Genomic DNA, 141,448 nt, shown 5'->3' on the forward strand with positions numbered 1-141,448 from the left:
GTATCGTGCAAGGCTAGTATGGTTTTAGCACGTTTTTTTGTGTATTACAGTTGCAATTCAGAAACACTAACGTGATCATCCCAGCTCTATTGTTACTCCAGCTTGCTGAAGACATTGAGACTAATCCAGGCCCTTCTCAGAACGATTGTCACGAGAAAACTATTTTTCACCTGAATACGAGAAGCATACGAAATAAACTCGAATATCTCTGTGAATAGCTTTCAGAGTGTTTGTTTCATCGAGACCCATCTTGATAAATCGTTTGATAACGCTTCCTTAAGGTGGGCAAAATTTCACGACCCAATACGTAAGGATAGAAATTCTTTCGGCAGGGGTGTAATGTTATATGTTAAGCAAAATTTAGCTTTTAAACGAATGCATGATCTCGAGAATATCTATGACCATAGAATTTGGGTTACTATACACCTTCCTATGAAACCCCATATGTTATGGAATTTTGGAATAGAATTGATAAAAGTTTTGAAGGTGCCCTTGATATTACAAGCAAAAGTACTGGCGTTGGAGATTTAAATGCAAATCCGTTATCAAGTGCTGGTACAAGTAATCGTCTCAAGGATGTATTGCTAAGTAAGAATTTAAGTCAGTATTCTCAGTGAGTATGGTTTTACGCCGCTTTTAGCAATATTCCAGCAATATCACGGCGGGGGACACCAGAAATGGGCTTCACACATTGTACCCTTGTCGGGAATCGAACCCGGGTCTTCAGCGTGACGAGCGAACGCTTTAACCACTAGGCTACCCGACCACCCTAAGAATTTAAGAAATATCATAGGTGAATCAACACGGGCAACACGATATTTCTGTACATTGTTTGATCCTGTAAGAATCAGCGAAGATGTAAATACTAATATTGTGGAGAATCAGAACTTGAGAGTAAACGCATGCTAGTTGTAAGAGGCAACGTAATGGATTAGTGGTCAGCTCGTTGACATGGTTGATTGTTCGCCATCCACGGGGTGGATCAATGGTCATAATATCACTGGATTATCTGTTCCAGACTCGATTATTGCTGAGATCGGCGTTAACATAATAAACACCCAAAACAAATGCAACTATTAAATGACACAAGACATGTAACACTGCTCTTAGGCCTTTCATATATTTACTTTTCAAAGGGTACTTTACGCAAAAGCATGTTATAAAATGTTGAGTTGTTACCAAGCCATGAATGCAAAGTTCCTCCGCAATTATGGCAACAGCTGAGTGAAATGTAAAGTCAATAATATAAGAACGATATATACTTGAATCAATTATCGGTGAAAATAATTTATTATATATTCCATGATTGTACTGGGGAAGGGTTAATTCGTTAAGAGGGTTAGTATTTAAATGTGGCGGTTTGCATTGGTGTCTATTCGCTAGGGGAATATATATATATATATATATATATATTATTAAATCAAATCGATATTTCTTATATTTTGTTATATGGCAGTGTATATTATTGTTGAACAATGATTGTAACTGTGTTACATTGTTTCTGTCGAGTTTCTGTAGACGCTCATTGCATTGTGTTTGGACAGTGATCACTCGTCAGGAAGATACTATAGTTAGATGTTGGTGTGCAAGCTCCTCCAACCAAGTCCCAATGGGTTGCGCCACTGTGTCGGTGGAGGAAGGGATTCTGGTAGTTGATGGCACTGGTTCCAGGAACTGGTTTCTTGGGCACGGTTTCTAGTAGTTGAATCAAGAAATGAACTACCTTAAAAAATAAACCCTTTTGCCATATGTAAAGCCATTGAAAGTATTTTAGGTGAAGTGAAGAATGTTTCTGTGCACAGAAGATTTAACTCAAGTCGAAGGATCATCCGCAACAGAATTCGTTGAATGGCTGAGATGACAGAAGAGGAAATTCTTGAAGAACTCAAAGAACAACATGTCACTTCTGTGTAACGTTTCACAAGAAAAAATGGAGAGAACAAACACATATTCGTTCACAGTTTCTCCTTCAGCCATCCCCCTATCTATAAAGGTAGGCTATTTTAACATCAGAGTGGATATGTATGTTCCCAATCCACTCCGATTTCATAGGTGTCAGAAGTTTGGACACGGATCCAAATCATGCGATCGCCCGACTATTTGCCATCGTTGTGGTTTCAATCATGATGACTCGGATTGCACAGCAGACCTCAATTGTGCTAATTGTATGGGTAAATGTGTAGCGTCTTCAAAATACTGTTCCCTTTGGAAACATGAATGGATATGTTGACAGTCAAACGTAAAAAAAAACAAAAAACACACACACTCGTCAGCCAGTCACCTCCATCAACACAAACCTTTGCTGCTGCTGTCTCTCGCCCTTCTACCACTAGATCTATAGAATGTCAGACCAGCTTGACATTGGCACACTCTGAACACCCTATGCCTTTGACTACAGCATCTGACAGTCAGACAAATCATTCAGATAGGCAACCATGAGGCATTTCTTTAGCACCTGAGATTGTGACTCAGGCTATGACCCCATCCACACCAACTCCTGAAATACAAGCTAATGTCAAACCCTCAACGTAAATGTCCAAGAAAAAAACCGCAAACACAAAACAGAAAAAATGCAACTCAAAACCCCACTCTTACTGAAAACATCTACAGATGTTCATAACTTCTTTGAGCCTCTAGAGATGGATGTAACTCCATCTTCACATCAAAACAATAGTTCATTAGCGCGATCTCCTGCAGAACCACCATATAGTTCATATAATTCTATTTTGGTGTGGCGGGGCATTGTTCACAGTCCTGTTCCCCTCAACACAAATCCACACGCTGTGGCAAGTCGTCTTACATTGCATATTGCCTTCACACTTTGCTCCTTGTACCTTCCTCCTTCTTCGGGTCTTCAGAGGATTGATCTTAAATCTATACGACCAGCTCTCAAAGCCCTGTATCATCATGGGTGATCTAAATGGGCATAATCCTTTATGGGGAAGTTCAATCATTATTCAAAAGGGTAAAGTAATCGAGGATTTTATTTCCGATAATGACCCATGCATGATGACTCAGACACTTACTTACAGCCTGCGACTGGTACATATTTAGGGCTCCGAGCCGTGAGAACTATTTTTTGATGTTGTGAAGTTGGGCAAGTGCTTGGGGCTTATTTTTGATAACCATTTAATTTTCATCCGCATATTTAATATCTTAAAGCTACATTTCTGAAGGCACTCTATTCATTGATAGAGATTTCTAATTCTAAGTAGTGAGGGGGATCTGACAACCCTCTTACACTTGAACAGGTCACTGATCTGTTTAAAACTTGACTATGGCTCCATCTTCTATGGCTGAGTCTGCAAAAGTAATTAACAAAAATTGATAATATCCATCATCAGGGCTTGATGCTTTGCCTTGGCGCCTTTGGAACGTCTCCCATTAAAAGTTTGTAAGTAAAAGCCGATGAGCCTTCCGTAACAAAACGCCGTCTGAAATTATCTTTTCAATACAACACTAAATTATATTCTAATCAGTAGTCAAAGCCAGCTTTTAATTGCGTAATTAATTCGAAGATCTTTACAATAAGAAATCAACTGTCATTTCCGCTGCTGAAATTAATCTTCAAGATAAAGCTCCCACTTAATTTGTATCATCACCTCCTTGGTTACTCATGTATCATTGGTTATACTATGGCCGATGCTGCTGCAAAAGCACCACCCGACAAATCTGTGACACCACTTCTTTTCTCATACAGTGATTATAGACCTATAATTAGATGTCATATCCGATATCTGATGCAAAAGAAGTGGGACACCCAAGTAGGTATAAACAACCCACTCTGTCCATTGGAATCAACCCATGCCACTTCACTCAATATATTACCCGTATACACGTATGTGTTAGTCGACTGGAGATAAACATACTGTGTTTTCAATGCGCGTTTGGTTTCAAATTCAATTTAGCGCTGTCAAATCTACGGGTAACCTAGCTCGACATTGAAAACACAGTACGTTTATCCCATAGAACAACCTTCACTTACTTCTTGCTGAACCCGTAAGAACCTTTACTAACGAAAGGTAAGTACTCCTATCTAACCCTACGACTGTTTGAAACTAACCCCGTGAGGTAGCGAATAATCATCATTTATTGTAGCAGCCAGGTGTAACTGATCCACTTTCTGATCATTAAGATAATGTCCGAATGTCCGTTGACACACGCTGCTTAAAATCCTCCAGCAAAACCAACTGTCAAAGTCACCTTTACAAATTACTGCACAGCAATTACAATGACAGGATGTAGTATAATGGTAGTGCAATAGTCAATGGCACTGCAAGTACAATGGCAATATAAAATTTGAGATGGCATTGGGGACAGCGAAAGTCCGCGTTTATAATATTCAGTCACCTACATGTAGCAGTGGCAGTGGTCAAGCTTCTGAGATAAGCCTAGGCTGAATATTGAGGGTGAAAAGTAGTACCTGTGATAATGATAAATGATGTATTTTCAAAATACTTATTCCACTCAGACCCTCACACGTTAAGGAGATTTTAATGACCAGTTAGTAAATATTGGCTCACTGGACTAGGTGGCCTATCTTAGAATAGTACAACTCACTAATCATTTAGGAGAGGTTACTATCCATCTTTTAAAGAAGATTATATTTACTAAGATTGTAGTTAAGTTTTACAACACTTCTTGGTCATTCTGCGCTCTCTGGTGACAGCTGCAAAATACAAATTGCAAAAAAAGTAAATAACAAATGACATAAAGAATACAGGTGAAACATAACACATCCTGATTTGCAGCTGCATTCAAGGCTGATCCGATGTTTACTCGTTGGACCGAAAAGGTCTAAGCTATTTAAACCATGGTTAACATTCATTCAAAGAAACTCTAGCACCTAAAATGTTCAAACAACATTGTTTTGATAACCATATCTAAAATAAGATATTCAAAATGCTATTCTCACCTGATACCACTGTGTGAGTCGGCCCTACGTGATGTACGTGTTTCCAAAGCCTTTCGCACCTGCATTTCGCTCTTTGGCGACTTTTGCGGTGTCCCGGGGCCAGTGTACAATTCATACAGGTCAGATTTAAGCACATTTTAAAATTCGTACAATGCATAGAATAACATAAACATTACTGTATGAATAATTAGTATAATGCATTACACTATTACAGGGGCATTACACTAATACAGGGGCATTACGCTATTACAAGGGCATTATACTATTACAGGGGCATTACACTATTACAAGAGCATGACACTATTACAGGGGTATTACGCTATTACAGGGGCATTACACTATTACAGGGGCATTACATTATTACAAGGGCATTACGCTATTACAGGGGCATTACACTATTACAGGGGCATTACACTATTACAGGGGCATTACACTATTACAGGGGCATTACACTATTACAGCGGCATTACACTATTACAGGTACATTTCACTATAACAGGGACATTAAACTATTACAGGGGCATTACACTATTACAAGAGCATGACACTATTACAGGGGTATTACGCTATTACAGGGGCATTACACTATTACAGGGGCATTACATTATTACAAGGGCATTACGCTATTACAGGGGCATTACACTATTACAGGGGCATTACACTATTACAGGGGCATTACACTATTACAGGGGCATTACACTATTACAGCGGCATTACACTATTACAGGTACATTTCACTATAACAGGGACATTAAACTATTACAGGGGCATGACACTATTACAGGGGCAATACACTATTACAGGGGTATTACGCTATTACAGTAGCCTTACACTATTACAGGGGCATTACACTATTACAGGAGCATTAAACTATTACAGGGGCATTACACTATTACAGGGGCATTACACTATTACAGAGGCATTACACTATTACAGTAGCATTACACTATTACAGGAGCATTACACTATTACAGGGGCATTACAGTATTACAGGGGCATTACACTATTACAGGGGCATTACGCTATTACAGGGGTATTACACTATTACAGGGGCATTACACTATTACAGGGGCATTACACTATTACAGGGGCATTACACTATTACAGGGCATTACACTATTACAGGGGTATTACACTATTACAGGAGCATTACACTATTACAGGGGCATTACGCTATTACAGGGGTGTGACGCTATTACAGTAGCATTACACTATTACAGGGGCATTACACTATTACAGGGGCATTACACTATTACAGGGGTATTACACTATTACAGGGGCATGACGCTATTACAGGGGCGTGACGCTATTACAGTAGCATTACACTATTACAGGGGCATGACGCTATAACAGGGGCGTGACGCTATTACAGTAGCATTACACTATTACAGGGGCATTACACTATTACAGGGCATTACACTATTACAGGGGTATTACACTATTACAGGAGCATTACACTATTACAGGGGCATGACGCTATTACAGGGGTGTGACGCTATTACAGTAGCATTACACTATTACAGGGGCATTACACTATTACAGGGGCATTACACTATTACAGGGGCATTACACTATTACAGGGGCATGACGCTATTACAGGGGCGTGACGCTATTACAGTAGCATTACACTATTACAGGGGCATGACGCTATTACAGGGGCGTGACGCTATTACAGTAGCATTACACTATTACAGGGGCATTACACTATTACAGGGGCATGACGCTATTACAGGGGCGTGACGCTATTACAGTAGCATTACACTATTACAGGGGCATGACGCTATTACAGGGGCGTGACGCTATTACAGTAGCATTACACTATTACAGGGGCATTACACTATTACAGGGCATTACACTATTACAGGGGTATTACACTATTACAGGAGCATTACACTATTACAGGGGCATGACGCTATTACAGGGGTGTGACGCTATTACAGTAGCATAACACTATTACAGGGGCATGACGCTATTACAGGGGCATTACACTATTACAGGGGCATTACACTATTACAGGGGCATGACGCTATTACAGGGGCGTGACGCTATTACAGTAGCATTACACTATTACAGGGGCATGACGCTATTACAGGGGCGTGACGCTATTACAGTAGCATTACACTATTACAGGGGCATTACACTATTACAGGGGCATTACAATATGACAGGGGCATTACACTATTACAGGGGCATTACACTATAATATTACAGGAGCATTACACTATTACAGGGGCATTACACTATTACAGTAGCATTACACTATTACAGGGGCGTGACGCTATTACAGTAGCATTACGCTATTACAGGGGCATTACACTATTACAGGAGCATTACACTATTAAAGGGGCATTACACTATTACAAGGGCATGACGCTATTACAGGGGCATTACACTATTACAGGGGCATTACACTTTTACAGTAGCATTACACTATTACAGTGGCATTACACTATTACAGTAGCATTACACTATTACAGGGGCATTACACTATTACAGGGGCATTACACTATTACAGGGGCATTACACTATTACAGGAGCATTACACTATTACAGGGGCATTACACTATTACAGGAGCATTACACTAATACAGGGGCATTCCGCTATTACAGGGGCATTACACTAATACAGGGGCATTACGCTATTACAGGGGCATTACGCTATTACAGGGGCATTACACTTTTACAGGGGCATTACACTATTACAAGGGCATTACACTATTACAGGGGCATTACACTATTACAGTAGCATTACACTAATACAGGAGCATTACACTATTACAGTAGCATTACGCTATTACAGGGGCATTACACTATTACAGGGGCATGACGCTATTACAGGGGCATTACACTATTACAAGGGCATTACACTATTACAGGGGCATTACACTATTACAGTAGCATTACGCTATTACAGGGGCATTACACTATTACAGGGGCATTACACTATTACAGGGGCATTACACTATTACAAGGGCATTACACTATTACAGTAGCATTACACTATTACAGGGGCATAAAACTATTACAGGGGCATTACACTATTACAGGGGCATTACGCTATTACAGGGGCATGACGCTATTACAGGGCCATTACACTATCTGAGGGGCATTACACTATTACAGGGGCATTACGCTATTACAGGGGATTACACTATTACAGGGGCATTACACATTTGATGATACATCTTTGAGTTTAAAGTTGATTTTGACAGCCCGGGCCAAGTCGGACCCATCACAAGCCAAACATTTTGATAGAGACTATGTTGAGAATGTAGAGGTAAAAGGGCTCCACTTTGAGCACCTTGTTTTCTTTAACTACCGCAATATGAGACAATAAAGTGGTATAAAATTAGATATAATACTATTGTTTAGATATAAAGAATGTTTAGTAACTTTAGAAGTGCTAGGACAGTTATTAACACGTGTCGTGTCAGCCCTATGACATTCGCGAATATCCACTTCCAGAAAACATCCTGTGTTGGTTTAACATGAATTAGTAAAGGTTAATTAGGTTAACACGTGAATTAATGAAAGAAGAGTAGTCAAAACACTATCGTTTCCTGCCCAGGACATCACACCCCTACACGCTAAGGTCGGTGAGAAACATTCTCATCAAAGAAAACACAGTCAAGACACTGACTTTTCGACGAGGACTCACGGTATGAAGTCATAATTATCAGGTTATTACATTGTTGAAGATGCATTTTGATTCAAACTCAATTAAATGAGAAAAACTATACGTTTGTGGACATTTGAGATCTGCCTAGATATGCACGTTTCGTTTTATTATTCTGCAATCCATTTTTAGTATTACCCGCTGGCCCGGCCAGGCCCGACTTTTCTTGGCCCGACCTTTAGGCAATGACCCGACTTTTTTTACTGAGCTTGAAAATGCTATCATGTAATTTACATACACAAAGTCCCATGTAGCGTAGGGTATTAAAATTAAAACCCTCAACATGCTCAATACAATTTAACAAAAGAAATTGTATACATGAATGTCCAGTGATAGTGAAAACATTAAAGTGTGAGGAAACTGGAAACAAAATATCACTGTCAGTGAGAGAGTAAATATTGCTTAAAGCCACATCAGCAGTATTGCAGCTATTCGCGACTGCACTGTCAGTTACAGAAATAATCACAGGCCAGTGATTTTCTCCATGAGGCAATATTATACACGGCTAGCATATTCATCAAAACAAAATTCTCAAAGACCAATTTGTAGCATTCGGCTAAATGAGATTGTCCGATGTTTTTACACGAAACCATAGTCGCTACTTTAGGCCATACAAAATTAATTAATAGATTTTCTACAATACATCCCGCCTTACATTATTCTATTGCCTCGAAGTTCCTAGAAATAGAAATGTCGCTAATATGTGTGTTCCTACTCCGTACACGTAGCCCTAATGAACACGCATGTTTCATGTGAATCGCACCCTTCGACAGCAATTGTACACAGATGCCTTAAATAGTTCGATAAGAAAACAATTAAATGTTAAAAATAAAATGCGTTCCGTCTCCCATGTATTTTAAAATTCAATCAAACTCTGATTATTTGTTATTGCGGCCTTGACATCCACATGATAGGCATGCTTATACTGGAAAAGTACCCCCAATATCCAGCCTGAGGGACCGGCATGGCTCTGAATAAGTGAGTGAGTTTGGCTTAACACCGCTTTGAACAGTATTTATACTTCAGTTATACCCTGGCTTGTCAGCTTGAAATGGGACGAAACCCACCATCATAGGTTTCTGGCACGCCCAAGGAACGCAACTCTACACAGCGAATTGCGACGCCTCAGACGACTGAGCCACTAGATGACTGTATAGGTAATAAGCATGAGAACGCGAGATCGCGACATTGGTAAGGTTTCGCAATCTCGCGTTCTCGCGTTTTTGAAAATAGTTGCATTAACTGTATAGGCAATTAACACAAAAGCATGAGAACGCGAGTTCGCGACAATGGTCAAGTGTCACAATCTCGCGTTCTCGTGTTTTTGAAAATAGTTGCACATAACTGTATAGGCAATTGACACAAAAGCACGAGAATGCGAGATCGTGAGATCGCGACACTTGACCAATTTTTAAACATAGCTATTCATTACTGTCTGGGCAATTTGGACGAAAGCACGAGATCGCGACATTGGTCAAATGTCGCGATCTCGCGTTCTCGTGTTTTTCAAAATATTTACATATAACTGTATAGGCAACTGACACGAAAACACGAGAACGTGAGAACGCGAGATCCCGACATTGGTCAAGTGTCGCAATCTCGCATTCTCGCGTTTTTTTCAATGGTTACATATAACGGTTTGAGTGGAACAGCGCTAGCCAATCAGAATTCGCGTAGGGGTTGTGATATTTTAATAAACATTTTCCCGCAATTAATTATGAAAATGTCGAATCGTGTAAAAAATGAGCAAACATGTGTATTCTTACTTGCACAACGGATATGAATAATACATAAATAGTAATGATAATAATAATTGACTACCCAAAAGAAGTTAAAAAAACGAATTGTTCATATGAATATAGTTAATCCCCATGGCCCATCCTCTATATCTCCAGGGCTCGCATTCCGGTAAAACCTATGGTAATCCCTGGATATATTCGCGAGGTTTTCGCGATATTAAATTACCTAACCATGCCAGATTAACGATATGTATACTTACATGAAAAGGCGGGTGTTCTTTAACTTCTTTTGAGTCAAATGTTATGTATGGAGACAATTCTCAGAAAGTTTGGAAACATTTGATTTTGCAGGTTCAGAGGGGTAGGATTTGGAAGACATGACATTGTACCCAAATCAATGTAAAATCTTGCACATTAAAAAAAAACATAAAATGTCCATCACCGGAAACAACAGACATGACAAGAAGTTGCGGAACAATAGGGCAAAAAACGTCAATGGTTACTCAATGATCTACCCTTTGTCATTGGGCCTATGACCTTGGGTTTTTTGTGGTTTCTGGTGCTCAACTGTCTACATACATATCAACAATTTGAACAGCATCGGTCTACTCATTATTAAGTTGTTTTTTGTCGCAACAATCGGCGGAATAATAAAAATAACAATAACAACAACAACAATAATAAGAAATTTGAAGGCCTTGAAGTTTTCTAGTTTATTTTGTGGGTTTAGTATTGCTTCTAGAGTGAGAGCCTTGTTTAGATTGAGGGTGGTTTGTAATGCGGTTCGATGTGTTAGGTAGTGTGTGCAGTGGATGAGTGCGTGTTCTGGGGTTTCTAGTTGTTTGCAAGTTTGTTTGTTGTGTGTTCAATGTTCGACTGCATTTTTATGACAGGTATTCGTTTATTTATTAAAATTCCACAAATTCATAAATCACATTGAGTTGCTCACCTCTTCTCCAGTTGCTCACGCTCTTCACTGATGCTGACTGTCTTGGTTAACTGGAGTCCGGATATAACTCATTACAAACTCTGTTCTAATTATGCTAATCGAGGAAGTGCATTATACCAGATGACAAACTTAGTTATCCTGTCACACTAATCCTTGTTTACAATGAACGCATGTCAATTGACTAAACAAACATCCTTTTTTATATACTTAAGTAGAAGTATCACGATGGACAGTGCATACAACTGTTTAGCAAACAATATCAAGCAATATTTTAGATTCAGAATCACCATACCATAACACAACAGAAACATATATGTTAAATTGTATGCATTCATATTTGCCGCTATTCACGATAAATTTATTTTACCGTCATGTTTAAAACTACTCGGAACTACTTGTATGTATAGATCATCTTATTTGTAAACAGTGGGCGAACGTATTATATATCTAACTGTTACACAAGTTTGCTGAAATCTTCTATTTCTTTATTATGTAAAATGCTGTCAAAATGAATAAATGCCAATTATTTCATAACGCTCCAAATATAGTTGTCATAATGAACATAGTTTTAAAGTATCTTTGTCACATGCAATAATACTGTCCGGTATTATTAGTAATATTATCAATATCAACCACATATTGTGAGAATCCAGAAAGAAGAAACTGAGTGAAGCAGTGGTAAAATCTATCCATATATACAAAATTGTGTATTTTTGGATATACCATATTTACAAAACTGTATATTTTTAGATATACCATATATACAAATTGTAACTTTTCTATATATTGTAATTTTCCCTTATGCAGGCACTGAAGGGGTTACCCGTGTAAAACGGGGTTCCTGGCATGGCATTCTCGAGGTAGATGATACGTGCCACACTGTGCATAGCTTGGGAAAACTCAATTCTCCACATGCAAGTAACTTTCAAAAAACACACTGAGTGGATTCCCGATTGTCTTGATCTCAGACTTTGTGGAAACCAAGGGGAACATGTGGTCAAGAGTGTGACTGTAGTCGCCCTCCATATTCTTTTGCAATATCTCCTATCCATGCACACCTAATGTTGTAGATTTGTGGTACATGTTGGGTGTGCTCCCGGAAAGACAGCCACATAGGTGCAAGTAACTTTCAATAAAACACACTGAGTGGATTCCCGATTGTCTTGTGGAAACCAAGGGGAACATGTGGTCAAGAGTGTGACTGTAGTCGCCCTCCATATTCTTTTGCAATATCTCCTATCCATGCACACCTAATGTTGTAGCCTAGTTTTTTGGTAAATGTTGGGTTTGCTCCCGGAAAGACAGCCACAGGCACTGAAGGGGTTACGTACCCGTGTAAAACGAGGTTGCTGGCATGGCATTCTCGAGGTAGGTGATACGTGCCACACTGTGTATAGCTTGGGTATCTTTCTAGCACCTAAAATGGACAAGGTCTCATATTCCCCACGTACGTGGACCATGATGTCGCAAGTCTGCATGTGGTTAGCGGAAAATAGTTGTAAAAGAAATGCGTCGTCGGCAGGATTCGAACCTGCGCGGGAAGATCCCAATAGATTTCTAGTCTATCGCCTTAACCACTCGGCCACGACGACTGCTGCTTTGAGTGGGAAACATGCGCCTTGAATATGCCAACTCAATTCTCCACATGCAAGTAACTTTCAATAAAACACACTGAGTGGATTCCCGATTGTCTTGATCTCAGACTTTGTGGAAACCAAGGGGAACATGTGGTCAAGAGTGTGACTGTAGTCGCCCTCCATATTCTTTTGCAATATCTCCTATCCATGCACACCTTATATTGTAGATTTGTGGTACATGTTGGGTGTGCTCCCGGAAAGACAGAATACGTCGTCGGCAGGATTCGAACCTGCGCGGGAAGATCCCAATAGATTTCTAGTCTATCGCCTTAACCACTCGGCCACGACGACTGCTGCTTTGAGTTGGAAACATGCGCCTTGAATATGCCAACTCAATTCTCCACATGCAAGTAACTTTCAATAAAACACACTGAGTGGATTCCCGATTGTCTTGATCTCAGACTTTGTGGAAACCAAGGGGAACATGTGGTCAAGAGTGTGACTGTAGTCGCCCTCCATATTCTTTTGCAATATCTCCTATCCATGCACACCTAATGTTGTAGATTTGTGGTAAATGTTGGGTTTGCTCCAGGAAAGACAGCCACAGGCACTGAAGGGGTTACGTACCCGTGTAAAACGAGGTTGCTGGCATGGTATTCTCGAGGTAGGTGATACGTGCCACACTGTGTATAGCTTGGGTATCTTTCTAGCACCTAAAATGGACAAGGTCTCATATTCCCCACGTACGTGGACCATGATGTCGCAAGTCTGCATGTGGTTAGCGGAAAACAGTTGTAAAAGAATGCGTCGTCGGCAGGATTCGAACCTGCGCGGGAAGATCCCAATAGATTTCTAGTCTATCGCCTTAACCACTCGGCCACGACGACTGCTGCTTTGAGTGGGAAACATGCGCCTTGAATATGCCAACTCAATTCTCCACATGCAAGTAACTTTCAATAAAACACACTGAGTGGATTCCCGATTGTCTTGATCTCAGACTTTGTGGAAACCAAGGGGAACATGTGGTCAAGAGTGTGACTGTAGTCGCCCTCCATATTCTTTTGCAATATCTCCTATCCATGCACACCTAATGTTGTAGATTTGTGGTCCATGTTGGGTGTGCTCCAGGAAAGACAGCCACAGGCACTGAAGGGTTTACGTACCCGTGTAAAACGAGGTTGCTGGCATGGCATTCTCGAGGTAGGTGATACGTGCCACTCTGTGTATAGCTTGGGTATCTTTCTAGCACCTAAAATGGACAAGGTCTCATATTCCCCACGTACGTGGACCATGATGTCGCAAGTCTGCATGTGGTTAGCGGAAAACAGTTGTAAAAGAATGCGTCGTCGGCAGGATTCGAACCTACGCGGGAAGATCCCAATAGATTTCTAGTCTATCGCCTTAACCACTCGGCCACGACGACTGCTGCTATGTGTGGGAAACATGCGCCTTGAATATGCCAACTCAATTCTCCACATGCAAGTAACTTTCAATAAAACACACTGAGTGGATTCCCGATTGTCTTGATCTCAGACTTTGTGGAAACCAAGGGGAACATGTGGTCAAGAGTGTGACTGTAGTCGCCCTCCATATTCTTTTGCAATATCTCCTATCCATGCACACCTAATGTTGTACATTTGTGGTACATGTTTGGTGTGCTCCCGGAAAGACAGCCACAGGCACTGAAGGGGTTACGTACCCGTGTAAAACGAGGTTGCTGGCATGGCATTCTCGAGGTAGGTGATACGTGCCACACTGTGTATAGCTTGGGTATCTTTCTAGCACCTAAAATGGACAAGGTCTCATATTCCCCACGTACGTGGACCATGATGTCGCAAGTCTGCATGTGGTTAGCGGAAAACAGTTGTAAAAGAATGCGTCGTCGGCAGGATTCGAACCTGCGCGGGAAGATCCCAATAGATTTCTAGTCTATCGCCTTAACCACTCGGCCACGACGACTGCTGCTATGTGTGGGAAACATGCGCCTTGAATATGCCAACTCAATTCTCCACATGCAAGTAACTTTCAATAAAACACACTGAGTGGATTCCCGATTGTCTTGATCTCAGACTTTGTGGAAACCAAGGGGAACATGTGGTCAAGAGTGTGACTGTAGTCGCCCTCCATATTCTTTTGCAATATCTCCTATCCATGCACACCTTATATTGTAGATTTGTGGTACATGTTGGGTGTGCTCCCGGAAAGACAGAATACGTCGTCGGCAGCATTCGAACCTGCGCGGGAAGATCCCAATAGATTTCTAGTCTATCGCCTTAACCACTCGGCCACGACGACTGCTGCTTTGAGTTGGAAACATGCGCCTTGAATATGCCAACTCAATTCTCCACATGCAAGTAACTTTCAATAAAACACACTGAGTGGATTCCCGATTGTCTTGATCTCAGACTTTGTGGAAACCAAGGGGAACATGTGGTCAAGAGTGTGACTGTAGTCGCCCTCCATATTCTTTTGCAATATCTCCTATCCATGCACACCTAATGTTGTAGATTTGTGGTAAATGTTGGGTTTGCTCCCGGAAAGACAGCCACAGGCACTGAAGGGGTTACGTACCCGTGTAAAACGAGGTTGCTGGCATGGCATTCTCGAGGTAGGTGATACGTGCCACACTGTGTATAGCTTGGGTATCTTTCTAGCACCTAAAATGGACAAGGTCTCATATTCTCCACGTACGTGGACCATGATGTCGCAAGTCTGCATGTGGTTAGCGGAAAACAGTTGTAAAAGAAATGCGTCGTCGGCAGGATTCGAACCTGCGCGGGAAGATCCCAATAGATTTCTAGTCTATCGCCTTAACCACTCGGCCACGACGACTGCTGCTTTGAGTGGGAAACATGCGCCTTGAATATGCCAACTCAATTCTCCACATGCAAGTAACTTTCAATAAAACACACTGAGTGGATTCCCGATTGTCTTGATCTCAGACTTTGTGGAAACCAAGGGGAACATGTGGTCAAGAGTGTGACTGTAGTCGCCCTCCATATTCTTTTGCAATATCTCCTATCCATGCACACCTAATGTTGTAGCCTAGTTTTTTGGTAAATGTTGGGTTTGCTCCCGGAAAGACAGCCACAGGCACTGAAGGGGTTACGTACCCGTGTAAAACGAGGTTGCTGGCATGGCATTCTCGAGGTAGGTGATACGTGCCACTCTGTGTATAGCTTGGGTATCTTTCTAGCACCTAAAATGGACAAGGTCTCATATTCCCCACGTACGTGGACCATGATGTCGCAAGTCTGCATGTGGTTAGCGGAAAACAGTTGTAAAAGAATGCGTCGTCGGCAGGATTCGAACCTGCGCGGGAAGATCCCAATAGATTTCTAGTCTATCGCCTTAACCACTCGGCCACGACGACTGCTGCTTTGTGTGGGAAACATGCGCCTTGAATATGCCAACTCAATTCTCCACATGCAAGTAACTTTCAATAAAACACACTGAGTGGATTCCCGATTGTCTTGATCTCAGACTTTGTGGAAACCAAGGGGAACATGTGGTCAAGAGTGTGACTGTAGTCGCCCTCCATATTCTTTTGCAATATCTCCTATCCATGCACACCTAATGTTGTAGATTTGTGGTACATGTTGGGTGTGCTCCCGGAAAGACAGCCACAGGCACTGAAGGGGTTACGTACCCGTGTAAAACGAGGTTGCTGGCATGGCATTCTCGAGGTAGGTGATACGTGCCACTCTGTGTATAGCTTGGGTATCTTTCTAGCACCTAAAATGGACAAGGTCTCATATTCCCCACGTACGTGGACCATGATGTCGCAAGTCTGCATGTGGTTAGCGGAAAACAGTTGTAAAAGAATGCGTCGTCGGCAGGATTCGAACCTGCGCGGGAAGATCCCAATAGATTTCTAGTCTATCGCCTTAACCACTCGGCCACGACGACCGCTGCTTTGAGTGGGAAACATGCGCCTTGAATATGCCAACTCAATTCTCCACATGCAAGTAACTTTCAATAAAACACACTGAGTGGATTCCCGATTGTCTTGATCTCAGACTTTGTGGAAACCAAGGGGAACATGTGGTCAAGAGTGTGACTGTAGTCGCCCTCCATATTCTTTTGCAATATCTCCTATCCATGCACACCTAATGTTGTAGCCTAGTTTTTTGGTAAATGTTGGGTTTGCTCCCGGAAAGACAGCCACAGGCACTGAAGGGGTTACGTACCCGTGTAAAACGAGGTTGCTGGCATGGCATTCTCGAGGTAGGTGATACGTGCCACTCTGTGTATAGCTTGGGTATCTTTCTAGCACCTAAAATGGACAAGGTCTCATATTCCCCACGTACGTGGACCATGATGTCGCAAGTCTGCATGTGGTTAGCGGAAAACAGTTGTAAAAGAATGCGTCGTCGGCAGGATTCGAACCTGCGCGGGAAGATCCCAATAGATTTCTAGTCTATCGCCTTAACCACTCGGCCACGACGACTGCTGCTTTGAGTGGGAAACATGCGCCTTGAATATGCCAACTCAATTCTCCACATGCAAATAACTTTCAATAAAACACACTGAGTGGATTCCCGATTGTCTTGATCTCAGACTTTGTGGAAACCAAGGGGAACATGTGGTCAAGAGTGTGACTGTAGTCGCCCTCCACATTCTTTTGCAATATCTCCTATCCATGCACAACTAATGTTGTAGATTTGTGGTACATGTTGGGTGTGCTCCCGGAAAGACAGCCACAGGCACTGAAGGGGTTACGTACCCGTGTAAAACGAGGTTGCTGGCATGGCATTCTCGAGGTAGGTGATACGTGCCACACTGTGTATAGCTTGGGTATCTTTCTAGCACCTAAAATGGACAAGGTCTCATATTCCCCACGTACGTGGACCATGATGTCGCAAGTCTGCATGTGGTTAGCGGAAAACAGTTGTAAAAGAATGCGTCGTCGGCAGGATTCGAACCTGCGCGGGAAGATCCCAATAGATTTCTAGTCTATCGCCTTAACCACTCGGCCACGACGACTGCTGCTTTGAGTGGGAAACATGCGCCTTGAATATGCCAACTCAATTCTCCACATGCAAGTAACTTTCAATAAAACACACTGAGTGGATTCCCGATTGTCTTGATCTCAGACTTTGTGGAAACCAAGGGGAACATGTGGTCAAGAGTGTGACTGTAGTCGCCCTCCATATTCTTTTGCAATATCTCCTATCCATGCACACCTAATGTTGTAACCTAGTTTTTTGGTAAATGTTGGGTTTGCTCCCGGAAAGACAGCCACAGGCACTGAAGGGGTTACGTACCCGTGTAAAACGAGGTTGCTGGCATGGCATTCTCGAGGTAGGTGATACGTGCCACTCTGTGTATAGCTTGGGTATCTTTCTAGCACCTAAAATGGACAAGGTCTCATATTCCCCACGTACGTGGACCATGATGTCGCAAGTCTGCATGTGGTTAGCGGAAAACAGTTGTAAAAGAATGCGTCGTCGGCAGGATTCGAACCTGCGCGGGAAGATCCCAATAGATTTCTAGTCTATCGCCTTAACCACTCGGCCACGACGACTGCTGCTTTGAGTGGGAAACATGCGCCTTGAATATGCCAACTCAATTCTCCACATGCAAGTAACTTTCAATAAAACACACTGAGTGGATTCCCGATTGTCTTGATCTCAGACTTTGTGGAAACCAAGGGGAACATGTGGTCAAGAGTGTGACTGTAGTCGCCCTCCATATTCTTTTGCAATATCTCCTATCCATGCACACCTAATGTTGTAACCTAGTTTTTTGGTAAATGTTGGGTTTGCTCCCGGAAAGACAGCCACAGGCACTGAAGGGGTTACGTACCCGTGTAAAACGAGGTTGCTGGCATGGCATTCTCGAGGTAGGTGATACGTGCCACTCTGTGTATAGCTTGGGTATCTTTCTAGCACCTAAAATGGACAAGGTCTCATATTCCCCACGTACGTGGACCATGATGTCGCAAGTCTGCATGTGGTTAGCGGAAAACAGTTGTAAAAGAATGCGTCGTCGGCAGGATTCGAACCTGCGCGGGAAGATCCCAATAGATTTCTAGTCTATCGCCTTAACCACTCGGCCACGACGACTGCTGCTTTGAGTGGGAAACATGCGCCTTGAATATGCCAACTCAATTCTCCACATGCAAGTAACTTTCAATAAAACACACTGAGTGGATTCCCGATTGTCTTGATCTCAGACTTTGTGGAAACCAAGGGGAACATGTGGTCAAGAGTGTGACTGTAGTCGCCCTCCATATTCTTTTGCAATATCTCCAATCCATGCACACCTAATGTTGTAGCCTAGTTTTTTGGTAAATGTTGGGTTTGCTCCCGGAAAGACAGCCACAGGCACTGAAGGGGTTACGTACCCGTGTAAAACGAGGTTGCTGGCATGGCATTCTCGAGGTAGGTGATACGTGCCACTCTGTGTATAGCTTGGGTATCTTTCTAGCACCTAAAATGGACAAGGTCTCATATTCCCCACGTACGTGGACCATGATGTCGCAAGTCTGCATGTGGTTAGCGGAAAACAGTTGTAAAAGAATGCGTCGTCGGCAGGATTCGAACCTGCGCGGGAAGATCCCAATAGATTTCTAGTCTATCGCCTTAACCACTCGGCCACGACGACTGCTGCTTTGAGTGGGAAACATGCGCCTTGAATATGCCAACTCAATTCTCCACATGCAAGTAACTTTCAATAAAACACACTGAGTGGATTCCCGATTGTCTTGATCTCAGACTTTGTGGAAACCAAGGGGAACATGTGGTCAAGAGTGTGACTGTAGTCGCCCTCCATATTCTTTTGCAATATCTCCTATCCATGCACACCTAATGTTGTAGCCTAGTTTTTTGGTAAATGTTGGGTGTGCTCCCGGAAAGACAGCCACAGGCACTGAAGGGGTTACGTACCCGTGTAAAACGAGGTTGCTGGCATGGCATTCTCGAGGTAGGTGATACGTGCCACTCTGTGTATAGCTTGGGTATCTTTCTAGCACCTAAAATGGACAAGGTCTCATATTCCCCACGTACGTGGACCATGATGTCGCAAGTCTGCATGTGGTTAGCGGAAAACAGTTGTAAAAGAATGCGTCGTCGGCAGGATTCGAACCTGCGCGGGAAGATCCCAATAGATTTCTAGTCTATCGCCTTAACCACTCGGCCACGACGACTGCTGCTTTGAGTGGGAAATATGCGCCTTGAATATGCCAACTCAATTCTCCACATGCAAGTAACTTTCAATAAAACACACTGAGTGGATTCCCGATTGTCTTGATCTCAGACTTTGTGGAAACCAAGGGGAACATGTGGTCAAGAGTGTGACTGTAGTCGCCCTCCATATTCTTTTGCAATATCTCCTATCCATGCACACCTAATGTTGTAGCCTAGTTTTTTGGTAAATGTTGGGTTTGCTCCCGGAAAGACAGCCACAGGCACTGAAGGGGTTACGTACCCGTGTAAAACGAGGTTGCTGGCATGACATTCTCGAGGTAGGTGATACGTGCCACACTGTGTATAGCTTGGGTATCTTTCTAGCACCTCAAATGGACAAGGTCTCATATTCCCCACGTACGTGGACCATGATGTCGCAAGTCTGCATGTGGTTAGCGGAAAACAGTTGTAAAAGAATGCGTCGTCGGCAGGATTCGAACCTGCGCGGGAAGATCCCAATAGATTTCTAGTCTATCGCCTTAACCACTCGGCCACGACGACTGCTGCTTTGAGTGGGAAACATGCGCCTTGAATATGCCAACTCAATTCTCCACATGCAAGTAACTTTCAATAAAACACACTGAGTGGATTCCCGATTGTCTTGATCTCAGACTTTGTGGAAACCAAGGGGAACATGTGGTCAAGAGTGTGACTGTAGTCGCCCTCCATATTCTTTTGCAATATCTCCTATCCATGCACACCTAATGTTGTAGCCTAGTTTTTTGGTAAATGTTGGGTGTGCTCCCGGAAAGACAGCCACAGGCACTGAAGGGGTTACGTACCCGTGTAAAACGAGGTTGCTGGCATGGCATTCTCGAGGTAGGTGATACGTGCCACTCTGTGTATAGCTTGGGTATCTTTCTAGCACCTAAAATGGACAAGGTCTCATATTCCCCACGTACGTGGACCATGATGTCGCAAGTCTGCATGTGGTTAGCGGAAAACAGTTGTAAAAGAATGCGTCGTCGGCAGGATTCGAACCTGCGCGGGAAGATCCCAATAGATTTCTAGTCTATCGCCTTAACCACTCGGCCACGACGACTGCTGCTTTGAGTGGGAAACATGCGCCTTGAATATGCCAACTCAATTCTCCACATGCAAGTAACTTTCAATAAAACACACTGAGTGGATTCCCGATTGTCTTGATCTCAGACTTTGTGGAAACCAAGGGGAACATGTGGTCAAGAGTGTGACTGTAGTCGCCCTCCATATTCTTTTGCAATATCTCCTATCCATGCACACCTAATGTTGTAGCCTAGTTTTTTGGTAAATGTTGGGTTTGCTCCCGGAAAGACAGCCACAGGCACTGAAGGGGTTACGTACCCGTGTAAAACGAGGTTGCTGGCATGGCATTCTCGAGGTAGGTGATACGTGCCACTCTGTGTATAGCTTGGGTATCTTTCTAGCACCTAAAATGGACAAGGTCTCATATTCCCCACGTACGTGGACCATGATGTCGCAAGTCTGCATGTGGTTAGCGGAAAACAGTTGTAAAAGAATGCGTCGTCGGCAGGATTCGAACCTGCGCGGGAAGATCCCAATAGATTTCTAGTCTATCGCCTTAACCACTCGGCCACGACGACTGCTGCTTTGAGTGGGAAACATGCGCCTTGAATATGCCAACTCAATTCTCCACATGCAAGTAACTTTCAATAAAACACACTGAGTGGATTCCCGATTGTCTTGATCTCAGACTTTGTGGAAACCAAGGGGAACATGTGGTCAAGAGTGTGACTGTAGTCGCCCTCCATATTCTTTTGCAATATCTCCTATCCATGCACACCTAATGTTGTAGCCTAGTTTTTTGGTAAATGTTGGGTGTGCTCCCGGAAAGACAGCCACAGGCACTGAAGGGGTTACGTACCCGTGTAAAACGAGGTTGCTGGCATGGCATTCTCGAGGTAGGTGATACGTGCCACTCTGTGTATAGCTTGGGTATCTTTCTAGCACCTAAAATGGACAAGGTCTCATATTCCCCACGTACGTGGACCATGATGTCGCAAGTCTGCATGTGGTTAGCGGAAAACAGTTGTAAAAGAATGCGTCGTCGGCAGGATTCGAACCTGCGCGGGAAGATCCCAATAGATTTCTAGTCTATCGCCTTAACCACTCGGCCACGACGACTGCTGCTACGTGTGGGAAACATGCGCCTTGAATATGCCAACTCAATTCTCCACATGCAAGTAACTTTCAATAAAACACACTGAGTGGATTCCCGATTGTCTTGATCTCAGACTTTGTGGAAACCAAGGGGAACATGTGGTCAAGAGTGTGACTGTAGTCGCCCTCCATATTCTTTTGCAATATCTCCTATCCATGCACACCTAATGTTGTAGCCTAGTTTTTTGGTAAATGTTGGGTGTGCTCCCGGAAAGACAGCCACAGGCACTGAAGGGGTTACGTACCCGTGTAAAACGAGGTTGCTGGCATGGCATTCTCGAGGTAGGTGATACGTGCCACTCTGTGTATAGCTTGGGTATCTTTCTAGCACCTAAAATGGACAAGGTCTCATATTCCCCACGTACGTGGACCATGATGTCGCAAGTCTGCATGTGGTTAGCGGAAAACAGTTGTAAAAGAATGCGTCGTCGGCAGGATTCGAACCTGCGCGGGAAGATCCCAATAGATTTCTAGTCTATCGCCTTAACCACTCGGCCACGACGACTGCTGCTTTGAGTGGGAAACATGCGCCTTGAATATGCCAACTCAATTCTCCACATGCAAGTAACTTTCAATAAAACACACTGAGTGGATTCCCGATTGTCTTGATCTCAGACTTTGTGGAAACCAAGGGGAACATGTGGTCAAGAGTGTGACTGTAGTCGCCCTCCATATTCTTTTGCAATATCTCCTATCCATGCACACCTAATGTTGTAGCCTAGTTTTTTGGTAAATGTTGGGTTTGCTCCCGGAAAGACAGCCACAGGCACTGAAGGGGTTACGTACCCGTGTAAAACGAGGTTGCTGGCATGGCATTCTCGAGGTAGGTGATACGTGCCACTCTGTGTATAGCTTGGGTATCTTTCTAGCACCTAAAATGGACAAGGTCTCATATTCCCCACGTACGTGGACCATGATGTCGCAAGTCTGCATGTGGTTAGCGGAAAACAGTTGTAAAAGAATGCGTCGTCGGCAGGATTCGAACCTGCGCGGGAAGATCCCAATAGATTTCTAGTCTATCGCCTTAACCACTCGGCCACGACGACTGCTGCTACGTGTGGGAAACATGCGCCTTGAATATGCCAACTCAATTCTCCACATGCAAGTAACTTTCAATAAAACACACTGAGTGGATTCCCGATTGTCTTGATCTCAGACTTTGTGGAAACCAAGGGGAACATGTGGTCAAGAGTGTGACTGTAGTCGCCCTCCATATTCTTTTGCAATATCTCCTATCCATGCACACCTAATGTTGTAGCCTAGTTTTTTGGTAAATGTTGGGTGTGCTCCCGGAAAGACAGCCACAGGCACTGAAGGGGTTACGTACCCGTGTAAAACGAGGTTGCTGGCATGGCATTCTCGAGGTAGGTGATACGTGCCACTCTGTGTATAGCTTGGGTATCTTTCTAGCACCTAAAATGGACAAGGTCTCATATTCCCCACGTACGTGGACCATGATGTCGCAAGTCTGCATGTGGTTAGCGGAAAACAGTTGTAAAAGAATGCGTCGTCGGCAGGATTCGAACCTGCGCGGGAAGATCCCAATAGATTTCTAGTCTATCGCCTTAACCACTCGGCCACGACGACTGCTGCTACGTGTGGGAAACATGCGCCTTGAATATGCCAACTCAATTCTCCACATGCAAGTAACTTTCAATAAAACACACTGAGTGGAATGATTGTCTTGATCTCAGACTTTGTGGAAACCAAGGGGAACATGTGGTCAAGAGTGTGACTGTAGTCGCCCTCCATATTCTTTTGCAATATCTCCTATCCATGCACACCTAATGTTGTAGCCTAGTTTTTTGGTAAATGTTGGGTGTGCTCCCGGAAAGACAGCCACAGGCACTGAAGGGGTTACGTACCCGTGTAAAACGAGGTTGCTGGCATGGCATTCTCGAGGTAGGTGATACGTGCCACTCTGTGTATAGCTTGGGTATCTTTCTAGCACCTAAAATGGACAAGGTCTCATATTCCCCACGTACGTGGACCATGATGTCGCAAGTCTGCATGTGGTTAGCGGAAAACAGTTGTAAAAGAATGCGTCGTCGGCAGGATTCGAACCTGCGCGGGAAGATCCCAATAGATTTCTAGTCTATCGCCTTAACCACTCGGCCACGACGACTGCTGCTTTGAGTGGGAAACATGCGCCTTGAATATGCCAACTCAATTCTCCACATGCAAGTAACTTTCAATAAAACACACTGAGTGGATTCCCGATTGTCTTGATCTCAGACTTTGTGGAAACCAAGGGGAACATGTGGTCAAGAGTGTGACTGTAGTCGCCCTCCATATTCTTTTGCAATATCTCCTATCCATGCACACCTAATGTTGTAGCCTAGTTTTTTGGTAAATGTTGGGTGTGCTCCCGGAAAGACAGCCACAGGCACTGAAGGGGTTACGTACCCGTGTAAAACGAGGTTGCTGGCATGGCATTCTCGAGGTAGGTGATACGTGCCACTCTGTGTATAGCTTGGGTATCTTTCTAGCACCTAAAATGGACAAGGTCTCATATTCCCCACGTACGTGGACCATGATGTCGCAAGTCTGCATGTGGTTAGCGGAAAACAGTTGTAAAAGAATGCGTCGTCGGCAGGATTCGAACCTGCGCGGGAAGATCCCAATAGATTTCTAGTCTATCGCCTTAACCACTCGGCCACGACGACTGCTGCTTTGAGTGGGAAACATGCGCCTTGAATATGCCAACTCAATTCTCCACATGCAAGTAACTTTCAATAAAACACACTGAGTGGATTCCCGATTGTCTTGATCTCAGACTTTGTGGAAACCAAGGGGAACATGTGGTCAAGAGTGTGACTGTAGTCGCCCTCCATATTCTTTTGCAATATCTCCTATCCATGCACACCTAATGTTGTAGCCTAGTTTTTTGGTAAATGTTGGGTGTGCTCCCGGAAAGACAGCCACAGGCACTGAAGGGGTTACGTACCCGTGTAAAACGAGGTTGCTGGCATGGCATTCTCGAGGTAGGTGATACGTGCCACTCTGTGTATAGCTTGGGTATCTTTCTAGCACCTAAAATGGACAAGGTCTCATATTCCCCACGTACGTGGACCATGATGTCGCAAGTCTGCATGTGGTTAGCGGAAAACAGTTGTAAAAGAATGCGTCGTCGGCAGGATTCGAACCTGCGCGGGAAGATCCCAATAGATTTCTAGTCTATCGCCTTAACCACTCGGCCACGACGACTGCTGCTTTGAGTGGGAAACATGCGCCTTGAATATGCCAACTCAATTCTCCACATGCAAGTAACTTTCAATAAAACACACTGAGTGGATTCCCGATTGTCTTGATCTCAGACTTTGTGGAAACCAAGGGGAACATGTGGTCAAGAGTGTGACTGTAGTCGCCCTCCATATTCTTTTGCAATATCTCCTATCCATGCACACCTAATGTTGTAGCCTAGTTTTTTGGTAAATGTTGGGTTTGCTCCCGGAAAGACAGCCACAGGCACTGAAGGGGTTACGTACCCGTGTAAAACGAGGTTGCTGGCATGGCATTCTCGAGGTAGGTGATACGTGCCACTCTGTGTATAGCTTGGGTATCTTTCTAGCACCTAAAATGGACAAGGTCTCATATTCCCCACGTACGTGGACCATGATGTCGCAAGTCTGCATGTGGTTAGCGGAAAACAGTTGTAAAAGAATGCGTCGTCGGCAGGATTCGAACCTGCGCGGGAAGATCCCAATAGATTTCTAGTCTATCGCCTTAACCACTCGGCCACGACGACTGCTGCTACGTGTGGGAAACATGCGCCTTGAATATGCCAACTCAATTCTCCACATGCAAGTAACTTCAATAAAACACACTGAGTGGATTCCCGATTGTCTTGATCTCAGACTTTGTTGAAACCAAGGGGAACATGTGGTCAAGAGTGTGACTGTAGTCGCCCTCCATATTCTTTTGCAATATCTCCTATCCATGCACACCTAATGTTGTAGCCTAGTTTTTTGGTAAATGTTGGGTTTGCTCCCGGAAAGACAGCCACAGGCACTGAAGGGGTTACGTACCCGTGTAAAACGAGGTTGCTGGCATGGCATTCTCGAGGTAGGTGATACGTGCCACACTGTGTATAGCTTGGGTATCTTTCTAGCACCTAAAATGGACAAGGTCTCATATTCCCCACGTACGTGGACCATGATGTCGCAAGTCTGCATGTGGTTAGCGGAAAACAGTTGTAAAAGAATGCGTCGTCGGCAGGATTCGAACCTGCGCGGGAAGATCCCAATAGATTTCTAGTCTATCGCCTTAACCACTCGGCCACGACGACTGCTGCTTTGAGTGGGAAACATGCGCCTTGAATATGCCAACTCAATTCTCCACATGCAAGTAACTTTCAATAAAACACACTGAGTGGATTCCCGATTGTCTTGATCTCAGACTTTGTGGAAACCAAGGGGAACATGTGGTCAAGAGTGTGACTGTAGTCGCCCTCCATATTCTTTTGCAATATCTCCTATCCATGCACACCTAATGTTGTAGCCTAGTTTTTTGGTAAATGTTGGGTGTGCTCCCGGAAAGACAGCCACAGGCACTGAAGGGGTTACGTACCCGTGTAAAACGAGGTTGCTGGCATGGCATTCTCGAGGTAGGTGATACGTGCCACTCTGTGTATAGCTTGGGTATCTTTCTAGCACCTCAAATGGACAAGGTCTCATATTCCCCACGTACGTGGACCATGATGTCGCAAGTCTGCATGTGGTTAGCGGAAAACAGTTGTAAAAGAATGCGTCGTCGGCAGGATTCGAACCTGCGCGGGAAGATCCCAATAGATTTCTAGTCTATCGCCTTAACCACTCGGCCACGACGACTGCTGCTTTGAGTGGGAAACATGCGCCTTGAATATGCCAACTCAATTCTCCACATGCAAGTAACTTTCAATAAAACACACTGAGTGGATTCCCGATTGTCTTGATCTCAGACTTTGTGGAAACCAAGGGGAACATGTGGTCAAGAGTGTGACTGTAGTCGCCCTCCATATTCTTTTGCAATATCTCCTATCCATGCACACCTAATGTTGTAGCCTAGTTTTTTGGTAAATGTTGGGTGTGCTCCCGGAAAGACAGCCACAGGCACTGAAGGGGTTACGTACCCGTGTAAAACGAGGTTGCTGGCATGGCATTCTCGAGGTAGGTGATACGTGCCACTCTGTGTATAGCTTGGGTATCTTTCTAGCACCTAAAATGGACAAGGTCTCATATTCCCCACGTACGTGGACCATGATGTCGCAAGTCTGCATGTGGTTAGCGGAAAACAGTTGTAAAAGAATGCGTCGTCGGCAGGATTCGAACCTGCGCGGGAAGATCCCAATAGATTTCTAGTCTATCGCCTTAACCACTCGGCCACGACGACTGCTGCTTTGAGTGGGAAACATGCGCCTTGAATATGCCAACTCAATTCTCCACATGCAAGTAACTTTCAATAAAACACACTGAGTGGATTCCCGATTGTCTTGATCTCAGACTTTGTGGAAACCAAGGGGAACATGTGGTCAAGAGTGTGACTGTAGTCGCCCTCCATATTCTTTTGCAATATCTCCTATCCATGCACACCTAATGTTGTAGCCTAGTTTTTTGGTAAATGTTGGGTTTGCTCCCGGAAAGACAGCCACAGGCACTGAAGGGGTTACGTACCCGTGTAAAACGAGGTTGCTGGCATGGCATTCTCGAGGTAGGTGATACGTGCCACACTGTGTATAGCTTGGGTATCTTTCTAGCACCTAAAATGGACAAGGTCTCATATTCCCCACGTACGTGGACCATGATGTCGCAAGTCTGCATGTGGTTAGCGGAAAACAGTTGTAAAAGAATGCGTCGTCGGCAGGATTCGAACCTGCGCGGGAAGATCCCAATAGATTTCTAGTCTATCGCCTTAACCACTCGGCCACGACGACTGCTGCTTTGAGTGGGAAACATGCGCCTTGAATATGCCAACTCAATTCTCCACATGCAAGTAACTTTCAATAAAACACACTGAGTGGATTCCCGATTGTCTTGATCTCAGACTTTGTGGAAACCAAGGGGAACATGTGGTCAAGAGTGTGACTGTAGTCGCCCTCCATATTCTTTTGCAATATCTCCTATCCATGCACACCTAATGTTGTAGCCTAGTTTTTTGGTAAATGTTGGGTTTGCTCCCGGAAAGACAGCCACAGGCACTGAAGGGGTTACGTACCCGTGTAAAACGAGGTTGCTGGCATGGCATTCTCGAGGTAGGTGATACGTGCCACTCTGTGTATAGCTTGGGTATCTTTCTAGCACCTAAAATGGACAAGGTCTCATATTCCCCACGTACGTGGACCATGATGTCGCAAGTCTGCATGTGGTTAGCGGAAAACAGTTGTAAAAGAATGCGTCGTCGGCAGGATTCGAACCTGCGCGGGAAGATCCCAATAGATTTCTAGTCTATCGCCTTAACCACTCGGCCACGACGACTGCTGCTACGTGTGGGAAACATGCGCCTTGAATATGCCAACTCAATTCTCCACATGCAAGTAACTTTCAATAAAACACACTGAGTGGATTCCCGATTGTCTTGATCTCAGACTTTGTGGAAACCAAGGGGAACATGTGGTCAAGAGTGTGACTGTAGTCGCCCTCCATATTCTTTTGCAATATCTCCTATCCATGCACACCTAATGTTGTAGCCTAGTTTTGTGGTAAATGTTGGGTTTGCTCCCGGAAAGACAGCCACAGGCACTGAAGGGGTTACGTACCCGTGTAAAACGAGGTTGCTGGCATGGCATTCTCGAGGTAGGTGATACGTGCCACTCTGTGTATAGCTTGGGTATCTTTCTAGCACCTAAAATGGACAAGGTCTCATATTCCCCACGTACGTGGACCATGATGTCGCAAGTCTGCATGTGGTTAGCGGAAAACAGTTGTAAAAGAATGCGTCGTCGGCAGGATTCGAACCTGCGCGGGAAGATCCCAATAGATTTCTAGTCTATCGCCTTAACCACTCGGCCACGACGACTGCTGCTTTGAGTGGGAAACATGCGCCTTGAATATGCCAACACAATTCTCCACATGCAAGTAACTTTCAATAAAACACACTGAGTGGATTCCCGATTGTCTTGATCTCAGACTTTGTGGAAACCAAGGGGAACATGTGGTCAAGAGTGTGACTGTAGTCGCCCTCCATATTCTTTTGCAATATCTCCTATCCATGCACACCTAATGTTGTAGCCTAGTTTTGTGGTAAATGTTGGGTTTGCTCCCGGAAAGACAGCCACAGGCACTGAAGGGGTTACGTACCCGTGTAAAACGAGGTTGCTGGCATGGCATTCTCGAGGTAGGTGATACGTGCCACTCTGTGTATAGCTTGGGTATCTTTCTAGCACCTAAAATGGACAAGGTCTCATATTCCCCACGTACGTGGACCATGATGTCGCAAGTCTGCATGTGGTTAGCGGAAAACAGTTGTAAAAGAATGCGTCGTCGGCAGGATTCGAACCTGCGCGGGAAGATCCCAATAGATTTCTAGTCTATCGCCTTAACCACTCGGCCACGACGACTGCTGCTTTGAGTGGGAAACATGCGCCTTGAATATGCCAACTCAATTCTCCACATGCAAGTAACTTTCAATAAAACACACTGAGTGGATTCCCGATTGTCTTGATCTCAGACTTTGTGGAAACCAAGGGGAACATGTGGTCAAGAGTGTGACTGTAGTCGCCCTCCATATTCTTTTGCAATATCTCCTATCCATGCACACCTAATGTTGTAGCCTAGTTTTGTGGTAAATGTTGGGTTTGCTCCCGGAAAGACAGCCACAGGCACTGAAGGGGTTACGTACCCGTGTAAAACGAGGTTGCTGGCATGGCATTCTCGAGGTAGGTGATACGTGCCACTCTGTGTATAGCTTGGGTATCTTTCTAGCACCTAAAATGGACAAGGTCTCATATTCCCCACGTACGTGGACCATGATGTCGCAAGTCTGCATGTGGTTAGCGGAAAACAGTTGTAAAAGAATGCGTCGTCGGCAGGATTCGAACCTGCGCGGGAAGATCCCAATAGATTTCTAGTCTATCGCCTTAACCACTCGGCCACGACGACTGCTGCTTTGAGTGGGAAACATGCGCCTTGAATATGCCAACACAATTCTCCACATGCAAGTAACTTTCAATAAAACACACTGAGTGGATTCCCGATTGTCTTGATCTCAGACTTTGTGGAAACCAAGGGGAACATGTGGTCAAGAGTGTGACTGTAGTCGCCCTCCATATTCTTTTGCAATATCTCCTATCCATGCACACCTAATGTTGTAGCCTAGTTTTGTGGTAAATGTTGGGTTTGCTCCCGGAAAGACAGCCACAGGCACTGAAGGGGTTACGTACCCGTGTAAAACGAGGTTGCTGGCATGGCATTCTCGAGGTAGGTGATACGTGCCACTCTGTGTATAGCTTGGGTATCTTTCTAGCACCTAAAATGGACAAGGTCTCATATTCCCCACGTACGTGGACCATGATGTCGCAAGTCTGCATGTGGTTAGCGGAAAACAGTTGTAAAAGAATGCGTCGTCGGCAGGATTCGAACCTGCGCGGGAAGATCCCAATAGATTTCTAGTCTATCGCCTTAACCACTCGGCCACGACGACTGCTGCTTTGAGTGGGAAACATGCGCCTTGAATATGCCAACTCAATTCTCCACATGCAAGTAACTTTCAATAAAACACACTGAGTGGATTCCCGATTGTCTTGATCTCAGACTTTGTGGAAACCAAGGGGAACATGTGGTCAAGAGTGTGACTGTAGTCGCCCTCCATATTCTTTTGCAATATCTCCTATCCATGCACACCTAATGTTGTAGCCTAGTTTTTTGGTAAATGTTGGGTTTGCTCCCGGAAAGACAGCCACAGGCACTGAAGGGGTTACGTACCCGTGTAAAACGAGGTTGCTGGCATGGCATTCTCGAGGTAGGTGATACGTGCCACTCTGTGTATAGCTTGGGTATCTTTCTAGCACCTTAAATGGACAAGGTCTCATATTCCCCACGTACGTGGACCATGATGTCGCAAGTCTGCATGTGGTTAGCGGAAAACAGTTGTAAAAGAATGCGTCGTCGGCAGGATTCGAACCTGCGCGGGAAGATCCCAATAGATTTCTAGTCTATCGCCTTAACCACTCGGCCACGACGACTGCTGCTTTGAGTGGGAAACATGCGCCTTGAATATGCCAACTCAATTCTCCACATGCAAGTAACTTTCAATAAAACACACTGAGTGGATTCCCGATTGTCTTGATCTCAGACTTTGTGGAAACCAAGGGGAACATGTGGTCAAGAGTGTGACTGTAGTCGCCCTCCATATTCTTTTGCAATATCTCCTATCCATGCACACCTAATGTTGTAGCCTAGTTTTTTGGTAAATGTTGGGTTTGCTCCCGGAAAGACAGCCACAGGCACTGAAGGGGTTACGTACCCGTGTAAAACGAGGTTGCTGGCATGGCATTCTCGAGGTAGGTGATACGTGCCACACTGTGTATAGCTTGGGTATCTTTCTAGCACCTAAAATGGACAAGGTCTCATATTCCCCACGTACGTGGACCATGATGTCGCAAGTCTGCATGTGGTTAGCGGAAAACAGTTGTAAAAGAATGCGTCGTCGGCAGGATTCGAACCTGCGCGGGAAGATCCCAATAGATTTCTAGTCTATCGCCTTAACCACTCGGCCACGACGACTGCTGCTTTGAGTGGGAAACATGCGCCTTGAATATGCCAACTCAATTCTCCACATGCAAGTAACTTTCAATAAAACACACTGAGTGGATTCCCGATTGTCTTGATCTCAGACTTTGTGGAAACCAAGGGGAACATGTGGTCAAGAGTGTGACTGTAGTCGCCCTCCATATTCTTTTGCAATATCTCCTATCCATGCACACCTAATGTTGTAGCCTAGTTTTTTGGTAAATGTTGGGTTTGCTCCCGGAAAGACAGCCACAGGCACTGAAGGGGTTACGTACCCGTGTAAAACGAGGTTGCTGGCATGGCATTCTCGAGGTAGGTGATACGTGCCACACTGTGTATAGCTTGGGTATCTTTCTAGCACCTAAAATGGACAAGGTCTCATATTCCCCACGTACGTGGACCATGATGTCGCAAGTCTGCATGTGGTTAGCGGAAAACAGTTGTAAAAGAATGCGTCGTCGGCAGGATTCGAACCTGCGCGGGAAGATCCCAATAGATTTCTAGTCTATCGCCTTAACCACTCGGCCACGACGACTGCTGCTTTGAGTGGGAAACATGCGCCTTGAATATGCCAACTCAATTCTCCACATGCAAGTAACTTTCAATAAAACACACTGAGTGGATTCCCGATTGTCTTGATCTCAGACTTTGTGGAAACCAAGGGGAACATGTGGTCAAGAGTGTGACTGTAGTCGCCCTCCATATTCTTTTGCAATATCTCCTATCCATGCACACCTAATGTTGTAGCCTAGTTTTTTGGTAAATGTTGGGTGTGCTCCCGGAAAGACAGCCACAGGCACTGAAGGGGTTACGTACCCGTGTAAAACGAGGTTGCTGGCATGGCATTCTCGAGGTAGGTGATACGTGCCACTCTGTGTATAGCTTGGGTATCTTTCTAGCACCTAAAATGGACAAGGTCTCATATTCCCCACGTACGTGGACCATGATGTCGCAAGTCTGCATGTGGTTAGCGGAAAACAGTTGTAAAAGAATGCGTCGTCGGCAGGATTCGAACCTGCGCGGGAAGATCCCAATAGATTTCTAGTCTATCGCCTTAACCACTCGGCCACGACGACTGCTGCTTTGAGTGGGAAACATGCGCCTTGAATATGCCAACTCAATTCTCCACATGCAAGTAACTTTCAATAAAACACACTGAGTGGATTCCCGATTGTCTTGATCTCAGACTTTGTGGAAACCAAGGGGAACATGTGGTCAAGAGTGTGACTGTAGTCGCCCTCCATATTCTTTTGCAATATCTCCTATCCATGCACACCTAATGTTGTAGCCTAGTTTTTTGGTAAATGTTGGGTTTGCTCCCGGAAAGACAGCCACAGGCACTGAAGGGGTTACGTACCCGTGTAAAACGAGGTTGCTGGCATGGCATTCTCGAGGTAGGTGATACGTGCCACTCTGTGTATAGCTTGGGTATCTTTCTAGCACCTAAAATGGACAAGGTCTCATATTCCCCACGTACGTGGACCATGATGTCGCAAGTCTGCATGTGGTTAGCGGAAAACAGTTGTAAAAGAATGCGTCGTCGGCAGGATTCGAACCTGCGCGGGAAGATCCCAATAGATTTCTAGTCTATCGCCTTAACCACTCGGCCACGACGACTGCTGCTTTGAGTGGGAAACATGCGCCTTGAATATGCCAACTCAATTCTCCACATGCAAGTAACTTTCAATAAAACACACTGAGTGGATTCCCGATTGTCTTGATCTCAGACTTTGTGGAAACCAAGGGGAACATGTGGTCAAGAGTGTGACTGTAGTCGCCCTCCATATTCTTTTGCAATATCTCCTATCCATGCACACCTAATGTTGTAGCCTAGTTTTTTGGTAAATGTTGGGTTTGCTCCCGGAAAGACAGCCACAGGCACTGAAGGGGTTACGTACCCGTGTAAAACGAGGTTGCTGGCATGGCATTCTCGAGGTAGGTGATACGTGCCACTCTGTGTATAGCTTGGGTATCTTTCTAGCACCTAAAATGGACAAGGTCTCATATTCCCCACGTACGTGGACCATGATGTCGCAAGTCTGCATGTGGTTAGCGGAAAACAGTTGTAAAAGAATGCGTCGTCGGCAGGATTCGAACCTGCGCGGGAAGATCCCAATAGATTTCTAGTCTATCGCCTTAACCACTCGGCCACGACGACTGCTGCTTTGAGTGGGAAACATGCGCCTTGAATATGCCAACTCAATTCTCCACATGCAAGTAACTTTCAATAAAACACACTGAGTGGATTCCCGATTGTCTTGATCTCAGACTTTGTGGAAACCAAGGGGAACATGTGGTCAAGAGTGTGACTGTAGTCGCCCTCCATATTCTTTTGCAATATCTCCTATCCATGCACACCTAATGTTGTAGCCTAGTTTTTTGGTAAATGTTGGGTGTGCTCCCGGAAAGACAGCCACAGGCACTGAAGGGGTTACGTACCCGTGTAAAACGAGGTTGCTGGCATGGCATTCTCGAGGTAGGTGATACGTGCCACTCTGTGTATAGCTTGGGTATCTTTCTAGCACCTAAAATGGACAAGGTCTCATATTCCCCACGTACGTGGACCATGATGTCGCAAGTCTGCATGTGGTTAGCGGAAAACAGTTGTAAAAGAATGCGTCGTCGGCAGGATTCGAACCTGCGCGGGAAGATCCCAATAGATTTCTAGTCTATCGCCTTAACCACTCGGCCACGACGACTGCTGCTTTGAGTGGGAAACATGCGCCTTGAATATGCCAACTCAATTCTCCACATGCAAGTAACTTTCAATAAAACACACTGAGTGGATTCCCGATTGTCTTGATCTCAGACTTTGTGGAAACCAAGGGGAACATGTGGTCAAGAGTGTGACTGTAGTCGCCCTCCATATTCTTTTGCAATATCTCCTATCCATGCACACCTAATGTTGTAGCCTAGTTTTGTGGTAAATGTTGGGTTTGCTCCCGGAAAGACAGCCACAGGCACTGAAGGGGTTACGTACCCGTGTAAAACGAGGTTGTTGGCATGGCATTCTCGAGGTAGGTGATACGTGCCACTCTGTGTATAGCTTGGGTATCTTTCTAGCACCTAAAATGGACAAGGTCTCATATTCCCCACGTACGTGGACCATGATGTCGCAAGTCTGCATGTGGTTAGCGGAAAACAGTTGTAAAAGAATGCGTCGTCGGCAGGATTCGAACCTGCGCGGGAAGATCCCAATAGATTTCTAGTCTATCGCCTTAACCACTCGGCCACGACGACTGCTGCTTTGAGTGGGAAACATGCGCCTTGAATATGCCAACTCAATTCTCCACATGCAAGTAACTTTCAATAAAACACACTGAGTGGATTCCCGATTGTCTTGATCTCAGACTTTGTGGAAACCAAGGGGAACATGTGGTCAAGAGTGTGACTGTAGTCGCCCTCCATATTCTTTTGCAATATCTCCTATCCATGCACACCTAATGTTGTAGCCTAGTTTTTTGGTAAATGTTGGGTTTGCTCCCGGAAAGACAGCCACAGGCACTGAAGGGGTTACGTACCCGTGTAAAACGAGGTTGTTGGCATGGCATTCTCGAGGTAGGTGATACGTGCCACTCTGTGTATAGCTTGGGTATCTTTCTAGCACCTAAAATGGACAAGGTCTCATATTCCCCACGTACGTGGACCATGATGTCGCAAGTCTGCATGTGGTTAGCGGAAAACAGTTGTAAAAGAATGCGTCGTCGGCAGGATTCGAACCTGCGCGGGAAGATCCCAATAGATTTCTAGTCTATCGCCTTAACCACTCGGCCACGACGACTGCTGCTTTGAGTGGGAAACATGCGCCTTGAATATGCCAACTCAATTCTCCACATGCAAGTAACTTTCAATAAAACACACTGAGTGGATTCCCGATTGTCTTGATCTCAGACTTTGTGGAAACCAAGGGGAACATGTGGTCAAGAGTGTGACTGTAGTCGCCCTCCATATTCTTTTGCAATATCTCCTATCCATGCACACCTAATGTTGTAGCCTAGTTTTGTGGTAAATGTTGGGTTTGCTCCCGGAAAGACAGCCACAGGCACTGAAGGGGTTACGTACCCGTGTAAAACGAGGTTGCTGGCATGGCATTCTCGAGGTAGGTGATACGTGCCACTCTGTGTATAGCTTGGGTATCTTTCTAGCACCTAAAATGGACAAGGTCTCATATTCCCCACGTACGTGGACCATGATGTCGCAAGTCTGCATGTGGTTAGCGGAAAACAGTTGTAAAAGAATGCGTCGTCGGCAGGATTCGAACCTGCGCGGGAAGATCCCAATAGATTTCTAGTCTATCGCCTTAACCACTCGGCCACGACGACTGCTGCTTTGAGTGGGAAACATGCGCCTTGAATATGCCAACACAATTCTCCACATGCAAGTAACTTTCAATAAAACACACTGAGTGGATTCCCGATTGTCTTGATCTCAGACTTTGTGGAAACCAAGGGGAACATGTGGTCAAGAGTGTGACTGTAGTCGCCCTCCATATTCTTTTGCAATATCTCCTATCCATGCACACCTAATGTTGTAGCCTAGTTTTGTGGTAAATGTTGGGTTTGCTCCCGGAAAGACAGCCACAGGCACTGAAGGGGTTACGTACCCGTGTAAAACGAGGTTGCTGGCATGGCATTCTCGAGGTAGGTGATACGTGCCACTCTGTGTATAGCTTGGGTATCTTTCTAGCACCTAAAATGGACAAGGTCTCATATTCCCCACGTACGTGGACCATGATGTCGCAAGTCTGCATGTGGTTAGCGGAAAACAGTTGTAAAAGAATGCGTCGTCGGCAGGATTCGAACCTGCGCGGGAAGATCCCAATAGATTTCTAGTCTATCGCCTTAACCACTCGGCCACGACGACTGCTGCTTTGAGTGGGAAACATGCGCCTTGAATATGCCAACACAATTCTCCACATGCAAGTAACTTTCAATAAAACACACTGAGTGGATTCCCGATTGTCTTGATCTCAGACTTTGTGGAAACCAAGGGGAACATGTGGTCAAGAGTGTGACTGTAGTCGCCCTCCATATTCTTTTGCAATATCTCCTATCCATGCACACCTAATGTTGTAGCCTAGTTTTGTGGTAAATGTTGGGTTTGCTCCCGGAAAGACAGCCACAGGCACTGAAGGGGTTACGTACCCGTGTAAAACGAGGTTGCTGGCATGGCATTCTCGAGGTAGGTGATACGTGCCACTCTGTGTATAGCTTGGGTATCTTTCTAGCACCTAAAATGGACAAGGTCTCATATTCCCCACGTACGTGGACCATGATGTCGCAAGTCTGCATGTGGTTAGCGGAAAACAGTTGTAAAAGAATGCGTCGTCGGCAGGATTCGAACCTGCGCGGGAAGATCCCAATAGATTTCTAGTCTATCGCCTTAACCACTCGGCCACGACGACTGCTGCTTTGAGTGGGAAACATGCGCCTTGAATATGCCAACTCAATTCTCCACATGCAAGTAACTTTCAATAAAACACACTGAGTGGATTCCCGATTGTCTTGATCTCAGACTTTGTGGAAACCAAGGGGAACATGTGGTCAAGAGTGTGACTGTAGTCGCCCTCCATATTCTTTTGCAATATCTCCTATCCATGCACACCTAATGTTGTAGCCTAGTTTTGTGGTAAATGTTGGGTTTGCTCCCGGAAAGACAGCCACAGGCACTGAAGGGGTTACGTACCCGTGTAAAACGAGGTTGCTGGCATGGCATTCTCGAGGTAGGTGATACGTGCCACTCTGTGTATAGCTTGGGTATCTTTCTAGCACCTAAAATGGACAAGGTCTCATATTCCCCACGTACGTGGACCAGGATGTCGCAAGTCTGCATGTGGTTAGCGGAAAACAGTTGTAAAAGAATGCGTCGTCGGCAGGATTCGAACCTGCGCGGGAAGATCCCAATAGATTTCTAGTCTATCGCCTTAACCACTCGGCCACGACGACTGCTGCTTTGAGTGGGAAACATGCGCCTTGAATATGCCAACTCAATTCTCCACATGCAAGTAACTTTCAATAAAACACACTGAGTGGATTCCCGATTGTCTTGATCTCAGACTTTGTGGAAACCAAGGGGAACATGTGGTCAAGAGTGTGACTGTAGTCGCCCTCCATATTCTTTTGCAATATCTCCTATCCATGCACACCTAATGTTGTAGCCTAGTTTTTTGGTAAATGTTGGGTGTGCTCCCGGAAAGACAGCCACAGGCACTGAAGGGGTTACGTACCCGTGTAAAACGAGGTTGCTGGCATGGCATTCTCGAGGTAGGTGATACGTGCCACTCTGTGTATAGCTTGGGTATCTTTCTAGCACCTAAAATGGACAAGGTCTCATATTCCCCACGTACGTGGACCACGATGTCGCAAGTCTGCATGTGGTTAGCGGAAAACAGTTGTAAAAGAATGCGTCGTCGGCAGGATTCGAACCTGCGCGGGAAGATCCCAATAGATTTCTAGTCTATCGCCTTAACCACTCGGCCACGACGACTGCTGCTTTGAGTGGGAAACATGCGCCTTGAATATGCCAACTCAATTCTCCACATGCAAGTAACTTTCAATAAAACACACTGAGTGGATTCCCGATTGTCTTGATCTCAGACTTTGTGGAAACCAAGGGGAACATGTGGTCAAGAGTGTGACTGTAGTCGCCCTCCATATTCTTTTGCAATATCTCCTATCCATGCACACCTAATGTTGTAGCCTAGTTTTGTGGTAAATGTTGGGTTTGCTCCCGGAAAGACAGCCACAGGCACTGAAGGGGTTACGTACCCGTGTAAAACGAGGTTGCTGGCATGGCATTCTCGAGGTAGGTGATACGTGCCACTCTGTGTATAGCTTGGGTATCTTTCTAGCACCTAAAATGGACAAGGTCTCATATTCCCCACGTACGTGGACCACGATGTCGCAAGTCTGCATGTGGTTAGCGGAAAACAGTTGTAAAAGAATGCGTCGTCGGCAGGATTCGAACCTGCGCGGGAAGATCCCAATAGATTTCTAGTCTATCGCCTTAACCACTCGGCCACGACGACTGCTGCTATGAGTGGGAAACATGCGCCTTGAATATGCCAACTCAATTCTCCACATGCAAGTAACTTTCAATAAAACACACTGAGTGGATTCCCGATTGTCTTGATCTCAGACTTTGTGGAAACCAAGGGGAACATGTGGTCAAGAGTGTGACTAGAGTCGCCCTCCATATTCTTTTGCAATATCTCCTATCCATGCACACCTAATGTTGTAGCCTAGTTTTTTGGTAAATGTTGGGTTTGCTCCCGGAAAGACAGCCACAGGCACTGAAGGGGTTACGTACCCGTGTAAAACGAGGTTGCTGGCATGGCATTCTCGAGGTAGGTGATACGTGCCACACTGTGTATAGCTTGGGTATCTTTCTAGCACCTAAAATGGACAAGGTCTCATATTCCCCACGTACGTGGACCATGATGTCGCAAGTCTGCATGTGGTTAGCGGAAAACAGTTGTAAAAGAATGCGTCGTCGGCAGGATTCGAACCTGCGCGGGAAGATCCCAATAGATTTCTAGTCTATCGCCTTAACCACTCGGCCACGACGACTGCTGCTTTGAGTGGGAAACATGCGCCTTGAATATGCCAACTCAATTCTCCACATGCAAGTAACTTTCAATAAAACACACTGAGTGGATTCCCGATTGTCTTGATCTCAGACTTTGTGGAAACCAAGGGGAACATGTGGTCAAGAGTGTGACTGTAGTCGCCCTCCATATTCTTTTGCAATATCTCCTATCCATGCACACCTAATGTTGTAGCCTAGTTTTTTGGTAAATGTTGGGTGTGCTCCCGGAAAGACAGCCACAGGCACTGAAGGGGTTACGTACCCGTGTAAAACGAGGTTGCTGGCATGGCATTCTCGAGGTAGGTGATACGTGCCACTCTGTGTATAGCTTGGGTATCTTTCTAGCACCTAAAATGGACAAGGTCTCATATTCCCCACGTACGTGGACCATGATGTCGCAAGTCTGCATGTGGTTAGCGGAAAACAGTTGTAAAAGAATGCGTCGTCGGCAGGATTCGAACCTGCGCGGGAAGATCCCAATAGATTTCTAGTCTATCGCCTTAACCACTCGGCCACGACGACTGCTGCTTTGAGTGGGAAACATGCGCCTTGAATATGCCAACTCAATTCTCCACATGCAAGTAACTTTCAATAAAACACACTGAGTGGATTCCCGATTGTCTTGATCTCAGACTTTGTGGAAACCAAGGGGAACATGTGGTCAAGAGTGTGACTGTAGTCGCCCTCCATATTCTTTTGCAATATCTCCTATCCATGCACACCTAATGTTGTAGCCTAGTTTTTTGGTAAATGTTGGGTTTGCTCCCGGAAAGACAGCCACAGGCACTGAAGGGGTTACGTACCCGTGTAAAACGAGGTTGCTGGCATGGCATTCTCGAGGTAGGTGATACGTGCCACTCTGTGTATAGCTTGGGTATCTTTCTAGCACCTAAAATGGACAAGGTCTCATATTCCCCACGTACGTGGACCATGATGTCGCAAGTCTGCATGTGGTTAGCGGAAAACAGTTGTAAAAGAATGCGTCGTCGGCAGGATTCGAACCTGCGCGGGAAGATCCCAATAGATTTCTAGTCTATCGCCTTAACCACTCGGCCACGACGACTGCTGCTTTGAGTGGGAAACATGCGCCTTGAATATGCCAACTCAATTCTCCACATGCAAGTAACTTTCAATAAAACACACTGAGTGGATTCCCGATTGTCTTGATCTCAGACTTTGTGGAAACCAAGGGGAACATGTGGTCAAGAGTGTGACTGTAGTCGCCCTCCATATTCTTTTGCAATATCTCCTATCCATGCACACCTAATGTTGTAGCCTAGTTTTTTGGTAAATGTTGGGTGTGCTCCCGGAAAGACAGCCACAGGCACTGAAGGGGTTACGTACCCGTGTAAAACGAGGTTGCTGGCATGGCATTCTCGAGGTAGGTGATACGTGCCACTCTGTGTATAGCTTGGGTATCTTTCTAGCACCTAAAATGGACAAGGTCTCATATTCCCCACGTACGTGGACCATGATGTCGCAAGTCTGCATGTGGTTAGCGGAAAACAGTTGTAAAAGAATGCGTCGTCGGCAGGATTCGAACCTGCGCGGGAAGATCCCAATAGATTTCTAGTCTATCGCCTTAACCACTCGGCCACGACGACTGCTGCTTTGAGTGGGAAACATGCGCCTTGAATATGCCAACTCAATTCTCCACATGCAAGTAACTTTCAATAAAACACACTGAGTGGATTCCCGATTGTCTTGATCTCAGACTTTGTGGAAACCAAGGGGAACATGTGGTCAAGAGTGTGACTGTAGTCGCCCTCCATATTCTTTTGCAATATCTCCTATCCATGCACACCTAATGTTGTAGCCTAGTTTTGTGGTAAATGTTGGGTTTGCTCCCGGAAAGACAGCCACAGGCACTGAAGGGGTTACGTACCCGTGTAAAACGAGGTTGCTGGCATGGCATTCTCGAGGTAGGTGATACGTGCCACTCTGTGTATAGCTTGGGTATCTTTCTAGCACCTAAAATGGACAAGGTCTCATATTCCCCACGTACGTGGACCACGATGTCGCAAGTCTGCATGTGGTTAGCGGAAAACAGTTGTAAAAGAATGCGTCGTCGGCAGGATTCGAACCTGCGCGGGAAGATCCCAATAGATTTCTAGTCTATCGCCTTAACCACTCGGCCACGACGACTGCTGCTATGAGTGGGAAACATGCGCCTTGAATATGCCAACTCAATTCTCCACATGCAAGTAACTTTCAATAAAACACACTGAGTGGATTCCCGATTGTCTTGATCTCAGACTTTGTGGAAACCAAGGGGAACATGTGGTCAAGAGTGTGACTGTAGTCGCCCTCCATATTCTTTTGCAATATCTCCTATCCATGCACACCTAATGTTGTAGCCTAGTTTTTTGGTAAATGTTGGGTTTGCTCCCGGAAAGACAGCCACAGGCACTGAAGGGGTTACGTACCCGTGTAAAACGAGGTTGCTGGCATGGCATTCTCGAGGTAGGTGATACGTGCCACACTGTGTATAGCTTGGGTATCTTTCTAGCACCTAAAATGGACAAGGTCTCATATTCCCCACGTACGTGGACCATGATGTCGCAAGTCTGCATGTGGTTAGCGGAAAACAGTTGTAAAAGAATGCGTCGTCGGCAGGATTCGAACCTGCGCGGGAAGATCCCAATAGATTTCTAGTCTATCGCCTTAACCACTCGGCCACGACGACTGCTGCTTTGAGTGGGAAACATGCGCCTTGAATATGCCAACTCAATTCTCCACATGCAAGTAACTTTCAATAAAACACACTGAGTGGATTCCCGATTGTCTTGATCTCAGACTTTGTGGAAACCAAGGGGAACATGTGGTCAAGAGTGTGACTGTAGTCGCCCTCCATATTCTTTTGCAATATCTCCTATCCATGCACACCTAATGTTGTAGCCTAGTTTTTTGGTAAATGTTGGGTGTGCTCCCGGAAAGACAGCCACAGGCACTGAAGGGGTTACGTACCCGTGTAAAACGAGGTTGCTGGCATGGCATTCTCGAGGTAGGTGATACGTGCCACTCTGTGTATAGCTTGGGTATCTTTCTAGCACCTAAAATGGACAAGGTCTCATATTCCCCACGTACGTGGACCATGATGTCGCAAGTCTGCATGTGGTTAGCGGAAAACAGTTGTAAAAGAATGCGTCGTCGGCAGGATTCGAACCTGCGCGGGAAGATCCCAATAGATTTCTAGTCTATCGCCTTAACCACTCGGCCACGACGACTGCTGCTTTGAGTGGGAAACATGCGCCTTGAATATGCCAACTCAATTCTCCACATGCAAGTAACTTTCAATAAAACACACTGAGTGGATTCCCGATTGTCTTGATCTCAGACTTTGTGGAAACCAAGGGGAACATGTGGTCAAGAGTGTGACTGTAGTCGCCCTCCATATTCTTTTGCAATATCTCCTATCCATGCACACCTAATGTTGTAGCCTAGTTTTTTGGTAAATGTTGGGTTTGCTCCCGGAAAGACAGCCACAGGCACTGAAGGGGTTACGTACCCGTGTAAAACGAGGTTGCTGGCATGGCATTCTCGAGGTAGGTGATACGTGCCACTCTGTGTATAGCTTGGGTATCTTTCTAGCACCTAAAATGGACAAGGTCTCATATTCCCCACGTACGTGGACCATGATGTCGCAAGTCTGCATGTGGTTAGCGGAAAACAGTTGTAAAAGAATGCGTCGTCGGCAGGATTCGAACCTGCGCGGGAAGATCCCAATAGATTTCTAGTCTATCGCCTTAACCACTCGGCCACGACGACTGCTGCTTTGAGTGGGAAACATGCGCCTTGAATATGCCAACTCAATTCTCCACATGCAAGTAACTTTCAATAAAACACACTGAGTGGATTCCCGATTGTCTTGATCTCAGACTTTGTGGAAACCAAGGGGAACATGTGGTCAAGAGTGTGACTGTAGTCGCCCTCCATATTCTTTTGCAATATCTCCTATCCATGCACACCTAATGTTGTAGCCTAGTTTTTTGGTAAATGTTGGGTGTGCTCCCGGAAAGACAGCCACAGGCACTGAAGGGGTTACGTACCCGTGTAAAACGAGGTTGCTGGCATGGCATTCTCGAGGTAGGTGATACGTGCCACTCTGTGTATAGCTTGGGTATCTTTCTAGCACCTAAAATGGACAAGGTCTCATATTCCCCACGTACGTGGACCATGATGTCGCAAGTCTGCATGTGGTTAGCGGAAAACAGTTGTAAAAGAATGCGTCGTCGGCAGGATTCGAACCTGCGCGGGAAGATCCCAATAGATTTCTAGTCTATCGCCTTAACCACTCGGCCACGACGACTGCTGCTTTGAGTGGGAAACATGCGCCTTGAATATGCCAACTCAATTCTCCACATGCAAGTAACTTTCAATAAAACACACTGAGTGGATTCCCGATTGTCTTGATCTCAGACTTTGTGGAAACCAAGGGGAACATGTGGTCAAGAGTGTGACTGTAGTCGCCCTCCATATTCTTTTGCAATATCTCCTATCCATGCACACCTAATGTTGTAGCCTAGTTTTTTGGTAAATGTTGGGTTTGCTCCCGGAAAGACAGCCACAGGCACTGAAGGGGTTACGTACCCGTGTAAAACGAGGTTGCTGGCATGGCATTCTCGAGGTAGGTGATACGTGCCACTCTGTGTATAGCTTGGGTATCTTTCTAGCACCTAAAATGGACAAGGTCTCATATTCCCCACGTACGTGGACCATGATGTCGCAAGTCTGCATGTGGTTAGCGGAAAACAGTTGTAAAAGAATGCGTCGTCGGCAGGATTCGAACCTGCGCGGGAAGATCCCAATAGATTTCTAGTCTATCGCCTTAACCACTCGGCCACGACGACTGCTGCTTTGAGTGGGAAACATGCGCCTTGAATATGCCAACACAATTCTCCACATGCAAGTAACTTTCAATAAAACACACTGAGTGGATTCCCGATTGTCTTGATCTCAGACTTTGTGGAAACCAAGGGGAACATGTGGTCAAGAGTGTGACTGTAGTCGCCCTCCATATTCTTTTGCAATATCTCCTATCCATGCACACCTAATGTTGTAGCCTAGTTTTGTGGTAAATGTTGGGTTTGCTCCCGGAAAGACAGCCACAGGCACTGAAGGGGTTACGTACCCGTGTAAAACGAGGTTGCTGGCATGGCATTCTCGAGGTAGGTGATACGTGCCACTCTGTGTATAGCTTGGGTATCTTTCTAGCACCTAAAATGGACAAGGTCTCATATTCCCCACGTACGTGGACCATGATGTCGCAAGTCTGCATGTGGTTAGCGGAAAACAGTTGTAAAAGAATGCGTCGTCGGCAGGATTCGAACCTGCGCGGGAAGATCCCAATAGATTTCTAGTCTATCGCCTTAACCACTCGGCCACGACGACTGCTGCTTTGAGTGGGAAACATGCGCCTTGAATATGCCAACTCAATTCTCCACATGCAAGTAACTTTCAATAAAACACACTGAGTGGATTCCCGATTGTCTTGATCTCAGACTTTGTGGAAACCAAGGGGAACATGTGGTCAAGAGTGTGACTGTAGTCGCCCTCCATATTCTTTTGCAATATCTCCTATCCATGCACACCTAATGTTGTAGCCTAGTTTTTTGGTAAATGTTGGGTGTGCTCCCGGAAAGACAGCCACAGGCACTGAAGGGGTTACGTACCCGTGTAAAACGAGGTTGCTGGCATGGCATTCTCGAGGTAGGTGATACGTGCCACTCTGTGTATAGCTTGGGTATCTTTCTAGCACCTAAAATGGACAAGGTCTCATATTCCCCACGTACGTGGACCATGATGTCGCAAGTCTGCATGTGGTTAGCGGAAAACAGTTGTAAAAGAATGCGTCGTCGGCAGGATTCGAACCTGCGCGGGAAGATCCCAATAGATTTCTAGTCTATCGCCTTAACCACTCGGCCACGACGACTGCTGCTTTGAGTGGGAAACATGCGCCTTGAATATGCCAACTCAATTCTCCACATGCAAGTAACTTTCAATAAAACACACTGAGTGGATTCCCGATTGTCTTGATCTCAGACTTTGTGGAAACCAAGGGGAACATGTGGTCAAGAGTGTGACTGTAGTCGCCCTCCATATTCTTTTGCAATATCTCCTATCCATGCACACCTAATGTTGTAGCCTAGTTTTGTGGTAAATGTTGGGTTTGCTCCCGGAAAGACAGCCACAGGCACTGAAGGGGTTACGTACCCGTGTAAAACGAGGTTGCTGGCATGGCATTCTCGAGGTAGGTGATACGTGCCACTCTGTGTATAGCTTGGGTATCTTTCTAGCACCTAAAATGGACAAGGTCTCATATTCCCCACGTACGTGGACCACGATGTCGCAAGTCTGCATGTGGTTAGCGGAAAACAGTTGTAAAAGAATGCGTCGTCGGCAGGATTCGAACCTGCGCGGGAAGATCCCAATAGATTTCTAGTCTATCGCCTTAACCACTCGGCCACGACGACTGCTGCTTTGAGTGGGAAACATGCGCCTTGAATATGCCAACTCAATTCTCCACATGCAAGTAACTTTCAATAAAACACACTGAGTGGATTCCCGATTGTCTTGATCTCAGACTTTGTGGAAACCAAGGGGAACATGTGGTCAAGAGTGTGACTGTAGTCGCCCTCCATATTCTTTTGCAATATCTCCTATCCATGCACACCTAATGTTGTAGCCTAGTTTTTTGGTAAATGTTGGGTGTGCTCCCGGAAAGACAGCCACAGGCACTGAAGGGGTTACGTACCCGTGTAAAACGAGGTTGCTGGCATGGCATTCTCGAGGTAGGTGATACGTGCCACTCTGTGTATAGCTTGGGTATCTTTCTAGCACCTAAAATGGACAAGGTCTCATATTCCCCACGTACGTGGACCACGATGTCGCAAGTCTGCATGTGGTTAGCGGAAAACAGTTGTAAAAGAATGCGGCGTCGGCAGGATTCGAACCTGCGCGGGAAGATCCCAATAGATTTCTAGTCTATCGCCTTAACCACTCGGCCACGACGACTGCTGCTTTGAGTGGGAAACATGCGCCTTGAATATGCCAACTCAATTCTCCACATGCAAGTAACTTTCAATAAAACACACTGAGTGGATTCCCGATTGTCTTGATCTCAGACTTTGTGGAAACCAAGGGGAACATGTGGTCAAGAGTGTGACTGTAGTCGCCCTCCATATTCTTTTGCAATATCTCCTATCCATGCACACCTAATGTTGTAGCCTAGTTTTGTGGTAAATGTTGGGTTTGCTCCCGGAAAGACAGCCACAGGCACTGAAGGGGTTACGTACCCGTGTAAAACGAGGTTGCTGGCATGGCATTCTCGAGGTAGGTGATACGTGCCACTCTGTGTATAGCTTGGGTATCTTTCTAGCACCTAAAATGGACAAGGTCTCATATTCCCCACGTACGTGGACCACGATGTCGCAAGTCTGCATGTGGTTAGCGGAAAACAGTTGTAAAAGAATGCGTCGTCGGCAGGATTCGAACCTGCGCGGGAAGATCCCAATAGATTTCTAGTCTATCGCCTTAACCACTCGGCCACGACGACTGCTGCTTTGAGTGGGAAACATGCGCCTTGAATATGCCAACTCAATTCTCCACATGCAAGTAACTTTCAATAAAACACACTGAGTGGATTCCCGATTGTCTTGATCTCAGACTTTGTGGAAACCAAGGGGAACATGTGGTCAAGAGTGTGACTGTAGTCGCCCTCCATATTCTTTTGCAATATCTCCTATCCATGCACACCTAATGTTGTAGCCTAGTTTTTTGGTAAATGTTGGGTTTGCTCCCGGAAAGACAGCCACAGGCACTGAAGGGGTTACGTACCCGTGTAAAACGAGGTTGCTGGCATGGCATTCTCGAGGTAGGTGATACGTGCCACTCTGTGTATAGCTTGGGTATCTTTCTAGCACCTAAAATGGACAAGGTCTCATATTCCCCACGTACGTGGACCACGATGTCGCAAGTCTGCATGTGGTTAGCGGAAAACAGTTGTAAAAGAATGCGTCGTCGGCAGGATTCGAACCTGCGCGGGAAGATCCCAATAGATTTCTAGTCTATCGCCTTAACCACTCGGCCACGACGACCGCTGAGATAGGTTGTAATTAATTTCTTAGTCTACTTATTGCCCACTAGGGGCTGAAATAAATAAATGGAAAGTTGGTTTTCATATGTGTTTCATGTAATTTTGGTGTAATATGAGAAACTGTAAAGGTGGAAGTATAGTTGAATAAGATCGCTTGTTTGTTTTTCAGGCTTGTAAATGTTCCAAGCGGGGAGACAGCCGTAATTGAGGGACCGGTCAGTTTATATATCTTTAGATTTGACATTCAAGTGTAAAGGGTTTGAGTGAAGATTAAGAAAAACATAATTTTAATCTCGGAAAAGATGTCTATATTTACGGAAGAGAATTATTCCTCGTGGAACAAACAAGAAGAAATCCGTGCTATTGGATCACTGCTTACATCTGTCTTAAACGACCGGTCCCTAGAACGGTTGTACACTCTCCTACCCAGAATTCCTTGCGGCCGGCAGACAGCATTTGCTGGATCACCACTGCTCTGGATGTGTTGTTGATTGCAGGATGACAGGGCCTTAAATATATATACCGGGGTTATAGTATCCTTGTATATAGTACTGTGATACCGGTTGTCACCACATATGATCATGTTTGAATATTATATGATTTTACTGAGATTGAGCCTAGTTATATAGGCCTACGTAGATTACTTTTGATAAATATTTCAACCTGTGACCACAAGTCCTTGACGTCACGTTTCACATTCATAATAAATACGGGATAAATTTTCTCTAGATCTCTACAGCATTTACAGAATGTACAAATATCATCAACTAAGTTCACCACGAGTAATTCTATCTTTGTGTAGATTGTTCAGTAAATAAATCTATATTGAAAATCCAGTAGCTTACAGTCCTTAGTACATTTTCTGTAGATTTAGTATGAAAAAACATCTTTCAAATTAATAGGAAAGTGGAAAATACCATTCCAGTATTCTAATACTATAATGTTTCTGTCACTCTTGATTATTTTGTCATAAAAAATCTTGGATCCCTAGCTTTTTATCTGACAGAATGTCAAAAAAGAATTGTAGATGCTAAGTTGACTTAAATTTAATTATCTGTTTGCAGCGTTAGAAATTGGCACTAGTCCTATAGTCCTTGCCAAAGTGCCCAATGGTAAAGGTATCATAAGGACTAGTAGAAATTTGTCCTTTTTAAGGGTTTTGCTATATGTTATCATTATAAGGACTAGTGGACAAAAACTGTTAGTTTCTAACCCTGTGTTTGTAATGACAATTTTCCAAGCTTTAGCTTTTGATAGTCCAAACTTGTTCCTTTTATTTTGTATCTGCTCTTAAAATCTTCAAAGTTTGTACTACCATTTTTGTAAGAAACATCTCTTAAGTGGACTCCATGATGAATGTTATGCTTCATAATGTATAAGCATTCAAAAGGATGATTTAACCAGAGTGGTTGAACCATGATTTGTTCTCCATCATGATGTATATCATCATTATCAAACTCATGTTTCTATAAAATATGCCCCATGCAGTCATAAGGATTGTCCATACGAGATAAGCAGTCAACCATATTAGAGCTAATTAAGAATATGTGTCTTATGTGAATGATGTTATTGCTACCTGTATTCTTTAAAAGATTCAATGTCAATCATTCTAAGACCACCATCACTATATGCCAGAATCATGACTTTTCTTGTTATCTTATCCTTTTTGTCATTCCAAATAAATTTACAAAAACTTGATTTCATGAATAAATGTTCTTGGCAGGTTAGGTAGTGCAGAGAAAATATGTACTAGAGTAGAGACAGCCAAATTTTTTATAACTGTGATTTTCCCTATTGGTGTTAAATTTCTTCTACGCCAGTTGGCACGTATTCTGTATATTATATTTAATCATTTCTTTGTATTGATCACCCATCTTCTTTTAAAGAATGGTTCAGTTTAATACCTAAGATTTTAAAATCTTTTTTTTGTGCATGTCTAATTTTAAATCATTAACTAAAGTTATATTATTTCTCGACATTGCACCTATACAGATTGCTTTAATCCTCTCTACATTCATTTTAAAAGGCCAGACATTTTTTTAGAAGTTATTAATGTTTCTATGGCAGCATTTAGACAATTTTGAGATCCATCTGGAAAGAGTTGAGTATGGTCAGCATATTGTCCCCTTTATGTTCTAGGTTATTTAGTGTAATGCAGCGTTAGAAATTGGCACTAGTCCTATAGTCCTTGCCAAACTGCCCAGTGGTAAAGGTATCATAAAGACTAGTAGAAATTTGCCCTTTTTAAGGGTTTTGCTTTATGTTATCATTATAAGGACTAGTGGAAACTGTTAGTCCATAACACTGTAATGTCCTTTATGTGTGAGTGAGTGAGTTTGGTTTAACGCCGCTTTTAACAATATTCCAGTTATATCGCGGCGTGTCAGCTTAATGTGGGAGGAAAGCCCGAAGTGATGCAGGTCTCAGACGTTTACCACTTCGGTGAAACCCATGAGCACGGGTATGGTGCTGACAAACCTAGAAACATAATTGGGGCGAACCGGGATTCGAACCCACAATCATAGGTTTCTGGCGTGCCCAAGGGACGCAACTCTGCACAGCGAATCGCGGCGCCTTAGACGACTGGGCCACCCGTGCCCCCCCTTTATGTTAGAATTATCCCTGATCATTATTCTTAGTATTTTGACTACAAATAGGAATACAAGATACAGGGTCTCCTTGTCTACATCCCCTTTCTAACATAAAAAAGGATGAACGACCACAGATGCTGATGTATTATCAGTAAAAACATTCATCTGTTTAATAGTTTTTTTCCAAATCCGGTTTTTTTCTTATACTTGTTCAAAAAATTGTTTTGAGACTGTGTGAAAAGCCTTTTCAAAATCAGTTGATAACAGGAGGCGTGGAATTCTTCATACGTTATATAACACAGCAGTTGATCACTTGATGGTCGGTTGCCTGTGTTCATTTATCTGGACATCGGGCTATGTGTGGAACAGCGAGACTGGGCTGTGTTAAACAGGGTGGTCGTTAACTGACAGAGTTGTCTCCCATATATTCCGAAGAAGGGGATTTAAAATCTCATTAATCACACTTCCTCCTGTGAATACAGTGAACGGTACGAGTAAAATATTTCTAATTGAGCATACGCATACCTTTTTGTCATAGTTTTCCAGTTTAACTAGTGTGGGCTTGAAATTAAATGACTCTAATAAAAATGGTAGAGTATCAAAAGTAGCATCAACCCATGCTTGCCGTAAAAGGCGACTATGCTTGTCGTAAGAGGCGACTAACGGGATGGGTGGTCAGGCTCGCTGACTTGGTTGATGCCTGTCATCGATTCCGATTGCGTGGATCGATGCCCATGATGTCAATCACTGGAATGTCTGGTCCAGACTCGATTATTTACAGACCCCCGTCATATAGCTGGAATATTGCTGAGTGCGGCGTTAAACAACAAACCAACAACCAACAACAATTAAAAGTAGCAACTGATTTCTAACATCCGACAAATTTGGACATTCCACCAAATTTCATCACGGATTGAATTTCTAGACAATGTACATTTTCCCTTTCCTTAAATAATATTGTACCAACTACCAGTTTGAATAGTTGACCTGTGATTAGCGCGTTATTAACACAAATACGGAGGTTCGATGGTAATAATAGTAACTATGGTTCCAATGAAAGCATCTCCTTCCACATATTATAATAATGTGCTTGTACTAGTCCGGACTAATGCTGATTTTGTAGTGCTAGCCCACTGAGATACCATGCCGCAGTTTAACATGAATACACTCAACCACAGTATACTGACTAAAGCCGACTATTCCTTGTTTTATCCCCTCAATGCCGAGCACCCGTGGAGATCCGGGGTAGAATACCCATGCTTGCCGTAAAAAGTGACTATGCTTGTCGTAAGAGGCGACTAAAGGGATCGGGTTGTCAGGCTCGCTGATTTGTTGATGCATGTCATCGTATCCCAATTACGTGGGTCGATGCTCATGATGTCAGTCACTGGATTGTCTGGTGCAGACTCGATTATTTACAGACAGCTGGCATGTTGCTGAGTGCGGCGTTAAACAACAAACATAATGCCCAGCGCCAGGCCGGATAATCTTTCATAGTCTTTTGGAATCGAACCACCGTCCGTCCGCTCTCCGCGTGTGTGTTGTTTAATGACACACTTAGCAATGTATGATAGCTATATACGTCGGCGACCTGTAAATAATCGAGTCTGGATCAGACAATCCTGTGATTGATATTGTGAGCAACGATCCCAACATCGGGGTAAAATGACTACGTAATCAACAGTCAGCAAACCGGTCCATTTAGTAGCCTCTTAATTACGACCAGCATGGGTTGTTGGGGACCAATAATTATTCTAACCGGAATCCTCAAGGGGCCATTATTACATAATATGTTACTATGCTAAATAATACTTCAGCAATGTAATGTAGATTCACTGACGAACTAATGTCTGTGTGCTCCTGGATGATTCGTGTGTTTAGTTCGAAATCATATGTTGGAGGTAGAGGATGGTGTTCACGGCATCGAGGTAAGGTTTATTGCTTGCCTCCGAATCTCCTTGGGGAAATAATGCAATATTATCCTACATGTAACAGTCGATGAGTTAAATGTGACGAATTAAAAAAGAAACTCTTCGAAACAAATGATCGAACTGAAATCAAACAGATTTACATTCTTCATTCATACACTGAACAGAAACGTTAGGGAGGAATCATGAATATTTTGGAGAATATATTTACGAAATTATGTGCTCGGTCTTCTACGAAATAATAACCCACCCATCCACACCCCCCCCCCCCCCCCCCCCCCCCCCCACACACACACACACACACACAAATGTTCTTGATCCCTTTAAGTTGTTTTAAGTTTTGTTAATATTTATTTGTTAAACGTGAATTATCGTGAATTAATTAACTCCATATATCATAATTTTAGTCATTTAGTATTAGTCCTTTTCACTCAGATTTCCTGCAGAAATTAATGAAAAGTACATTGTACCTCAGCTTTTGGAAATATCCCACGACCATACAAACATCAAGCAATGAAGCATGACGATGTGGAGTTATTCACTGATGGCCAAAACCTGCCCCCGCAGGCTCCTTAAACTATAAATGCGTTCACTATAATTTCGACAATCGTGAATGCAAACCACTGTACTTTAGTATTCCTGTTGAGTAGTTCTGAACAAGTAATTCATTGTAATCCCATATGTGGGACGGGTGCACCTCAAGGCTACACCTATCCGGAGCGTGCTTTCCAACACTGGCCCCTATAACAGCAATGCAGTGCATGTAGGTCGGTAAACACTACCTACACAGACGCTAGGCAAGCAAGAGCTCCACGGCCTTCACGAGCGGTAGCAGACGATAGGTAACATCAAAATGGCGTCCGGCGATGTAACTGTTAGTCTTCGCAGATTTGACACAAGTCAGCCATGGGGTTTCAAGCTACAGGGAGGGACCGAATACGGCCTACCTCTTTTCATCGCCCAGGTTGGTATTTAACTTCATCCCATGCCGGGAGTGCGTGATAGAAGTTTTTTGAGTGAGTCAGGCATGGGTCCCGTTGTGATAAACCACAGAGGTGAGAGAGAGACGGTGTAAAAGCTGACAGTTCTAATCTAATACATTCACATCCGACACTTTTCGTTATATATAGTGTTCTATTTTGGTTAGAGTGTTTTAAATTAGTGGAATTCCCGACACTTAAATGAATGCGTATGGACAATTGGCAAATGCGAAACATTCGTTTTGAGTTAATTGTAAAGGAACATAAAAACATACACGCATGGTGAGCTGTTTCTGCGTTTCTCGGAATGTTCTCAACGCTTCCTTCGTAGATGGTTTTTTAACATGCAAGATACCGTGTCTACACTGTATGTTTTAATACTTATTAATTCGCCAGAAATGTTTCGGTATTTGGTAAAATATCCCTTTTTCAAGTATCTTTATAATGAGAAGGATTAGTCACTAAATCTACGTTTGCTTCGTTATGTAATTGGTGATGCGGCGCACCTGTTGGGAGGTCCGGTTCAGGTTACAAAACAAAACCAGCTGATTGAGAAAACATTACACCATATTCACTATTTATGGATTGAAACAAAGCCAAGGTCACGTCAAACCAATATTTTAGCTTATAAATATACACAGTTATTTTCTCCGTTACATACCTTTTTCTTATTTGGTATCATTGATGATCTCCGTATTGTTTATGGCCGTTATAGGAATTAATTCAGTATCATCACAGCTTTTGAGCATGAATTAATGGCTTATACTTTATATATGTGAGGGTCTTTTTAAGTACTAAATGAGTAATTTATTTTCCAGCCGATGCAGTGTTAATAACTGCGAATATGTTTGTATAATACATTCTAACATATTGGTTAATCGGCTGATGGCGAAACGGATCCGTTAATTAACAGATAATATACTTTCTCTCTCTAGTCCCACGTAAATGTAACTTAATGTTTAAACTGAACTTAATAAGAGATTTCTCCTTTATGTATCTAGCTTCGTCCTCCCCGTGAGTAAATAATGTTCGCTGTGAGTTGCTCCTCTTCCGCACTGCCGCTGCACTCGCGTACCTTCTAGACCCATATATAGAAAGGAATGCACGCTCGCGCCAAACACATCGTTCGGGTTACCTTGACCACGTGATACGTGGGAAGTAAAGCTCCGCGCAGCGGTAACTTGGTGCCTATAACTTTTGATCTGGAGTGTAGCGCGCCCAGTAATGGAGCTTGGGAGCATGCACACTATGTTTCGAGTTTATGCCTTGATACGTTTAATTGTTTACACGCATCTTTTGATATCAGTCTCATTCGACTAAAATATTTAACTCCGATTTGATACCTATCTTCACGCAGAGGTGCCGTGTCGGAGTGTAAGATATGGTTTAATTAATTAATATCTAACTTTAAATAGGAGATAAACATACTGTGTTTTCAGTGTACCTGAAGATTTAACCGCGCTTAAGTGAATTTGGAACCGAGCTCTCGCGGCCAATTGATGAATTACCGAGTCACCGAGACAGAATTAGCACCGAAATATTAAAAACAAAATTCTTTGGTGTTCAGTAAAGCCTGGATATAACGAACGTAAAGACACGACGGAATTCAGTCCGCCATATCCCGAGTACGTTACTCCCCAAATCGTGTTCATAATTTTATGTTGACTTGCCTGTTGGGGGGCACGGATGGCCCAGTCGTAGAGTTGCGTCCCTTTGGGCACGCCAGAAACCTATGATTGTGGGTTCGAATCCCGGCACATCCCGATTATGTTTCTAGGTTTGTCAGCACCATACCCGTGCTCGTGGGTTTCACCGAACTGGTAAACGTCTGAGACCTGCATCACTTCGGGCTTTCCTCCCACATGAAGCTGACACGCCGATATAACTGGAATACGTAAAAGATAAGAAAGAAAGATTTGCCTGTTGATTGATTACAGACACTGTAAATGACTTATAATTACTTTCCACGAGAGGTCAACGCTGAACTAGTTTACTTACGAAAACGTCAAGTCAGGTGTAAGATATTTGATTTATAAGATCTTTGAATGACCTATGTTTTGAGTTTGACCTCGTAGCGTCACAACACTAGTATCTGCACTCGTGACTAGCTTCGCTTTTCTTCTTAAATTATAACCAGAAACCAAAATATCAAAGTATGTATACTATTTAACTTTAAATGCCCTTGATTTAAACTTTTGTCTCATCAATTTCAAGGTATTAATACGTTTCATTTATATCTGTTAATCACGCAATAATCACTGTTGTGCATATCATGGCAAAAGATAATTACCCTCTTAATAATCGGGTCTGGAACAGATAATCCAGTGATTAACATCATGGGGGAATAACAAAATTAATTAATAATAAGTAAATAAATAAAGATAAATTTAAATAAAATATTAAAAAATATATGATTTATGTATGATATTTTCCTACATGTCACGACGTTTCACTAACAGACAATAGTTAATTCAGCCATTGTCTCCTCGCTTACCATGGCACCCTTACCAGAACAATAGGTCATGGCAAAAGAAGAAGACTCGGTGACTAGGTTAATTGCGTGTCATCGTTCCCCAACGGCATGGAACGGAATTGTATTTACAGACCATCCATGATAGGTATACAATTTTGGGGGAATATTTACACTACCTGTTTCAAATTGTGCAATACACATTACTTTGTCACGTGCGCCATCATCATACACTAAAGTGAACCCCGTTATTACGGACATTTTTCTTTCCGGACGATTACGATATCTAAAAATATACAAAGGACATTACTCCGTATCCATGATTCGTTAATCCGGACATTTGTTAATCCGAACTGTACTGTCCGTATTAACGAAGTTTCACTCTACGTTTACCAGGTCTCCCCCAAGAGTATCGCTGGAACCGCCGGGCTGCAGAATGGAGATGGGATCGTGAGGATCGGGGATGCGTGTGCAAATGGCTGGTCTCATGAAAAAGCCAAAGCCGAACTTATCCGGGCTGGCAACGATGTTGATCTCACAGTGAAGAGGTAATATGACGGGTACCCGGTGGGAAGGGGTGGTTAAGTTTCCTTTTGTTTCGTAACACGTAGTCATAAGGATTCCACATGATGTTTTTAACCCCTTACCCCAAAAGCCCGACAGTGGACTGTTTAGATGACCACACTTTTTATTAAAGGGATATTATCAGCTTAGAAATTGGCACTAGTCCTGTTGTCCTTACCAAACTGCCCAATAGTAAAGGTATCCTAAGGACTAGTAGAAATTGGCCCATTTTAAGGGTTTTGCTATATGTTATCATTATAAGGACTAGTCGACAAAAACTGTTAGTTTCTAACCCTGTGATATACATTTACCATATTTTCTCTGATTCATCACCAACAAAAGAATGCGAATACTGTACATGTTGGTTAATATTTGAAAAATTACTCATATTCAAGAGATATCAGATTGGTTCGATGCACCATCGAACATACTGTTAAGTTGTTTGAACCGACGCTCATGAACGCATCACATATGAGACCATAGATACATGACTCCAGATACACCATTTGACTCGTGCAGGATTAGCGTATAAAGTTTGGAAATCACGCGATAAGAATAAAGACAATGTGGTAACACTAAACTGATTGTTAGTGTTGTCATTAAGTTGTAGGCTCGTTGACTTGGTTGATGCATGTCATCGATCCCAATTGCGTGCGATGTTTATGATATTAATCACTGGATTGTCTGGTCCAGACTCGATTATTTACAGACCGCCGTCATAAAGCTGGAATATTGCTGAGTGCGGCGTTAAACAACAAACCAACCAACCAACATTGGAAAAATATCTTCTAAAAACATACCTCTCTATGTAATTCTATGGTTATCATTTTTTTTGGCGGTGAATATATATGCTGTTTTGTCACGATCCAGAACCCACGGATTGATATTCTTCAAAACTGACTGTAGTTCTGATCATGACATACAAATCCCATAAAATCATAATTGTATTTTTAAATGCTTAAGATAAACAATATAATGTTGTTTCATAAGTTTTTATTATTCTGAAGAATATATAGGTTAATTTTAATCAAAACTGCCCGAAAAGTGACTCATCCTTATCGCTAAAGTGATATATATATATAAGAACCACGCTTGCCGGCCTGCTCCAGACCTCGTTCACTTAGAGGGGAAGGCACTTGTCTAGGCTGTGTATATCGTTGCGTGCCACACTCACACAACAACTCGTTTTGCAAATGGACTCCACTGACGGACGGTAGGTTGTGCAGATGTGACGTTTTCAAAGCACTGAATTATTGCAGCATCTGGGACATGTAGTCCATTTGCAATTTATTGGATGCTTAACGAAACGATTTGTGGAAAACATTTGTTTATCAACTTTTACGCATCAGAATATAGTATGCTAGGTTGTAACGTGCATGCATGCACACGCCTACTATTATTATTATATGGGAGACTAGACAAGAAAATTGTCATATTAAATATAGGTAATTATATGTTCTGGAGACTAATCTAGGTCGTCATAATGTTGTAAATAATTTTATATGTCAGACAAGGCAAGATAGAAATATAATGTTGATTATGTACATGTATATAGAAAGGTTTTCAGGCGTTTGTGTTTTAGGGTGGTGAATATCCTGTATTAGGAATAAATATTGTCCTCAGCTCGTCAAGACTCATAAATATTATTCCTAATGCAGGATATTTACAATCCCGAGCGTGTGTTTCTTAGCTTCTATAATGGACATGTTTTTTCTCTCACAAACTGTGGAATGTGAGCATTAACATATTACGTAACAAACTCAATGATTAGTCATTTAGACGGTGACAAAACTGTACTCGTAAAAAAGCGCCAACTGACACTTGTTTTATAGACAATGTCTTAACCACCCTGTTGTCAACATTTATAATTTTTAAAGCATAAAAATAACTTTGTCAGTGATCGTCTTTCGCGGCAGTCCACCCGCTGAATTAAGTTATATATAAGTGATTACCCTTCATCACTGGAATGTCTGGTCCAGACTCGATTATTTACAGACTGCCGTCATATAGCTGGAATATTGCTGAGTGCGGCGTTAAACAACAAACAAACAAAACAAAAAACATCATAAAAAAGCTACTTAGTCCTTGCGACGTCACGTATGTTTTGTCCGTCTGGTCAATTTATATTTCAAGCAGAAACAACCCAAAATTTCGGAATTATTTCGGCGAAATCCAGCTTTCTTGAAGTTGGGAAAAGACGCCAACTGATAAAGCTTCGGGGGTCTGTAAACACAGGTGCTGAAACTGATATGCCTTCCGCCCTCGCTAAATTGCTTCGTTTTACTTTGTATCTACACGAAGAAGTTATAAAAGGTATCAGCTACATAATAACATACACCTGGACAAAGTAAAGCACCACCGGATTGAAACACATATTTGTAAAAGTTCAACAACCATCCGTGCACTGTCATGACAGTTGACACACGTGTTGCACGTGCAAATCACACATTGTAAGCCATATATTGGTGCACGCAAATCTTCACGTGGTCGATTTATGCCGTTTGTGGACAGAGGGTCAAACGCACGTTTCATCTCAAGTCATTTTACAGTCAATACAATGTTCGCGTTTGACACCCTACATACCCAGGTATGACGCTAAGTACATATACATATCGTCTTGGTCGTCAGTATTGTGCATGTCTTTGTTTGTTTGTTGTTTAACAGTTGTTTACCTGAAAAGAACACGAGAACATGTGGTCAAAATAGAGAATTGGATAGGGCATCATTTTATACAACCCAAGTGAGAATTGTTTGATAGACATTACTTAGAAGTTGACGGATGACAAAGTAGACACAATTTATGGATAACAACTTCTTTAATACTGTAAAGGCGACGTTTCGGTATAGATCCTTATACGTTTCCTTGCTTGACAAACGTTAAAGGGATCTATACCGAAACGTCGCCTTTACAAACAAACAAACAAACAAAAATGTTACTATAAAGGCGACGTTTCGGTATAGATCCCTTTAACGTTTGTCAAGCAAGGAAACGTATAAGAATCTGTACGGAAACATCGCCTATACAGTATTAAAGAAGTTGTTATCCATAAATTGTCGTAATTGACAGTATGGTGCGTCCCGTAACATTCGATTTTGTCAAGTGGGATTACAATCGTGACAATGTTCATGACAGATTCTGCTGTGTCGGATCAAAATCGTAACAATGTCCTGTGTTGTCAAGACGGTGTCCTCTGTATCGGGACGCTGTCGATCGTGATGAACTGTTCATGAATTGTTCATTGCCGTTTCTTGTCGATTGAGTCCAGGTTGCGTCCAGATCTTGCCGAATGCGAACCGTCTTTGTCGGTTAATATCACTGTCCGGTCACTGTCTGATCTCTGTCGGATCGCATTCGGGAAATTCGGGACAGATTCGGTCTTTTTTTACCTTGCGGAAGATATACAAATCGGACCAGATTCGGCTTGAGAACGGGAAAATCGGGACGAATTCGGCTGACTCGGGACGCTTCCTGAACAATATCTGATTGTTTGTGAATTTCCCGCCATTGTCCTAATGCCAGTTCTTTGACCTGAATATAAACAAAAAACACATTTATTTAAAACCCGTTGTTTATTCAGAGGTGCTGTGAACACGGCTGACCCAGCAGTGAGGGCCGCAGGACAGCAGGCAGCGTCCCCCAGGGTGGAGCTGGACGAGGGGAGCATCAACCCCCACATGAACGAGGGGTCCGCCTACAGGGACGTCAAGCCCAAGACATACCAGATCCTGGAACAACAGTTGTCAGGAAGCACGCCCCCTCCTTCCGCCCTGGGGCGAGGCAAGGGGCGGCAGGCCGGAGGAGGGGGTGGCGGTGCGGGTAGGTGTACATTCCGATTCAGTGTCAGATTTGCTCATACGAGTGAGATTGATTTGGTCGAACCAATAATATAATAAACACACTAATGTGAAAACTATTGATATAACTTTTAACACTCTTTGGTGTACATTTGTCCAATTTATGAAAAAAAACTGGGCGGTCTCTGTGGAAATGAACACTATATTCATATATCACTTCCAATGTTTAAAGAACATAGCTTGCTTTACTTAAATGGCTTTTAACTATAAAATACCATTCTACCATGAATTTGGAACCTCCTTGATTCTGATTGGTCAGTCTAATTGGTCACGGGTGGCCCACTCGTCTAAGGCGCCTTGATTCGCTGTGCAGAGTTGCATTCCTTAGGCACACCAGAAACCTAAGATTGTGGGTTCGAATCCCGGTTCGCCAGATTATGTTTCTTGGTTTGTCAGCACCATATACCCGTGCTCGTGGGTTTCACCGAAGTGGTAAACGTCTGAGACCTGAATCACTTCGGGCTTTCCTCCCACATTAAGCTGACACGCCGTGATATAACTGGGATGCTCTTAAAAGCGGGGTTAAACCCAACTCGCTCACTAATTCAGAAAAGAAAAGGTTACACTGTAAGCCATGTGGTTTTAAGAAGCAGTTATTTGCACTCACAAATTTGGGCCCAACCATTTTATAATCTGGGTGGGTGGCCCCGGCAGGAGATAAATTGTCATTTTAGTTTTCTGGGTTTAAAAAAATTATAACTAAAGTTAAATAAGCAGTCATAAAAAAGGTAGGGGAAAATGTATTGTAAATGCCAAATAAAATGCATGGCCTCACAATTCCATAGATTTAAATATAAAACAATGTAATATAATAATACCAACAGCCAAAATGAAGTATGGAGTATAATGCTGTACTCCTCCCTGCAAATTGTTTGTAAGGCTAAAGTAATTATGAGTGTCTGAAGGCAATGAAATTATTAAGTCTGACCGCCCTATCCCAATTTTAGGTAGTTGTTTCGACAAGTCATCATCTGTATCATCGCTGAACCTACACTAACCCATTCTTGTGATCGCAAATTACCGGTGCTTGGTTTTCATTAACATTTTTACCTACCAGTCAAACGTGGACATAAGGGAAAGAGTAAGGGAGATAACTCGACTTAGCTAGAAACCAAAGCCACCGCTTAATAATGGATATGAAGGCATCCTTTCCATTAAAATGAATTTGGTAGGGCTTTCTTTTGCATGTCAGTTTTTCGATGTTGGAATTTCTCACAAACTCGATCCTAATTAATGGATGAGACTGGGCCATGCCAACATAGAGGCTGGTTTGTGACTCGCATTCTGATTGGTACGTTTGACCTAGTAGCGTAGCCAATCAAATTGGCAAATCAAGGGACAGTAATTTTCGATTGCGAGAACCAGGGGAATGGATCCAGGGATTAGTGTAGGTTTACCAAAATGTTAGCCCTGGTGATAGAGAGGATGTCGACAAGTCCCAGAATCCCCAGGATGCAAATGTTATCATGTAATCTTCATGTTTTGTGCACCCTAAAGCAAGAAATATAATTGGAGCTCATTACATTCCAGGACCGTCCTCCATTTTTGATCGGAAGAAGCAAGAGCGGTCTGGCTACCTCCAAGCCCAGGGCAAGACGATTCAGAAGGCTTATGGTGAACAATAAAAAGCAAAGCATGTGATATGTAGACATCAATGGCGGAAGTGTTTTCTTGGAATCGGGGCTCTAGATCTATTGCCGTTCTGAAGAAATCGTTCCACTTTGAGGACTTCTATGGTGCAATTCTCCACAAGGGATTACCATGACAATAACTTTTATATTCCCTGCATAATGATGGAACAATATTATGTCGGATGTTGAGTAATGGTTCCATTTATCTCCCCCCAACAACCCTACTAGCCTACCCCCACACCACTCCCTAGGGTAACGTGTACACCTTCCCTATTTAGAATCTCAATGCATATCTAACCATTGTCCATGTAATGCGCACATCAATGTAGGGGTCTTGCAGGGAGTCTATATCTTTTATATATTCTCCCTGGCTCTTAGAAGGAGTTTAAAGCTTGATGTTGAATATAAAAAAATATGTCCTGAAGATCAGGAGCGGGATATCAAACTTTCAAACTGCTCCCTCAATAATATAGTCATAATTGATTGTTTACATCATAGGGAAGGGGACACACTTCTACATTGTACTTTGAGTACAGTAACATGATCTTTCAAAAGCTTTTGGCGAATGTGCCGTAGCTATTTAAAGCATTTGCTTGTCAAGCTAAAAACCAAATCTGATACCTTACATGGGTGTACACAATATTGCTAGAAGCAAAGTAACATCATGGTCGTTTACTCACTCAAAAATTCAAAAGACTTAATAGCTTGAACACGTCGCAAGGGAATATCTCTTGAGAGTCCATTCTCAAATATATCCTTTATCATCCAGGGTAAAGTATCTCCACCTTATGATAAACAAACAGCATTAGGAATTGGCATTAGTCCTATAGTCCTTGCCAAACTACCCAGTCGTTAAGGTATCATAAGGACTTGTAAAGATTTGTCGTTTTTAAGGTTTAAATGTTTATTGTAACCGACCCGTGAAGATCCGGGATAGAATAGGTCTTCAGCAACCAATGCTTGCCGTAAAAGGCCACTGTGCTAGTCATAAGAGGCGACTAACTGAGTTGGTTGATGCATGTCATTGATCCCAATTGCGTGGATCGATGTTCATGATGTTAATCACTGGATTGTCTGGTCCAGCGTTAAACAACAAACAAACAAACAAAATTTATTGTAACCGATTGGAAATATAGTACGCTGGATAATCGCGGATATAATAGTGCCAGATTTGGCCCCAGGACGAGTCTCTGTAAGTGGGGTCCACACAGAAAGGCGCTATCACGGAAAATGTCACTTCATTGACACTTCATGCATTAAATTCATCACCAATCCCACCACACAACCTGCTTTATTTTATAGTTAGCACCACTCCCCAAATAGTTTTGAATAATGAATTTCCTTGTTTTATATGTGTGGTTGGTTGTTGTGTTCTGCAATTACAGATTATTCAAATATATTTACAAATATAAGCCTGTTATGATACAGTCATCCCCCGATATAACACAGAGGGACACAGGGAACAGTGGGGTATCACCAGGGAATTCCCATAATATGTATAAAGTGACACTAAAAAGTTGTTCGGTTATTGGAACCTAAACCACAAACAGAAAGTAACATTTGATGGTTTGAATTATTTTTATTTACTTTATTAATTAATTTTATAAATGATAATTAATCAAATGCATTCTATATATTCTGTGATTACAACAAACACCTTGTTATGTGAGAAGTAAATCCATTCACATATTATCGTCAAAATATCAGTCAATTAAACAAAATATTAAAGAAGTGTGGTATAAGTTTTATATAGACCTGATATACCAAGCCCAATCCTGATCTCTCTAGCGTGATAATTAACATGACTGTTTAGGGGGATAATGTGTCATGACAGTTTGGGGGGATAATGTAACATGACAGTTTGCGGGGATAATGTGTCATGACAGTTTGGGGGGATAATGTAACATGACAGTTTTGGGGGGATAATGTGACATGACAGTTTGGGGGGATAATGTTACATGACAGTTTGGGGGATAATGTGACATGACAGTTTGGGGGGATAATGTTACATGACAGTTTGGGGGGATAATGTAACATGACAGTTGGGGGGAATAATGAACTTTGGAATAAACTGATTGGAGGGTTCCTTGGAGTTTGTAATATCCGGAGTTGACTGGAATTTTTTTAAATGTTGTATTAAATGAATATGTTGACTATTCATATATTTTATAAAAATGGCGTGCCTATAAAATATTAGGTCATTAAACTTAAACAGTCCTGGAGCAGTTTAAGTATAGGATAGAGCATTGTAAGTCTCAGGTTGTGATGTACAATAAGTATATGTGTGAATATCACTTCTCTTTTCCTTGTTAATAACTGTCTTGAACAAACATGTACATATGAATTCAATATACAATGGAAACGGTTTATTTAAACATAAACATTTTAAACAAAATAATGCAAATAATTTACACATATTTATTTTTTGCAGTAAATTGCAAGTGAGTGTGAAGTGTCTTGTCTACCAATCATGCAAAATCCAGTTTGGCAAAATCTAATAAACTCAATTAATAAAAATTGACATTCTCCGAGTATATTGACCGCCATATGAAACTAATCAGAATTAAATGTAAATACATGTAATACATCCCACGTTGAAACTACTCCACGAAGCCCTGGGTTTTGCATGGTGTACATACCTATGTTGCTTGTTTCTTATACACCTATAGTGTTCATCTGTCTGGAATTAATTCCAGGTTCTTGCTATGTTCTTGAAATCTTTTCATGCAATAAATATCTTTATCAGCTATTACTTTGTCTTCATATTACAGATCAATATTTCTTGGACTGTCGGCATGGATTGTTGCTCATAATATCAATCACTGGATTTCCTGGTCCAGACTTGGTAATTTTAAGGCCACAGTCATATAGCTGGAATATTGCCGAGTGCATCATTAAACAACACATACACCTATTACTAAGACTGTGTTCATCATAAGTAGGCGTGTGAACCAAAGTGATGGGGGTCTTAGACGTTAACCATTTACAACCTTACAAACTTGTCCAGGCATCCGGTCATACAGGGGGGTTGTTACTGGAGCAGGAGCTCAATACTGTGAATATGGTAGCTTGAACATTGCCTGAATGCATCATAAAGCAACAAGCAAACAAACTGACACCTCACAATTCAACACTTCACAAAACGTCAGTGGGCACAGGTGGCCCATTTGTCTAAGGCACTGCAACTAGCAGTTGCGTCCCTTGGGCACGCCAGAAACCTATTGCCCCAATCATGTTTCTAGGTTTGTCAGCACCATACCCATGCTTGTGGGTTTCAACAAAGTGGTAAAAGTCTAAGACCTGCATCACTTTGGGCTTTTCTCCCACATCAAGCTGACACATGTGATATAACTGGAATATTGTTCAAAGCAGCATTAAACCCAACTCACTCACTCACTCTCAAAGCAAAAGACAAGTTTGACAAGAAAACTCTTAAGATATGTACAGAGCATTTGTTGTAGCTTCTGTAGTGAACTAACAGTTTACTGCAAGGTTAAAACTGGTAATGGCTGCATAAACAGCACCTCGTGATATACCTCTGGATATCCATCCAAACATAGTGCAACAACACTCATAGAAGATCATCTTTTATTTCCTATTCTTGAAATGCAGTTCAAACTTCTCATTATCTGGGCTTCAATCCACAAAGCATTTGTAGGTCTACGACCATTATAACGTGACAATGCATCATAGACTTACAACTGTCGGAGAGCTACAAACACTCAAGGCCTGTACAGCAATTCTAGTAGATTGACAGAATACATACCAAAACAGCTTCAACTATATAAAAGACTAGTGTATCTCCTTGATATTCTGCATCGTTATGGCTAATGAGAAGCATATTGCACAGACAGACAGTCTTTCAAAGAGATACAAATTGATACAAGTCCATGACCAGCAGATCCTTGTGTGACAAAGAGAGGCAACTCTGCACAGCAAATTGCAGCCTCAGATCACAAAGCTAGCCATGCATACAACAGGGCTTTGCAAACCTTTTTCAGTAGTCATGTGTGGAACTGACAGTTTTCAAATAATATCCAACAGCTTAAAGTGACCCAATTGACTGATTACAAGCTAAAGCCACAGTCTATGGTAATGTATGTGTGACCCACGGGGATTCCGGGTAAAAATATAGGTCTCCAGCAACCTTTGCTGGTCGTAAGAGGCGACTAAATGGATCGCAGTCTTCATGACTTGCATGTCATCATACCCCAATTGCATGGATCAATGCTCATGATGTCAATCAATAATTTGTCTGGTCTAGATTCGATTATTTACAGGCCGACATCATACAGCTGGAATATTGCTCACTGCGGGATCAATCAATCAATCAATCAATCAATTGATCTGTACAGTTGACGTTTTCACTCATGGCTGCACCACCCATTATCAGCTCAATGAGATGAACATGCTATTTGACAAGGACAGACAAATATTCTCTAGGCTAAAAGAAATAATAGTCTTGGTTATCAGGCACCACCCGCATCATCAGAAAGTCTGCCGCGCGTTTCATTTCCATTTTTTAAAAAAAATTAAAAATCCTGATACTAAAAAACAATGCGATGCAATATAGCACGTAGTTACTTCCCTTTACATGCACAGGGAGCCCCTCTCCCAGATTGTTTGTTTGGTTACATACTAGTTTTAATAATCAAAAAAATAATAAATAACCACCACCACGCACTATATTTTCAAAAGTCATTGCCTATATTTTTTAAGCCCCATGTATTTGTTTCAGATGTATCACAGAGATGTAGATGTGCTTTATGTATTTCTTTCGGAACCCAACAAATATAATTTCCCCACGAGCTAGATTGCCCCTTCATTTTGAAATTGATAAAACACTTTTCAGTTTCTGAATTCCCAAGATTATTTCACCCGTTGGGCATGTCTCTGTGTTCATTTTACATATGTGTTTGTTAAGTTTACTCTTGTGAAAGTATATTCATCACTGGCTCATACAACAAACATATTTGCAAAAGGATTTTGAAGTGTCCCCTTCAGGGACCAGGGTCCATTTCAACAAAGCGATCATACATCTACCTTAGGACTGCCATAAGTACATGCTGCAGTACAGGACTTACGACGTCGTAGCTACGATCGTTTGTGAAACGTACCGTATTTTAACCGTACCAATAAAATTTTAACTGCCATGTACTGCTAAGAAGTAGGCAATCAAGTGTTTCATAACTCCTAGCATTGTGGTATGATTTAACTATCAGGGTCTAGATTTTCGAAACGATTAATCTTAACAACTTAGGTTTAAGATAAAATACATTTTCGAAACTATCGTAAACCTGTCGCAGATCGTACAGGGCTACGATACCTATCGTTACTCTGACAGAGAACTCATTTGTGTTAGAGATTGAAAAAGCGGCCAGGGTGTTCCCAAGTGACGTCACGGGGATTTCCCAGCCGCATACAACAACATGGAGAAGTGACACGGAATTCATCATCACATTGTCAGGTCACACTGTTTAACACGCAACTATTTCAGTGACATTCCGTACACTCCTACATATGTCCTACATGTAGACGTTTTGTTCTGATGATAAAAGATGCCATGACTACCCGAACACAAATAGCATTCCTGTGCCATGGAAAGGCATTTTTCAAACCCAATAAATGTTATAATCAATAACGTAGTGTTACCACAATATAGCTATTAGAATTGAAATAATGTGCAAAAAAGATACTTCACTATTTTCCCTTCAAATGATCCTCTCGCGAGTGCGCATAACTTTATGTAAACACATCGCGTACAAAGTCAAGGGGGGCGGTCGGGTAGCCTAGTGGTTAAAGCGTTCGCTCGTCACGCCGAAGACCCGGGTTCGATTCCCGACATGGGTACAATGCGTGAAGCCCATTTCTGGTGTCCCCCGCCGTGATATTGCTGGAATATTGATAAAAGCGACATAAAACCATACTCACTCACTCACAAAGTCAAGGACGAAAGTAAGGGATGTAGCATTGCACCAGGAGTGGTTGTTGTTGACCCATCAACAGATCCGACGTCTGACTGGGGGCATGAGACGTAGGGTGGAGTGCGTCATCCGGGCACGTGGCGTTTACACCCGCTACTGATCTGTTTCAGGTGTCATGTCAAGTAGAGACGTCAAGGAACATTTTCACATGAAACATCAAACGTAATTCGTTTACTTAATCCTGCAGCCGCATACTTTTTGTAGGTATTGTCTAAGGTCAAACACAGTACCTGTGTTACCATTATGCTTTTGTCAGTAAATTTCAGTCACAACTCACCAATATCTTCTTTATTTGTTGTCAAATGTTTGTTCTATCCGATGACAATGGTATCGCCCAGCTCCTGTGGTCAGTCATCCCATGCCATGATGTTTGCCATTTGTCATGGTTCAGAAATAGGGGTGTGCTTAACTTATTTCTTTGAGTATATATAGGGGAGCACGGGTGGCCCAGTCGTCTGAGGCGCCGTGATTCGCAGTGCAGAGTTGCGTCTGTTGATAATAGTATCCTTATTAATAATAAGTCCAAGATTGTTAACTTTAGAAATGTAAGCATTCATAGAACAACAGCTTTTTTTAACATTGGTAACTCTGTTTTAGACATTGTTGATTGTTATAATTATCTTGGCCTACTGCTCACGGAACATCTTGACGACAATGCTGTGGCAAAAGCAACAGCTAAGTCGGCTAACAGAGCAGAATGAGGTCTTCTTATATGTACGAGGGAGGTATGCAATCCACGACTAATTCCAAATTGTATGATGCGATGGTTTGGTCAGTCTTGAGTTATGGGGCATCTATTTGAGGTCATCGTGACATTTCTACTGTAAATGCCGTTCACCATCGTGTTTTGAGATCTTTCTTAGGATTGGGTAAATAGACAGTGGATGTCCCTTAGGTTCAATAAGTATGTTTTTATGTGGTCTAAACGGTATGCTGGTGGGCATGTGAAAAACCGGAATTTTCGTGTGAGGGCAAAGTTGAACGAATGGGGTCTGAATATTTCTGAGAATGTTGGCGTGAAAAGAGTAGTTGTATGTGTGCATGATATATGCATGGGAAAGTATGTGTCTTATTGGAATGAACTGTTATGCAAGCCTGGCGGAAGAACGGGTGGTAATAAATTACATACGTATGGAATGTTTAAAGATGTGTATGGGTGTGAATGTTATGCAGGTATGTACATGTTTTCGTTCTTACCGCTCTGCCTTCTCCAAATTTAGATCAGGTACTGCTCCTCTAAAGTTGGAAACAGGCAGATATACGAATATGAAAGAGTGTGTCATGTATTGCTTGATTGCCCTGGGTACGATGATTTGCGTTAAAGTTTGTACGAAAAGGTCAGTTTTAGCTATCCCAACTTTTTAGAGTTATGTAATACTGATAAACTTATTTTACTTTGTAAATATTATGTTTATTTTAAAGCCAAAACCTGCTTTTCAATCAGTCTCCAACGAAGAAAAATTAGTTTATATGGTGAGTGAGTTGTTTTACGCCGCTTTTAGCATTATTCAAACAATATCACGGGATACACTAGAAATGGGCTGCACACTTTGTACCCATGTCGGGATTCGAACCCGTATCTTCAGCGTGATGATCGAACGCTTTAACCACTAGGCTACCCGACCGCCCCAGTTTACATGGCTAGTGACGGGTAGTATATTTTTTTATACCCATTTTACACAAATATATTTGTGCTGTATTTACTGTGATATATTATAAAACTCTCATAACCGTTAACGGATTTATTCTGACTTGACGATGTGCTGGAGCTTCCGGTGACTAAATCAGTGTTCACTTTCAGCTGCTTTTCTCTAAACACCCTCATAGTCCCCGGGCACGTGCTTGTGGCTTGCCTGGGGTTTCGGGAGCAACCATTTGTTTTGGGAGGGGAGTGGGGATATTTTCTAAAATTGTTATCTTGCCCCTATTATACTAACAAAAAGATCTTATCTTGTTGGCAGTATTATTGAAAGATCAAGGTGTCAAATTGCATGTTAATGTGTGTGTTGGAAAAAGTAATTTAGCTCCTAAACATTAATTAAATGCAGATCTCAAACCAATCAAGCTTCCACTCCCCCCACCCCTTGATAACAAATGGTTGCTTCCCTAATGGCGTACCTGAGCGCATGGACATCAGCACAACTGTATCGTTGTCGTTTATCGCTTTGCTCAATCGCAATTCGCATAACATAATTCCCCGGCAGCAACTATATGTTCTCCATCTTTCAGTCACTTAGGTTGACCCGCAGGTCGGATCCCAGGGACCCAGGTACCAGAGGCACCACAGATACCCCCAGGACCCCAGGCCCAGGGATTACAGGCTCGGAACCAAACGCCGTCATCGAGGATGTCGTCCACATCGTCAACACCTTTTGCCACCCCGAATGACGACCATACCAGCAGCAACTAGACGGACAGCAGTCGCACGTCATCGATCGGGTGGCGACGCCAATGAATGTGAGTAGACACCATAGTTTGTATTTAACATTTCTGCTTCAATACATTCAACCCGTTCCACAAGTTTTATACATGCCTTCTGGTTTTATCCACGCCTACTGGTTCTATACATGCCTACTAGTTCTATACATGCCTGCAGGGGTGGTATAGCCTAGTGGTTAAAGCGTTCGCTCGTCACCCCAAAGATCCAGGTTCGATTCCCGACATGGGTACAATGTGTGAAGTCCATTTCTGCCGTCCCCCGCCGTGATATTTCTGGAATATTGCTGAAAGCGGGGTAAAACCATACTCACCCTATACATGCCTGCTGGTTCTATACATGCCTACTTTGTCTTGCTCCTATGTTTCATGAGTATATTATGGTTGTATCTTTCTCAAAATTGTGTGGGTGAGTGAGAAGGGTTTTTACACCGGTTTCAGCACCGCGGGCAAACCTACCGTATTCGACGTAATAAGCGCCCAGGGCGCTCTCAAAATTAGAAATAGGGGGCTCTTATTAGAATATTATTTTGGTGAAAAAAACAGAGTTGAAAGATAAATTTCGTGGTTTATGGTGACAGCCTGAAGTGTTTATGTACGACAGATATATTTTCCCAGAATTTAATGGCCCATAATCAAGGGTCCATATAACACATGAGTGCGTATTATACGCGAATAAATAAGTCTTGTGCACATTGATCAATCGGAAGGGGTGCTAATTGGGATTGTTCACCAGCCAATATATTAGCAAATGTCTCTGTGGGCGCTTATTAGAGCGGGGCGCTTATTACGTCGAATACGGTATATCAACATGTGGAACCGAGCATCTATCAGCTTATTAGGTGAACACTTTAACCACCAGGGTAACCTGCCGCCTATCAGAGATTGTATCCCAACTTCATCTGACAGAGATCTATTTAATTGTATTAATTCCCATTTAATTATTGTTCGAAATAGAATTATTAAATAAATTTTAAATATATGTTTTGTAATTAATAAATGATCTTTATAGACTTGGTAGAAGGATATAAGTTACCGTATTCGACATAATAAGCTCCCACGGTGTGTTTGCTAATATATTGGCCAGTGAACAATCCCAATTAGCACCCTTCCCATTGATTAATGTACACAAGACTTATTTATTCTTGTGTAATACAGACTTGTGTGTTATATGCACCCTTAATTATGGGCAATTAAGTTCTGGAACAATATATCTGTCCTATATAATTATTTCTGGCTGTCAGCATAAACCACAAAATTTACAATCTTTCAACTTTCACAAAAATAATATTCTAATAAGAGCCCCCTATTTCTAATTTTAAGTGCTTCCTGGGCGCTTATTACGTTGAATACGGTAACTTAGATTGTTAGTGGCTGTACCCTTTATGGGGGTTGAGGTAATGTAAAATGATTGTCCCCCGGCCACGTTTTTAACCTTAGAATATGTGTTCATTTAACTTTTGCTAAATTTGACATAAATTTGACAATAATCACCAACAACTGAAGGGATGATGTAAATCCGGATGGGGTCCATGCAGGTAGCAAAGGTACTGTAAGTCCCCATTGACCCTAGGATGACTCTACAACAGCTGCTGGCGATCTATAGACCTCTTTTATTATGTATTGGTACTTTTTGTTTATCTTTTTTTATGGTTGTATGCTAGTTTTAAATATTAATCTGTATTCTAGTTTTCTGTCTATCGATGACAGGTTTTTATTTAATTTAAATATATGTATTCTTAACGTATAACTTCTTGTCACGATATGGCTGAAATATTGCCAATGTGATGTTAAATAATAAATATTAACTCACTCACTCACTGTATCCCAACTGGGTAGATTGATGCCCATGATGTCAGTCACTGGATTGTCTGGTCCAGACTCTATTATCTGCTTACCCCTGTCATATACCTGGAATATTGCTGATTGTGGTGTTAAACAACAGACAAACAGGTGGTTATCCAGGACAGACTTCAGAGCTCCAGATAAGCTTTTGGTGTTGTGGGTATTTTACCCATGCATTTTAAAATCATTGGGTATCAGTAATTCTACCGGGTATTCAAATTTCTGTTACCCACTAGTTTTTACACATGTGGGTATTTAAGTTAAATATATTTAAAAACACTATTCATCTAGTCCCTGCAAACTGGTGTCGTGTGGGTTCGAGAGCTTTATAGGACTCTAAAATACCAAGATACTTCAACAAGAAAGTGTGATGGCAAATGATCATGATGTAACTGTCATCGTGGAGTTTGGCAAGGTTGACGGAATGCCCCTTTATAATTTCAAAATAAGTTGCTGATTTGCTAATCGAATACGCAGGGTTACTTCACAATATTTTGATGATACGCACAAGTTTTATTTTTGTAGCGTATCTGTAATGTTCGTTGCGTATTTGAATGCTTGGATTATATTTTACTGTGTATTTCTGCATTTCTGATCAGTATTTCATGCAGATACGCAGCTTATCTGGAGCTCTGGACTTCCACCCGCATGCCCCCTTCAAAAGTTACATATGTATGCGTTGCTGCTCAATCCTTTTTACTATATATATTTTTGAGGGGTGGATACAGGCAGAAATCTTACCGAACCGCCTACTGAAGAAGGAAAACGGGCGACTGAAGGCAAATATAAGTCAAGATACAAGATGTCCACAGCAGCGACAATATCTACATCAGCGGCAGCAACATCTACAGCAATGACAACATCAACAGATTCAGCGACAGTGATGGCAGTAATGGCAGCAACATCAGCGACTTCAGCGACTTCAGTCACACTGGTGTGCCAGATGGTGCCATCTGTGAGTATACAACATTCGGCTAGTTAAATATTATTGGCAGTTTGACCCGTGAAGATCCAGGTTAGAATATATCTTAAGCAACCCATGTTTGCCGTAACAGGTGACTATGCTACTCGTAAGAGGCGACTAACGGGATCAGGTTGTCAGACTTGGTTGATGCATATCATCGTATCTGAAATGCACGGATTGATGCTCATGATGTCAGTCACTGGATTTATTTCGCTACAGACCACTGTCATATAGCTGGAATATAGCTGAGAGTGTCATTAAACAAACAAAGAAACAAATAACTCCAATGTGCTGTCATCCGTTCATGAAATAATCTGATGTCTGACAATAGTATGTGAGGCTGCGCCATTGTCACATACGGGGGAATGGGTGGCCTAGTCATCCAAGGCGCCCCAATTCGATCGCAATTCGCTGTGCAGAGTTCCTTAGGCACACCATAATGTGTGTTCAAATCCCGGTTCGCCACGATTTTGTTTCAAGGTTCTCAGTGCTATGCTCGTGGGTTTCACCAAAGTGGTAAATGTCTGAGACCTGATAACACTGTTTTTTTGTTGCACGTTGTCACAGTTTTAGTTTCTAACGTTTGGAAAGGGAGGTAATCAACACATCCACCAAATCTGTGCTGGAAAGCCTGGTGGTTAAACTGCTCGCTTGTCACACAACATATGGTATGTTATTCATGCTTTGAGCCCAATTGTGTCCCCTGCCCTGTTATTGGTGGAGTAATCCTACCCCACAACACCCCACCCCACTCACTCGATCACCCCACCCGTGAAGATTCATGGGAAGAATAGGTCTTCAGCAACCCATGCTTGCCGTAAAAGGTGACTATGCTTGTCGTAAAAGGCGACTAACGGGATCGGGTGGTCACGCTCACTGACTTGGTTGATGCCTGTCTTCGATCCCAATTGCGTGGATCGAAGCTCATGATGTTAATCACTGGATTGTCTGGTTAGTACGGAAATCTCTTCCAAGAAAATCATGGCATTATGAAAAAAAATGTTGTCGAAAGAAACACATTACATGATTATATTTAACATCAGATTTCTATCCAATCATCTGTCAGGAAGTTAAGTGTATGTTAAGCAAATGCCACGACAAGTGAAAATATAAATTTATTGATGTTTCACTAGTTCATTTTGAGGTACATTCGTCTTTTCAAAAACTAAATACGTTCGTTTCGGTGCTGGTCCCCTTTGATAAGCACCAGAAAGGAAGATGAGCATTTAGACCTGTGCATTCCAGCTACACACAACCTGTTAACTGGTCATTGCTAGGGGAGGTTACTCTATTTGACCCATGTCACGAGCTAGGTTGCGCTCATATCCCACCCTTTGGACAGCCATATTCAACAGGTGAGGACACGTGAGACAGAAATGGATGTAATACGATATATATTTTAGGCTTTAACTTTTTTCTGTGTATCTGTGTTTAGAAACTGTTATTGTGGGTTACATATTCAATGGATTTGATGTTCATATTGATGAATTGTGGGATATATTGTACATTTTGAAAAGTAGGTGCATCTCTTGCTACACATCACATGGCTGGGAGTTTGTGGGATTTGCAACAATCATCTCATATCTTTCGTGCTACTAATTTCTATTCAGGCCATACTAACTACGTTGGACAGTTTATGAGGAATGAGATGAATTGGGTACAAACAAGGAGGTGAGGGAAATGGGATTTAACGTCCAAGATTATTGCACTTATGTAGCGAAGTGCATGCACATGTGTGTGTGTGTGGCTGCTTGTACTAGTCCGGACTGATGCCGATTTATAGTGCTAGCTCACTGAGATACCATGTCGCAGTTTAACATGAATACCCACTCAGACACAGTGTACTGACTCTGAGCCGACCAGTCCTTGTTTTAACCCCTTAATGCTGAGCACTAGACAGGGTAACAACAAGTACCATCTTTTAACATATTTCGGTATGATGCGGCTGGGGATCGAACCCCGGACCTTCCGTTCTTCGGGGGGACGCTCTACCACTAAACCATGGAGGCGGTCGTACACACAAGGAAGCAGTTATTAAACCTAATAGTGTGAAAGTATGTGTCCCTTCTAACCTGATCGGTAGGTCCATTTGTTTATGGTGCAGTATGATGGTCCATGTCTATATGTTAGGTGCTTATCATGCAAGACAGGAAGGTGAATGATAAAAAAGCAATGAAATATTTGTCTTAAATACATTATTGAAAAGCTCCATATTTGCCACTGCATATGATAAATACTGATACATACTGTGCTTGTTGTAAGAGGCAACTAACGGGATCGGGTGGTTAGACTCGCTGACTTGGTTGATGCATGTCATCGATCTCAATTGCCGATCGATGCTCATGATGTCAGTCACTGGATTGTCTGGTCCAGACTCGATTATTTATAGACTGCCTCCATATAGCAGTAATATTGCTGAGTGCGGCGTTATACAACAAACAAACAAACACTTACACAGTATAAGATAGTTTAGTGTGTACTGTGAAGGGAATATTTTCAACAGATAATGTGATAAAATGTTCATGACAGTGATAGTAAGTCCCTTTATTGATCATGTTGATGGAATTGATTTGTGATTGGGGGAGGGGGATTATATTTTGAAGAAATTAAATAATGTTGAGCGGTCTTTGCTAATTTATGTATTACGTGGAATGTTGCATGACAACACAGTATTTGGCAGAATGAAACAAAGAAGCTTCACATTAAGAAATGAAACTTGGACAATTGTACATGTGGTCAACTGGTTAGACTTCACTTATCATTATCATGTTGGGGCATATTTTGTTGTTAGACTGCAGCAGTTTACACCTTGGATATGCAGTAGTTATTACTTACTTGATGCAACTGTGGCTTAAAAAAACCTTGTCACGAATAAATGTCTTTAGACATTAAATTTTCACTAGCATAGAAAACTTTGGATTCACAAATATTTAAATTTAAGATAGAACCGTGAAGATTCCAAGGTAGAATAGGTCCTCAGCAGCCCATGCTTGCCGTAAAATGCGACTATGCTTGTCGTAAAAGGCGACTAACAGGATCAGGTGGTCAGGCTCGCTGACTTGGTTGATGCATGTCATCGGTCCCAATTGCGTGGATTGATGCTCATGATGTCAATCACTGGATTGTCTGGTCCAGACTCGATTATTAACAGACCGCCATCATATAGCTGGCATATTGCTGAGTGCGGCATTAAACAACAAACAAACAAAACCTAAATTTAAGATAGTCAACAATACAATCAGATGAGACTAGGGGGTATTTATCAACAAATAATTATCCAAGTCAATATGTTCAGTTAATACTATCATCAACTGTCACATGCTACCAACAATAATTGATTTTGGTCGATTTATCAGCATATATTTATGCTACAACTTTAGTTAGACATTATTTGTCATCATCATGGTGGGAAATATTTTGCATTGAGACCGTCCTGGTTTGTGACTTGAGCCACATGTCTGAACCATGAAATGAAATTATTGTTTTAGGTCTGGTAAGGTCAGCTAATATTTTCTCAATTGCATTCCAGCTCTAGGAAAACATTCCACATGTCTTCAAATCTACCAATCATCAGTAGTTTGGATAAATGTTTTTATCATGTAATGGATGGTTGTCTTGGCAGGATAAAGCCAACGGATTTATGCGGATAGAGATGCAAATATCAAAGGTCAAGTAGGGACTACTTTCAAGGCGTCGCCCTTGTCATTTGGCGATTGAGTCAGAATTAACCATTGGGAATTTGGAGAAACTACAGGGAAAATTGCTATCATTGTCAAAAGAAGAATCAGTTCTAACTGTGACGTGGGGCGGTCGGGTAGCCTAGTGGTTAAAGCGTTCGCTCGTCACGCTGAAGATCCAGGTTCGATTCCCGACATGGGTACAATGTGTGAAGCCCATTTCTGGTGTCCCCCGCCGTGATATTGCTGGAATATTGCTAAAAGCGGCGTAAAATCAAACTCGCTCACTCTAACTGTGACATAACTAAGGCATTTGCCAAGGCCTGCTAAATACAATGTTTATTCCTAATACAGGATATTTACCATCCCCAAACACACTCGCGTGATAACATCTATGTCTTTACCTGACAACTCATTACAACAAGCTGGATGTTTAAGTTGGAGATCTGACCTATTCTGTAACATTTTTAATCTTCGATCTATCAATTTCAAGATTTTAAAGTGGTTAACTTAATTGGTAACAAAATAAATGTGTTGTTATTTTCTAAAATAATATTAGCCGGACATATTGGTTTGTTATACACCCTTCACAATTAACATGTGTTGCAATTCAACTCATTGCTGACGTCAAAAAGATATATATCTGAATTGACTGCTACAGTAGAATTCAATGTACTCAAAAATAAATAACAGGTTCGATTTCAATCTCCTTAAAATCAGACCTTAGTTCTCGCTACCGCTGAATAAAGATCTGAAGACATCCCATCAGGGGTCACGTCAGAACAACCTTTCATCCGACCAATCAGAGCGTGGCTTACCAGATTATGAAAGTGACAGTCGGAATGTGATTTCTAATCATGCAACCTCGAAAACTTTATTCCCGACGATAGTTACGGGTTTAACAACTGAATCCATACAATCTAGACCATCTATTAGCCATTCCAGAATGTTCTTTTGTTCAGGTTTCAAATTTGTAATCGAGAATTTGTCAAAATATGTTTCACAGCGTAGTTGCCAATTAGAAATTATTGCCGTAAAGCACGAGAAAGCTGCCTTCTGACTGGTCATTCCATTGGTCGATCAAAGTTCGCGCAGGGTTGGTGTGGCGTGACCTGTAATGGAATGTCCTCAGATCTTTGTTTAGCGGTAGCGAGAACTAAGAACTGATTTTAATGAGATTGGTTCGATTTCAATATGTGATGGGTGTTTCAAACCAACTGTTTTGATCTATGACAAAACACATTGGAAATATCTGCCATTGTGTTCCTGCAAACTAAAATAATGCTTTAAACTTTGTTAATTCTCCTGTAGAAAAAAAACATTGTTAGAATTTTAGAATTCATAGCAGTTGAATTCAATGGACACTCTAAAATACATAATAACAGAATTATATCAAGGAGTTCATTATCAATATGTCAGACATCCTAACATATAATAAAAACTAATATGAAGAAAGATCCTTGGTGATACATAGAGGTTATCATATACATAGTGTTTATTCATAATACAGGATATTTACCATCCCTAAACACACAAGCGTGATAACCTCTTTATCATATAATGTCATTCTTCGATTCTGTGCTTGAAAATCGCTTCCCCTCACTCACAAACATTACCTATACAGTGTGAGTTTTCCTGGAATGCACGCATTAATATTTATTACATCACAGGGTAAGTGATGTGTCAGTCGGACAGTGACAGTAGCCAATATAGTTCCAACTGAAATCTGTTTCTTATCCAGTTGCAAAGCAACATATATGCAAAACAACAATTGTTTTTACTTGCCTTTCGCGGCAATCCATCGGTCTGTCCGCTAGAGTAACTGCCCTTTGTCAAAGGGAAGCTACTCTAACCCTAGTCTATGAGACGTCACGGCCACGTTCAGACGTTGTTGACAGTCGGCCTGTTCTGTCATAACGTTAATAAGTTCAGTCAGATGTACACACAGCGCCAAAACGAAACAAGGTATCAATTCATACATATTTCGCCTAAATCCAACTATTTTTATTTGTGGAAAAGGTTTCAAGCCGCAGAGGTCTACAAGCACAGATATGGCTACTGATCCCGCCCGGCTAGGCCTAGTGACCTCGCAAAATTGTTTCGAAATTTATATCTCCAAAGTTGCCAAAACTTATAAAATGCCTTAGTTACGTTGCAGTTCTATACTGATTTTCACTATATAAGACTATTTTTTTAAGAATTGTAGCAATTATCCCTGTAGTTTATCCAGATTCACGATGGTTAATTCAGACTCGATTGCCGAATGACAAGTGCGACTCCATGTTTGTTTATAAACACTGAAAGTAGTCCCTACTTGACCTTTGATATTTGCATCTCTATCCGCATAAGACCCCAACAGATATTGTTTTTATCCGTTGGCTTTATCCTGCCGAGAAACCTACCCATTATATGATAAATTGGAATTATCTGTCCATGTATATCCTACAACCTAAAATACGGCTGTATTCTTTAACTAAGATGATTAAGCTTCAGGAACACATGCTTGTCTTCATTTTTCAGAATCGATGGTTACAGTTGAATTCAATGCATGGACACAATTAATTATGTAAGTACGGCATGTCTTTATGTTATTAGAAAATATAAATTGTTTACTGGCTGCCGTCATGGCTTCAATATTGCTGACTTGTTGACGATACCAATCACTGGATTGTCTGGCCCAGATTTGATTATTTAATGGCTGCCATCACATGGCTGCAATATTGCTGTGTTTGGCATTAAACAATAGAAACAATACAGGAGGCTGAATCTTCAAGATTTGTAATTGTACCTCGATAACATGGATGGGTGATCACAATACCAATCACTGGATTGTTGGCCCAGATTTTTTAATGGCTGCCATCACATGGCTGGAGATTTGACTTATAATGTAAGATTGTTACAGTAGAAGGCTGAGGTAAACCTTGTATTGTGTTAATATGTACTCTTGAAGTGGTTGGAGATGATTGATGGATCATAAATTTCAGAATCAACTCAATGCACACTCTAAAATACACAATTACAGAATAAAATGAAAATGTTCACTGTCAAGTGAGTGTTGTTTTACGCCGCATTTAACAATATTCCAGGACTATCACAGCAGGGGACATTAGAAATGGGCTTCGCATATTGTACCTGTGTAGGGAATTGAACCCATGTTGTGAAGAACAAACGCTTTAAACAGTAGGCTACCCTACTGCCCATGTTGTGAAGAACAAACGCTTTAAACAGTAGGCTACCCTACTGCCCATGTTGTCGTAAAAGGCTACTAACGGGATCGGGTGGTCAGGCTTGCTGACTTGGTTGATGCATGTCATCGATCCCAATTGCGTGGATCGATGCTCATGATATTAATCACTGGATTGTCTGGTCAAGACTCGATTATTTACAGACCGCCATCATATAGCTGGAATATTGCTGAGTGCGGCGTTAAACAACAAACCAACCAAAGACATATGTCCGCGAACCAACCAACAACCTACTGCCCATGTTCCCTTTCACATCCTAACCGGTTGTTAAAAATAATATGGAGACAAATGCATGGTGTCAGTGATATCCTTCATCCTAAGATATTTCAGCTTCAGGAAGACTTTGTCTTTGAATTCAATGCATCCTCTTACACCACTTTTAGCAATATTCCAGCAATATCACAGTAGGGGACATAAGAAATGGGCTTCACACATTGTACCCATGTGGAGAATCCAACCCGGATCTTTGGAGAGCCTCCCGGCTACACCACCCCCCCTGCACTCTCTAAAATACAAAAAATAGAATTAAATAAATGTGTTCACTTTCAAGTGTGTGAGATTTTCTGGTCCATACTTTATTTACAGGCTGCCATCATATAGCTGCAGTATTGCTGAGTGGCATTATTTGTTTTGTTTTGTTTGTTGATTAACGCAGCACTCAGCAATATTCCAGCTATATGACAGCGGTCTGTAAATAATTAAACCTGGACCAGACAATCCGGTGATTGATATCATGAGCATCGATCCTCGCAATTGGGATCGATGATATGCATCAACCAAGTCAATTTCTACATTTTGGAGTGTGTTTGAATATTTAAGGGGCTGCCATCATCTAGCAGCAATATTGCAGAGTAACAGGAAACAGGATGCTGAATGTTGAAGTGGGAGATTTGACCTATATTATAAGATTGTTACAGTAGAGGCTGAAGAAAACTGTGTTGTGTCAATGTGTTCTATTGATCTTAATGTGGTAGGAGATTAATGATGGATCAGTTGTTACAGTTGAACTCAATGCACACTACAAAATACACAATAACAGTATATGAATGTGTTCACTTTCAAATATCTTGCTTTTATTAAAATAATGTGTTAATCTGGTTTAATTACAGGCCACTATCATATGATTTAAACAATATTTATTTCCAAGAAAAAGGAATGGGATTGGTGAACAGGTTCAATCTATTTAAACACCTACCTACAAATGACATTTAACAATTAACGAGAGTAAACTGTACATAAATAACAAATTTAGATTAATTGTACCTACATGATATCCAAGTCACACACAAATACCCATGTACATATATCGGTACATAAACTAACAGCATACCAGCATATCACACATACAAACAACTATTTGATTGATGTAATCGTTATGAAGACATACTTAGATTTTAAATCTTAGATTTTGCAATGAACAGATTGTACAATAGCAAGGTTAGTATCAGTAGATGTTGTAGCATTACCATATAATACTGAATCCAAGTCGTATCCCTTTATATAGTAGTACATATTGTTCCGAAGATTACAGTAGTTGCGACATAAAAAGAAGTAATGAGTAAGATCCTCATAATGATATCCACAGGAGCAGGTAGTAGAATCATGAATATGTCTATGATATTTGTGTGCATTTAAATCACTGCATCCTAATCTGAGGCGGCAATGGATAATTTGACAGAAACGGGTACCATAGTCTAAGTTAAAGCTAAATGTTTTAGGATTTTCTGTCTTGGTGATACATTTAGTGAAGTCATTTACAGTATATTTTGACTGAACATTATACTGTAATTCATTCCACATTGGCACTATGTCAGGTAAAAATGATTTGTGGTAGTTAACTGTTCTAGCATTTACAGTCAGTTGCTGTGAAGAACCTCTTAAAATGTAAAGTGCGCCCGCTGAGACATTAGGAGGAACAACATCACATAGATATTCAGGGGCCAACTTGTTAACCATTTTGTAAAATGTTTTTAATTTATGAGATTGCCGTCTTTTGGATAAGGGTGTAAGATTAGTTTCAGGGTATAGAGACTCGTGGCTGGTACCCCGAGTAGCTCCACATATTGTTCTCAGTGCGTCTCAATGTAGCCTTTCCAATACCAACGCTTGTTCTTGAGAACAGTTATCCCATACTTGGTCACAATAGTCGAATATTGGTCAAATAGATGATAAATTTATGTTCTGTAACGTTTTTCTGTACAGGCGGTATTTGAAAGTTCTATAGCAGTTAATCATTGGGCTTATTTATCTTCTATATTATCTATATGATTTGACCAGTAGCCATCTTGCTGTAAAATTAGACCTAGGACTCTATCATACATGCATGCAATATTGAGTGTGGCGTTAAACAACAAACACTGACTTCGACTTACAGAATAAAACTGAAACATAATTTTGTCCATTTGAAGAAGGTAATAAAATAGATTCCGTATTCTGTATTTGTAATGCATCCGACAAAATAACATGGAAAAACAACCCCTGAAATCTTACCACATTCATTTATTTGTTATTTAAATGTGATGAAATTAATGTATCTTCCTACTGACTGCGTGGAGTCTGTTGATATCCTGTTGTGCATCAGATTGCCTTGACCTTAAAACAATGAGGTCATATTAAACACGTTCATTGAAGAGGTCGAGTTATATGCTGCTGTGATACAAGTCTGCCCCCAAACACATTTGATTCTGCCAGATTTAACCTGGCCAGTGATTATGTTAATAAATAGATTTTGATTACTTGATCATAACAGACCCAAATAATTCTGTTTTGTGGTAAAGTCACAGATTGTAGAGAGTGGTTGCAAGTATTGGGTGAAGAATATTGTAGACATTTTGAATCTCAATCGGTTCCAAGTAATCACAATTGTTGGTATCTACACTAAGGGCGATGTGATGGTCAGACTGTGATTCTAGTAATGTCTGGTTGGTTAGCTGGCTGCAAAGCTAATTTTGGTGACAGGGTCAGTATTTGGGCCTATTGCATAAATATTTTTAGTCACCAGGTTTTTTTGTCAGTGAACAAAACATGCATTTTCCCTTGAGACAAAACAAAATCATGCTATATATCAGACTTCTATTTGTTAATAGGAACATCAAAGGTAGTCAATATTAAAAGTTTCTATGTAGACTTCTGGAACAAATGTTAATCACATTTTGCCATATATATATTGTTAAGCTATATTTTTCAATTCATCCACTATGATTTTTTTACAATTTGGGATCATAATGGCAAATCAAAGTTTAGTATCTGAGGTTAGGTTTAGGTTTTAGCTACATTCTGCTGGAGTTTCCTTATGCTGGTGGGGGCACGGGTGGGCCAGTCGTCTAAGGCGCTGCGATTCGCTGTGCAGAGTTGCATCTACATTTATTATGCCAAAATTCATGACTACAAATCAGAGAATCTACCGGTATGATGGTCATCCAACATGCACGCTGATTATGCAAAACATTGAAGGCCTTCAATAACATATTAATGATTTGCAGAATGACAAGAGGTTTTTTGAAGCTGATTTCATTTGCTTGACAGAAACATGGTTATCTGATTCACATCCAGGTGATGAAGCAAAACTTGATGGATTTACATTACATCATAAATCCAGATCACAGTGTTATGAATCATCTGAACCAATGCTGATGGAATTGAAGAATCAAAGACATGGTGCTGTTTGCATTTATTCTAGTAAGTCAAAACCTGTGATTTTTACTCATTTATCAGTATCCAATTTTGCAGTACCTGTGTTTTTATGTCATGGAACTACAAGCTTATGTTGTTGTTTTATACACGCCAAGCTCATACACAGTTGATATTTTCCGAAAGCATTTGCTACAACTTGTTCAGGAACTTGATTCTGGTCGATCCATTATCATGGGTGGGGGCATGGGTGGCCCAGTCGTCTAAGGCGCCATGATTCGCTGTGCAGAGTTGCGTCCCTTGGGCACCCCAGAAACCTATGATTGTGGGTTCGAATCCCGGTTCGCCCCAATGTTTCTAGGTTTGTCAGCACCATACCCGTGCTCGTGGGTTTCACCGAAGTGGTAAACGTCTAAGACCTGCGTCACTTCTGGCTTTCCTCCCACATTAAGCTGACACACCGCGATATAACTGGAATACTGTTAAAAGCGGCGTTAACCCCAACTCACTCACTCACTCATTATCATGGGTTATTTCAATGAAAATATCTTGTCGTCTTCATCAATACAGACTATGATGGAATCGAATGGTTTTACACAGATGGTTTCAGAACCTACCACTGAAGGTGAAATGCTTACCGGGTTATTGACATGTATATAGACTTGAGAATGTCTCTGTTCAGATTCTTCTACATACTTTGGGTACCATGAAGGTATTCAGATCAGACTATAAACCGGATTGTCTGGTCCAGACTCAATTATTTACAGACTGCAGGCATATTGCTGGAATATTGCTGAGTGTGGTATTAAACAACAACAAAATATGAATGAATTGTACTTGTTGTATCATGATCATACACCTGTATTAAATATAATTACTTTTATTGCAAAAGCAGCTTTTACAAAATATGAATGAATTCTATTTGTTGTATCATGATCATAGACCTGTATTTATGTATAATTACTTTTATTGCAAAAGCATCTTTTACAAAATATGAATGAATTCTACTTGTATCATGATCATAGACCTGTATTTATATATAATGACTTTTATTGCAAAAGCAGCTTTTACAAAATATGAATGAATTGTACTTGTATCATGATCATAGACCTGAGGCCAACATACAAGGTACCAACTTCTTGTATTACAAGGAAGACATTTGTTGAAAATTACATTGATTCTAATGGATGACTTAATTGAAGTCATAATATTGATTGAAAAAACACTGTGATATTTTTAATTTAGTTCATGTCAGCTTATTGCGCATGATCAACTTTTTGTGTGTATTATATCATACTACATGAGGTACACTGTAATATTACAAATATATTTCACTTAACTTGAAGTATGATCATGCATATGTCTGATAACTGCTAATTTTAAACCAATTTGTAAATCTTGCTTCAACGAAAGACACTGATCTATTATTGCACATATCTGTATTTATATATGATGACTTTTGTTGCAAAAGCAGATTTTACAAATAGGAATAAATTGTACTTATTTTATCATAATTATAGGCCGAAGGCCAACATGCAAATTTTTTATATTTATTATCCCCCGCCGCGCGAAAGCGCGAAGCGGGGGATATAGTATTCACGACCATCCGTACGTCCGTCCGTACGTCCCACCTGTTTGTTGCCGCGATATCTCAAGAACTAAACACTGGATTGTCTTCATATTTGGAACTATGGTGTATATACAGACTCCACAGACACCAGTCGGTTTTGGTGACCTTGATCCCATTTTCAAGGTCACAGCAGACAAATCTGCTTTTAGAGTTGGAAAACGGTGTTGCCGCGATATCTCAAGAACTAAACACTGGATTGTCTTCATATTTGGAACTATGGTGTATATACAGACTCCGCAGACACCAGTCGGTTTTGGTGACCTTGATCCCATTTTCAAGGTCACAGCAGACAAATCTGCTTTTGGAGTTGGAAAACGGTGTTGCCGCGATATCTCAAGAACTAAACACTGGATTGTCTTCATATTTGGAACTATGGTGTATATACAGACACCGCAGACACCAGTCGGTTTTGGTGACCTTGACCCCATTGTCAAGGTCACAGCAGGCAAATCTGCTTTTGGAGTTAGAAAACGGTGTTGCCGCGATATCTCAAGAACTAATCGCTGGATTGTCTTCATATTTGGAACTATAGTGTATATACAGACACCGCATACACCTGTCAGATTTGGTGACCTTGACCCCATTTTCAAGGTCACAGCAGGCAAATCTGTTTTTGGAGTGGAAAACGGTGTTGCCACAATATCTCAAGAACTAATCGCTGGATTGTCTTCATATTTGGTACTATGGTGTACAGGCGGGGGATATTTCGTCACTCTGTGACAAATACTTGTTTTACAAACATTTGTTGAAAATGTAATCTGACTGATTCTACTGGATGGCATAATAAACAATAACAGGCATGTTTTATTGACCAATACGACACTGTAATATTTGCAATTTGATATGAAATACTTGCCAGCCCTGACCAAAACCTGCCTGCCCACTATAATCATATGTTTCTCAGGATAAGCTAACGGGGTTTCTTTTTGGTTACATTTTATCATTCATCTTTACATGTGAATTAATGCTTATCATCGGGAAATATTTAGAATATTTTCACATATGAAATATAACCCGACCGTCGGGCAGGGGGATTTGAAAATCTGGCAGCCTGAGTTGAAATCAACCCGTCTCGGACGGTCGGGCAGGCAGGTATTTCAAACACTGCTGTATGCATCATGTACCTCAGCACATGTGATGTCACAATTCACTGATGTATTGATATATCTATGCATATCTTTAAACCTGATGATAGGATACACAATAACCTTCTGAGGTATTGATTTATGTTTTCATTCTGCATCCAATACTCAAGAAGTGGTATATGTTTTACAACAACCTGGTCTGATGACTACTCCAGCTCGAAAGTATGCACTCATGTATTCAAGAACATGTGGTACCATAACTATTTGATTGTGATTCATAAACACATGCTTTTGATATGGTCCAAAATATGAAATGGACACTTCTTTTGGTAGAGATGACTTATAATTATGGAATAGATTTTGTCGCTGTTATTTACATTCAAGTCATCAACACATCAGGGTCCCTCAACATTGTCATTTCGACCGTGGAGGGAGTTCCATGAAGATGTGTTGATGACTTGACATAACCTCAGGGTCCCTCCACGATGTAATTTTGACTGTGGAGGGAGTTCCATGAAGATGTGTTGATGACTTGACATAACCTCAGGGTCCCTCCACGATGTAATTTTGACCATGGAGGGAGATCCTTGAAGGTGTATTGATGACTTGACAGCACCTTGACAGCACTTCTTTTGGTAGAGATGTCTTATAATTATGGAATAGATTTTGTCGCTGTTCCATGAAGATGTGTTGATGACTTGACATAACCTCAGGGTCCCTCCACGATGTAATTTTGACAGTGGAGGGAGTTCCTTGAAGGTGTGTTGATGACTTGACATCACCTCAGGATCCCTCCACGATGTAATTTCAACCGTGGAGGGAGTTCTATGGTTTGTTGATGACTTGACATAACTTCAGGGTCCCTCCACGATGTAATTTTGACCGTGGAGGGAGCTCCTTGAAGGTGTGTTGATGACTTGACAGCACCTTGACAGCACTTCTTTTGGTAGAGATGTCTTATAATTATGGAATAGATTTTGTCGCTGTTATTTACATTCAAGTCATCAACACATCAGGGTCCCTCAACATTGTCATTTCGACTGTGGAGGGAGTTCCATGAAGATGTGTTGATGACTTGACATAACCTCAGGGTCCCTCCACGATGTAATTTTGACCGTGGAGGGAGATCCTTGAAGGTGTGTTGATGACTTGACAGCACCTTGACAGCACTTCTTTTGGTAGAGATCTCTTATAATTATGGAATAGATTTTGTCGCTGTTCCATGAAGATGTGTTGATGACTTGACATAACCTCAGGGTCCCTCCACGATGTAATTTTGACAGTGGAGGGAGTTCCTTGAAGGTGTGTTGATGACTTGACAGCACCTTGACAGCACTTCTTTTGGTAGAGATGTCTTATAATTATGGAATAGATTTTGTCGCTGTTATTTACATTCAAGTCATCAACACATCAGGGTCCCTCCACATTGTCATTTCGACCGTGGAGGGAGTTCCTTGAAGGTGTGTTGATGACTTGACATTACCTCAGGATCCCTCCACGATGTAATTTCAACCGTGGAGGGAGTTCTATGGTTTGTTGATGACTTGACATCACCTCAGGGTCCCCCCAAGATGTAATTTCGACCGTGGAGGGAGCTCCATGAAGGTGTGTTGACAACTAGACATCACCTCAGGGTCCCTCCACGATGTTATTTTGTTGGTGGAGTGTGTCCCATAAAGGTGTGTTGTATTGATTCATGTTTGAATTTTGTATCGATTTTGATAAAATACTTTTTTATATTTCATGTCTGAAACACCTCAGGGTCCCTCAACATTGTGATTTCGACGGTGGAGTGAATCTCATTAAGGGATGTTGACAACAATGAAATTTCACACCACATCAGATCCATAGTAGAATCGGTTGTTTTGAATCTGTATCAATGTTTGTGAAGTATTTTATTCGTTTCGCTACAACCTGGTCTGTATGTAAATGAAACCCACAAAAAACATTTCATAATCACACAAAATCTTTAATAAAAGCAGAATTCATTGTATGTTTCCGACTTTATCTAAACATGTGTTTATAAATCACTATGAAATAGTGATATCAGGTGTTCAAGAAAAGCTGAGCGTTTCCTTGCTTGCAGGAGTAGTTATGAGGCCAAGTTGTTGGTGTGTGCCGGAGTGTCCCAGGGTACTCTAGACTCATTTCAGACCTCGACCATGTTCAAATCCTCACATGATTTGTTGTTTAACGCTGCACTCAGCAATATTCCAGCCATATGATTTATCAGTTATTAAGATGGTGAACTGAAGATGATGTGATGAGAATGGTTTTATGCTGCTTTTCGCAATATTCCAGACACATCACGGTGAGGACACCAGACATGGGCTTCACACATTGTAACCATGTGGGTAATCGAACCTGGTCTTCGGCTGACGACTGAACTCAAGGCTAGCGCCATAGGTTGTGTCTGCCATCACAGTGTGTATCAGCAATGACAAATTTAATTCAGGTGTGGTTTTGACATTATTTATTTGCTGAAATATCCCCATGGTCCCGAAGTACAGTGCAATTCAGTGAATTGCACGGTAGTTATGTTTACAATGACATTACAATACCTACACAACAAAACATTTAATACATACATTTTATTAGCTCGATTTGATGATGAAATCTTTGCAAACTAAAATCCTCAAAAGGCAAATGTAATCTTACACTTGGTACTAGATCCGTGAAGATCTGGGGTAGAATAGGTATTCAGCAACCTATGCTTGCCGTAAAAGGCACTATGCTTGTGTAAGAGGCAACTAACGGGATGGGTGGTCAGGCTCGCTGACTTGTTTGATGCATGTCATCGATCCCAATTGCGTGATCGATGCTCATGATGTCAATCACTGGATTGTCTGGTCCAGACTCGATTATTTACAGACCAAACCAACCAAAGTACTAACGTCTGGGACCTGCATCACATTTGCCTTACTTGACTCGAACGCAACGCCATATAAAGCTGACATACTGACTATTACATTCCTAATATTCTTACAATCAGTGTGAACTCACTACTTACTCTCCAGGGCCCACTTGCACAAAGCGATCTTAGCGCTAAGACAATTGTAGGCCTATGCTAAAGTATGGGAGTTAGCTAAGATCGCTTTGTGAGTGAGTGAGTGAGTATGGTTTTACGCCGCTTTTAGCAATATTCCAGCAACATCATGGCGGGGGACACCAGAAAATGGCTTCACACGTTGTACCCATGTTGGGAATCGAACCCCGGTCTTCGGCGTGACGAGCGAACGCTTTAACCACTAGGCTACCAGACCGCCCCAAGATCGCTTTGTGCAAATGGGTCCAGATGTAAATGAAATTAAGATTAACTTCTCGAGCTGATCACATGACCTTTTACAAATGCACCACGTGATTAGAGTGACAGAAAGGCATTTACAAGTCAGTATATATACTCATTTGCTGCAGACACAAGATATTCTCTATTGCACAGATGCGGTTCACATGAATGAAACTAAACGTATCAAGTCTTTGAAATTATGGATGTCAACATCTTTATTATGACGAACACAACGTTTCGGCGCATGATCTTGACGGGTTATTCTCTTGCATTGACAATTTATATTAACTTGAACTTGGTCGATGTTCTGCAGGTGAACTGAAGACCTCGAGTTATATCATAACCTCAGTAGCAATTATCAAGGCTAAGTCAGCTACGAAAGAAATGCTTGACCGAGGCTTTAAAACTGCATCCCACTCCTCGCCATTCTGTTACAAAAAAAGAATATATTTCTTAAACGTTTTTCTTTACCTGTTAGCAGCAGAATAGCTGTACTTGTACACAGCAAATGTGATTGAAAATTGTCCTTTCGCTTTTATTAGTTTCGTAAAGATACGGGGTAGAATAGGTCTTCAGCAACCCATGCTTGCCGTAAAAGGCGACTATGCTTGTAGTAAGAGGCGACTAACGGAATCGGGTGGTCAGGCTCGCTGTTTTGGTTAATGCATGTCATCGTATCCCAACTGCGTGCATCGATGCTTATGACGTCAGTCACTGGATTGTCTGGTCCAGACTCGATTATTTACAGACCGCCCTCATATAGCTCGAATATTGCCGAGTGTGGCGTTAAACAAGAAACAAACAAATCTTTTACAGACACATCTCCAAATTGGGGTTGTTTCTAATTGCGTATTAAGGTCTGCATTGTCTTGGACAGCATTGCAATGGTCCGCACTTGACGTTTATAAATAAATCTTAAAACACTTTTATTTAAAATCGTACTGTGTCAACAAATTAACATCTCGGAGACGACAAAATGAGGAAATATGAATATACATGAAACTATTTGTTCCAGAAAATGCTGGGAAAAGTAATATTGCTTCAGGTGTTTAAAAAAACCATAAGCTCTCTGGACATCCTAAAACATTTGTTGTGACTTTTCCCCTTTCAGAGAAAAATATTGTCTCCGTGACAGAAAATTGGCATTCCACTGTGGAAAACACTTGCTTTAAGCTATTACAGAATTAAGACGTTTCTTGGAAGTTAATAATTAAATCTAAGACGCGTATGCCTTTCCGGTCTGTTTGTCACTTCCGGTTTTATAACAATAATGCCTCAAAGGGGCTGTGGGTAGCCAATGCTTTAATCGTTCGCCCGTCACGCCGAAGACCCGGGTTCGATTCCCCATATTTATGAAGCCCATTTCTGGTTCCCCCGAGGTGCTATTGCTGAAATATTTCTTAAAGCAACGTAAAAATGAAAATAAGATAAAAACACGATAAAAACTGTTCTAAAAGTTTATTCCACAATAATGACATTTTGGGCCATGTAAAGAGTAGATGTGACACAAAACTCGCAAATATAATTCAATGTGGTGATTGACCCCTGAAGATCCGGGGTAGAATAGATCTTCCAAGGCGACTTGGTTGATGCATGTCATCGTATCCCAATAACGTGGATCGATGCTCATGATGTCAATTGCCTGGTCGAGACTCGATTAATTTACAGACCAGCGTCATATAGCTAGAATATTGTTTAGTGCGGCGTAAAACAACAAACCAAACTAAAAAAACCTAATGATATAACCCCGATACATTCACACTACATTTTTCTAAACTGCATTGTCGGACAAAAGGCCAAACCAAGATTTCATATTAAAAAGTGCAGCGTTAAACAACAAACAAACAGTGTGGGGATTAGAAAATTCACCTGACGCGACCTTCTATGGATGTGTCCTCAATCAGAAAGATACTGTATATCAGAGTAAAAAGATCTGATTTTCTTCAGAGTGTATGTATCTAATCAGCCAATCAGAGTCGTGGGTTCTTAATTTTCGGTTCGAGTGAATGAAACATTCAGCCAAGTATATCTGATTTCTGTATCTCGAAAAGGAACAAATTTGAGAGTTCGAATGCCCAGCTTATATAATTGTTGATATTTTGTACATCCTGTCGTTTCTGAGCCCCCAAAGATCTAAAGGTGTACTAACTAGTGTGTATTTGTGTTCTGTGACGTTTCCTTTTACAAAGATTGCATTTTACTAATCGGGGTGGTAAAGACATGATGAAATAAGCCGCTAATCCTTCATATCGATCAAATTTCACTCAGGATTCTGAGGGGGCGGTCGGGTAGCCCAGTAGTTAAAAGACCCGGGTTCGATTCCCGACATGGGTTCAATGTGTGAAGCCCACTTCGGGTGTCCCCCGCCGTGATATTGCTGGAATATTGCTGAAAGCGACGTAAAACCACACTCTCACTCAGGGTTCTATGGAGGTGTCGCCAGATCATCATGTTTCTTTCTTAAGACTGAGACACATGGGTAGGACATTACACAACCGTGTAACGATGAAATATATTATATATGATAATATGCAATGACTCAGTGTTGCTTCACCGGATGTCACAAGGTCATAGAGCTCACAGTAACTTGTTATTTAGGAATGACCTGAGTTGCTTCGCGACGGTAACCTCTCCCTCTCAAGATCAGTGGGTGCAAAGCACCAGGGAAGTAACTCTTTAGTTTTCTTTACTTCGTACGTCATATCCGGCTTTGTCATACACACATCCCAGTCGACACCAAACTGAAACACATACAAATAGTTTATAGCCTGAGAAATAATAATAGAAATATTGATTAGAACAATGACTAGTGTTTTAATGCTGTAAAAACTCATCTGATCCCGAACGCCTTTCAAGATTAACTTTCTTCACTGTGATGTTTTAGTAGTAGTGGTAGTAGTGATAAAAATATTATAATAATATTTGCTCTTAAGGGGCAAAGTGGTGCCCTCCACCCTATCCTTAATGATACAGACTCGTGAAGATCCGGGGTAACAAAGGTCTTCAGCAACCCATGCTTGCCGTAAAAGGCGACTATGCTTGTCGTAGGAGGCGACTAACGGGATCGGGTGGTGAAGCTCGCCGACTTGGTTTGAAGAATGTCATCGTTCCCAATTGCGTGGGTCGATGCTCATGATATCAATCACTGGATTGTCTGGTCCAGTCTCGATTATTTACGGACCGCCGTCATACAGCTGGAATATTGCTAAGTTCGGCGTAAAACAAACCAAACCAAAAAACCTAAATGATGTAACCCCGACACATTCACACTTCATTTTCCTAAACTGCATTGTCGGACAAAAGGCCAAACCAAGATTTCATATAAAAAAATATGGCTCTACACCATGTTATGTATTTTCTCAAACAGCTTGTTCTGTGAAATCCTCGACTCGACAAAATAGTGTGTTATGACCTTAACATTATATATATATATATATCACTACTTAAAGATTGTAAAACTTTAAGCCTCGGGAACAATCAAGTCTGGACCAGACAATCCAGTGATTGACATTATGAGCATCGGTCTAGGCAGTTGGGAGACGATGACATGCATCAACCAACTCAGCGAGCCCGACCAGCCGATCCCGGTTGTCGCCTCTTAAAACAAGCATGTTGCTGAAGATCTATTCTGAGACGGATCTTCATGGGACTAAGTCGTATTGTGGGTATTATATATACAAAGAGTTAAATGAAGCTCACCTCGACCAGAAACTGCCTACATGCACCGCAAGGCACAATGACGCCATCCTTCAGATCACTGAGAATCAGATATGGACTGTTAATATCAATATGTCACGTTTAACATCAAAGTAAAAAGAGTATTCATCGGAATCGCTGCTCTTTCTTTCAAATAAGTAATAAAAACAATAATGTTCTTCTTTTGGTGTAGTTTGTCATTTAATTTAGAAAATACCACTTGCTGTTTAAAAACGACAAAACAATCCAACAAAAATGTATTCAGCTGGTTGTGACCTAAGATGGTTTTCTACCTGCCATTGCATTGGCTCAAAGCCAGAATTGATTTTCAACTAAAATAGGTGAGGTGAGGTGAAATTGGGTTCAACGTCGCGTCCAAGATTATTGCACTTATAGTGCGTGCGTGCGTGCGTGCGTGCGTGCGTGCGTGTATGTGCCTGTGTGTGCTTGTACTAGTCCGGACTGATGCCGATTTATAGTGCTACCTCACTAAGACACCATGCCGCAGTTTAACATGAATACCCCACTCAGACACAGTATACTGACTCCGAGCCGACCAGTCCTTGTTTTAGCCCCTTAATGCCGAGCGCCAGACAGGGTAACAAGTACCATCTTTTAACGTCTTAAAATAGCGTAATTCGCGTGTATGACAGGTTATGGAAGTGAAGTACAGATACTTCGTGAGGTTTATTTCTAGTGCACACATAACTTTTATTACGCGACAATTCGTAATTTCAAAGTGTCAGCTACTAACACTTTGGTATCACATTCCTTGTGTTGAAAGTGCCTATATCAATGAGTATTTTGTCATCGGAATGGGAGTTACGGGCTTGACCGTTCAATGATCAGCTGGAGAGACCCTCGAAAATTATTGTGGACGCTTTATAGCTTCTACGATAAGCTAAACGAAGAATCACCCCATTAGCACGTGTTGTTGGGTTACAAACAAAGTCGTGATTTGTTCCCTGTTCGTCTGTTAACGCAGACTAGATATTAATCCGAATTTGCCATCAGTATTTGTCGACGAATTTTACGGACGTTTCTTATATTGTTGCGATCAACTGAGGAAATTCCCACAATAATTATGATGTTAGCTGTGTATATAGTGAGTAAGTGGGTTGGGTTTAACGCCGCTTTTTGCAGTATTACAGTTATATCGTGTATTTAGACGACCCGTGCCCCGCTGTATAGATAGAAATTACTTTGTATATTATTATAGTAAATGTGAATTGATTATAAATATCTGTTGATTTATTGTTAATTGATGGTCATATTATCAAGTATTTCATCATGGAAAACGTAATTGTTATTGTCGTGTAGATGAGGTTCAGTACCCAATTACAATATATAACTACCCCTACACCGTTACAACCTATGTACATAATGAACGCATACAATAGTCTTGGTAATGTGTACGTGTCACTTTCTCCGATAAGAAAAACATCACTTTTGCGAAACACATTTTCCAATTATATTTTCGCAATGCTAATGTTACCTTGCGATGGCAATGGCCTTGAACTTTCGATGACCTTCTGAAACGGCCTTGACAATGGCCGTCCTCTCTGCGCAAATCGCCAAGCCATATGAAGCGTTTTCAACGTTACAACCTGCACACACAAATAATATGACGTCTCACTGAAAATAACATGCGAAATATGCCAATAAATAAGGCAAGACTTGTCCATGTTTCCCAACTAGCTTTGCAACCTCTAAACTGTGCTCCGTCTTTAAATATCATATTATAACCTTACCGCGCATGGGTAGACTGGTTACCGGCAAAAGTCATACAGTAGGCTGAAATTGTTTCCGCGGCACTCATTAAAATAATATCAATAAAAATAGACCTCAAATTTACTGCATCGTGAGAATATTATTTGAATACATTTGAAGTAAAGAAACTACAAAAGTTGTCCATATTGACAGGCATACGCTCACGTTACCTCTCGTTTTGAGGAACTATTTTTTTTCGCGATACATCTGGTTGTTGTATGGCTGTCAGTGTAAACATGAAGTCACACGTACTAAATATAATTTGTATAGATATAGGTCTAGGTCTACATCCCATGTGGTAAAAAAATAGTGTCATAAAAATTATTAAGAATTGACTTTCACTTTGTGTGAGTTCATTGGAGTATTAACCTTCACAGAGTAAGGGCCAAACTGTATGGAACGCCGGAGCTTGTTCATACAGTGATTGGCCATAACTCTACGAAGGTTCATACTCCAATGGGGGTGGTCGGGTAGCCTAGTGGTTAAAGCGTTCGCTCGTCACGCCCGAAGACCCGGGTTCGATTCCCGACATGGGTACAATGTATGAAGCCCATTTTACATGTGTCTCTGCTTCAATGGGATAAACATTTGAAACGGTAAAGACTTTTCACCAATTGCATGGATCGATGTTCATGATGTTAATCACTGGATCCAGACTCGATAATTTACAGACCGCCGTCATATAGCTGGAATATTGCTGAGTGCGGCGTTAAACAACCAAACCAAACCAAACCAAACCATATCCCGTTGGAAGGGCTTCCATACAATCTCGGCCATCTACTAAACATCCCAGAATGCTCTTTTGTACACTTTTCAAATTTTAATCGAGAATTTGGTCAAAATATTTTTCACAGCGTAGTTTGGAATGGAATTCGACAGTTTGAAATTTGTACCTCATAGCTCGAGAAAGCTGCTTTCTGATTGGCTAATGTCGACTTCCTTTTAGTCATTTCATTGGTCTCGGTCAGGTCGCGAAATGATCTGACATTACATGTATTAAATGGGATGTCTTCAGTGTTAGCGACAACTAAGATCTGATTTCAGTGATATTGCGAGTGGTTACAAATAGCGATGTGAGCTGTCCTTTCAATCTGAGTAAGGGCGATAACTCTGACCTACCTGTGAACACAGTCCCGTCGGCTGTGAGTAGGGCTGCCCCGACGGGAAAGTTGCTGTACGGACAGTAAGACATTTTCTTCATCTCATGGCTCGTCTTCACCAGCTGTTGAACTTGATCTGGAACAACAGACGGTACATGGACTGCTAGGCTAAAGACTCCTATTCACAGAGGTACTCAATTGTCTTTCTCTTCCGCTTCCGGAAGTGACACAAACGGCTGCGCGTATTCTGAGGAACGCATACTCATAGTATCAGTCATATTGCCCTAATGGCCTGATAGATATACTCAAAAGTGTTCCGCTTAAAGAAATTCTAACTGCGCAAACCGTACTTTTGCATGCACTGCTAACTATTTTTATTATGCCTCAAAGTGAGTTTGACCAATCAGAGAGCAGAACTACTAAACCCATATAAGTCCGTATACCATCAGTAAAAATCCAAGATGGTTGCTACTGACAAAATATGAGATCGTATACCGTCAGTAACAGCCATTTTGGATTTTCCAACACCCACCTCACATATTTCACATGAAAAGTCTGGTACAGATATTAGTTATTCGACACTGTTTTGTGTTTCAATGTCATTTATTCTAAAGTGCAAGGACGTTAATGTTTTTGGGATCACGTTCGTGACTTTAATAAAGATTATATAAGGGTAAAATTATCAGCAAGGTTTGAAGAGTAGTCTCCCTTTGACCCTTAACGTCTTAGGTTGTAAATGTAAAGTTCTGAGTTTTGACATGTTGTGCGACAAAGATACCAAATAGTATAAACTTTTCGGCATAATAAATTCGTTATGGTGTCTTAAGTTGCCGTATACACTGCACGTGTCATATTAGGTTAGCAGAAAAATATTAGGTGAGGCGTCAGCTACTAACCTTATATGACACCGTATAGGGCAACTAAAGACACCATAACTAATGATATCCCCACGTCACACATATGACATAATCAAGGTATACGCTTCAAAGGCCCCTGAAGACATGAAAGTGATAGCCACGTGTCGCTGAATTTATGTTACGATTAAGCTACACAATGAAAACTATTCAGTGAGCTATGAAAACACACCAAAACTTACTTTTTCACAAATCTACATTTATTCAAACTTGATCTGATGATAATCTTGCATCAAAACAATGGTGTCGGCTGATGTTTGTAAACTTCCTGCCTGTAATGTTATGTGACTGACCATGTAGTGCATCTATTTTCAACTTGACTCTAATGGAGTGGCTCGATATCATGTGACGCTATAACAAGATGGCGCCTGATAGACTCGTCTCGTGAGGCAAGGCATTATTGCTAAAAAATTAACAAAACATGGTCATTTGACCATCCAAGTGTTAACAGTAATATATTTTCTCAAAGGTAAGGCGTAATTATGGTGTAATTGGATTGTTATAAGACACGTAATGAGAAATACTTAAGGGCTCGAAAACCCACAACACGAGCATATAAACGATTTTGATATTGACTTGTCGCTTCACAGAGCTACGGCCTGTCCCTTTGTGTTTTCCTAATAGATTCCCAATGTTTGAATAGTCTTGTTGCTTCCGATACATGCATGATAATGTGACGCGTGACATCCACAGCTGCTTGAGTTACGTGACACTTCGAGTGAGTGAGTGCATTGAACAGTTTGGCAGTGATATCGTGGCACGTCAGCTAATGTGACATAAAAGCCCAAGGTGACACAGACAGTAGATTGTCACCATCCACGGGCATTGACATGGAGCTGACTGACCTGAGATCCTATCCGGAACTAATCTTGGATTCGAACCCTCGATCAGCGAATCCTGGGACAGTAGTGCCGATAAAGTTGAGGATTGGATGGTTACAGTGTGTCACCTGGCTGATGAAAGAATCAAGTTTTGTGAGTATTTCTATAGAAAACTATGTTGTACCTATGTTGGGAAGATGATTAGGCCTTGAACGTCAAATTAGAGCACGACCAAGTCGCCCTTATAACAAGGATCAGTTAGCACAGGTCCTCTTGAGAGAAATGGTGTTGAATCCCATTTCTTGTGATCAGAAGTACATCGTCTCATGGTTCGGGCATGCATCGATTCCCGTGGAGGGCATACACAATACTGACTGACAATGTTTCATGTGCTGATTTCAGTCTTGATGGTTGATCGAATACTGAACAACTCACCCAATCCTCCACACTGTGGACACAGTACCATCTTTTTAGTTTTATTTCTCATTCATGGATTACTTGTAATCATGAATGAGTAAGTTAGTTTGGTTTAACGCTGCTTTTAACAGTATTCCAGTTATATCACGGCGTGTCAGCTTGATGTGGGAGGAAAGCCCGAAGTGATGCAGGTCTCAGACGTTTACCACTTCGGTGAAACCCACGAGCACGGGTAGGGTGCTGACAAACCTAGAAACATAATTGGGGCGAACCGGGATTCGAACCCACAATCATAGGTTTCTGGCGTGCCCAAGGGACGCAACTCTGCACAGCGAATCGCAGCGCCTTAATGCCCCCATGTAATGATGATGATATATGATGTCGATAATAATGTTTGACAATACAAGTTTGTTTATATTGTATTGTTTTACAAGTAAGGGTAAATGATGCTCAAATGGCACTTTTTTAGAATTGTATATTTATTTCAAACATCGTTCCGGAACAATGACCCGTGAACCAAGTGATTTAAAACAGAGGCCTAACCTTGAGTCCGAATTTTCCAAGACTGGGTGCAGTCTTATATTGACCTCATATCCAGTAACAAATACTGAAAGATAAGGTGTGTGTCTAATACATAACACATGTCAAAAACAATTTAGCGACCCTCCGAAGTTTCTTATCGGAGTGTGTATGTAAATACTGTTGTGTATGTGATTGCCAGTACTGTTGACAGGAGAGCCTGTTCTATTCTTGTACCAGAATGCCATTGACGTGCAGTCCTTATAACAGTACAGACTGATAACCGAATTATGTTCAGAACCTGGGCTAAGATCGCTTTGTGCAACGGGGACCAGATTAAGAAAAAAATGCACAATCAGCATGTTGATCTTACAGACATGTTTGTCGTTGATACTGGACTTTTTGTCACGATCTTCAACGGTGATTGCCCAAAGAGTGTTTAATTGCAGTTGACTGGTTTAAGGGAAGAGGAAAAGTAAGTGTGTGTGGTGTGGTGTGGTGTGCGTGTTTGCGGTGTGGTGTGGTGTGTGTGTGTGTGGTGTGGTGTGCGTGTTTGCGGTGTGGTGTGGTGTGTGTGTGTGGTGTGCGTGTTTGCGGTGTGGTGTGGTGTGTGTGTGTCTGTGGTGTGTGTGTGTGTGTGTGTGTGTGTGTGTGTGTGTGTGTGACCCCTACTGATCATGTAGTAAAGTGAAATACTAAACTCGCTCACTCAATCTAAATGAGCTCCTCCAGCACTGTATCATATTGTACTCAACGATTGTATGTGTCCGTCCGTATTTGTGCTTTGAACATGGGATGTCGATCTCACACCAATTCTCTCACTATGTGCGCTGTTCAGCAGGTGCATCGCATAACGCACAGCCTCAATCCAAATCAACGTGCAACATTTCTGATAATTAGTAATTTTCTGTAAAACATTTTAAAAAAATAAATTCGCAGACGTTATTCATGATTATTATTTCCTAATTCTGGCTATCTCGGCCGTTCTCTCTGGGGCGGCCGGGTAGCCTTGTTGTTAAAGCGTTCGCTCGTCACACTGAAGACCCGGGTTCGATTCCCAACGAGGGTACAATGTGTGAAGCCCTTTTCTGGTGTCACCGCCGTGATATTGCTGGAATATTGCTAAAAGCGGCGTTAAACCATACTCACTCACTCACTCACACCAAGTTATAGTGTACTGTAGAACTTTGTTTGAGAGATGATGCTAACAATTGTTAAAAATTTACACAGCCAGAGAAATTTAAAGACACTAGGATGGACAAAATAATATTCTGAAATATACTCATTTCTTAATGATCCACGTGCTTGGCATACAAGAAGAAAATGATACTCATTACATGGGCGGATACAGAGGGATGATGCGCACCCACGAGTGCGTGTATAGTGGTGGCAACCTTATGACGATAGTTAGGTCATGCCATGACCAAGGGAGGCTACTCATGGGAAATAGCGGCGCCCTAGACCACTGGGCCACCAAAAGCACTCTTCAGTGCAAAACACACATTACACCATACTTAACGATTTTGCGAGCGCTTTCGGCTAATGCTGACTGAGCACTCGGAGCAAACTTTGACAAATGAATAAATGTTAATTTTGTAAACAAACATATGAAAAGGGCCCCAAATATAGGGGTCAATTCGAAAGCTTATGGAGTTAAAATAAGCTCATTCCAATCAGTGTATTTGGTTTTCATCAAAGTTGTAATCGTCTAAGATATAATTCACTTCAGGCTTTTCTCCCACATCAAGCTGACACACCGTGATGTAATACTTATTGTAAGCTCTTTAAAGTGGCGTTAACCAACCAGTCACACACTGTTCAAGTTATCCAATTATAGCTTTAGATATAATTAGCCACGTAAGTGTCACATTTGCCGGACATCCCGACATCTGGGTGTAACATTACATAGCCATGCTTTTAACATTTCACATCCGGCTGTCAACGTGGGCAATGTCCACATGATAACGTAACACAGGTGCATGGCAATTGACAGTCAGGTGAAGATTATTTTATTATTATCTATTGTTAAAATACCTCTACAGAATGGTAGTTAGGGTAGTTGCACTGACAAACTATAGATGTTGTTATCACAATTTGATGGTGGAAGAAGGTAGAATTTTATGTCCGTTTTGAATCAGTTCAAGTGTGGCTTAGAATATCATTTCATGTCCATTCTTCTAAGAATTAATGGGACACGGGTGGCCCAGTCGTCTAAGGCAACTCGATTCGCTGTGCCGAGTTGCGTCGCTGTGCAGAGTTGTGTCCCTTTGGTACGCCAGAAACCTATGATTGTAGGTTCGAATCCCAGTTCGCCCCGATTATGTTTCTAGGTTTATCAGCACCATACCCGTACTCGTGGGTTTCGCCTAAGTGGTAAACGTCTGAGACCTGCATCACTTCGGGCTTTCCTCCCACATTAAGCTGACACGCCGTGATATAACTGGAATACTGTTAAAAGCGGCGTTAAACCCAACTCACTATAAGAATTAACAGCATCATTCTTGAAACCTATTTGTATTTCCCACTGGATGAAATTTCAGCAGTTATTATCAAGGAATTCATATATAATTACCTGTTAATATATAATATATTTTCTTAGGAAACGCTCAAAATTCCTTTTCATTATATTTCGCTTGATGGCGCTCCCTGCTAACATTATTTAGATCTTTTTGTAATGTATGATGGGCCAGTGGCCTCATTACTGAATAATACTCTCGATATAGGTAGGCAATGTCTGGGTTATTGATAAACTGGTAATACCTTTTGTATGCGCGACCACCTGGCCTACATTCATTTGCATTCAGAGAGCAGCTAAGGCTGGTCTTATATATCGGTCTTTTTGTCGGTTAAAGGGATATTTCTTACCGGGACACTGTTATTGGTAAGCAGGCTTTGGGAAATCGTTTGTGCTCACCCACATATGATTGCGTTTATACCTGAACAATAATAGCGTGACGCATATGCTTTAGGGAAACCAACACACAACGATAGCCATACGTGCACGAACTACCCTGTCAACATTTGTTTAATCTTTAGTTGTATTTTATAATCGGAACAACTTTATTCAAAGGCAAAAGTGGAACTATCTGTGTGACGAATGTGACAAGGCTAAAATTTAAACATGTACTAATATCCTCTGGGATAAGTAATATTGTAACATTTGAAATAGCTGAGTCCCAGTGTCTGTGCACATATGTTTTTAAATGGAATCAGATGTTAAAATATTTATTGATGATGATGGTTATAAAATATTGCTCATGTACAATTACAATTATACCAATGTACACTAGTCTAAAGCATTACAACCGCAAGGGCAAAGACCCCCGATCCATCCCTACTTTTGTTTACTGTTATATTTAATCTGGACTTAACTGGATATAACAGGTCAAGCAGAATAAAATTACCCTCCCCATTTTAAAACATTTTAAATGCACGTGGATATAAAATTCTGAAGACATAACAGCATCAAGCTATCTGTAAATGGAATGTAGCCTTAGACTCGGTCGAATTCGAAGGGTTTGGTAATCACAAACATGTAGATTTCCACGTTTCTCTAAGCTTACCTTCACTGTATTCGGACATGGCTGTGTCTGTTCCGTGGGGACTGGTGTGTTCACTTTGTATATACATGCACTGGTATTATCGGGAAGACCCGGTCACGTGGTCTGGTGTACGGTCGCATGGACGCAGTGTGTTTATGTGTTGTCAATATTTTAATAATATCAGGATGTGACTTGTCCTGTTACTGCGGTTCAGCTTCCTTGAATATACTCACTCCTTTCCTTTTGGTATGTGGCGCAATGTGTGTACTTGCACAGTGTCTTACACTGGGAGTGTGGGCTGGGCTGGGGTCGGCTGGGGTTGTTTGTCGTTGGTGGATGGTTGTGGTGGTGGTGGGTGGGCTGTGGTGGTGGATGGTTGTGGTGGGTGGGTGGGCTGTGGTGGTGGATGATTGTGGTGGTGGGTGGGCTGTGGTGGTGGATGGTTGTGGTGGTGGGTGGGCTGTGATTGTGGATGGTTGTGGGGGTGGATGGTTGTGGTGGTGGGTGGGCTGTGGTGGTGGATGGTTGTGGTGGTGGTGGGTGGGCTGTGGTGGTGGATGGTTGCGGTGGGTGGGTGGGCTGTGGTGGTGGATGATTGTGGTGGTGGGTGGGCTGTGATTGTGGATGGTTGTGGTGGTGGATGGTTGTGGTGGTGGGTGGGCTGTGGTGGTGGATGATTGTGGTGGTGGTGGTGGTGGGTGGGCTGTGATTGTGGATGGTTGTGGTGGTGGATGGTTGTGGTGGTGGGTGGGCTGTGGTAGTGGATGATTGTTGTGGTGGTGGTGATGGTGGGTGGGCTGTGGTGGTGGATGATTGTGGTGTTGGATGGTTGTGGTGGTGGATTGTGGCGGTGGTGGTTGGTGGGCTGTGATTGTGGATGGTTGTGGTGGTGGATGGTTGTGGTGGTGGATGGTTGTGGTGGGTGGGCTGTGGTGGTGGATGGTTGTGGTGGGTGGGCTGTGGTGGTGGTGGTGGTGGGTGGGCTGTGGTTGTGGATGGTTGTGGTGGTGGTGGTGGTAGGTGGGCTGTGGTGGTGGATGGTTGTGGTGGGTGGGCTGTGGTGGTTGTGGTGGTGGGTGGGCTGTGGTTGTGGATGGTTTTGGTGGTGGTGGTGGTGGTAGGTGGGCTGTGGTTGTGGATGGTTGTGGTGGTGGTGGTGGTGGTAGGTGGGCTGTGGTGGTGGATGATTGTGGTGGTGGTGTTGGTGGGTGGGCTGTGATTGTGGATGGTTGTGGTGGTGGTGGGTGGGCTGTGATTGTGGATGGTAGTGGTGGTTGTGGTGGTGGGTGGGCTTTGGTGGTGGATGATTGTGGTGGTGGTGGTGGTGGGTGGGCTGTGATTGTGGATGGTTGTGGTGGTGGATGGTTGTGGTGGTTGGGCTATGGTGGTGGATGGTTGTGGTGGTGGATTGTGGTGGTGGTTGGTGGGCTGTGATTGTGGATGGTTGTGATGGTGGATGGTTGTGGTGGTGGATGGTTGTGATGGTGGATGGTTGTGGTGGTGGTGGATGATTGTGGTGATGGTGGATGGTTGTGGTGGTGGATGGTTGTGGTGGTGGATGGTTGTGATGGTGGATGGTTGTGATGGTGGGTGGTTGTGGTGGTGGATGGTTGTGGTGGTGGTGGTGGTGGTGGATGGTTGTGGTGGTGGATGGTTGTGGTGGTGGATGGTGGTGGTGGTGGATGGTTGTGGTGGTGGATGGTTGTGGTGGTGGGTGGTTGTGGTGGTGGTGGTGGTGGTGGATGGTTGTGGTGGTGGATGGTTGTGGTGGTGGATGGTTGTGGTGGTTGGGCTATGGTGGTGGATGGTTGTGGTGGTGGATGGTTGTGGTGGTGGATGGTTGTGGTGGTGGATGGTTGTGGTGGTGGTGGTGGTGGTGGATGATTGTGGTGGTGGATGGTTGTGGTGGTGGTGGTGGTGGTGGATGGTTGTGGTGGTGGATGGTTGTGGTGGTGGATGGTGGTGGTGGTGGATGATTGTGGTGGTGGATGGTTGTGGTGGATGGTGGTGGTGGTGGATGATTGTGGTGGTGGATGGTTGTGGTGGTGGTGGATGATTGTGGTGGTGGATGGTTGTGGTGGTGGATGGTTGTGGTGGATGGTGGTGATGGTGGATGGTTGTGGTGGTGGATGGTTGTGGTGGTGGATGGTTGTGGTGGATGGTGGTGGTGGTGGATGATTGTGGTGGTGGATGATTGTGGTGGTGGATGGTTGTGGTGGTGGATGATTGTGGTGGATGGTTGTGGTGGTGGATGATTGTGGTGGTGGATGGTTGTGGTGGTGGATGGTTGTGGTGGATGGTGGTGGTGGTGGATGATTGTGGTGGTGGATGGTGGTGGTGGTGGATGGTTGTGGTGGATGGTGGTGGTGGTGGATGATTGTGGTGGTGGATGATTGTGGTGGTGGATGGTTGTGGTGGTGGATGGTTGTGGTGGATGGTTGTGGTGGTGGATGGTTGTGGTGGTGGTGGTTGATTGTGGTGGTGGATGGTTGTGGTGGTGGATGGTTGTGGTGGATGGTTGTGGTGGTGGATGGTTGTGGTGGTGGTGGATGATTGTGGTGGTGGATGGTTGTGGTGGTGGATGGTTGTGGTGGATGGTTGTGGTGGTGGATGGTTGTGGTGGTGGTGGTTGGGCTATGGTGGTGGATGGTTGTGGTGGTGGATGGTTGTGGTGGTGGTGGATGGTTGTGGTGGTGGATGGTTGTGATGGTGGATGGTTGTGATGGTGGATGGTTGTGGTGGTGGATGGTTGTGGTGGTGGATGGTTGTGGTGGATGGTTGTGGTGGTGGATGGTTGTGATGGTGGATGGTTGTGGTGGTGGTGGATGGTTGTGATGGTGGATGGTTGTGGTGGTGGATGGTTGTGGTGGTGGATGGTTGTGGTGGTGGATGGTTGTGGTGGTGGATGGTTGTGGTGGTGGATGGTTGTGGTGGTGGATGGTTGTGATGGTGGATGGTTGTGGTGGTGGTGGATGGTTGTGATGGTGGATGGTTGTGATGGTGGATGGTTGTGGTGGTGGATGGTTGTGGTGGATGGTTGTGGTGGATGGTTGTGGTGGTGGTGGTTGGGCTATGGTGGTGGATGGTTGTGATGGTGGATTGTGGTGGTGGATGGTTGTGATGGTGGGTGGGTTGTGGTGGTGGATGGTTGTGGTGGTGGATGGTTGTGGTGGTGGATGGTTGTGGTGGTGGATGGTTGTGGTGGTGGATGGTTGTGGTGGTGGATGGTTGTGGTGGTGGATGGTTGTGGTGGTGGATGGTTGTGGTGGTGGATGGTTGTGGTGGTGGATGGTTGTGATTGTGGATGGTTGTGATGGTGGATGGTTGTGGTGGTGGATGGTTGTGGTGGTGGATGGTTGTGGTGGTGGATGGTTGTGGTGGTGGATGGTTGTGGTGGTGGATGGTTGTGGTGGTGGATGGTTGTGGTGGTGGTTGGTGGGCTGTGATTGTGGATGGTTGTGGTGGTGGTGGTGGTGGTGGTGGATGGTTGTGGTGGTGGTTGGTGGGCTGTGATTGTGGATGGTTGTGGTGGTGGTGGTGGTGGGTGGGCTGTGATTGTGGATGGTTGTGGTGGTGGATGGTTGTGGTGGTGGATGGTTGTGGTGGTGGATGGTTGTGGTGGTGGATGGTTGTGGTGGTGGGTGGGCTATGGTTGTGGTGGTGGATGGTTGTGGTGGTGGTGGTGGTGGGTGGGCTGTGGTGGTGGTGGTGGTGGTGGGTGGGCTGTGGTGGTGATGGTGGTGGTGGTGGTGGTGGTGGTGGATGGTTGTGGTGGTGGTGGTGGGTGGGCTGTGGTGGTGGATGGTTGTGGTGGTGGATGGTTGTGGCGGTGGATGGTTGTGGTGGTGGTGGGTGGGCTGTGGTGGTGGATGGTTGTGGTGGGTGGGCTGTGGTGGTGATGGTGGTGGTGGTGGTGGTGGTGGTGGATGGTTGTGGTGGTGGTGGTGGGTGGGCTGTGGTGGTGGTGGTGGTGGGTGGGCTGTGATTGTGGATGGTTGTGGTGGTGGATGGTTGTGGTGGTGGATTGTGGTGGTGGTTGGTGGGCTGTGATTGTGGATGGTTGTGGTGGTGGATGGTTGTGGTGGTGGATGGTTGTGGTGGTGGATGATTGTGGTGGTGGTGGGTGGGCTGTGGTGGTGGATGATTGTGGTGGTGGGTGGGCTGTGATTGTGGATGGTTGTGGTGGTGGATGGCTGTGGTGGTGGATGATTGTGGTGGTGGTGGTGGTTGGTGGGCTGTGATTGTGGATGGTTGTGGTGGTGGATGGTTGTGGTGGTGGATGGTTGTGGTGGTGGTGGTGGTTGGTGGGCTGTGATTGTGGATGGTTGTGGTGGTTGTGGTGGTGGTGGGTGGGCTGTGGTGGTGGATGGTTGTGGTGGTGGATGGTTGTGGTGGTGGATGGTTGTGATGGTGGATGGTTGTGGTGGTGGATGGTTGTGGTGGTGGATGGTTGTGGTGGTGGATGGTTGTGATGGTGGATGGTTGTGATGGTGGGTGGTTGTGGTGGTGGATGGTTGTGATGGTGGATGGTTGTGGTGGTGGATGGTTGTGGTGGTGGATGGTTGTGGTGGTGGATGGTTGTGGTGGTGGATGGTTGTGGTGGTGGATGGTTGTGATGGTGGATGGTTGTGGTGGTGGATGGTTGTGGTGGTGGATGGTTGTGGTGGTGGATGGTTGTGATGGTGGATGGTTGTGGTGGTGGATGGTTGTGATGGTGGATGGTTGTGATGGTGGATGGTTGTGGTGGTGGATGGTTGTGATTGTGGATGGTTGTGATGGTGGATGGTTGTGATGGTGGATGGTTGTGGTGGTGGATGGTTGTGGTGGTGGATGGTTGTGGTGGTGGATGGTTGTGATGGTGGATGGTTGTGATGGTGGATGGTTGTGGTGGTGGATGGTTGTGATGGTGTTGGATGTTGGTTGTGATGGTGGATGGTTGTGGTGGTGGATGGTTGTGATGGTGGATGGTTGTGGTGGTGGATGGTTGTGATGGTGTTGGATGTTGGTTGTGATGGTGGATGGTTGTGGTTGGGGGTAGTTGTGGTGGTGGATGGTTGTGGTGGTGGGTCGTGTTGGATGTTGGTTGTGGCGGTGGATGGTTGTGGTTGGGGGTAGTTGTGGTGGTGGATGGTTGTGGTGGTGGGTCGTGTTGGATGTTGGTTGTGGCGGTGGATGGGATGTGATGGTGGTTGATGGGTGGTGGTGTCGGTGTAACTGTACACCATTGGTAGGAAATATACACAACACTCCTGTGGTAAGTGTTTTTTTTATTTTGTGTTTAGTGATTAACTGCATTTGTCTGAAAAATATTATTCTGACGACACGCTATTCAAAGCGACGTATATAACACAGTAAGAGCCACACGCTATGAACGGCGGATGTAGCACGTTTCACTAACTGTTGTATCCGTGTTATGCTTCGTCAGAATAACTACAGATATTTATCAAAATGGATAAATATTTATGAAATAATGAACGTGCTTCTTTGTCTGGGAAAATTGATCTAGGTCCACATGTGCTCCATGTATATCTATATCATAGCATATTTGAATACAAATGATGAGAATTATTGGTTCAATACCTGGATTTGTTTTCTATTATGACTTTGTCCATACAGTTTTATTTTTGAGCTGTTTATTATCTAAAAATAATTATCAACATTAAAATACAATCTTAAAATGTTTACAGGTAAGTCTTCTCTTTATACATGGCTTGTCGCTGATCGATGCCGCAATTGAGTCAAACGCTATGACTTTCTATTGCTTCAGAAAAGAATTAATATTTTCTCGATGTGTCCCGTAAAGATCCGGGTTAGAACAAGTCTTCAGCAACCCAAGCTTGCCGTAAAAGACGACTTTGCTTATCGTTAAAGGCGACTAACGGGATCGGGTGGTCAGACTCGCTTACTTGGTAGATGCATGTCATCGATCCCAATTGCGTGGATCGATTCTCATGATGTCAATCACTGGAATGTCTGGTCCAGACTCGATTATTTACAGACCGCCGTCATATAGCTGGAATATTGATGAGTGCGGCGTTAAACAACAAACCAAACCAAACATGTCATCGTATTCACCACAAATGTACGCTGCCAGTAGCCCTGACAGTGACTTTCCTTGGTAGATTTTAAGAGCGCTTCCTGTTGAGACGATTACGCAAAGTGTGTGACCGTTTTTTAAAGACTGTCTGCACCTGTGGAAGAGCAAGATGAGGGCGATTCGGGGCATTTAACGACCTGACTTGCGTCTTATTATTCGTGCGGGTGGGATACCTATCTGAAAACACCGAATTCTTGCTAACACTAGGACCTTTTCAGGACATTCGACAATGACATATTCGAGACATTCGTGAGTGCCTTGGCACAAGTCATAGGACCTGATACTTATTGCTGCTACCATTTATTTGACCCATTGTGTTGACCCAACACTGTTTCAATTTAATCAGTTACTTATTTATTGATTTTGTGTGGTTGGTTTGTTGTTTAACGCCGCACTCAGCAATATCCCAGCTGGACGGCGGTCTGTAAATATTCGAGTCTGGACTAGACAACCCAGTGATTGACATCATGAGCATCGATCCACGCAATTGGGATCGATGACATGCATCAACCAAGTCAGCGAGCCTGACCACCCGATCCTATTAGTCGCCTCTTACGACAAGCATAGTCGCCTTTTACAGCAAGCGTTGGTTGCTGAAGACCTATTCTACCCCGGATCTTCACGGGTCTTGTGTGGCCATTTACTGATGTCACAATTCGATTCTGTGCGAACCTTTCCGTTTCAATTTGGAAATCGCCGCGTAACAACATGCATAATGTACTGAATATAGGGTTAAATACTGAATAAGAGGGATATTTGTCAGCACATCCTAACAAAGAAACCATACACAATGACTTATTCAAGAATATATGGCTAAAGCCGAAGACCGCCTCCGTGGGCTCATGGTAGAGCGTCCGCCCGGAGAGCGGAAGGTCCGGGGTTCGATCCCCAGCCGCGTCATACCAAAAGACGTTAAAAGATGGTACTTGTTGTTAACCTGTCTGGCGCTCGGCATTAAGGGGCTAAAACAAGGACTGGTCGGCTCGGAGTCAGTATACTGTGTCTGAGTGGGGTATTCATGTTAAACTGCGGCATGCTATCTCAGTGTGCTAGCACTATAAATCGGCATCAGTCCGGACTAGTACAAACAGCCACACACACACACATACACGTGCATGCACGTCGCTATATAAGTGCAAAAATCTTGGACGCGACGTTAAACCCCATTTCACCTCACCTCACCTAAAGCCGAAACATGATGACGTGTACATTGTACTTTTATCTATGATTACAACGCTAAAAGATATAGCTATAGCATTCACGTTGTCTTACATAATATTTTTTGCATTGATATCAGCTCTTTCGCATAGTAGTCGGTTTATATGTGCAAAAATCTCGGACGTAAAACCCATTTCACTACACCTCTTTAGCATATTGGACACGATGGTGTATAACTTCAATGACATCGTGTCGTTGTCTCTGAACTTGTCCGGATTGCCAAGTGTCCGGATTAGCGAATCACGGGTAGAAGGTATTGTCTCTTGGAATATACATGTCAGCGTACCCAAAAGTAATCCGCCGGCATTTGGGGTTTAGTGATTAACAGGATCCAGCCTAACCCGGTTTAACTGTATGGCGAATACTGATGCTGGTATACAGTGGCATTAACAGGTAGGGCCACATCGTACTGGTGATTTGCCAGTGATAGCTGCCCGACTCGTCACCAATAACACGTTCGTTTTCAAGATGTATACGTGATTTGAGAGAAAGCAAAAAGCAAAAAAGCACACGATAAACCTGAAATAAAATAATCTTCCATAAGTTTACATAAATGTCTTAGCTTTGGTTTCCTCCTGTTTTCAGCAACACTCAAGTTTAATGTAAACAATGTACAAAGTTCACAAGCCATTTATTTGAAACTTACAAAACTGAGTTGTCATCGAGTGTCCATCTGGCTCTGACTAAACCAACACCAGCCTCAAGTTAGCGTGTTATAGCGTGTTTTCCTGGCGCAAAATCAATGTTTATGAACAAAATGAAACTTGGGTCATGTATAGGAAATTCCATTGTGACGTATTTAGGTCATGTGTTACTTTCGTTCTTCCAGCCATTTGGTGTTGATCAATGGCTTCCTTTAGATGTGTTGAAGCATTTCATCGATCCCAATTGCGTGGATCGATGCTCATGATATCAATCACTGGACTGCCTGGTCCAGACTCGATTGTTTACAGACCGCCATCGTATAGCTGGAATATTGCTGAGTGCGGCGTAAAACAACAAACCAACCATGCAACCTTTAGATGTGTGTCAGTCGGTGACTGAATTGGTATTGTGATTGATATTGTAGGGCCGCTTCAAATAATTTTTTCTCGTCATTATTGAGTTAACTCTGGTGTGTTAGTATTTTGCTCACAAAGAAGCCACTGGTAGTAACTGTTGTTTGTTGTGTTGAACATGTATGGTGTGTTTAGTGTTATTTCCTTCCTATGTAATAGTTTCAACAGTCGGGTACCGTACAATAAGCAGATTAATGGTTGGTCACTAAGCCGAGACAATTGAAGGGAAATAACTCCTGTTTTCCAATCGGCTCAAACAAACTGAAAATACTGTAAAAAGCGCCTTAAAATCACCCATCGACTGTGAAATTGTTACACGATGGATTTAACAGTAAAATGTTTATGTTGGTTTGTTTCTTGTTTAACGCCGCACTCAGCAATGTTCCAGCTATATGACGGCGGGCTGTAGATAATCGAATCGGACAATCCAGTGATTGACATTAGCATCGTTCTACGCAATTGGGATACGACGACATGGATGAACCAAGTCAAATGGTTTTAAAGTTGAATATGTTTATAGACACACCACAAGAAAGTGCATCCACGCGTTCATGGGTGCGCGTGTGAATAAAAAACAAACCAGATCCAGTTAGAAGTACACAATCCTGTTCACTTTTTCCGTCTGTGACGTCATCCTTCTTTGTCTGACGCGACGATGGCAAGTCAAGCCTTCCATTGTCTCACGTTGCAAATGGCACTAGTCCATGAATATTTACACGTATATAATGACAATAAATTACATAAGGTATCAAAATATACTCACATTGAAAACCTATGTTCACTGTTTGCATTTGTCCATATAATATAGCCATTAAAAAAATCAAAATATAATTTTTTGTAAAAAAACTTTGTGTTTATTTACAAAGTGGCATACACATACTGAATTATAGCCACTGCAATCGATTATCTATCTAATGTTTTCTGACCACTCCATATACCGTCTCCATAGTGTAATGGATAGCGTCGTTTGCCCGGAGAGCGGAAGGTTAGTGGTTCGATCCCCTGGCCGCGTCATACCAAAAGATCTAAAAAAATGATACTTTTTGTTACCCTTCCCGTTGTTTGGCATTATGGGGATTAAAAAAGGACTGATCAGCTCGGAGTCAGTATACTGTGTCTGGGTGGGATATTCATGTTAAACTACGGCATGGTATCTCATTCGGCTAGAACTACAAAACCGACATTGGTCTGGACCAGTACCACCACCTGCGTGCATGCTCGTGGCTATATTTGTGAAATAATCTTGAAAGTGACGTTAAACCCCATTTCACCTCACCTCACCTCACCTCACCTCACCTCCTCACAGTAATTTGACTTTCAACCGCTTACTTTCATCATTGGGTATGCCTTAATACGTGCGACCATCTGGAGGAACGCGTGCAGCGTTCTTGTGCAAACATGTCAGCAAACATGTCATGGTATCTTGGATATTAAAATGAGATCTATGCCATATGTACATACACTTCCGGGCAAAAGAAAGCACACACCTATGGTTAATTATGGCTAAAATGAAACAAATTGGAATGGTTATTTGAAGGTAATGTATTTGATACAGATATCATAGGGTTATTTTTGCAGTGTTTCGGCGACTGTTTTCAGCCTGGTAACTGTTTGATAAGGTTTGTAATTTTTTGGTCAAATCCAAATTTCAAGTGTATACTTTTTTTTGCCCGGCAGTTTATATGTGACTGTAAACAATATGCATCCACTCACTCATCCATACTGCCTCATTTATGAAACGGGGGTACGGGTGGCCCAGTCGTCTAAGGCGCCGAGTTGCGTCCCTTGTGCACGCCAGAAACCTATGATTGTCGGTTCGAATCCCGGTTCGCCCCGATTATGTTTCTAGGTTTGTCGGCACTATACCCGTGTTAGTGGGTTCACCGAAGTGGTAAACGTCTGAGACCTGCATCACTTCGAACTTTCCTCCCACATTAAGCTGGCACGCCGTGATATAACTGGAATACTGTTAAAAGCGGCGTTAAAACCAACTCATCCAGTCACTCATTCATAAAACGTTTTCATTATCACTATCGATACAAAGATTCATCTGCCTTTATAATTTACATGTTCTGGAAACAACAATGCCTCTCAGATGCGTCCCTCATTCTCTTCTCGTACCCGTGTCCCCACCCCTTCCAAAGCCTCCCTCATCAGTCAGGCTACCCGAGGGTCATCTTCAACTGGACAGTAGTCACCACAGGTCACTACATGTCCTGGGAAAGAACCTGTAAAGGAAGAAAATATTTCTTTAATTGTCCGAATTTCTATTGCGGACAAGATAGAGATAAAGAAGGGCCTAATATATCACCCTGGCGAACATGCAGTTTATACAGCTTTGTTGAAGAGAAGTCATGTTCAAGATGAGTGTCAATGAATTGACGAAATATGAAACAAAACTAATTTAAACGACACAGACACAGTCTATACTGATGAAACGTCGTCATCTGTTTGAAGATGAATTACTGGTATTGAATACCACGTGCACACCGTAAAAAAATATAAAAAAAGCATCGTAATCGCAAATTATTGTAATCGCGTTATCTTTGACATTGAAATCCGTTTAATCTGCCAACATATCCGCTTTCACGACTGGGGCTTGGGTGGAGCGATACCCAGGCCATCTGGAGGGAGAAATTAAAATCATTAATGACATGTAAAAAGCATTGTTCGAAAATGGCCAGGCGTCAAAACCAAGAGTTCGGTCAGTGGTCAGTTATTGCACGTCGACATGCAAATTCTCATTTTTTCAATCACAATTCAACCAGCGGTCATTTATAATGGGGCGGTGTAACAATGCAGTGGTCAAGCGGGCATTTGGGCGGCCGGTTCACCATGTCAAATTTTACAGGCGTATAGAGACTGAAGGAATACTGTAATTAAGGGATGCAGTTTCGAGGCAAACCACTTAATAAGGAGTGTTATTTTCTTTGTGTAGCACGTGGCCAGATGTGGGGTTTGAACCTCGCAACCCCATTTTTTCGAATCTCAAGTAACAAAACAAAGAAATATTTTTGAGGCGATTATTTGTGCATGTAGATTAATTTTTGATAAGCCCTTAGGAATTAATCATACTTAATGTTTTCAAGAAAATATGAACATTTCACGGGGTATATAAGGGCGACGAAAGGCCATTCCATGTTCAGGTATGAATATATCACGGCGAACACACTGGAATATCTTTCTTGCTATGGGTGTGAGTATGTGTTTGGAATAATGTTAAACGGTTGCGATATTCCTGTCAGCCAGGAGGCGCTTTGTAGGTAATTAGTTTCAGTAGATTAATCTTTACATGTGTAACTATCATTTTAAAAATATTTTTTTCATTCAAGTCACGTTTAAACAAAAACTATTATATCAAAATTTTGTGCATTTTTATGGGTTTTAGCATACTTGTCGACAAAACGACCAAAATACCCATATGCTGGATAAAATGTGTGGTAGTCGTAGGCATGTAATATTTACTGTTGTGTATAAACGAATGAAGGTGCAACGTTTAAGCATTTGTGTAGTCAAAGTTAGTATTAAAATCGTTCCTTCTTTCAGAATATCCAAACAGCTGTCTCCTTTGTTATTTAACGTTGTTTTCTATTCTATAAAGTGTCCAGTTTATGACTTATTGTTCTCATATATGTGCGAGTAGGTGTTTTGTCTCTCGTTCTCCTGTGCAACATTAAAATAGGTTCCTTTCAACAAAAAAACTACCGGGGGGGGGGGGGGGGGGGGGGGGAGAGAGAGAAAGTACGGACTTGACAATTGGATTTGACCCCAAAATACAAACGTTATCAAAACTTTACTTGGCTGAAAACAGTCGCAGACACACTACAAACATTAGATCCAAAACACAACTATGATACCCGTATCACATACATCACCATTGAATAACCATGTTTGGTTTGGTTTATTTTTAGCCATCATCAAACATGGGTGTATGTTTTCTTTCGTCTGCAGAGCGTTCCATCTTATTAAGCATTGAAACCATCTTATTGATGATTTTCCATCTATCTTTATTTAATATTAAGTCTAATTCTTTTCCCAATTTCTCTTAATAACGATGTTTCAATTGGTTGAAAGAAATACCACGGCAGCAATGCCAACGTTCCTATTTACCGATATCATGGCGTGAATGCTGTGCGCGCCACTGTGGAGTTATCTCCCTTACACCACCTCGCCACAAACAGCAACGCTCACAAAAAAACTCTTTAGTATTTTACATATTTTGATACCTCGCTATACGCATAACACTTCGTACAAGTATTACTATCCTACAAACGAAATTGTTACGACAATAATGTTATTTTACATAAATGTGTTGACAAGGAATGCATGGGAAAACGTTTCATTCACAGAAACGCGTCCATCACAGATTTAGTTCGTACATCTCAGTGACGTCGTAATATTTATATAATAAATGATTTCTGAATAATTATTCTAAAGATGTATTCTTGCTTTTTTTTAAAATCATAATTATATCTGTCATGGATAATAATCGCTTGTAACCAATTCATTTTTATCTTGGCATTTCTTATTGGATTTTGATCTATGTTTCCAAACACCCGCCGTATTCGCGTGATAACGCACTCTTGTTCTCAACAGGAAATCTTTCTTAACCCTTTTGTAATCAAATCCTACATTATCATTACAAGCAGGGTTACACTTAGTTCAGCATGCATTCGACACAGATTTACCGGGGCTTTTTTAGAGCAGAAAACTATAAACCCATGCCCCATGACAAATTACACCTGACCCACCTCCTTCCCAATCTCTAATTTACAAAATTGAAGTTAACCCTTTATCTTCAAGGTCATCTTCTACAATGCACGCGACATGACACTCGGATCGCCTCGGCTCATCTCGACAAACTGAACGATCATTACGCTGTCCGGCATTGTCCGAGGATGGTCATCTCGTATGTTGACCAGTGGCCTGGACAATGGGTCAGTCTGGTCTCAAGCAGGGGGCTATGATGATAAGCCCTCCTTTTTGAATGCTTAATTCCCCCATCCCATCCTCCATGTCCGAGTCATTGGTCAGTCATGTCCATCTCCGATGACCAAGAGAGACATCACTGTTCGCGGCCATTCATCCAAACCGATCAAGTAGTTTTTATGATGGCTCTTTAAGTGTCTAGTGTCTGTTTCTCACAGTTTAAAATCCGTTTAATCTGTCCCAAAGTCTTGGAAACATCAGAGTCATTTTAGATATTACCTAAATTGTTCCTTTTATCTTGACTAACTCGTTTTCTGAGATCTAAAATGGGTACATTTCGCTGAACATTATCGTTTGATTTAGGACATTGCGACTTTTCGGGTTTCGGGAATACCCTTAAGTTCCTTTACGGCAAGTATTTCCTCACGGATAATCACAAATCTTAACATTGTAACTTAACATGACAAAGCGATGTGACTTTTGAACATGCAAAGTATCAAGGATCAATGTTTATTTTGTGATGGCCTGTTTAAAAAGATTAATCGACCAGTTCATTCAGTCCATCGTGTGGCAATGGGCAACCAAGTTGTTAATACACGACCACCGTCGCTACACAGTTAAACAAAAAACAAAAAAGTATTTAGCACCCATTCTCGCCGTGATATGGGTGGAATATTTCTAAAACCCCACTCACCCACATCCAGTTTACCAGGGCCCACTTGCACAAAGCGATCTTAGCACTAAGATGATCGTAACTCCCATACTTTAACATAGGCTTACAATAGTCTTAGCGCTAAGATCGCTTTGTGCAAGTGGGCCCTGAAGAGTAAGTCAGTGGTTTGCGCAAATCCAGCAACATCAATGCTTTACGCATTTTATCAATGTGGGGAATCGAACCCATGTCTTTAACTTCAAGGCTATCGCGCTATATCCTCTCATATGAACTAAATTGCATAAGCTAGACATTCCTTAAGAAGACAAAGTTATAATGGCGCGTCCATAAGGCAGACACTACGAAGAGAGTTAGGCTAAGGAATGAGTGAGTTGGATTTACCGCCATTTTGAACATTATTCCAATTACATCACGGCGTGTGAGGTTATGGGGAGGAAAACACGATGTGTGGTATTGGCCTTGGATGTTTAAAACTTGGTGAAACTCACGAGCATGGGTATGGCGCTGACAGACCTAGAAGCCTGAGTGTTTCCGAGTGTCCAATTTTCACAAACCATTAATCTATTTTAGGTCAACCTATTTTTGTGTTTTGGTTTACATACATCTTCATACTCTGCAGCTTCGGTAAGTCTAGATTGAAATTAATATGTAGCTTAATGTTTCTTTGTTCTTTTTATTTGGTATAACGTCTTACGGAGTACAAATGCTTAATCTGCTGTGTCGGATGTTGACTAGTTTTACGGTAACGTGTGTGTCTCATTACGGAGAGAAGGCATGTTTCTTTGTTTGATGTTTACAGTGACCGCCGACTATTACGACATTCATTTGATGAAACATTTTACTCAAAACGTTAGCAGTTACATTTCGTCAGATTTTGAAAGTTTATGTTATATTTTCTAATTCGGCGAAGCTCGATCTGTGGGGAAATTATTAATATATTTAGATTTAACAATTTGTTTGGTTACTTTTGGCACCAAGTGTCCTAATCCGTATGGTGCATTGTCCTCCCGTATGCCCCCCTGTGTCTCCTCCCGTATGTCCTCCTGTCCCCCTGTATGTCCTCCCTATGTCCCCCCGTATATCCTCCTGTCCTCCCGTATGTCCTCCCGCCCCCCTTTATGTCCTCCCTTATGCCCCCCCGTATGTCCTTTCCCCTTTACGTCCTCCCGTATGTCCCCCTGTCCCCCTGTATGTCCCCCGTATGACCTCCTGTCCCCTGTATGTCCCCCGTATTACCTCCTGTCCCCTTGTATTTCCCCCCGTTTGTCCTCCTGTCCCCTGTATGTCCCCCGTATTACCTCCTGTCCCCCTGTATGTCCTCCCGTATGTCCTCCTGTCCCCGTATGTTCTCCTGTCCCTCTGTATGTCCTCCTGTATGACCTCCTGTATCTCCTCCCGTATGTCCCCCCGTATGTCCTCCTGTCCCACTTTATGTCATCCCGTATGTCCTCCTGTCCCCCTGTATGTCCTCCTGTATCCCCTCCCGTATGTCCTTCTGTCCCCTTTATGTCCTCCTGTCCCTCTGTATGTCCCCCCGCATGTCCCCCTGTCCTTCTTTATGCCCCCCTGTATCCCCTCCTGTATCCCCTCCCGTATGTCCTTCTGTCCCCCTTTATGTCCTCCTGTCCCGCTGTATGTCCTTCCGTATGTCCCCCCGCATGTCCTCCTGTCCTTCTTTATGCCCACCCGTATGTCCTCCCGTATGTCATCCTGTATGTCTCCTGTATCTCGTTCCTTATGTCATCCTGTATGTGCTCCTGTATGTCCTCCCGTATGTCATCATGTATGCCACCCCGTATGTCCTCCTGTATGTCCTCCTGTGTCCTCCTGTATGCCACCCCGTATGTCATCCTGTGTCCTCCTGTATGTCATCCCGTATGTCATCCTGTATGCCACCCCGTAAGTCCTCCTGTATGTCATCCTGTATGTCCTCCCGTATGTCATCCTGTATGTCCTCCCGTATGTCATCCTGTGTGTCTCCTGTATCTCTTTCCTTATGTCATCCTGTATGTGCTCCCGTATGTCATCCTGTATGTCCTCCCGTATGTCATCCTGTATGTGCTCCCGTATGTCCTCCCGTATGTCATCCTGTATGTCATCCTGTATGTCCTCCCGTATCTCGTGCTGTATGTCATCCCGTATGTCATCCTGTATGTCCTCCCGTATGTCATCCTGTATGTCCTCCCGTATGTCATCCTGTTTGTCTCCTGTATCTCTTTCCGTATGTCATCTTGTATGCCAACCCGTATGTCCTCCTGTATGTCATCCTGTGTCTTCCTGTATGTCATCCCGTGTGTCATCCTGTATGTCCTCCCGTATTTCCTGTATGTCATCCCGTGTGTCATCCTGTATGTCCTCCCGTATTTCCTGTATGTCATCCCGTGTGTCCCCCTGTATGTCCTCCCGTATGTCATCCTGTATGTCCTCCCGTGTGTCATCCTGTATGTCATCCTGTGTGTCCTCCTGTATGTCATCCTGTATGTCCTCCCGTATTTCCTGTATGTCATCCTGTAGGTCTCCTGTATGTCCTCTGTATATCCTCCTGTATGTCCTCCTGGATGCCCACCTATACGTCAACCCTTCATTCCCAGATGATTTTGCAATTATGAAAATTCAATCCATAATCCTTTCCACTGCTATAATCCATGCCATGCACGTCAATGCTAGCCTTCATGTGTTTATAAACAGGGCCCGAATTCATTGTACCCACGTGAAACCTATGGAGTTTACCGAACTACCCAAGCGGAACCGAATACAATTCTACAACAACCCATTGACACTTGAGAAGACAATCATCTCGCTATCATCCCTCTCATCCGCCCAACAGGATACACCCACCACTGGTCATCACTTCGCCATCACCGGACAATGCAACAACCATCTCATCCCCTACAACGAAGGACGCACGACAATGCAGGGTATTATGCACCGATGTATCTGTTATTTCTGCCACTCCGTCCTCACTGAAGCGTATATCTGACAATGAAGGTGTCCTGCAGCATCCTTCGTCAACGACCTGCTGAGACAATACCTTGTAAAAGCAATGGAGGATCCATTAAAAGCTGTTTTTACCAGACCACGACGAACCCCTTTGACCTGGAACGTGTATTCCTTGTGAGGATCCACTCTAGGGCACATAGAGCGTACTTGGATCATCGGAGCAAGGAGGACACACTTACAAGCCATATCCTGCTGTCTTCGTTAAGTGTTCCATAGTCAGGATATGGTGTCACTCTGCATTAATGTGTGTTCCATATGTTGGCATTATAGTTCCTGATGGGACTGGAATAATTAATAAGATAACCGGGGCGTCTTAAATTTGCCCCCCCCCCAACCTTAAACACACAAACACCTATCTGTTTCCAACCAAGCATCACCTGCCCTTTTTCTAATACTGAAACCCACTGAGAACCGAGCTCGTTCAGAAGGTTGAATTAGTGTATTGGTTTCACACTCTGAACAAAACCTGGATGCAGTAAAGGTTGTACGTAACAACCTTAGCGCTACGACTGTCGCAAGTCTATGTTAAGGCATGGGGACCACCTTAGCACGAAGATCGCTTTGTACGACAGCACCCTGGTCGTCTGATCCATGAGACTGCCCCATCGTATCTGCTGGTCAGTTTAAAGACGTTTTTTATGGTATTTCATCACATCACAGCGTTTCGCCGTTAGTAGTCAGGTGGTAAACATTGCCATTTTCGTGAAATCCCTCAGCAGCTCAGAAACCTGAGCATCATAATCGGGGTTGGACAGTGGTCAGGAGTGTCCGAGAGTATCCCACAGTTACGATTTATCGCAACATGAACATTCCCAATTTTTGTAACATGTTCTTTACATTTCAGTGATCAAAGAACAAGAGAACAACCTGTGATTTTATACATAAATACTTGATAAACGAAACTTAATTTATTTGTGAAATGTTGCTCCGCAGAGATCCATCCTTTGGGCGTGGCAAGATCCCCGAGGATTTGAATCCCAGGGATGCGCCCTGATCATTATCAAACGTTATTATAACACGTCATAATGTAAGGCCTGAATCATTCTCCACCTACTCTACCCCCACACACATATATAGGGGGCACGGGTGGCCCAGTCGTCGCGTTTCGATGTGCAGAGTTGCGTCCCTTGGGCACGCCAGAAACCTATGATTGTGGATTCGAATCCTGGTTCGCCCCGATTATGTTTCCAGGTTTGTCAGCACCATACCCGTGCTCGTGGGTTTCACCGAAGTGGTAAACGTCTGAGACCTGCATTACTTCGGGCTTTCCTCACACATTAAGCTGACGCGCCGTGATATAATGGTATAATGTTAAAAGCGGCGTTAAACTCAACTCACTCACTCACTCTTACAACAAGCATGGGAAGAGGACCCATTCGGATACAGGATGTCCACAGGTCATTTTCCCCTGACCAAACATTAGCAGGTGCGTGTACATCAGACCCACGTACAGTCTGGACATCTGACCTGTCCGAGGTGGGTCCTCTGTTGGTTTATTTGTATGTCAAATACACTGTGCAGCATATCAATCCCCGACAGCTACACGGCAATAAAACTATTGTGCTGGTACGCCATTGTATAGTTATTGTTGTGGTGAACATTTGACTCTCCTGGGAGGGTACCTGTCTCAATAGCTGCTGGAACATCAACGCTGCCAGTCCGTGGACGCATACTTGTGGCTTAATGATGTGAACATATTGGTTAATGATCTCTGCATCGTCTCCGGGGCTGTCTGACACCGATTTATTTATACCTTTAATTTTAAGGTCGACCTTAAATATTCAGTAGCTTCACATTGTCGAAAATATAAATAAAAGCAACAAAGCCCTGATCATGTTCGTAAGAAATTTGAGTTCGATACAGTTGTGGGATACACATGTTTTTTTCTTACGTGATTAGTACTCAACCTTATTCTGAAACATTTTAAGGAGTATCTTCTTGGCAACCTTATTTTGAAACATTTAATGGGATTTCTACTACTCAACCTCATTCTGAAACATTTAGAGGAGTATCTCCTTGGCAACCCTATTCTGAAACATTTAAAGGGGTTTCTGTTAATATTCAACTTTGTTCTGAAACATTTAAAGGGGTTTCTGTAAATACTCAACTTTATTCTGAAACATTTAAAAAAGGTTTCTCCTACTTAACCTTATTAGGAAACATTTAGAGGAGTATCTGCTTGGCAACCTAATTCTGAAACATTTAGAGGAGTATCTTCTTGGCAACCTTATTCTGAAACATTTAGAGGAGTATCTTCTTGATAACCTTATTTTGACACATCCATTGATAGTTTAACAGAATTATTTTGTAAAACTATCCAGGACAAAACCTTCGTTCCGAACGCTTACATCGCTGAAATCACACCCAGTCTGGCAGAATATGCTCAACGGTTTGTAGTGATTCATAAACACATGCATGTGATATAGTCGGGATCGTTCGTACAGAGCAGTCATTTCTTATGATAATGAAAAGGGTTTTGTCGCTTATTTCTTTTCATAACAGCTGCTCTTTTGCAGGAGGGGATATATTATTTTAATCACATCCCCATAGCATTTGGGTATAATATAACTGTATCGAACTCTAAATTGACGACAATATGTTGCAGATGACGTACAGATGACGGAGGGTGTATTGTCAGCAGGTGCCCGCTGTCATTGTCTGGGGTCAGGTGGGGTCACGTAACACCAGGCTCACTGTAGCCATTTCACCCACGCCACTGTGATCATGTCCAGGTCTTCAGCATCTGCCACAGTGTAGGTCGCAATAGGTCATGTCACAACAATCTCAGTGGAGTGATGTCACGAGATGTGCTGCCACCTGGCGGTGACACTAGGTCATGTCACAACAATCTGGCTGTGACAACCTTATGCACAGGTATCCGGCGTCTATAAGAATATCATGCTGAATCCGTAAGAACTGATTTTGAAAGTGTTGATGGCTGATGACTAACTAGATATCCTCATGCCGTCGTAAGGTAATATAAGAGATCTAGTTATACGCGACCGCCCCCCGTGGTCTAGTGGAGAAAATCTGCCCGGAGAGCGGAAGGTCGGCGGTTTGATCCCGCCGCGTCATTCCTTAACACGTCAAAAGATGGCACTTGTTGTTACACTGCCTGGCGCTCGGCATTAAGGGGATGAAACAAATAAAGACGGACAGACAGACGTGTCGCTGTAACAATACAAACATCGAGACGATCTAAACCCCTTTTCACTCATTGACAGTTGAACGCAGGTTAGAAGAACTTTTAGTCATTGACGTATGTCGTAGATAATTACCACTTTGTTAAATCCCATATACAGATACACAAAATACACTGGTTTGATGCTAACAGCCCAAGGAATAAGACAAATAAAAATATAGGATTCAAACCCAAAATCAGTGACATTACGACAGATTTAAAATCCCAGCGGTGTTCAAATTTAATTCGTCAAACTTCGTCCAGCAGATGAATTCACATTGGAACTAGTCTCGTTCACGTGTCTGTCACATGATACAACACAAACTGACGACACTCATAAACCCTATGGCACTGTTCAAACTGTTTCCGTATGCGTTTGTATTTGAAATCAATGTGTATGTCTAATTTCCGCTACCCATAGAATACACGTCTTTAAAAACGGCCGCCGTGTAATACGAACTATATGCGGCGGGATCTAGCGTAACACGGTTTACGGTAAAATCACGCAATATTACTACTCAATGTCTACCCGAGGCATCAGGTTGGTAGCGGAATATGCCGAGTGGACCCGAGTGAAACGATACCTTGAAATCCTAGTATCTAGTGAGTCCCTTAATTGTCAAACAATCTCCGGTCTTTTTACCGAGTCCATATGGGGTGTCCTTCAGTCTGGATCACTATTATGAAACAATGGCACCGCATCTCACAGAAGCTAGGTGGCCAAGGTATCGCTTCCTCTTGTATCCATCATTATGCCATTAGTTTCAATCACATCAATGGTCGTTAATAGAGTGTTTCCCGGTTGCCATGGTTATGCCTGTGCTGACATCTTTGAGATCATGGCGTCTTGTGACCGAGATGCTACATCAGTCAAAGCGTGTTTCTGCGTTCATAATTATGATAATCATGCTTGTATACATGGTGATGGTGACTGAAGATGATTTGTGTGTACAACTGGATAAACTAAGGTTTAGGATCACTGATATCAGCAGGTAATAAATTATGTGAATAAATAGATTCGCAAAACTCTGTAGCTCACTTGTATGTTTCTGGAATAGGTAGAACGTTTTGTCTAAAGGTCATAATAACAGAGTCAACGTCAATATGCAAGCATAAATATGAAAAGAATCATGTACCAAACAAATTATGTAGGCAATTGTCAGAGAACCATTGCTTGGATAGTAATGAATATATTAAATTCCATTTGATGCAAGCCATGGGTATGAATAGGCCACAGAAGAGCGAAAATCAACAACCTTTAACGTACGATTTATTTGCACTCATAGTGAGTTCGGGTAAGAATATAGGTCTCCTGTAACCTATGCTTGTCTCCCCATGGGGATTCTGGGTAAGAATATAGGTCCCCAGTAACCTATGCTTGTCTCCCCATGGGGATTATGGGTAAGAATATAGGTCCCCAGCAATCTATGCTTGTCTCCCCATGGGGATTCTGGGTAAGAATATAGGTCGCCAGTAACCTATGCTTGTCTCCCGTGGGGATTCTGGGTAAGAATATAGGTCGCCAGTAACCTATGCTTGTCTCCCCATGGGGATTTACGGGTAAGAATATAGGTCGCCAGTAACCTATGCTTGTCTCCCGTGGGGATTCTGGGTAAGAATATAGGTCGCCAGTAACATATGCTTGTCTCCCCATGGGGATTTACGGGTAAGAATATAGGTCGCCAGTTACCTATGCTTGTCTCCCCATGGGGATTTACGGGTAAGAATATAGGTCGCCAGTAACCTATGCTTGTCTCCCCATGGGGATTTACGGGTAAGAATATAGGTCGCCAGTAACCTATGCTTGTCTCCCGTGGGGATTCTGGGTAAGAATATAGGTCGCCAGTTACCTATGCTTGTCTCCCCATGGGGATTCTGGGTAAGAATATAGGTCGCCAGTAACCTATGCTTGTCTCCCCATGGGGATTTACGGGTAAGAATATAGGTCGCCAGTAACCTATGCTTGTCTCCCCATGGGGATTTACGGGTAAGAATATAGGTCGCCAGTAACCTATGCTTGTCTCCCGTGGGGATTCTGGGTAAGAATATAGGTCGCCAGTAACATATGCTTGTCTCCCCATGGGGATTCTGGGTAAGAATATAGGTCGCCTGTAACCTATGCTTGTCTCCCCATGGGGATTTACGGGTAAGAATATAGGTCGCCAGTAACCTATGCTTGTCTCCCCATGGGGATTTACGGGTAAGAATATAGGTCGCCAGTAACCTATGCTTGTCTCCCCATGGGGATTTACGGGTAAGAATATAGGTCGCCAGTAACCTATGCTTGTCTCCCCATGGGGATTTACGGGTAAGAATATAGGTCGCCAGTAACCTATGCTTGTCTCCCCATGGGGATTTACGGGTAAGAATATAGGTCGCCAGTAACCTATGCTTGTCTCCCGTGGGGATTCTGGGTAAGAATATAGGTCGCCAGTAACCTATGCTTGTCCCCCAATGGGGATTCTGGGTAAGAATATAGGTCGCCAGTTACCTATGCTTGTCTCCCCATGGGGATTCTGGGTAAGAATATAGGTCGCCTGTAACCTATGCTTGTCTCCCCATGGGGATTTACGGGTAAGAATTTAGGTCGCCAGTAACCTATGCTTGTCTCCCCGTGGGGATTTACGGGTAAGAATATAGGTCGCCAGTAACCTATGCTTGTCTCCCCATGGGGATTTACGGGTAAGAATATAGGTCGCCAGTAACCTATGCTTGTCTCCCGTGGGGATTCTGGGTAAGAATATAGGTCGCCAGTAACCTATGCTTGTCTCCCCATGGGGATTCTGGGTAAGAATATAGGTCGCCAGTAACCTAGGCTTGTCTCCCCATGGGGATTTACGGGTAAGAATATAGGTCCCCTGTAACCTATGCTTGTCTCCCCATGGGGATTTACGGGTAAGAATATAGGTCGCCAGTAACCTATGCTTGTCTCCCCATGGGGATTTACGGGTAAGAATATAGGTCGCCAGTAACAAATGCGTGTCTCCCCGTCTTGATTCCGGGAAAAAAATTATAGGTCCCCATCATTTAATGCATGTCATGGTATCCAGATTGCATGGATCGATGCTCATGAAGTCAATAAGTGAGTTGTCTGGTCCGGCCAGACTCGATTATTTAAAAACGTTCATTACGATACGTGAATATATGTTTAGTTATGGCAACATCACTATGGCAGCCAACACCATTTATCTTGTGGATTCAGAGCTGTCGAAACTACACAGTGAGGCGGTGTTACCATGAACGGTTTAATCACTAGTCCGAAATAACGAAACCCAAAACTGACCAGTGCCCTTCCATCGGAATCAGCCAGTGTAACTGTTTTCTGAATTAATATAACACAAATTAATTTTCGAACATTAAGTCAACGCATGTTTATTTTCACCTCAAGTCGTGCACAGTAACGGTGTCCGTATTAACGGGGTGCTTACTGTGCACAGTTATAACAGGTGCCCGTGTCAGCAAGACGGGATCAGCTTAGGTCACCCCTTGACCAGTGGTCACCACACAGGGATGTTTATGGTCAGTGTGACTGGCGCGTCATCGTTATGGCACGTATTGTGCATGTGAAGGAATCTACCATCTGCCCAGACTTCGGTCAGTTTGGGTCAGCTTGGGTCAAGACACAGAAGCTGCTGGTATTGAGGAACTTTATGACATGTCTGGATTAATATCCAAGGTCATCAAATGGTGTTAGAAGTCAATTAAATTTAAACTAATGAATAACTATTTAGGAAAATATTTAGTGACCCATGTACATGCGTGGCAGGTGATGTGTGTCAGGTATCAGAGGCTGAGAAAGGTCGAGCATATTAGTAAGATTTATTTCTGCCCGAGTTGAAGGTTTCAAAAAAGGTCAGAGTCCGGGAACTGAGAACTGTGGTCGTGTTTGGTGCATTTAGTTGCAACAGACAATCTACCAGTCCAGACACAATAGCGGTTACAAAAGGGTGCAGTTGTACAAAAACAACGTTATGGCTACGACTGTCGCAAGTATGTGCTAAGTTATGGGAGTTACGATCGCCCTGGCGCAAAGATCGCTTTCGACAGCGACACCCAAGGCACCGTTCCACAAAGCGATCTTACCACACCTAAACATTAACATAGACCTAAAGTAGTCATGGAGATATGGTTCTAAGCTGCGTTCAAGTGGACTCTTACGTAAGTGGGAGTCCAATAGTCAACTATTTGTCATAATATTCAGAATAATAATCCTAATATTCTATGCTTTACCAAACCAATTACTGAATATATATTTTGTAAATAATAGGACAATAATATGAGTCAAAACAACGCACAGTCAGCACTAAAACAAAAATGGAATAACTCACGAGAAACCGGAAATCTTTTATAACGATCTTTTAAAAATGCTTTAATAGTCTATACTGGCAAGGATATATGTATATGTCTATATGCTCCTCGTATGCCTTCACTGAAAACGCGATAGAAGGAAATTTGTAAAACCATGAGAGAGTGAGGATTGTTCTAGACTTCCAAAGTCCTATTTCACAACTTCTGAAGCCATGTCGACATGTGAGAAGATATGTGAGAATCTTGTATATCTCCGCTCAAAACGTGATGAAAATTTCGGGAGAAAATTCGGCCAACATGAGCATCCCATTTCTGAATTTTTGAAATCATGTCTACATGCAAGAAGATGTCAGGATCTTGTATATCTTACCTCAAAGCGTGAAAAACAGAGTTAATTATTTATAAGGACAAATTTCGGACAAAAAAAAATCACATTCCTTAGTAATTCATTGACGACACTATGTATGTCTAACGGCATCTGGTGCGATACTGTTTTTGTCCAACTATGACAAACCAGCCCCCTGACACGTCCAAGAGACTTGGCATCCATTATATCCAAGCCTTTGAACACACCCATGGAGCCAAACATTAGGTCAGGTTAGGCCAAGGGATGAACTATCGGTATCCATCACCATTGTGTGTCACCTATTGGACGCTGGGGGGATGTGCAATACCATCACTGGCCATTGTCCCTCCTCTGTGGGGGTCTTTTGTCCGGTGGAGTTAATTGGTTCATCACCCAGGGGTCGGGCCCGACTCATCCAAGTATAGTGTGTTGCGTTTAAAATGGTGTCAGAAGTCAATATTGGTGAATGAAGGATGCTGAGGTATTTGAACTGACCGTGTATCGGAATGATCCTACGCTAGCAGGTGCGCGATGTCAGAGGAAGACCATTGATGCCAGAGATGGGTATTAATGAACGGTAAAGACCGCGTACAACACGGAGGATCTGTGACACTGATATCGGTTATTGTCTAGGGGGGTTCTGTTATATTGTGATCGGGTAATTGAATACAGACAGGGATGTTCTGTTATCTTTTAAATAGTGTCGTCTCCAGGGTCAGACGGGGTGATGGACAATGGGATTGGATAAGGTGATTATCACTGAAGGCCGTGACCCTGGGTGGACATCGCCTCATTCAAATAGCCAAGGATGCTACCGTGAGGTGTTGGACAAAAGGGAGTAATGTTATGAAAACGGGACCCTGAACAAAAGAAACTATACACTTGAAAACTGGAATTGAACAAAAAACTATAAACGTTATTAAAACGTTACTAGGCTGAAAACAGTTGCCACTTAAGGTCCAAAACAAACCTATGATATTCGTATTAAATCACCATCGAATAACCAGTTCTCTTTGGTTTCATTTGTAGCCACCATCAAAGACGGGTGTATTCTTTCTATTGCCCATCAGTTTGCTAACAATTTTACAAATAGCATATCAGACAGAGATACCTGGATACAGAAGGGGATCCACAGGATTCCATATGTCCGGCTCAACGAATCCCAAGTCAAAAGTACGTAAGTGATATATGGCCCTCACCAACAGCAATCCTCAGGGATGCGGGGTTTCCGGACTAACGTATGCATCCACTGTGACGGCGGTCTGTGAATAATCGATCCTGGACCTGACAATCCAGTGATTGACATCATAAGCATCGATCTACGCAATTGGGACACGATGACTTGCATCAAACGATTCAGCGAGCCTGACCACCTGATCCCGTTAGGCGCCTCTTTCGACAAGGGCGGGTTGCTGTGGGCCAGTTCTAAACCGGTTCTTCATAGGGGTCCACAGCTATGATACTAATAACGACGTGGTTGGTCCTAAAAATAAGTTCATAAAATTCAATCCACGGCTATAATCATATATGATATGATCTATTTAGAGCCGACTTCCAGCGAGGCTTCTCACATGCGTTATAGATTATTACCCCGTCAATGGATTAGTGTACACTTTAACTTCATTCTCAGCTCCATGTGAGACGCTTTAAGGTTGACAGTCACATTACCATCTCATCCTACCTGGTACCCATATACTGGTTGAAGAGAGGCATATTTCGAACAAAGTCACTTGTCCAAGGAGGTGAAGTGAAATGGGGTTTAGCGTCGCGTCCAAGATTATTGCACTTATATAGCGACGTCCATGCACGTGTGTGTGTGGCTACTTGTGCTAGTCCGGACTGATGCCGATTTATAAAGCTAGCACACTGAGATACCATGCCGCAGTTTAACATGAATACCCCACTCAGACACAGAATACTGACTCCGAGCCGACCAGTCTTTGTTTTAGCCGCTTATTGCCGAGCGCCAGACAGGGTAACAACAAGTACCATTTTTTAACGTCTTTTGGTATGACGCGGCCGGGGATCGAACCGCGGACCTTCCGCTCTCCGGGCGGACGCTCTACCACTAGACCACGAAGGCGGTCCCCTTTCCCAAGGAGACAACATATGTGCTATACATGTATGTGCTTCAGGGTGGCGCAGGATAGAAGTCATAGAAACTCTCAGTCGTCACCGATCCAACTAGTCAAGGTGACTTACCGTGAAGATCCGGGGTAGAATAGGTCTTCAGCAACACATGCTTGTCGTAAAAGGCGACTATGCTTGTGGTAAGAGGCGATTTACGGTATCGGGTGGTCAGGCTCGCTGACTTGGTTGATGCATGTCATCGTATCCCAATTGCGTGGGTAGATGCTCATGATATCAATCACTGGGTTGTCTCGTCCAGACACGATTATTCACAGCTGTCATACAGCTGGAATATTGCGGCGTTAAACAACAAACAAACAAAACTCTCGGCGACCAGCGTTGATTAACTTCACCCGACTTCGACCTTGGCGCTGTACACTGGACCACCTGACACGACTAAGTTACTGATTGACCATCCATATGTAGTAGAGACATAAACCTCACTGACTCAGTCAAACCAATATGTTGCACGTGAGCTCACTCTAAAACTAAACAAACTATAATTTATTATCATCGATCTTTACAAGGGAGATTCGGCCTGATCAGGCCAGGCCAATCAATGGACGCCAGCTTAAACAAGCACTCAACACCAACCAACAGATAAGCTCATTTTCTCAGCTGTTTCCATAGTTAAAATTATATTCCATAGAACTCGTCAAGGTTCCTGATATTTAAACTTCTGCCACCAAGTCGTCTGCTATAAACTATCTGTCGTCTGCTGTCACCACGCCATCTGGTGGCCAAATCTCCCAGCCTCCCACAATCTTCCTTTGTGCGAAGACAGGGAGAACAATCAAATACCCCAAGAAGGCGAAGGTTCGGCCAGTGGTCATCCTAAGTCAATACCTTAATTCGTCTTTTTTTATTTCTTCTGGTCAAGTCGTAGCGAGCTGTCACAGGACTGTGGTCAGACGCCACCAGCACGTGCGGGGGTACGTCTGCTCGTACCACGTGACACGCAAGACAATTGCAGGTAGTTAATCACCTGTGGCGAAATTCAATTTGGCACGTCTTTACCAGCATAAACTATCAAAATTAATATTTATTGTGTCAAGCATGTTCTTTATGGCACCAACTGCAATTTGATCGTGATAGGGCTCGGCTGTTGCCTTTCCCAGTTTGACACTTGATAATTGATTGGACAGATTCACAAATACCTATCGTCACGTATTTCACTGAATTCTAAAATTCGTCATCGTTATAAAAATAGTAAAAGCCTATCTCTGCCACACGACATATAACAGAATATGAATTAACAAAGAGTACACCGCTTATGTTCTTCTAAGGGTGGGGTCTTTCTGTTCATGGGGACGGGAATGGGCCTATGGGATATCAGGACGTGTTGCAAAAAACCCGGTTTAGTAGAATCACTTAGGAATCACTGCATATCCCTTGGATTGAAGAACCATGAAATTTAAACACCGACCAAATATGTTTGCCTCGGGTTATACCCCAAAATATAAATATGAACTGGATATGCACGATGTCTTGAAAACAATTCGTCGTCCAAATACAGATAACTTGTTCCAGAGACATTTCATTGTATGGTTTCAGTGAGTGAGTGAGTGAATGTTGTTTGACGCCGCTTTTAGCAATATTCCAGTAATATCACTACTGGGGACACCAGAAATGGGCTTCACACATTGTACCCATGTGGGAATGGAACCCGGGTCTTCGAAGTGACGCGCGAACGCTTTAACCACTAGGCTACCCGCGTCCCGCAGTACATTATTATTTATCAATTATGTATTATTTACCTATTTATGTATTTATATTTATCTATTTATTACATTGCATAACATACCCCTCTTCCATCCAATGAATACAAGACATGTCAAACCAATGCTTCCCTTTCACGTTCCTTTCTTTATGTATTTCAGTATATTATAGTGCGTGAGTGAGTATGGTTTTACGCCGCTTTTTAACAATATTCGCGCAATATCACGACAGGGGACACCAGAGATGGGCTCACACATTGTACCCATGTGGGGAATCGAACCCAGGCCTTCGGCGTGACGAGCGAACGCTTTAACCACTAGGCTACCCCACAGCCCCTCAGTATGTCATAACACAGCGATGTAACAGTTTCAGCGCTATGAGAGTTCCCCTCCATGGTGTTAAGTCGCACTGTCAGCAGTATTGTGTAGTTTTGCCGTGGGATTATAATTAAATAACTTTGAATTCTTCTATGAAATTATAATCCGTACTTGATTTGCCAAAACTGAGTAGAATTGTTTGTGTTTGACTCAGCAACATTTCAGCTATACAATAGAAGCCTGAAAAATATCGAGTTTGAACCAGACAAACCAGTGACTAATATTATGAGCAATGTTCCGCTCCCTCTGGGAAATATGACACGACTCAGCCGAGCATGACTGCCCACACCATCGCCATTCGTCCCTCGACTAGAATAGGTCGCTGGGGAGCCATTTTAACCCGGAATCCCTACAAATCATATTCAGCTACAGAACGCGATCGCTGATTCATAATACACCCTAGAAACAATTATACCACTCAAGAGAAGTTAAAGAAGCCCCGATTCTTTCATATCACTATGACAAATTAACTAGAGTAATATGAAAGAAACAGGTGTCCTTATATCCCATGGAGTAGTAGATGCATATGCATAACACTGCATCGCTGACGGGAAGTCTTTGTCACAATTATTAATATTTTCATATTAGACACATTTACCCTAGTGACTGGAACACTTTAAAATGTCCACATATTGTTCACATGCAAGGGTGTATTGAGAAAGCCTCGCTGAAAGTAAGAGAAAATTCTATTAATTTTGCTGTAAAAGATTATCCTCGCGTTGTCCTGTCCCGAATTACGGAAGCGATAATACACGCCAGTGACACAATGGATATGTACTGAACTACCCCGGTCTTGTCCCCGACACAAGTGGGATACCTAAGATACAGGTGTGACAAATTTGTTAATTCTTGTCGCCGTAAATCCACTTCTGACACTAAATGAACGAATTAAACCGGCAGGTGACCGATGCAGCATTTCCCAGGACAGGAAGTGACCTCTGACGACCCCTAGCGGTGACCCTTCACGCCATAATATTGTCATGTAGGCAATTAGACAGGATCGGACGGTGGTGTCTCACCGGAATTAGAATTTTGATTGCATCTCCTTTATTACCTGGTTGTTACACCTGTACCCACCTTACCCCGCCCCCCTTTACTATCCAGCCCCTCGAAAAATATTCTTGCCTACCCCCATCCCCATACCCCCCCCCCCCCCCCAAATCCCCCATCCCCCTCCCTCTCCCCTTCCCCTTCCCCTCTTACTTTCACTGACGTTGGGAATTGCGCTGGATTTGTAAGAAATAAAATTTCGTTGGACACCGTCAATAATAACGATGATGATGATGATGGTGATGCTGCTGCTGCTGCTGCTGATGATGATGATGACAACAATAATAGTGTAAGGAAGCTGTCTTATTTCATTATTTGTGAAGTCCGGGAAATAATTAAACATGTAGGGCACATCATTAACCCTGCTTCTTTGATAGACAATGCTTTCAAAGCGTACACACGCCATTGATCAGTTTTATATTTATTGATATCGATCTGTGGGGGTTAGTTCCGGCTTGATAACAGGCTGAGGATCAACAGTGAAGCAGTCAATACCCCAAGAACATCCTATACATGTCCGAGCTCTGTGTAACATGCTGTGCTATATATACTCCATGGGAGGTTGCCGAGTGTACGTCTTATACATTAGAGGAAAATGATAACTTAAAGATGTACAAGGGTATCGATGTATTCATTTTTTCTTCATGCAGTCATTGCTTTGAAGTAAGTCATAAATATGAGGCAAAACACATTGATAGCGGGGCGGGTTTTGTGGCAGCTTGCCAAGCGAGATGGAACAATCTTTACCACATCTTGCAACTGACAATGCACGAGCAATTTAATGCAGCATATTCGATTAGCCATTGTATTATGTGCCCATTCTATTAGGATCTAATTATTATTTAACAAATTGATACGTGGAGGATGACAAGCATGTAAACAGATAGAGACACGGGTGGAAGACAAACATGTACACAGAAAGATACACGGGTAGATGACAAACATGTAAACAGATAGATACACGGGTAGATGACAAACATGTAAACACATAGAGACACGGGTAGGTGACAAACATGTTAACAGATAGATACACGGGTAGATGACAAACATGTAAACACATAGAGACACGGGTAGGTGACAAACATGTAAATAGATAAATACACGGGGTAGGTGACAAACATGTAAACAGATAGATACACGGGTAGATGACAAACATGTAAACAGATAAATACACGGGTAGATGGCAAACATGTAAACACATAGAGACACGGGTCGATGAAAACATGTAAACAGATAAATACACGGGTAGATGACAGACATGTAAAAAGATAAATACACGGGGTAGATGACAGACATGTAAACAGATAAATACACGGGGTAGATGACAAACATGTAAACAGATAGATATACGGGGTAGATGACAGACATGTAAACAGATAGAGACACGGGTAGATTACAAACATGTTAACAGATAAATACACGGGTAGATGACAGACATGTAACAGATAGAAACACGGGTAGAGGACAGACATGTAAACAGATAGAGACACGGGTAGATGACAAACATGTAAACAGATAGAGACGAGGGTAGATGGACAGGTAGGTTAACATGTAGAAAACGCATAGATGTCTACCATGTGAACAGATAGAAACAAGGTAGAGGACAGGTGGATGTAGAGGTAGTGAACGGGTAGATAGACGTGGATGTGAACAGGTGGATAAACGGGTGGGTGAATGGGTATGTGAGCACTAATAGGACCACACTGGGGATGTCAAAGCTATATATCCCCACCCCTCGTCTCCTCCTGTCACCCCTGGGTCACTTGTCACATCTTCCATTTGTCCCTCGCGTATTATCTATCCTATTAACCCTTGAAATGATATGTTCCGTGATCGGGCCTCCCATATCGCCTTCAGTGAGAACCAGACCTATCACATGTATACGATTAAACTGTCAGTGACAACACCCATCCCACGTTCATCAGCGACAGCAATTGGTTCTGAAGAAATCCACATAATTGACTCCATCATCGAAACGTCAGAGCCAGCGTGATCTCTGTTCCCAGGTAAGCACGTGCCACGCCTACGGGAACATCCGGGTGGTGGAAGGTGTGACCCTCACTAATTGACAGATGGGACGTACATCTGAGTGCGTGAGAGACAGGGTAGGATATATAATGATATACGTGTGTCATTGCACGGCATCTGATATATAATGATACACCATGGCCTGGCATGTGATATATGATGATATGCCCTCTGACATTGGGCGTGAGGTAGCGAGATTAAAACTGCGTTCTGTTTCAAATTGTGACATTGTCAGACCATATCATTGATAAAACTCTCACACGTAATCTACATCAGAGATCATGTATATATTTCCTTGTCTTGAAATATGATTGGATTTGATTAAGATTATTTTTATTAACTTAATATTTGTTAAATGAGATCTACATCAGAAAATCAAAATATAGATCTTGACATCACTTACACATTAAATGGGACGCCTATACTCATCTCCTTCTCAGCTCTAGCAGCCTATACTCAACCCCTTCCCAGCTCTAGCAGCCTATACTCATCCCCTTCTCAGCTCTAGCAGCCTATACTCATCCCCTCCCCAGCTCTTGCAACCTATACTCATCCCCTTCCCAGCTCTAGCAGCCTATACTCATCCCCTTCCCAGCTCTAGCAACCTATACTCATCCCCTTCTCAGCTCTAGCAGCCTATACTCATCCCCTTCTCAGCTCTAGCAGCCTATACTCATCCCTTTCTCAGCTCTAGCAGCCCATACCCATCCCCTTCCCAGGTCTAGCAGCCTATACTCATCCCCTTCTCAGCTCTAGCAGCCTATACTCATCCCCTTCCCAGCTCTAGCAGCCTATACTCATCCCCTTCTCAGCTCTAGCAGCCCATACCCATCCCCTTCCCAGGTCTAGCAGCCTATACTCATCCCCTTCTCAGCTCTAGCAGCCTATACTCATCCCCTTCCCAGCTCTAGCAGCCTCTACTCATCCCCTTCCCAGCTCTTGCAGCCTATACTCATCCCCTTCACAGCTCTAGCAGCCTATACTCATCCCCTTCTCAGCTCTAGCAGCCTATACTCATCCCCTTCCAAGCTCAAGCAGCCTATACTCATCCCCTTCTCAGCTCTTGCAGCCTATACTCATCCCCTTCCCAGTTCTAGCAGCCTATACTTATCCCCTTCTCAGCTCTAGCAACCTATACTCATCCCCTTCCCAGCTCTAGCAGCCTATACTCATCCCCTTCCCAGCTCTAGCAGTCTATACTTATCCCCTTCCCAGCTCAAGCAGCCCATAATCATACTCTTCCCAGCTCTGGCAGCCTATACTCATCCCCTTCCCACTTCTAGCAACCTATACTCATCCCCTTCCCAGCTCTAGCAACCGCCTCCGTGGTCTAGTGGAGATCGGAAGGTCCGGGGTTTGATCCCCGGCCGCGTCATACCAAAAGACGTTAAAAGATGGTACTTGTTGTTACTCTGCCTGGCGCTCGGCATGAAGGGGCTAAAACAAGGACTGGTCGGCTCGGAGTCAGTATACTGTGTCTGAGTGGGGTATTCATGTTAAACTGAGGCATGGTATCTTAGTGAGCTAGCACTATAAATCGGCATCAGTCCGGACTAGTGCAAGCAGCCACACACACACACACACACACACACACACACACACACGTACATGCACGTCGCTATATAAGTGCAATAATCTTGGACGCGACTATAAACCCCATTTCACCTCACCTCACCACCCAGCTCAAGCAGCCAATATTCACCTTCTTGTCAGCTCTAGCAGCCTCTACGCATCCACTTTCCAACAGGGACATTGAGGGTCCCTTAACACTCAAGTGTTCCCTTATAGAACTGTTATTATTTAACCTTAAACACAACTTTCTTTCGGGGATTAGATGTTAGTCTAGAAGAGACGTAATGGTTGCTGATAGCTCTGCGGTGAGGGTTTGGTTTAACGTCGCTTTCAGCAGTTTGCCAGACATATCACGGGAAAACAGCATTATAATATTCATTAAAAAGTAGAAAGATGCATACCCAAGACATGCTACGTGCTCATTAGTAATCAAAACATGCCACAACAATAACTTCACGGCTCGGACACCTGTTTAACGTCAACACCGACTGTAGTCTATCTCACAGGTCTATAGAATATTTTTCGGGGTCCATCAAGTACCCGTTGGGTGGACAACACTGTCACGTGCATGTCCAGTAGGTGTGTATTTCGCTTCCGGTCTCGTGGGAAATCGGTACGCATAATTTACTTATCTATGTGGGGTGCCGTCGTGTCTCAAGAATAAAAGCTTACTGGGAACATTTTCACGTATGTGGGATTTAATGCTCATTAAATGTATACCCTATTATAAACACTTCCTGTTTCAAATTCATCAACGACAACCGGCAGCAATTAAATACACTGTCAAACGAATCCAACACCGCTGTCATCTTTTCCCAGGGTTAAAATACTGACCACCGGTTGCTGTAAAGATGACCACAAGTATCATTCGTCGTTAATTATTATTAATAACGGACGCTGGTTTAACAACGTTGAGTGGTCAAGCAGGTGCGCGCACCCTGTTGTTTACACCTGACCGTGTTTTCGTCACCCTTGACCTCTCTCAGGACATTCTGACCACTGCTTGACCAAAGGAGTTATGTTCGCTGACCACATCATCATTACTGAGCGCTGGGACCAGCCTCCCGTCTATGTCCCCTTTTCTGAGCACAAGGGTAATCTTCACCCGTCCACCTCTCTCAGGACCGTTGACCACTGTATGACCATCAGGGGAGTTATGTTCCTTGACCAACGTTACCAGGGAATTATGATTTATTTTGGACGCTGTCTGTCGCTACCCCATTTCTATGTCCCTCCCTTTATCACTGTGTAGTCTTCACCCCATCACCTCTCTCAGGCCATGCCACCCCAACACTGACCACAACTGACCACAGCAGCAATAAATTGTATAGCGACGCTCCTCAAACATGTCTTAATAGAATTGCGGGTACTTCAAGGGCGCACTTGATTCGCAATTCGGGCGTTTCTGTAACATGCTCGGGTTGCACTTGTCACCTTTCCCAGGACAGCGTGTGACCCGGATGCTTCTGCTGAAGTGGTCAACGATTTAAAACACATTGGTCACCCAGACATCAATGACACATCGGGGAAATGATATCTATTTTTTTCCATTGTAACACAACTTCAAAGAGCGTACCTGCCTCGATTTACAGACAACCGTTGTGTAGCTGGAAAAATGCTGATAGCGGCGTAAAACTACAGTCATTCGCACACTCGCCCATCTTCAAAGAATGTCGTTGCATGTCACGGGAAATGATACAGGTGGATGATTAATCTCTTCTGGAAGCAAACATTTATCGCCGTGACGAACATAAAGGAAGAGCTTCACACATTCAACCCATGTGTGGAATCGAACCCGTTTCTTCGGCGTGACGAGCGAACACTGTAACTACAGAGCCAACCAACTAACGATAGATAAATAATTTGCAGGATTTGTTTCCCGTTACATGTGTTATCTTTAGAGTGAAGACGGTTTTAACCACTCTTCTTGGTGCTAGACAAGTAAAGGCCTTTCTGTTGAAATAAACACCTGGGAGGTGTGAGTGGGTACGTGAGTGAGTGAGCGCGTGTGTGCATGCATGCGTGCATCCGTGAGTGAGTGAGTGAGTGAGTGAGTGAGAGAAACCTACTTTGAAATGCGTATTGACATTTCTCATTCTAATATTGCTTAAAGTTAAAAACAGTATTCGAAGTATTTAAATTGCCATCGGAAGGTGTGAATTAAAGGTGAAACCAGGTGATATAATTCAATACTGTCAAAGTGAATTAAAGTATGAATTATAAACAGATTCAGAAGGAAATTATTCATTGAACCCCTTGCGCCACACGTGCTGCCATACCTCTCCAACTGTGAACATTGTTAGGAAACCTGTTACTCATTATCGACTGGTATTCACTTCCACGTATTGGCGTCATATTGGGAAGGATTTGACAGTCCCCATGAGCTAGGCGATAAACCGTCATGATAACATATTTACATCCACAGATAATCTCATCAGATAAATCAGATCTTGGTTGCCACAAAGCTCTCGTTGGTATCCCCTTAAATGAGATCCCTTCCCTACTAGCCTAATCCCGGTAGAGGGCGCCAGTGTCATATGGCGACCCCTTTACGACACGTGGAATGTCTATTCTTGGTCATGACAGCGACATCTGATGAAACGATATAACTGGTCCATAATCATCTATAATCCCTTCTGTCCATGTAGAGGCATGGCGTATATTCCATAATCCACGCAGCAGGGAGTGGACGGACAACAGCTGGACGCTGTGACGTCAAAGCACGAGACTTTAAGATGTCATTCAGCTAAGAGCTTAAACCTAAATTGTACCAGAACTTTTGAATGAATTTTGGAGAAAATCCTTTTCATTTCTGGGGGGTAATTTGAAATCAAGTTACTATTCAGGAATAGTGCTCAGCGATACATGAGTAATACTTGACCTACTCACGGAGAATAATTTCTAAGGACGAAAAGAGGCATTCCTTTCTGTGACGTATAGAGTGTATTACATATGGATGATTTAATCTGTGTTTTAAATATACTCCCACCCCAAGGGAATAATAAAATTAAATGAACATATCTGGTGCGTTTCAAGAAGCATTCTGTGATTGGCGCCCATCTTTTAAATACACCGTTTGATTTTTGTCAGGACATGAAAAGATCTATGCATTTAATGCATTCTGTAATTCGCAAGGGAAGGATGTACATAATCGCTAGGGGTGATCATAAAAACGAATTGATGTGATTTTATTCTCACACATTTGTCTCATACAACGACACAGTAACACCAGTCCCATTACGCTGGAAATTAAAGACTCGCCAAACTGGTTCTTTGTTGGTACTCGCAGATACCAACAGAGTTTTGTTTTATAGATATATTAGAGACAAAAACCAGTCACTTTCATTAATCACAGATACCAACAGACATTGGTTTTAAAGATATATTAGAGGCAAAAAGTCACTAGTCACTTTCATTAATGCATTATTCATATAAAAAAATCCTTCGTATCAGCACGTCTTTTCGATGTGATAAGAAAAACAAGAAAAATTGATTTCTGACAGATTCAAGTGCTTACACAGTTATCATAACCAAAATTGTTTGATATCGCCCGCTATTGTCCAGCCTATCTGATCCAGAAGAGCGTGGACAAGTGGACATGTGGTCCATAAAGTCCATCTTCTGGTCAGTGCGTTCGGCCATGCCCATTTGTCACAGTCTAGAGGGGTATAAAAGAGCAGAAAAAGACACATAGATGTTCGCGTGGACCGCAAAAAAATACCCTTACACCCGACAACGGGGTAATGAAATCAAGGTACTTAAGGATAAAGAAATACCCAACCATCAATCTAGCCAACGCGTGAACAGATGGGCGAGAGGACATACTTTATACATGAAATGAGTTCTTTCATTTGTGGAAGAATTCTTAAACATTATAATTATTTCTCTATAGAATCTGAATAGGAAGCCGGTAGTAAAACAGCTTCTTGATTTTATGCATTCTGTCACTAAAACTCACTGAGGTGTGTAAGGGACCGACATTTAGCCTTCGAGTGTGTTGGGTTGGGTTGGGTTGGGTTGGGTTGTGTGTGTGTGTGTGTGTGTGTGTGTGTGTGTGTGTGTGTGTGTGTGTGTGTGTGTGTGTGTGACCCCTACTGATCATGCAGTAAAGTGAAATACTAAACTCGCTCACTCAATCTAAATAAGCTCCTCCAGCACTGTATCATATTGTACTCAACGATTGTATGTGTCCGTTATTCATGATTATTATTTCCTAATTCTGGCTATCTCGGCCGTTCTCTCTGGGGCGGACGGGTAGCCTTGTGGTTAAAGCGTTCGCTGGGAACTTCTCGAAAAATATATTGTCCCTGTAAATGCTCGAAAAACATAATTTTGGCTCATGGCTCTAATTTCAAAATATATCGGTTGTTGCAGCTGAAAATATACCTCGTCCCCATGCCAATATTCCAGACCCCAGACCCCAATCAGAATATCGAATGAACAGCCCCTGATAAACAAACAATCAATACAGCGATAGTTGTCCTTGGTCGGGTGTTAATAAACAATAGTTGTGTAGGCTGACGACTTACGTTTCAAACTTCACTTTCAACGAAATCGGGCTAGGGGTAACCAACTGATGAGGTAGTTGGCTCGTCAAATAAAATATGGGAATGGGTCATATTTAAGGGTAATAAAATATGGCAAATTGATCCTCTTGGTTGGTTAGCCCAGTGGTTAAAACGTCCGTTAGTCACGCCTGAGACCCGGGTTCGATTCCAAACATGGGTATAATGAGTAGAACTCCTTCTTTGTGTCCTAAAGTGATATAGCTGGATAGTATTGCGGTGTAAAACAATTCTCTCTCACTTTATCCATGTCGGGTTATAGTTTCAAGATCTCGCGTTACGTATATAAAGAGCATCTCTAAACCAATAAGTCGTCTAAGTATGGTAGACATGACATTCATCAATGAGTAAAGTCAGTTATCAAATTTGAATTACAAATGTATCTTAATGTTTAATAAATGTACTTTTGATTTTCGTGATCCTAGGTATAATGTCGGGAAAGGAAAGTGTACATTTGAAAATTGGATTAAACCAAACCATTACAACATTAACGAAAAGTAAATAGGCTGAAAACAGTCGACGAATAACTTCATACTGTAGGTCCAAAACACAACGATGATCCCCCTATCAAATATACACCATCGAAAAACCATTTCTTGTTTGTTTCGGGAGCACGGGTGGCCCAGTCGTCTAAGGCGCCGCGATTCGCTGTGCAGAGTTGCTTTCCTTGGGCACGCCAGAAACCTATGATTGTGGGTTCGAATCCCGGTTCGCCCCGATTATGTTTCTAGGTTTGTCAGCACCATACCCGTGCTCGATTGTTTCACCGAAGTGGTAAACGTCTGAGACCTGCATCACTTCGGGCTTTCCTCCCACATTAAGCTGACACGCATTGATATAACTGGAATACTGTTAAAAGCGGCGTTAAACCCAACTCACTCACTCACTCACTCTTGTTTGTTTCATTTTTAGCCACCATCAAACATAGGTGTATAATTTCTTTTGTCTGGTAGTTTCTATCAATGCTGAATTTTAATGTCAAAACGTTATTAACTCACTGATAATTTTGTCTACACAACCTTTCC

The 141,448-nt window shown here is 42.9% G+C and overlaps 2 protein-coding genes, 1 long non-coding RNA gene and 66 other non-coding genes across 72 annotated transcripts; 2 read left to right on the forward strand and 67 right to left on the reverse strand.

Moving 5' to 3' along the window:
• Positions 1 to 12,789: 12,789 nt before the first annotated feature.
• Trnas-aga lies at positions 12,790 to 12,871 on the reverse strand. Its single transcript has one exon. It is a non-coding gene; the product is annotated as a tRNA-Ser (tRNA).
• A 254-nt stretch (positions 12,872 to 13,125) lies between these two features.
• Positions 13,126 to 13,207, reverse strand: Trnas-aga. The gene has a single exon. It is a non-coding gene; the product is annotated as a tRNA-Ser (tRNA).
• Positions 13,208 to 13,661: 454 nt separating this feature from the next.
• Trnas-aga lies at positions 13,662 to 13,743 on the reverse strand. The gene has a single exon. It is a non-coding gene; the product is annotated as a tRNA-Ser (tRNA).
• A 454-nt stretch (positions 13,744 to 14,197) lies between these two features.
• On the reverse strand, positions 14,198 to 14,279 carry Trnas-aga. The gene has a single exon. It is a non-coding gene; the product is annotated as a tRNA-Ser (tRNA).
• Positions 14,280 to 14,733: 454 nt separating this feature from the next.
• Positions 14,734 to 14,815, reverse strand: Trnas-aga. The gene has a single exon. It is a non-coding gene; the product is annotated as a tRNA-Ser (tRNA).
• Positions 14,816 to 15,069: 254 nt separating this feature from the next.
• Positions 15,070 to 15,151, reverse strand: Trnas-aga. Its single transcript has one exon. It is a non-coding gene; the product is annotated as a tRNA-Ser (tRNA).
• A 455-nt stretch (positions 15,152 to 15,606) lies between these two features.
• On the reverse strand, positions 15,607 to 15,688 carry Trnas-aga. Its single transcript has one exon. It is a non-coding gene; the product is annotated as a tRNA-Ser (tRNA).
• A 459-nt stretch (positions 15,689 to 16,147) lies between these two features.
• On the reverse strand, positions 16,148 to 16,229 carry Trnas-aga. The gene has a single exon. It is a non-coding gene; the product is annotated as a tRNA-Ser (tRNA).
• A 454-nt stretch (positions 16,230 to 16,683) lies between these two features.
• Positions 16,684 to 16,765, reverse strand: Trnas-aga. Its single transcript has one exon. It is a non-coding gene; the product is annotated as a tRNA-Ser (tRNA).
• Positions 16,766 to 17,224: 459 nt separating this feature from the next.
• Positions 17,225 to 17,306, reverse strand: Trnas-aga. The gene has a single exon. It is a non-coding gene; the product is annotated as a tRNA-Ser (tRNA).
• A 454-nt stretch (positions 17,307 to 17,760) lies between these two features.
• On the reverse strand, positions 17,761 to 17,842 carry Trnas-aga. Its single transcript has one exon. It is a non-coding gene; the product is annotated as a tRNA-Ser (tRNA).
• A 459-nt stretch (positions 17,843 to 18,301) lies between these two features.
• Positions 18,302 to 18,383, reverse strand: Trnas-aga. Its single transcript has one exon. It is a non-coding gene; the product is annotated as a tRNA-Ser (tRNA).
• Positions 18,384 to 18,842: 459 nt separating this feature from the next.
• Positions 18,843 to 18,924, reverse strand: Trnas-aga. The gene has a single exon. It is a non-coding gene; the product is annotated as a tRNA-Ser (tRNA).
• Positions 18,925 to 19,383: 459 nt separating this feature from the next.
• On the reverse strand, positions 19,384 to 19,465 carry Trnas-aga. The gene has a single exon. It is a non-coding gene; the product is annotated as a tRNA-Ser (tRNA).
• A 459-nt stretch (positions 19,466 to 19,924) lies between these two features.
• Positions 19,925 to 20,006, reverse strand: Trnas-aga. Its single transcript has one exon. It is a non-coding gene; the product is annotated as a tRNA-Ser (tRNA).
• Positions 20,007 to 20,465: 459 nt separating this feature from the next.
• Positions 20,466 to 20,547, reverse strand: Trnas-aga. The gene has a single exon. It is a non-coding gene; the product is annotated as a tRNA-Ser (tRNA).
• Positions 20,548 to 21,006: 459 nt separating this feature from the next.
• Positions 21,007 to 21,088, reverse strand: Trnas-aga. Its single transcript has one exon. It is a non-coding gene; the product is annotated as a tRNA-Ser (tRNA).
• Positions 21,089 to 21,547: 459 nt separating this feature from the next.
• Trnas-aga lies at positions 21,548 to 21,629 on the reverse strand. Its single transcript has one exon. It is a non-coding gene; the product is annotated as a tRNA-Ser (tRNA).
• Positions 21,630 to 22,088: 459 nt separating this feature from the next.
• Positions 22,089 to 22,170, reverse strand: Trnas-aga. The gene has a single exon. It is a non-coding gene; the product is annotated as a tRNA-Ser (tRNA).
• Positions 22,171 to 22,629: 459 nt separating this feature from the next.
• Trnas-aga lies at positions 22,630 to 22,711 on the reverse strand. Its single transcript has one exon. It is a non-coding gene; the product is annotated as a tRNA-Ser (tRNA).
• Positions 22,712 to 23,170: 459 nt separating this feature from the next.
• On the reverse strand, positions 23,171 to 23,252 carry Trnas-aga. Its single transcript has one exon. It is a non-coding gene; the product is annotated as a tRNA-Ser (tRNA).
• Positions 23,253 to 23,711: 459 nt separating this feature from the next.
• On the reverse strand, positions 23,712 to 23,793 carry Trnas-aga. The gene has a single exon. It is a non-coding gene; the product is annotated as a tRNA-Ser (tRNA).
• Positions 23,794 to 24,249: 456 nt separating this feature from the next.
• Trnas-aga lies at positions 24,250 to 24,331 on the reverse strand. Its single transcript has one exon. It is a non-coding gene; the product is annotated as a tRNA-Ser (tRNA).
• Positions 24,332 to 24,790: 459 nt separating this feature from the next.
• Positions 24,791 to 24,872, reverse strand: Trnas-aga. The gene has a single exon. It is a non-coding gene; the product is annotated as a tRNA-Ser (tRNA).
• A 459-nt stretch (positions 24,873 to 25,331) lies between these two features.
• Trnas-aga lies at positions 25,332 to 25,413 on the reverse strand. Its single transcript has one exon. It is a non-coding gene; the product is annotated as a tRNA-Ser (tRNA).
• A 459-nt stretch (positions 25,414 to 25,872) lies between these two features.
• On the reverse strand, positions 25,873 to 25,954 carry Trnas-aga. The gene has a single exon. It is a non-coding gene; the product is annotated as a tRNA-Ser (tRNA).
• A 458-nt stretch (positions 25,955 to 26,412) lies between these two features.
• Positions 26,413 to 26,494, reverse strand: Trnas-aga. The gene has a single exon. It is a non-coding gene; the product is annotated as a tRNA-Ser (tRNA).
• Positions 26,495 to 26,953: 459 nt separating this feature from the next.
• Positions 26,954 to 27,035, reverse strand: Trnas-aga. The gene has a single exon. It is a non-coding gene; the product is annotated as a tRNA-Ser (tRNA).
• Positions 27,036 to 27,494: 459 nt separating this feature from the next.
• On the reverse strand, positions 27,495 to 27,576 carry Trnas-aga. Its single transcript has one exon. It is a non-coding gene; the product is annotated as a tRNA-Ser (tRNA).
• A 459-nt stretch (positions 27,577 to 28,035) lies between these two features.
• Trnas-aga lies at positions 28,036 to 28,117 on the reverse strand. The gene has a single exon. It is a non-coding gene; the product is annotated as a tRNA-Ser (tRNA).
• Positions 28,118 to 28,576: 459 nt separating this feature from the next.
• On the reverse strand, positions 28,577 to 28,658 carry Trnas-aga. Its single transcript has one exon. It is a non-coding gene; the product is annotated as a tRNA-Ser (tRNA).
• A 459-nt stretch (positions 28,659 to 29,117) lies between these two features.
• On the reverse strand, positions 29,118 to 29,199 carry Trnas-aga. The gene has a single exon. It is a non-coding gene; the product is annotated as a tRNA-Ser (tRNA).
• A 459-nt stretch (positions 29,200 to 29,658) lies between these two features.
• On the reverse strand, positions 29,659 to 29,740 carry Trnas-aga. The gene has a single exon. It is a non-coding gene; the product is annotated as a tRNA-Ser (tRNA).
• A 459-nt stretch (positions 29,741 to 30,199) lies between these two features.
• On the reverse strand, positions 30,200 to 30,281 carry Trnas-aga. Its single transcript has one exon. It is a non-coding gene; the product is annotated as a tRNA-Ser (tRNA).
• Positions 30,282 to 30,740: 459 nt separating this feature from the next.
• On the reverse strand, positions 30,741 to 30,822 carry Trnas-aga. Its single transcript has one exon. It is a non-coding gene; the product is annotated as a tRNA-Ser (tRNA).
• A 459-nt stretch (positions 30,823 to 31,281) lies between these two features.
• Positions 31,282 to 31,363, reverse strand: Trnas-aga. Its single transcript has one exon. It is a non-coding gene; the product is annotated as a tRNA-Ser (tRNA).
• A 459-nt stretch (positions 31,364 to 31,822) lies between these two features.
• Trnas-aga lies at positions 31,823 to 31,904 on the reverse strand. Its single transcript has one exon. It is a non-coding gene; the product is annotated as a tRNA-Ser (tRNA).
• A 459-nt stretch (positions 31,905 to 32,363) lies between these two features.
• Positions 32,364 to 32,445, reverse strand: Trnas-aga. Its single transcript has one exon. It is a non-coding gene; the product is annotated as a tRNA-Ser (tRNA).
• Positions 32,446 to 32,904: 459 nt separating this feature from the next.
• Trnas-aga lies at positions 32,905 to 32,986 on the reverse strand. The gene has a single exon. It is a non-coding gene; the product is annotated as a tRNA-Ser (tRNA).
• A 459-nt stretch (positions 32,987 to 33,445) lies between these two features.
• Positions 33,446 to 33,527, reverse strand: Trnas-aga. Its single transcript has one exon. It is a non-coding gene; the product is annotated as a tRNA-Ser (tRNA).
• A 459-nt stretch (positions 33,528 to 33,986) lies between these two features.
• Positions 33,987 to 34,068, reverse strand: Trnas-aga. The gene has a single exon. It is a non-coding gene; the product is annotated as a tRNA-Ser (tRNA).
• Positions 34,069 to 34,527: 459 nt separating this feature from the next.
• Positions 34,528 to 34,609, reverse strand: Trnas-aga. The gene has a single exon. It is a non-coding gene; the product is annotated as a tRNA-Ser (tRNA).
• Positions 34,610 to 35,068: 459 nt separating this feature from the next.
• Positions 35,069 to 35,150, reverse strand: Trnas-aga. Its single transcript has one exon. It is a non-coding gene; the product is annotated as a tRNA-Ser (tRNA).
• Positions 35,151 to 35,609: 459 nt separating this feature from the next.
• Positions 35,610 to 35,691, reverse strand: Trnas-aga. The gene has a single exon. It is a non-coding gene; the product is annotated as a tRNA-Ser (tRNA).
• Positions 35,692 to 36,150: 459 nt separating this feature from the next.
• Trnas-aga lies at positions 36,151 to 36,232 on the reverse strand. Its single transcript has one exon. It is a non-coding gene; the product is annotated as a tRNA-Ser (tRNA).
• A 459-nt stretch (positions 36,233 to 36,691) lies between these two features.
• On the reverse strand, positions 36,692 to 36,773 carry Trnas-aga. The gene has a single exon. It is a non-coding gene; the product is annotated as a tRNA-Ser (tRNA).
• Positions 36,774 to 37,232: 459 nt separating this feature from the next.
• On the reverse strand, positions 37,233 to 37,314 carry Trnas-aga. The gene has a single exon. It is a non-coding gene; the product is annotated as a tRNA-Ser (tRNA).
• A 459-nt stretch (positions 37,315 to 37,773) lies between these two features.
• On the reverse strand, positions 37,774 to 37,855 carry Trnas-aga. Its single transcript has one exon. It is a non-coding gene; the product is annotated as a tRNA-Ser (tRNA).
• A 459-nt stretch (positions 37,856 to 38,314) lies between these two features.
• Positions 38,315 to 38,396, reverse strand: Trnas-aga. The gene has a single exon. It is a non-coding gene; the product is annotated as a tRNA-Ser (tRNA).
• A 459-nt stretch (positions 38,397 to 38,855) lies between these two features.
• Positions 38,856 to 38,937, reverse strand: Trnas-aga. The gene has a single exon. It is a non-coding gene; the product is annotated as a tRNA-Ser (tRNA).
• Positions 38,938 to 39,396: 459 nt separating this feature from the next.
• Trnas-aga lies at positions 39,397 to 39,478 on the reverse strand. The gene has a single exon. It is a non-coding gene; the product is annotated as a tRNA-Ser (tRNA).
• A 459-nt stretch (positions 39,479 to 39,937) lies between these two features.
• Positions 39,938 to 40,019, reverse strand: Trnas-aga. Its single transcript has one exon. It is a non-coding gene; the product is annotated as a tRNA-Ser (tRNA).
• Positions 40,020 to 40,478: 459 nt separating this feature from the next.
• Trnas-aga lies at positions 40,479 to 40,560 on the reverse strand. Its single transcript has one exon. It is a non-coding gene; the product is annotated as a tRNA-Ser (tRNA).
• Positions 40,561 to 41,019: 459 nt separating this feature from the next.
• Positions 41,020 to 41,101, reverse strand: Trnas-aga. Its single transcript has one exon. It is a non-coding gene; the product is annotated as a tRNA-Ser (tRNA).
• A 459-nt stretch (positions 41,102 to 41,560) lies between these two features.
• Trnas-aga lies at positions 41,561 to 41,642 on the reverse strand. Its single transcript has one exon. It is a non-coding gene; the product is annotated as a tRNA-Ser (tRNA).
• Positions 41,643 to 42,101: 459 nt separating this feature from the next.
• Positions 42,102 to 42,183, reverse strand: Trnas-aga. Its single transcript has one exon. It is a non-coding gene; the product is annotated as a tRNA-Ser (tRNA).
• Positions 42,184 to 42,642: 459 nt separating this feature from the next.
• Positions 42,643 to 42,724, reverse strand: Trnas-aga. The gene has a single exon. It is a non-coding gene; the product is annotated as a tRNA-Ser (tRNA).
• Positions 42,725 to 43,183: 459 nt separating this feature from the next.
• On the reverse strand, positions 43,184 to 43,265 carry Trnas-aga. The gene has a single exon. It is a non-coding gene; the product is annotated as a tRNA-Ser (tRNA).
• Positions 43,266 to 43,724: 459 nt separating this feature from the next.
• On the reverse strand, positions 43,725 to 43,806 carry Trnas-aga. The gene has a single exon. It is a non-coding gene; the product is annotated as a tRNA-Ser (tRNA).
• A 459-nt stretch (positions 43,807 to 44,265) lies between these two features.
• On the reverse strand, positions 44,266 to 44,347 carry Trnas-aga. Its single transcript has one exon. It is a non-coding gene; the product is annotated as a tRNA-Ser (tRNA).
• A 459-nt stretch (positions 44,348 to 44,806) lies between these two features.
• Trnas-aga lies at positions 44,807 to 44,888 on the reverse strand. Its single transcript has one exon. It is a non-coding gene; the product is annotated as a tRNA-Ser (tRNA).
• A 459-nt stretch (positions 44,889 to 45,347) lies between these two features.
• Positions 45,348 to 45,429, reverse strand: Trnas-aga. The gene has a single exon. It is a non-coding gene; the product is annotated as a tRNA-Ser (tRNA).
• Positions 45,430 to 45,888: 459 nt separating this feature from the next.
• Trnas-aga lies at positions 45,889 to 45,970 on the reverse strand. Its single transcript has one exon. It is a non-coding gene; the product is annotated as a tRNA-Ser (tRNA).
• Positions 45,971 to 46,429: 459 nt separating this feature from the next.
• Positions 46,430 to 46,511, reverse strand: Trnas-aga. Its single transcript has one exon. It is a non-coding gene; the product is annotated as a tRNA-Ser (tRNA).
• A 459-nt stretch (positions 46,512 to 46,970) lies between these two features.
• Trnas-aga lies at positions 46,971 to 47,052 on the reverse strand. Its single transcript has one exon. It is a non-coding gene; the product is annotated as a tRNA-Ser (tRNA).
• A 459-nt stretch (positions 47,053 to 47,511) lies between these two features.
• Positions 47,512 to 47,593, reverse strand: Trnas-aga. Its single transcript has one exon. It is a non-coding gene; the product is annotated as a tRNA-Ser (tRNA).
• A 5,252-nt stretch (positions 47,594 to 52,845) lies between these two features.
• On the forward strand, positions 52,846 to 64,360 carry LOC124127579 (PDZ and LIM domain protein 3-like). Its single transcript, XM_046490983.2, has 4 exons — positions 52,846 to 53,075; positions 55,958 to 56,109; positions 59,704 to 59,942; positions 61,511 to 64,360. Exons 1-4 carry the CDS (start codon positions 52,965 to 52,967, stop codon positions 61,603 to 61,605), a joined length of 597 nt encoding a protein of 198 aa, XP_046346939.1. The 5' UTR covers positions 52,846 to 52,964; the 3' UTR covers positions 61,606 to 64,360.
• Positions 64,361 to 68,250: 3,890 nt separating this feature from the next.
• On the forward strand, positions 68,251 to 88,349 carry LOC124127586. Of its 4 annotated transcripts, XR_007220415.1 has the most exons (5): positions 68,251 to 68,464; positions 69,825 to 70,052; positions 72,593 to 72,831; positions 79,038 to 79,083; positions 87,869 to 88,345. It is a non-coding gene; the product is annotated as an uncharacterized LOC124127586 (long non-coding RNA). The 4 variants fall into 4 exon arrangements; XR_006860015.2 differs by lacking the exon at positions 68,251 to 68,464 and having other exon boundaries at positions 69,601 to 70,052; positions 87,869 to 88,349; XR_006860016.2 differs by lacking the exons at positions 68,251 to 68,464; positions 87,869 to 88,345 and adding an exon at positions 83,288 to 83,752 and having other exon boundaries at positions 69,601 to 70,052.
• A 2,487-nt stretch (positions 88,350 to 90,836) lies between these two features.
• On the reverse strand, positions 90,837 to 102,345 carry LOC124152260 (cytidine deaminase-like). The gene is made up of 5 exons (XM_046525136.2): positions 102,194 to 102,345; positions 95,979 to 96,095; positions 94,585 to 94,696; positions 93,093 to 93,150; positions 90,837 to 92,134 (listed from the first exon to the last, which is right to left on the reverse strand). Exons 1-5 carry the CDS (start codon positions 102,258 to 102,260, stop codon positions 91,988 to 91,990), a joined length of 501 nt encoding a protein of 166 aa, XP_046381092.1. The 5' UTR covers positions 102,261 to 102,345; the 3' UTR covers positions 90,837 to 91,987.
• Positions 102,346 to 141,448: the final 39,103 nt, after the last annotated feature.

The sequence above is a fragment of the Haliotis rufescens genome, unplaced genomic scaffold, assembly GCF_023055435.1.
Source record: "Haliotis rufescens isolate VD_foot unplaced genomic scaffold, xgHalRufe1.0.p SCAF_13, whole genome shotgun sequence".
Taxonomy (NCBI): domain Eukaryota; kingdom Metazoa; phylum Mollusca; class Gastropoda; order Lepetellida; family Haliotidae; genus Haliotis; species Haliotis rufescens.

What these genes read in the sequence shown, in the direction of transcription:
- LOC124127579 (XM_046490983.2), top strand. Translation starts at nt 52,965, where the DNA reads ATGGCGTCCGGCGATGTAACTGTTAGTCTTCGCAGATTTGACACAAGT. An exon ending in GTTGATCTCACAGTGAAGAG is followed by an intron (nt 56,110 to 59,703) that starts GTAATATGACGG and finishes TTGTTTATTCAG; the next exon opens with AGGTGCTGTGAACACGGCTG. An exon ending in AGGAGGGGGTGGCGGTGCGG is followed by an intron (nt 59,943 to 61,510) that starts GTAGGTGTACAT and finishes ATTACATTCCAG; the next exon opens with GACCGTCCTCCATTTTTGAT.
- LOC124152260 (XM_046525136.2), bottom strand. Translation starts at nt 102,260, where the DNA reads ATGTATATACAAAGTGAACACACCAGTCCCCACGGAACAGACACAGCC. An exon ending in CATGTCCGAATACAGTGAAG is followed by an intron (nt 96,096 to 102,193) that starts GTAAGCTTAGAG and finishes CTGTTGTTCCAG; the next exon opens with ATCAAGTTCAACAGCTGGTG. An exon ending in CGACGGGACTGTGTTCACAG is followed by an intron (nt 94,697 to 95,978) that starts GTAGGTCAGAGT and finishes TTGTGTGTGCAG; the next exon opens with GTTGTAACGTTGAAAACGCT.